Source organism: Aulostomus chinensis, chromosome 1 (assembly GCF_037954235.1).
Source record: "Aulostomus chinensis isolate RoL2024-O1b breed Wild chromosome 1, RoL_Achi_v1.0, whole genome shotgun sequence".
NCBI lineage: Eukaryota > Metazoa > Chordata > Actinopteri > Syngnathiformes > Aulostomidae > Aulostomus > Aulostomus chinensis.
The window spans coordinates 61,218,612-61,362,790 of NC_141320.1; the positions used below are offsets into that span (position 1 = coordinate 61,218,612).

At 43.3% G+C, this 144,179-nt stretch overlaps 1 protein-coding gene and 2 long non-coding RNA genes across 10 annotated transcripts; 1 reads left to right on the top strand and 2 right to left on the bottom strand.

The window, feature by feature from the left end:
- Window positions 1-11,744: 11,744 nt before the first annotated feature.
- Window positions 11,745-77,886, bottom strand: LOC147272622 (uncharacterized). 7 transcript variants are annotated; one of them, XR_015115913.1, is made up of 7 exons: window positions 77,709-77,886; window positions 76,923-76,957; window positions 76,640-76,746; window positions 13,160-13,215; window positions 12,435-12,487; window positions 12,293-12,357; window positions 11,745-11,946 (listed from the first exon to the last, which is right to left on the bottom strand). It is a non-coding gene; the product is annotated as an uncharacterized LOC147272622 (long non-coding RNA). The 7 variants fall into 7 exon arrangements; XR_015115918.1 differs by lacking the exon at window positions 12,435-12,487 and having other exon boundaries at window positions 12,293-12,375; XR_015115917.1 differs by lacking the exons at window positions 11,745-11,946; window positions 12,293-12,357; window positions 12,435-12,487; window positions 13,160-13,215 and adding exons at window positions 31,548-31,716; window positions 31,857-31,998.
- Window positions 67,833-69,128, top strand: LOC147272623 (uncharacterized). The gene is made up of 3 exons (XR_015115912.1): window positions 67,833-67,904; window positions 68,802-69,025; window positions 69,068-69,128. It is a non-coding gene; the product is annotated as an uncharacterized LOC147272623 (long non-coding RNA).
- A 47,691-nt stretch (window positions 77,887-125,577) lies between the features above and the next one.
- Window positions 125,578-132,006, bottom strand: slitrk5 (SLIT and NTRK like family member 5). Of its 2 annotated transcripts, none has more exons than XM_086198436.1 (2): window positions 130,940-132,006; window positions 125,578-129,535 (listed from the first exon to the last, which is right to left on the bottom strand). In XM_086198436.1, the coding sequence occupies exon 2, from the start codon at window positions 129,475-129,477 to the stop codon at window positions 126,853-126,855; it is 2,625 nt and encodes an 874-aa protein (XP_086054562.1). In that variant the 5' UTR covers window positions 129,478-129,535; window positions 130,940-132,006; the 3' UTR covers window positions 125,578-126,852. The 2 variants fall into 2 exon arrangements, with proteins under 2 accessions (XP_086054562.1, XP_086054570.1); XM_086198444.1 differs by lacking the exon at window positions 130,940-132,006 and adding an exon at window positions 130,021-130,528.
- Between the last annotated feature and the right edge of the window lie 12,173 nt (window positions 132,007-144,179).

Here is a 144,179-nt window from a genome sequence, read left to right on the forward strand (position 1 = left end):
TCAACCAACAGATGCAATTAAAAACCTCCGTGGCGGAGCCTGTTTTGATCCAAATTCCTGCTACTAGACCACATCCAGGCATGAATAGGTTTGAGGATGTGGTTGGGAAGTTCCTGTAAATGAGAACCATGGCTGCTGCTGCTGCTGCTGCTGCTGCTGCTGAATGGCAGTACTTCCACTCTGTGCTGGTCTCAATTGTGAATGGTTGAAGTGAAACTTTTTCCTTGAAAGAAGAAGAACTGAAAACGGCACCAAAGTCACTCATATTGAAGAAAGATGAACAGTTTGATTTATCAGTTAGCTCGGCTGGTCGCTGAGCGTACGGGACTCATCGGTGGAAACCTGCTTGTGATGACTGTTCCGGTGTTTTCACCATGCCATGCGGTAACCTCTCGGCAGTATTTAGGGGTTTCTTCAGTTTGTCAAAGATGCTTGTTGAGTGTGCGCACTTTTTTTTTCTCCATAAAAACAGCAACTGTCGTTGGGCTCCATAACGTAGGCATTTCTCCAACTTCATCACAACGAACCGTACGCGAAACACCTCCACGGACTCTGTTCCGTTGCTCTGACTACGCCGCCTTCTTCGCCGGCCGTCTCTCGTCAGCTGTTTGGAAGGAATCAACCACTGCAGCTGTACATGTTGATCATAGTTGCATTTGCAAAGATGCCAGAGAAAACCAGGTCGAATCACGAAAAACTAGTAAATAACAGAACTGCGATGTAACAGAGGTTGAAACGATTTTCATTGAATCGTCTTTTGTTCGACACGGTTCTCGTTTCGGATTGGACGGAGCCCAGCAGCTGAACGCCATCTCCTGTGTCTCCGAGGGACAACTCAGCTGTGTCCCTGCACAAATTTTAAACTGAGCTGGAAGGAATTGAAGATTAGAAGGAAATTGTAAGGATTATCACAGTGGACGTGCGTTGGACATGCAACACAGTTACATGCGTACAATGTAATCTTCGACGAGGCTTAAATCCAACCAAGTGTTGTCACTAACATTTTTCCACCATCTGAAATGTTAGGTTTGACCTTCAGGGCCACCATACTAATGTGTTTGACTACACCCAGTCGCTGCCGGTGGCTTTAACTTTGATGTATCGCCGTGACAGACTGAATGAGTTTTCCCAAAATGCAACAAACCCTCTGCCAAGACTGGTCTGACAACTAAAACGCATTGCCAAAGCAGTTGCCAAGTTGGTCAGTACCCCTTCTGTGTGTACCTCACATGCGTCATCCATTTACACTACTGGCTGAACAAACTAGTCGTAGGACTTTTCTTTGTAGCTGTGCAATATGATGATTCCACTTCAGGGAATGGAGCCAAGATGCTGCAGTGGTTCAGCAAACAAGCAGTAAAAAATGGAAATGTCATATCACACGCCAGCACACACACCTAGGTGTGAATGTGTTGTCATAATGCATTACCACAGTCTGCTCGCTGCCGGCCACATAGTTCCAACATACTTGCAAAAAAATGAAACTCAGCCAACACACTCTCTCTGTCAAACTAGTAACAACACGCACAGTATTTTAAAAGTAGCCGTGAGTATCTTTCCAGGGTAAAATGTCCACCGATTCTAACAACATTTCCATCACTTCACCACTTTCCCCCTCTCCAACAGAAGCCCCGTTTACGGACACAAGCGTGGATTACATTTGATTTAGCGGTCAGGGCAGCCTGGTCATTTCACCTGGGCCAGTGCTATAATCCGGCTTTGGGTGAATTAAGGTACAGAACAGGATACAAATTGAGCTTGCCCCTCTACGCTTGGCGCGTTTGACGCAGAGTTCCTGCCCATCTCTGACGGAGTGAAGTTGGAGTAAAACTAATTGGGAGGTCATGGTTCTGGGTCAAAGTGCTGCTGGTGCAGAGGCAGGGGGGGGGGGGGGGGGGGGACAAAAAAACAAACAATACCATCTCATGGGACTTTTTTTCCAGCATTGAGACAAAGGCAAAACATCATGGGTGAGGGTACCGCAGACTGCCTGGCATGCTTTATATTGAAAAAGTTCGGCTAAAACAGATGATCCTAGCGGGACTTTCCCCATAAACACAGGATTCCCATTTATTTTAAACTCCTTGAAGTATGTGAAAGGGGGAAATTTAATTTGGACTGGCCCGTACAGCTCCCCCTCCAGTTACTGGAAATGATCCTCGTGGTATATCGATCATCTCTGGATATTTTGCAGCGCGGCTTTTGAAGGTAAATAAGATGATCACGTGGCTCATTTTCAAAAGAGATTGCAGGAAAAAATTCAGATTATTGAATGCAGAGCAGATGATTACGTCTCTTCAGACAGGAAAGGAGTGTTGGAGGTGCAAACTCCGCTGCCCTGAGTACTGCGTTGTCTCAAAACGAAGGTAATTTACTGTTAAATTTCTAAAAATACTTGCAGTTTGGAACGTTCTAAAAGCATCTCAAAGACATTCCTGCAGTGTCACAAACTGCCAAGTTTGTTTCCTCCACTCCATCAGTGGAGGACGTGCGCCGCACCGCGGGCGCGGGAGCGTCGGGTCATCCACACGCGGCGTGTCAGTCGCGTTTCAGGGCATTTCAGCGGTGATGAAGTCGTCGGTCATCAGAGGCAACAAACCTGCGACCTTCTGGTTACAGGGTGCTCGATCAAATTAGAGGAGCGCATGCTGAAACAGCAGCGTGACCTGCAGTATCGCTTCAACTGTCCATCAGTTACCACAACGCAGGCGCAGAGGTCAGAGCCCTCCTTTTAAGGACAGGACAGCGTTCACTTGAGGGTGAAAAGTCTGCATCACCCAAAAATAGTTTTTCCCGGACAATTTGATGAATAATAATTTCGACAACATGCTGGAGATATTATCTGGATAATATGCTTATAGCCACAGGCAATGACACTTCTTATTTATTTTTCCATTAAAAGTGACATTCAGAGTGACGTCCCCCACTTGTGCTCTGATGTATTTTGGCTTCATGACAGATTCAACAAGGTATGGTACCCCTGACAATAACAACAACCTTCCCCCCGTGTCTCCTCAATTCCAGATGTGGGAAAGCTGCCAAACTACAACAACCCTGACAGATCGGATCATTCAGGACCGGCTCCCTTAACTCCTGCCTTCAAAAGTGCCTCCCTATCACCTTTATCCATCAACCCATGTTGCAATGCATTGCCTTCCCTCGCTATCAGATATCTAGTTAAGTCATGAAGGATGCATATCAACTCAATTTGGTATTGATTGCTCTGGTAATTAGGTATAATTTAATTTTGCCCGAACCAACCCCCCCCCCCCCCCCCATCCCCAACCACCATCTCCCTCGGTTCCATCTTCCTTTTGTTTTTTGAAAACCCAGAGGAAATCAAGAAGGGGTGGCTTGCAGAATATCTAATTTTTGAGGATCTGTATTCCCCAGATCAGCCCAGGCTGATGGAACACAGCTTTATATTGTGTGTGTGTGTGTGTGTGTGTGTGTGTGTGTGTGTGTGTGTGTGTGTGTGTGTGTGTGTGTGTGTGTGTGTGTGTTGGGGGGATTGATGTGAAGGCATTCAGCTCTATAAGGGAAGACTTATGACGAGCATATGTTGTGTGATTGAGGGTCTTTTGGAAGTCTGTTGTCTACAGGCGTGAGTACGACCTACAAATAACCTTGTATGAAGCAGGCGGCGGCGCGTTGGCTGCGAGACTTTTAAGAGAGGTTTAGAAAGGTAGCTTGACTTGACCTTGGAATATAGAAAATAACGTCTAGACTTCTGTTTAGTTTGAATTCTAAAGCCATTGTCTGTATTTCTGTCTTCTTGATTAGCTCAGGAACAGTAGGCCAAATTTGTATTAGCGGTTCTCATGTTTAGCCTCCAAAAGTTGTTTTTTCTATTACCTCAGACTGTGATTGGTTTTATAACAAGGTCAGAATGACTGCACTGGTGACTTCCTCTTGTGCTCTTCCTATTAAAAATTCAGAGCAGGAGCTATTTATTTATTTATTTATCATTTTATTTATTTCTCCCCTTTCGGACTGACAAACGGCACGATATCACATCAGTTTTTTTTCCAATCTAAAGTGCTACAGGTGCGCCCGACAGGAAACGTCGCCAAAAATAAAAATTTAAAAATGGCGTCTCATGTGAAACGCGGGGACTTACGGTGGCCATCAGCCCGGTGAGGTGTTTGTGAATATTTTGTCGACAAGTTCTTGAATTCAAAAGGGAGAGTCGGCAGCCTTTTCCTTAAAAAAAAAAAAAAAAATTATACCCAATTAATCATGCTCTTGGCATGCGTGGCTGTGACTGCGTCCATCTGTGCAGAGCCGCCTCCCCCTCACTATATCTCAATTTTTCTTGGTCTGGAAGTGTCTGGGCAGGGAGGAGTAGGTGCCTACCAAACCTCGGTTTGGCCTTCAACTGCTTTTGGGTGCTGTCGGCGAGACTTCTGATGAAGATGTTGACCTGCCGTCTCCGGCAAGTAAACACTGGAGTTTAGCATTTCCTAGCCGGCATTTAGCTCATCCTAGCTTCTCCCTAGCCAGCGGTTATTTCATGCTAACTGGCTGGTGTCACGTGGGGGTGTCTACGTTATCCTTCTGGAGTTGTTGGGTCTGGGAGGAGGGCCTGAAATGAAACGCGTTCAAAGACACAATGAACCAAGCTACGGGTTCTACCTTTAAGAGACATCTATTTATATGTAAAAATTGCTGTTTTTAAGCTCAGTGTCTTGATGATATGATAATTCAGCTCGACTATCAATCATCCTACGTGATTGAATGCTTTTGGGGTTTATGGAAGTTTGTTTGCGAAAACTGAAATTCAAATGACTTCTGACAACCAGCCGCGCTAAAAGAAAAATCGGAGGATTTACATTTACCGCTCTTTGAATTGATGGAGAATGCTTCACAGCTTTACTTTGTTCACTCTTACACATCAGCACAAACAGATAACAATGTCGGCATCTTTACTGCGAGAGAGAGTGATGCAAATCAGGAAGCGCCATTTGCATACGCTTTCAATCAAAACTTCAAGCACATAGTATCAGTCTGGATCTTTGACAGGGACCAAGTATTTGAGATATTCAAGGGGTATTTGAGCTTTACTGCTTTTCTTGTTAGGGTTCTCTGATCCAGCACTTGATTTGAACAGAGAAAAAAAAAAGAGAGAGAGAGAGAGAGAGACATTTTCAGCATCCTCTTGTTGGTTGTTTCACAGCTCATCTTCATTATATTATGCACCGGATAGTTAAGCTTCCTCAATGGGGAGTGTTCTGAGAGGAGAGAGGAGAGTTTCACAAGCGTTTAACAAATGGCTGTAAACATATTGTTTTCCCTGAACCTCCTTAACAAGGTTTCACACCTATTTGGAGAAAGAGAAATTCAATCTGCTGCCAAAATGCGTGCGATTTAAACGTTTTACTGCCCTTTTTTATACATTATCTGATGGGAAAATTGCATTTTTTTTTAAACTCTTAAGATATCATTTATATTCTCATTGTCTGACAACCCTCTGCAACACTTATTCCGTGTGAAGCGGATAACTACAAGGGGGTGTAGAGCAAAGCAGCGAAGTAAAGTGAATCACAAATGACTCAACCAACAAAAGATGGGAAACACATCACTTCATTTGCTCATGAACTCGAAACCGTCCACAAATACTTGATCGCATCAGAGCAGAAATGTGATATGAAACAAAGAATACTTTCCGCAGCTGGAGGCCAATCCTCACCCCGTCCCACCCCTTCTATAATCTTGCAGCCGTTGCGCTTTTATTACCGTTCCCGCCACGACGCTGACATTTCTGAACATGTGAGTCACAGAGCCCGCAGTCAACTCTCACAGTCAGAAGTCACGAAAGAATGTCAAACCACAGTCAGATTATAATGTAGGAGTCAATCGGGGCTCAGCTGGCAGGTCAGAAGCAGGTGGCACGTTACCAAGAAGTCATGAATGGCTCGGAAGCTTGAGATCACTGCGCTTTCGATGTGAATGTCACAACGCTCTTAATTTTTTAAAAGGTTTTGCACGCTGTTCATCGGAATTGTGAGGAGGGCGGGAGCGCCGGGCGCGGTGGTGCGAGCTCATTTTGTGTTTGTGCAGAAGTCCAACTGATGTTTTGCAGAAAAGCAAGAGAGAATGAGCTCATTCTTGACCTTGAGGGAAAAAACAAAACAAAATCAAGGCTCACCAAATGCCTCGAACGGCAAACGCATCAGCAAAAGGGGCAAAGGCCAGCAAATCGGGATGGATCCCCACCCTTCTCTTTCAACTGGTCAGAATTTGCCTGATGGCTGAATCGAGTGCCCTTCCCTTTAGCATCGGATCTTACTAGATTAGCGCTATTTGGCAATGCTAACATTGCAACTCACAGTGGAGTCTTTTTGGTCTGGTTAAATGGGAGGAACACCCAGAAACAAAGACAAACAGGTCTGCGCTTTGCAAACCTCCTGAGACCTGCAACATTTGGATGCCCAAAGTCTTCCTGAGGACTGAAATGTTGCTGGGTACAAAAAGAACACAAGTTTCTTTGGAGATCAACAGTGTGGGGACCCGTTTCTCTTCTTTACCGGCTCATTTTCACTCTTGATGCAAAGCCCAAACTGCTCTGAGACCCTACAGGGGTCGAGATCTCAAGGAACGCGTTCAGCACAGCGGGCTACCGTGTTGCCTTGTGTACATTGAAGGCACGCGTCCCGGTCGCTGCACCAGCGCCCCCTCTGGTTGGTCGGAGTGCTTGGGACTGCTCAATGCTGCATCCCCCTGGTGAAACTCCCGGCTGTCAGGTGAAAAGATGCAGCCGATGACTCCACGTGTCAGAGGAAGCACGCCCAGAGTGACAGAGGCGGGGATGCTAGTAAATGTAACCAAGACATGATTGATGTGGATTGAAAGGGTGCATATGAACATTGATATGCCCGTTGTGTCACTTCTTCACTGTATCTGCTTGTATTCAGCAGTCAGTACGAGTGTGCTGTGAAGCAGTGTGACAGTCACTGACCTCCTGTCATTATGAAACCCCCCACCCAACCCCCCGCCCTCCCCAATTCCCTTCCTTTCCTTGATAGCGGCCATGTTCCCCCGAAGGAGTACAATTCGGAGATGATTGCCTTGGCATCACCAGCACCTCGCTGCCACTTTAGCCTATAAGCCTTCAAAGAGCAGCTAGCCATGGAGTGGGCCTTCTAAGTGTACAAAGCACTCTAAGCCCAGCTTTTCCATAGCACTTAACCACATCATTATTAGCATGGCTGTATCTGAGAGACCCACTCTCCACGGAGGGAACCGCCAGCAAATCCAGCCATGGTGTGCTGCGCCTCATGGAGACGAGCAGGACCGAGGAAGCAGTTTGATTCTCATCCTGAGTCGGCCTATATTTATCTTCTGAGGCGTTTATGCACTTACGTACGGCGCGTGTTGCAGTGAAACTCATGCATATTAAATGCATCAGATGCTGACTAGCTCATCTGACCCCTCGTGGAATATATGCAAACTTTAACTACAGCGGCAGGGCTTTTCATTTCTATAAAAGAAACACTTTTCTCTGATATGAAGAACAGAGCAAAAGCGCAGAGTGTTGTTCCTGATTAGGATCCACTGATCAAAGATTCTCATCTCTCCGTGGCTGAATTATCCAGCTAGTTTGAGGTGACAGACATTTGTTCCTCCCTCTTTCAGCTTTGATGTTTATGGCATTTAATTACTGCAGCGTCTAGGGAGAAGTAAAGTGGCTCCACAAAGCTCCAGATTTGCTTTTGTTTGCCTTTTTTGTTCACACTAATTCTTTAAGTCCAATTTGTCACCCTTCCCCTCTGCAGCGGGCATTTTGTTTTTGACCACGTAGTGAGATATAGATCTCGTTAATTCTCGCCTCACGGCAAAAAAAAAAAAACCCAAACAAACAGGCTTTGTGTGGATGTATACATTTTGTCCTTTGCAGAGGGTTCATTATATTTTAATTAGAAGGCGTTTTCATATGCAGAACCAGATGAGGAAAATGATAATTTCATGAGCACGCACTGTCTCTCTTCTCCCCAAAGTGTCTTTAGAAGGAAACGCATGTGAAACACACCTACAGTATTTAAATTTGTAAACTGACATGAGCGTCAGGAGACCGAGATGGCCGAGATAGGCTGCACCGCCGGCAAATCAGACGCGCGGTGAGTCAGTGGTTTCGATCAGTCTCTCCGGTAACCCGAGGCATGAATGTGGAAGTAAGAACCTGATTCAGAATGCCAATACAGATATTAGGAAGTTGGAAAAAAAAAAACAAAAACACTATCAGTTTTAACCCAATTTTAATTGCTGCTCTTCAAATAAGTCAAAAATGTCAAGCAAATACTGAGAAAGTAATGGAGGCAGGAAAATTGGAACACTGACGTTGGTGTTTTCACAATAAATATTATCAGTTTCACCGAAATATCCGTCAAGCTTGAGTACTCAGAGTTAAATGAACACTACAAACTAATGATTTATCCAATAATTAAAAAAAAAAAACAACTTTACTTGATTAGAATATTAGGGAGTAAAGTTAATCTAATACATCGATATTCTTAAGATGACCCCACGAAAGAATTTATGTATTTACTGTAGGCAATTTAGAAAGAAACTTTGACGTAAATTTGGCTGGGATTTCAATGATTCTACATGATCTAAAGTACATGATATGTTATTATCTGATATATTGGCCTAATCTAATATTTTTCGTCTCCCGCGGTTAATTAACAACACAAACGAAACATTTATGTCATGATAGGAATATAAATACGTTCGTGTGACACTGTTCAAACGAATATTTCAGCTCTACCACAACAACAAAAAAGGAGAGATGAAACTCACGTTGCTGAAAACCAGAACGCCTTTCCTAGGACAAATCAAAACTACAATAAAAAGTAGAAGTTGACATGCAAAAGTTTTTAATGAATTCCCACCCCCCCCCCCCAAAAAAAGGTATTTTTCCATTTATGACTCTCTGATTAATCGGAGCGAACGTCTCATCTGTGTGACGAATGGAAGCCCGTCGGTCCGCTGTGACGCCTTCAGAGGCAGCCTGTTATAGATCATGGTGCTGCATATTCCCCTCTCATAAACAATATGGACGCCTCTCACCCGCCTGCCACATGTCCAATCTTCCACATCAGTGTATCAACGCTAATCCTGTTACCACTGCTCATTATCCCCCGTGTGCCGATACATGTTGATTGAAATATGATAGTCATCTGAGATTGAATTAGCGACAAGGTCACTGCGGTAACCTTCCAACAAATTAGTAAGAGGGGGGTGGGGGTGGGGGTTGATGCTTAAAACAGCACAAGCGTGGCTTAAAAGTAAACCTGGTTAGTCGTGTAATTGCATGCGTTTGGCTGAGAAATGAGCAGAGACTCTCCCGTTGGTTGTTTACTTTAAAAACGGCGACGCAAAGACGAGCCACGTGTGTTCATGCACAGCTGCTAATGGGTTCTGGAAGTGCTTTCACACAGCATAAACACACCGAGGTGTTAGATACTGACAACGACTGTGTCCCCGTTGTGAAAGGACGAGATAGAATGTTGGATGTGCCGACAGTCCTAGAAGGCGTAACCGGGATGAAGAAACGGGAACAAAAGCAGAAGAAACGAATTCAAAAACTGCATAGATGCAACGTCTCGTGATTTTTTTTTTTTTTTTGTTGAAGCCGTCATGTAAATGACTGGAAAGCCTGATGTGTTGACCACAGGAAGAGGTAATTTTGCAGGATAACCCGGACATTAGCGATGCTTTGTTTTCCCGAGGCTAAAAACTAACATGACATATTGCTCAAATCGCGAGGAGATAAAAAGCTAACGCTAATTTCAGTGACTTTGTGCTTCATTTTCTCTTTTCCATGTTTGAGAATATTTTATGTCCATTTAGCCACTTGCTAGCAACCCCATTTATCATAAAGAGTTTTAAATTTTTACGTATTTTCAGGCATTTAGCTGGACACCCATTGAGTTCGAGGTGAGAGCAACAAAGGTTTAGCGACGCTAACTTCTTTGGTGTTTTATTTTGACATTTCCTGTGCCGCCTCAGAGAATTACATAATAAGACGAAAGACATTGTTTGGCTGGATACTGTTTGTTCGTATTATCATGGATTCTTCAGGTTTGCAGTTCCGGCAGGTTCCATCTTTGCATTTCTGTGTTTGTGGGGATTGGTTCTTGAAAGCTGGTTCCAGGTTTGTGCTCCTGTCTTTTAGCCTCCCGGCGTTTCGTGAGGTGCTCATATTTAGTTCATCCATCAGTTTTTGCGTCTCATGAACGAACGCGTCAGGTCAATCCTGCCTCAGAGACAACGAAACGGACACCAAAGCTTTGCACCAACTCGCCAAATCCAAGTTTCTCCTTTTAATTGCACGAGGAGAAACAAACGAGTTTAATTTCGCTGCAGAATGAGTCATTTGAAGCCGTCATGTAGTTCGCGACTCCCATCAAATCCACCTATAGACTGACTGTTCCCTGAAAAGTATTTAAGAAGCCGATCCAACCTGCCAGGGTTTCTGATTGCTTCTCTAACATGTTTTGCTGCCACAAAGGGAAATAAATTCTGATCCAATGAATCCAAGTCCAAAGCCTCTGCTGAGAACAGAACAGACTGAGAGGAGAAAAATCATCAGTCTGAAAATTGGTAACTGCCAGGGAAAACTGAGTGTGTGATTATGTGACTGATAAACAAATGCTGGATTTATGGTCTGCTTCAGTGACAGTATTTCATTTGTTCTTTTTTTTTTTTTTCTTTTTTTTTTCTTTTTTTTTTATGACCGAACACTAAAAATGAGAAATCTCTTCTTGGAAAAAAAACTGTATCTTGGGGGAACTTTGCCAACGGGATTAATCTCAAAGTGTCTTTAATCAAGGTCATCTGAGGCTTCAGCAATAGAGCTCAACTTTGAAAAACAAACCCAACAGCAGCTTGTCCAAGTTAGTTTGGACACATTGCTGGATTAGCCAGGATAATATGATGCAATATTGGTTTTTAGCGCTTGTTGGTTTATGAATAATGCTGCGAGTGGCTTTATTGATGCAGCGCTCAGGGACCAGTGTTCATGCTAACCCGCTAGCCTGCGACTAGCACTCATAGCCACAGCTGAGTATGAACTTTCTACAACTACCCCGAGTTCACTTTTTTTTTTTTTTTTAAATAAACTGCCATTTTCTACCTCCTTTTTAAGCAATTCCACACAATTTGCAAGGAATTCTATGTGTGCTGCCATCTTGAATCTTATATTCAGGCACCTGAGTTTGCCAGACCTCATTCGCAGACAACAACAAAAATTAGGAAAAAATGTACATCCAAGCTAGGTAGGTTATCAAGGTAACGGGGCGAGCATCCCCCACCGTGGGCCAATATCAAACACCTGCAGGCGAGTGCAGTTTGCGGCCGACTCATCTTGCTGGCAGGACGTCTACAAGTAAAGCTCCAACTCTGTCACCATGACAAATTTTAGCAAAAGTGAGTTTTTGCGCAAAATGGAGATCTCGATCTGTGAGCCGGGGGGGGATTCTGAGGCCTGATGACATGAGTCTGCAGCAGCAACAGTACAGAACCCCTCAAAGGAGACTGCGTAAACCCGAAGCCCTTAGCTTCAGTCGGGTGGTGCTTGGTCAGTTGGAGGGCCCCCCCGCCTCCAAAGTCCCTTTTGCCTGGTGACCTAGAAACACCCCTGTGAAACACTTCATGTTGAATCATTTTACTTGGAGAAAATCAAAAATGGTGTTCATGTAATTTCATATATTTCTCAAACGCTGCAGCAAATTTCGAGACGAGGTAAAACGGCGTTGAGCTCTTAACTACACTTGTGTACTGAAAGCAGTACAACAAAAGTGTCTTTGGCGCTGCCTTGGCAGAGGAACAACAAAAGGCAAATTAAAGCTAATTAACATCTGTTTCAGGCTCTTCAGCGTGATTTAGGCTGTCAGGTTTCCTTCAGACCAACCAGACTCGCAGGCACCAGAGGAGGCAGGAAGGAAGCTGTCGAAAATGCGCACACACACACACACACGCACACACACACACACACCCAAATCAACCTTGCACGCACACCAGCCCTGATGAAACGCTCAACAAAGACACATGGAGTCGTCGCACGGGAACCCGCTGTACTAATAAAGATGGGATTCATTTCCTGCGACCCCCAACCAGATCCCGCGATAAGAAAAAACAGAACAATTCATTGAAAATATGACATAGAACATGCTTCCTTTGGTAGACATGTTGAACTTTTGATTTTTTTTTTATCTTAAATATCTCAATGATCCAGAACTTTCCTGTAGATGTCACGTTCTTAGTGTTCATGAAATCTTTAATTTACTGTTACCATGACGTCGTGTCGTGATCGGGGGAGGGGCGGCTGAGCGTTGTTTCCGAGCTGCTCTTCCTTGACTGTGAATGAGCGAAAGCCTTTTTAAAACAAAAAAAAAACCATTAAATAAAAAGGAATCGTTTTTTTTGTTTTCTACCTTTTTCAGTTTCTCTGGGATTCATATCTGAAGTTTGCCGGTTGTCAAATATTCTGCACCGGGAAAACAACAAAAGGAGACGATGCAAGACTGAAACACTGCCCCCTTTTGGTTAAAAAGGAGCAAAATAAAAAGGAAATCTAAAATCCAACTCTCAATTGTGAATTGCTTTTGTGGATCTATTGTATGATTCCTTGCATCGACTCTCGTTACAAAAAAAATGGATCCTTGAACTCATTTTCTTGGTACTTCAAATTTCCATGGAGATGAATTTGACCAAAACCGTCAATACACCCTTCAGCCCTCACAAACACACACACAAGCTTTTTATTACTTAACAATGCAGGAAATAACCAGAATACTTCAAGTGGCTGTACAGACGAGTGCCATGGCGACCAACACCCTCAAAGCCAAGAAAAAAAACGATATTTACTTGCCCTTTGTGGTGCATGAATGTCACATAAAACACAATATTGAGCATAATATCTCAGCTCAAACATCATGCCAGTGTTTGCGCTTCTCTTCAGTAAAGTAAACCAGCAAAGTGTTTGTACAGTACAGGAAGCAAACATTTACAATGACCTCATTATGCAGAGACGGATTAAAAAAAAAAAAAAAAAAAAAAGGTCTTACCTGAAAGGAATTGTTTGAATTATGAGTGATTCTTTCACTGATATTGGTTTTGCGCATTTATTTGCTTAAAAAAAAAAAAAAAAAAGACTCACCTTGAATCGGATGTGACATCACAACTTGTTTGGAGCCGGTGTTGATCCGGCGCGGCCTGCGGTGCACAAACAGGTATCGGACATTGAATCAGGAGGCGTCGTCTGATTTTCATTTTTATGTGAACAAATTAAAAGTTTTAATTTTCTGGATTGCTTTCGGTCGGGGATGGGGGTGGGGGGGGGGGGTGGTTGCACAGCGCGGGTCAGTTCACCCTGAGTCTGTCCCCCCAATATAATGTTGGCTGGTGGAGGATAAATGTTTGTTTTGTCATGAGTCATTGTCCTTTTAAGGCAACATCAGCCTTTTGTGTTTAGTGATGCAGGGCCAGGCCTTGAGTTGGAGTGACTCACCTCTCTCAGGCCCTCGGAGAGACAATACAACAAGGCTGGGTTTTAGGTTTCAGTAGGTGGGCTGCACAGATCTCACACATCCTCATTGGCATGCAAAAACCACACACACGCCGGAATGCTAATTTAACTACAGAAAGCTGCAATCATGGGCACACACACACACACACACACACACACACACATACTTGCACGTATCCTCTCTACTTGCTTATCAGCGAGGCAGACAATACCATCCCACGTATAGCGCGATCTATCATTGTGGGCTAGGGACTGCATTACAAGGCCTTAGATTGTGGGCTAGATGGGCCTCTCAAGAGGAAGGAGCGGAGTTTGCCAGAACCGTGGAAGCAGGTTAAAGCTGCATAGCCGAGCAGCGGAAATGAAAGTCTGCTTGTATCCTCTCTCTCTCTCTCTCTCTCTCTCTCTCTCCTCCTTTTTTCCATCCTTCCACTGCTCTCATGCCATAGAGGAAAGATCATGCTTGACTGAAGAGGCAATGTTGGAGGGGAAAATGGATGGGTTCTCTGGATAGAATGATTGAGGGGAGATTTCTGATAATGATGAAAAAGGGTGCACAGTGTGTGTGTGTGTGTGTGTGTGTATACACACACACACAAATAGAAGACGGTTTGCTGTCATGGCAGCTGGAAGTTCGCATCTAATTAACACTTTGCCTTTGGAGACTGCTTCAATACTCAAAAGGAGCCCATCAGCAGTACCGAATGATGTAACAAAACACACTGGTCAACTGCGTTTGGCTGAATGGAGGCAGCTGATGTTAATGTAGATTATCAATATGAATGAAAGATGAAATGAAACGATGCAGACAGATGTGTGATGCTAAACACACTCTCACACGCCTCCAAGAGGTCAACTTGGCTGGATTAAAATGCGATTGTTGTCACCTTCATCCCCTCATAGACTTGTGTTTCTGTAACTCAAGGTATCGATGTTTGCGGCCCAGTTGCACTTTAGCGTGAACATCAGCACTGTGGCTTCGTTATCACGGCAGTCACACCGCAGCTTCGGTGTTAGCAAGCTAGCCACGTCGTAGCTTCATCACTAGCACTGTTGCCACAAACGCCATGAATCATGTCGTCACTCCTGCTGCGTCTTAAAATGGTTTGTTTGTGTACTCATAGTTTGAGCGCGGTTCTCCCCGCGTCCTACAGCTCGTCATGTTTTCATAGTTCGATTTGTTTTGCATAATAAATGGATGAAAAATTTTAAAAAAAAAACTTCCCCTGTGTTGAAACTTCTCTCTCGTACTCGTGCAAATTTTGCAAAATTGTTCACGCATGTGCCAACAAACGACCCCGGACATTTTTTTTTTCTTCTTCTCAGTGGAAAATACAATATTTCAATACAGTTGTCACAATGTTGCGGTTATGATCTGCTAACATTAAAGCAGACAAGATTTGTTTTTTGAATAAAATCACAAAAAAAAAAACCTATTGATTAAGAATAAATTTTTTTTTTAAAAAAGCTGCAAAGGTTCTGACATCTCACTCCTGGCTCATAATACTCGGAACGAACGATCGGCATAAGGGATTACATGTTGTTAATCTCCTCCTCTAAATGGCCTTCTCCATCCCGCTAACCTTAATCCTCTGCTTTTTGTTAGCAACCCTGCATTTTACTGTGTTCATTCAACACCTGGATGGAGTGGAATCCGCCCGATTTCCAGGCTGCAACTCACAATAAATCCATCTCCTGCGGGAGGCAAAGCGCTCTGACGAATAACACATCCAGTCGTCTGCATACACATTCATTCTCACTGGTTTCTAAATGCTGAGTGATGCAGCAAGGCATTGTTTCTAAGCGTTCAAAAGAAATGCGCGCTCGTGAATAATTGAGGGGGCCGACAATATTAGCCCACTTAGGAGTGCCAGGCCACCTCGTTTTACAGAAAACAAATTGCATCTCTGCAGGAAAAAAGGCAGCGGGCTCAATCGATTGGCAGTGCTTTGTGGTAGCAGTGCAGTGATGGAAAATTGACTCAGCGACTCTGAGTGGAAGGATAAGAGCAAGTGGACTGATTTTTAATGTTTGAACTGCCTGGGTGGGCTCGGGTAATTCTCAATAAAAGAGGTCTCAAATATTGCTGCTAATGTTTGCCTTACAGTTTTTTTTTGTTTTTTTTTTCTCAATAAAAGTATGAGTTTTCGAAAGGTTGCCGGGGCCGTTTCTCTTTAAACACTTTTCAGATGAAATCTCTTAGTTGTTTTTTTTCTGCTTTAGTTGTTAAATAATTTCTACAGGACAAAAAAAAAAAAAAAACGACATCAACAACTTTGCAAATAAGTGAAACTGCTTCCGGTACGAGGTCACCGACCCTCAACATTTTGCTCTTAGAAAATTGAGCGGATTTAATATGAACAGATTGCTTGTTGGACACGCCGCCCAGTGCGTTCTGAGATATTTGTCCCCTTGTGTAAAAAAAGAAAGTTCTCATTTTAAATTTAGCCCGTCCCCGACTCAGCCTGCCACCTTTGACCCTCCGACGTTCCAGTTCTTACTGCCAAGACGGTTTAAAAAGAGAAATATGAATTCCATTTTGTTCCTTATGAGCTTTGCTCTCCGTGATCCTTCATTAAGTGAGACCATAGAGTAAATTATTAATTCAGCTCATATATGAGGCTATTTATCCCTTCGACATTACATTTGCTGTAAAGAAATGGTCAATATCTCCAACTCCGGGGGAGTCACGACTCCTCGCCGGATATTCAAACCAAGTGTCACTTCCTCTAATTGGTGTTGTTTGATTTTTAACATGATTTTCAGACAAGACTTATAAATAGAAGATGATCACAAACCTACATATTTGTGTAAGATGCCACCTTTCGTCATTGGAAGCTTAATTAAATGTATGCGCTTCCATACCTTTTCACTCGTAGCAATCATGAATGAATTGACTTTTTTATCTACTGTACACAGATAAACTGTAAAATAAAGTCTACACCTCAAGTACTTCTACTTTACTTTTATCAACTTGTCAGTCTGTTTGAGTTTTCTACAGTTTCACAACTGAAGGCTGCTTTGTAGCGGTCGGACACAAACACAGGAAGTCCAATTTAGAACTTACAGTTGAAAAACGGTTGCCAGATTTTAAAAAGATGAAAGCGCAGCTGAGGTTTAAAAAAAAAAAGAAAAAAAGAAGAAGATGCGTGCGGAAACAAGGCGAAAAAGCTGGAAGTCACGAGAAAAGAAGATGGACTGAATCAACAAGGGAGGAGTGGAAGGGAGGCAATGAGGCGCAGGTGTTTAATTAAACACAGGTGCACCAAATCAGGGCGGGGCTAGAACATCAGCGTGGGTGATGTTCATGGAGCTGCTGCAGTCACTGGCGCCAGAACATGGAGGGTAAAAATAGTTGCAATGGCAACCTGCTGTTAAAAAAAACCTGGCTTCTTCTTCTGGGATTTAAATCAGACAAACCACGCAAACGCTCGATGAGTCACGCTTAAGCACAACTGTGGGTGAGAGAGAAAAGAGTGAAACAATGATGTGGAGCTTTGATTTTAGCGCCGACCCGCGTGGAGTGTCATCGACGGCGCCAGGGCTAGCGCTCGTTCCCGCCGCGCCTCCTCAAAACGACGGCAGCGGGAATCTAACTCAATCTGTTGGGATCTTCTGTTTGGGTTCAATGAGGAGGCGGCGGCGGGTATATCACCAGGCCTCTTTGTTTCATAACGCCATAGCAACAAGGACGCCGCTCCCCTCCTTACATGCGCGGCCTTAAACGTGCCCAGCTGAGTACCATCGCGTTCTTAAATTCCGGAAAAAACACAAATTGCAACCGCCCACCACGACAGCCTGCCGCCACACACTCAGCAGCACGAGTCTTTTGGTTTTAGCCATCTGGTACAAGCACCGATGGCGTCTCACTGCCTCGGCTTTGCTCACCTACCCAGCATGTCAGCACAACAATCCTCTCCTCTCCTCTCTGCGTGTATTTTCAGGAAATAAATGTCATGTTTGTGTTTTGTTGGGTTTTTTACAGTTAATCCAACTTGTATCCAGCTTAATATAGCCGCGTCAAATATGTCAGTGCCGTCTGATTAACATTTAGCAGAGTAAAAGCGTTTGCAGCGTGCACTTAGACACAATCTGTCTCCTGAGGTAAATGCAATGTTAAACACTGGTGAACACAGATGTGTGGCAGGTGTGAATTATGGGAAGAGGAGCCATCTTTTTACTTGCAAGCTGTTTTGAGGACGTGTTGCTGTGACTGAAATGTAAATTTTTTAGTGCCGAGAATGAGAACAGAGCAGGTTTAACCATATTTCTGACAAAAACCCGGCATTCCACAAGCAAATCAGCCATAACAATAAAACTCCTTTCCAATGGGAGGAAACTTCACGCGCGCCTTCTTTGTTTTCTAGGACGATCCTCTGGTTCTAGTCCTCTGCTCTGTTTAACAGTCACAGTTCTGGTCACTCCATGTCAGGACGAAGGGTTTAAAAGAGCGATGAAGCTTCCTTTTTAATACACCAGCAAACCATTTTGATTGGGAATATCCAGGAAGTGACATCATCAGCAAGCCAACAGCAAGCAGAGAAAGGAAAATCCCTTAAATGGAGAAGAGAGTAAGCGATGAAACGCTTGGGTTTGGATGCAGGTGCTGAGAGGGTGCGCTTGGACAGCCTCACACCCCAGAAGAGCTGGAAGATGATGTGAAGTGCTGATTGATGATATTTCAATAATATCTGGTTGTTTGAAAACACGAAAAATAAAAGTTTTTGCCCTCTCTTTCTCCCTGGTGCCGTCCCCCCCCACACACACACACTCTAAGACTGGATCAAAGTAAAGTTTCTTTATTTTTCAACAGCGATGGCTTTAAGATGTTTTCTGAGGCTGCTGCTACAGCCCCCCCCCCCCATACACACACACACACACCCCACCGCCACTACTGCCACTGCACAGCAAATAGACTCATGACATGACATATGTGTTTGTCTGCTGAACCATGCCCAGACTCCCAGCAGCCAGGGAGAGACCCCATGTTCTGAATCCCAATGCCCCCCCCACCCCCACCCCCCCACCCGCCTGCCGGTCCTCCTGCATTAAATCTCCAATTGAGCCGAGGTAAGATTGAATTAAACGATTGACTTGCTTGATTGATGAGAATGATTAAAGTCCAATCATCATTTACTTGCATGTCATTTTAACCAATAAGAAAATATTGCTTAAGGAAAAAAATAAAAAAAAAAAGTCACGATGACGGGCTGGATATGCAGTACTCATGTACTTTTTTTTTTTTTTTTTAAGACGAACACATTAATATTACATTTAAGCATTTGGCTGACACTTTCATCCAGATCGACTTTCAGTGACTGCAAGAGTAGAAAAGCAATGAGGACATTTAATCCCTCCACAAGTTTGGAGGGTATAAATGTAGTTTTGATGAAGGATTTTGTTCAAATAGGTTCCCATGCTTTCATGAAGGAGACGTTCAATAATACATCACGCGATGCGGGTTTCTGCGAGGGGGGGGAGGAAAAAAATTAAAGATGAAAAATTTAAGTTTTTCTACATCAGTAAAAGAAAGATTATGAGCTGAACGGTAGTTATTTGCAAGCTTTATTACCCTAAAACAATTGTTAACAGGGGAAATATATCAGTGAAGACCTCCCATCATTCTGGAGAATTTGGGAAATGACATTTTTTTTCACCCACGCAAAATATAATCTGGGACTCCTTTGGATAAATGGCTAAATAACAGGATGTGGAGAAGGATGAATTATTCTCCACTACAATAGTTGAGTCCAAAAATTATAATTATAGGCCCCCCCCAAAAAAAGAGTGATTGGATCTTTCTGAAAAGCAGGATTGAATTGCCTGGCTCGTCATGACCTGATTACAGTATTTGACAGCTTTGTGATATTACTAGTCACAGTACTCTCGTCTGGCCATGAGCAGAGACAGAAGGGTCAGCATGGTTTATTGATGACGAGGAGCAACTCTCCCTTCTCTTCCTGGCTTGTTTTTTAACCTTAGCAGTCTGATTGAAAGAGGCTTTTCGAAATGCTAGAAGCGTCCGATTCACAAAATGCTCTGGTTTGTATCTCTGTAATAATTGCCGGGGGCGGTGCTAATCCCAGAATGTAGCAGCGGTGCGCTTGCAATCTTACAATTTGGAAGAAACCACATTATATGCAGATGATGTACTCGTATTGGTTGCATTACAATTCAACAAAAGAACGGAGCAGGCCGGCTTTACCGCATAACCCAAATCAAAAACCTGCCATTGTCACTGTGTAAGTGTCCTACTAGCCAGCTAGCTAGCTACCTCATGTAGCGAGTTGGGCTTTCTGCAGCACGCAATGGGCGGAGAGTACCAACTGAATGGTAAGATTATCAGATTTGCCTTGTGCCAGTTCTAACCCCAGGATGTCGTAAAGGTGCAGCTGAAAAATAGTGACGGGAGGGAAAATAGCGTTCTATGCAGACGATAATCTCATATCTGTTCCGTCATTTTCTGACAAACAAGACCAAACCAAGCTGACCCTTTTTGTCAAATCAAGTAAAAACCTGCTCCTGTCAGCATGTAGGTTGCTACTAACAAGCTAACTAGCTACCTCATGTAGCGAGATACACTCTCTGCAGCCTGAAGAAAAAAGGAGGACGGGGGACACCAACTGAATCGCAACGGCAAGATCATACTTCCAGTGTTGCTCTGGTTAACTATCAAGCTAATGACAGACATTTCTGCTGAGGAAGTCTTTGCGGTGCGTGTTCAATACGGGTGGTACAAATTAAGGACATTCAACACAAAGTACTTGTGTGTGGTATAATTAAAAGTAACTCAACCGCTCCTGCTCAGAGGAGAGCTGGTGGGGGATGCTGACTCTTCCAAATGCAAAAAAGTAAATGTTTGATCAAGCGTGTATTACCAGCAGCAAGAACTCGGAGTTTAGGTTTAAATCTAACGAGCAAGAAAACTGTCCCCACTTCAGACATTTGTGTCACTTTATTACTTTACCAGGCGAGATGTCTCTTACGTTTGGCGGCTCCTCAGCTTACATGCACACATTCATTCGATTTTCTTTTGCCACGTGGAGCCCTTTGATCTATCCTGCACACCTTAGAACACCGTCTTTAGAGGTGAGTTGTTTTTTTTTTTTTAATTAAAATACATTTTAAACCACAGTAAATTGCAGGAACTGTATGCAAACTATATATGGGGCTGAATAAAGGAAACCTTTTTTTTTTTTACTGTAGTTGCAGCCTTGTGCATTAGTATGTATGATATATTCTGTCCTCCAAGTGAAGAACACGCAGGAAATTTTTCTAAAGTAAACCAAAAGAAAGGCTATGCTATGATCTTTGTGAGCAGTTGTGGTTACTGCAGGGATTTTCATCACTATCTGTTAAAAAAAAAAAAAAAAAAAAAAGTATGAATACATCTTTGTAAAATCCTTCCCTAATGTGATTCAGTACAACAAGGAGATCAGAGTCCTTATTATTCTCAGTGCTCGTCCGTCTCCCGGCTCTGGGGAGCATCTCAGCCACCGCTACCACGCTGGAACCCTAATCCAGAGGGCAGAATGTCAAACAGGTGGTTGAGCGGCTGGTCAGGGATAGCGGCGCTCCACTTTGCCCTTTTCCTTGCTCTGGTGTTAGGCAGGTCTTAGATGGGTGGGCAGCTGGTGGCCCGCTGTAAACCCCAGACACGCTGCTGACCTGACTTGCAGCAGGAGGAGAACCGCGATGCATCAATAACCTTCTAACACTGACAACAAAACACGAAGATCATGTTTTATCTGCTGGATAGTTAATAATAGCCGCTAAATGCTTCAGAAGGGTTTGTTTTTTTTTCCCCTTCAAGAAAATCCCAAAAATGCTGTATGAATTAATTAATTTCCACCACGCATGATTTGTCTTCTTGATATAACGAAAGAAGAAATACCCAGTAGCGATGCAAGGCTTCATCCCAGTCCGGTGACATGCTGCCAAGAGCGAGCATCAGGTATGTTCAACATCATAAAATCCTTCATTGAATTTAGATTTTTCCCTTCTTACCTCAGAGGACTCTTGGGATTTTGTTCTCAAGTCAGAGCCCTTTGAAGCTATTTTTGACTTGCTCAACCTACTTTTGAGATGACATTCACATTTTTGCTCTCTTTTCCCTTTTTGAGACAGGAATCTCACTTGACACAACCTTTGGTCCATTTTCTTGATAGAGAAGCGAGGTGTGTTTGTGTGTGTGCGGGGGGGTGGAGGGGTGAGGATGCGCAAAACGTATACGACGGCTTGTTGAGGCTTGAGCTGCTATACGCCAACAGAAAATGGAGTGTGTGTGTAAACTCTAATGTTCATGACGTGGCGTCTTTTGATGCCGCTCTTTCCAGAATTAGCCTGACCATTGCTAGCTTATATCTCAGTGACCTGCTCAAAACTTGCATGGTAGCACAGTTCAGATCTCCAGTTCCGGAAGATTTTCCGCTTCTTCTAGTGATGTTTTTGTAACAGAAAAGAAAACATGAGGAAATCTCACCGTGAACACAACAACACAGTCCCTCCTGCACACTCCCCTGTGATGAAGCCATTCCTCCAGACCAAACTCCATTTAGTAAATCCCTTATTTTACTGAGGCCGTGTCTGACATGCTGTTTGGTTTTGAGGTTTCCAGAAGGGCCAAGCAGCAGCAGCTCAGCCTGAATTGAGCCAATTATTTGTTGTCGTTGCCTTGTCGATGCTAATTGAGACGATAAGACGCATTGCAGCTTTTTCTAGTGCGGAGAAGATGCTACTGACGGCTGTGCTACAGAAATTAGCAAAAAAGTAAAACTAACTGCTCAGATATAGATGTCGAAGGGGATAAACACCCTCAGGTGACGACATCATCAAATCTTTAGTGTAAAGTCAACCCACAATTGAAATTTTAGAAAAAAAACAAAAAAACCTCGCTCAGTTTTGAGAATTACAATGACAAATGTAGCTTAGCGAATTCACTGCTAAACTAGCGGTAGCGTTTAGCACAAAACAACAAGTGTGTGAAAATGGAACAGATCCCAGCAACACGAACAAGTAAGATGATATTACTGTCACAGTTCTGATGTGATAAAGTATTTTAATAACGCCGTGATTTGCTGATAACGCCGCTCCACTGGTTCATCTCGACTGAGAACGTGGCAGCTGCTGGCATTACATATTCATTGGGAGTCAATTAAGTCTGTGAATCATTTAGCAGAATGAACACTATGTATGTGATATCTGTTTAATTACTTGTTCTATGTGCGGATGCCATTTGGTCCCTCTGACTGTTACTTATTTATTTCATTCTCGTCTTTTTTGCCATCAAGAGGACGGGGGAGGGGGAGAGGAGGATGAACCCGGCGTTTGGGATTCCGCTCTTAGAGTAGATCGCCTCTTCCTCCTCTCTTTTCTGCCTCTCTTTGCCCGGCTCTCGCTCACGAAGCTCTGCAACGTGCCACCGACACGTGCTAGCGGCCACCTCACACCACAGACTGGAACCTTGACCTCGAAACACCCCCCCGCAATCCCGCTCTGTCCCTGCTTCCTCTTCAACTCCCTCCGACCTAAACTGCCCCACTTACACCTCCCTGCTTCCTCTTTTCTTCCCCCCGCCGTCCTCTTCCATCCCTTATTTTCCTAGTCAGAACGCATCCTTCGTTCTCCAGCACCGGGAAGCCGTCGTGCCTGTGACTGGAATTCCTCATTACGATGGCGAATGTGACAAATCAACATCCCTCCCACCTCCAATGAGATTGTGTTTCAAGGTGTTGGAGCTTGTGATTTGTTTCTTCTTCTTCTTTCTTTTTTTTTAACATGCAGTTTCTGTCTGCTGTAGTAGTTTCCTCTGAGGAAACACACACGCTCACGGATGTGACACATGGAGGGGGGCTAAAAAAAAGAGACTGAGAGTCTTAATTCGCCGGTGCAAAAGGAGCTTGTTTGCTGCTTTTGGCTGCAATTAAACATTTAATTAAATTCAACAATGCATGCGTCAGCATTTTAAACAACCGCTAATTTCCAATGCGGGGCCTTTAAAATCAGATATGTATGTAAAAATGGAGCATAAGCACAGCAAACAGACTTAACGCAATAAATACACGCGTAATTGCTGCCTTGGTGCATTTTTTTCTTGAGTTACACACATTTCCAGATGTTCCACTGATCAACTGCATTGCAATGTATTCATTATTGAAGAATCCTCAGCTAAAGTGTCTCAAAAGTTGCTCTGTGTTGAGTAAAACTGGTACATTGGCAGTTTTTCTTTGCTAATCATGCAAGTTTTGAACGCTCGCGCTGCTAAAACTCTTCGTGGCAAGACTTTAATAATGCGATAGAACCGGAATGAACCAGTTCCGCGTCCGGTTATCGCTGAGTTGGGCTCCATTTGGGTTCAAGATGTTAGGAAAAAAAACACTTTGTCTTAGTCTTTCAATCGTGTTAATCTTTCTGTCTGTGTAAACAGCAGCTACAGATCCGTCACACTTGCTTGTATAAAAGACTTTTTAGCTTCAGTCTGTGACCGTCTTGTCTACATCCAGCATCACTTGTGATTTTTATATTCCGCACCCAAAGAGAAACAGTTCACTTGCTTCCGTTTTATAATTTTGGGATAGAATCGGTTGAGGGAAATAACGACATGATCCTCTGAATACCTGTAAAACTTTTTCCTTTTGGACATTTTTCTTTCTGATATCTGCAAAATGTCCTTGAACGTGGCAGAAACCAGACATGCTGCTGATTAAATCTCTCTTTCTGTCTCTCTCTTCCCAATTGATGAGTCAAGTGTGTGTGTGTGTGTGCGCGCGCGCGCGCTACCCCAAAACGTGGCCTAGTTTCATCCCAACAAACACCGCACCTTAACTCAGCAACGCTACAACACCCAAACCTCAGACTGAATTAAAGATGCATGCCAAGTGGTGCACTTCGCCTGTCACGTATCTGAGCATATTTCCCTGATTGCTCGGTGAGATATCAGCTCACAGCTCCCTTTTATTTTGATTTTATTTTTTTATTATCATGTTTTTTTTTTAACTTCTCCTTTTTGCAGCTTAAGCTGGCTGGCAGTCGGCCTGCGCACACTAACGCTTGCAAAAACACACTCGGATTCAAACAGCAACACCAAAAACTGCACGCGCGCACTTCTAAAGAGCTGCAGGAAGGCACAGGCCGATCACATCATGCAAATCACTGTCGCTTGTTGGGACGTGCGTGGCATCAGAAAAGAAAAGGAGGGTATGGGTGTGTGTGTGTGTGTGTGTGTGTGTGTCTGTGGGGGGCAAAGACACAGGACTTAGCAGCATGTTTTTCAAAGGTTTTTGTGTTCCTGACCCCCACCAGTGCTCTTCACGCTTGCCCGGCCGTAGTGACAGTTGTGTGACATGCCGTCGGACACAGTATAGGTCAACAAGATAAGCATATGGCCTCCGGGATAAGAGAAGAGGCAAACGTGGATGTCAACCTGCATGTGCTGGTATCACCTTAAACCCCCCCCAAACACACACACACACACACACACACACACACACACACATACACACACACACACACACACTCTCTCTCGGCTGGTCACCGGCTACAGGTGGTGAGCAAGGTGACACGGCATCTTGTTGTCTAAACAGGAGCCAGCCATATGCCCGCACTTCTGTGAAAAGCTGGTTTTCCCTGTTAGGTAAACATATGTCGGCGCCAAAAGTTAGCAGTACGTCGGCGGACTTGTTGACTTTATTGTCAGCGTTTGCCGCCTTCGTCGCCGGACATCTGGGAGGGCGACTGCGAAATTTACGCCATCTTTGTTGATCCCGCAGCTAAATACGAGACGAGTGAAGTTTCAAAAGAAACTCAAACAACACGCAGGCTTGTTTTTAATGGACGCTTTTCATTTCCGTTTAGTAGGAAGAGCCTCCATCTGAAAGGATTTAGATATCAACGGCGCTCCTCCGTGAGTGAAACAGTAAAAAACGCCATCTGCTCCTACAACATCAAAAGGCAGTCAAGCTTAGGCTGCTAATTTATCCCGAAAAATTGGCCCGGCAATCTGGGAATTATAATCACGTCATTTCTCCTGCATTGCAGCATTTTCCTCAAGTGAGTGATGGTGCTTCAACTTCTAAACAGCACGAACAGATCTTAAAAATGTCTGTCACACACACACACACACACACACACACACACACCCCTCTGGTTAAAAAAAAAAAAAAGGTGAGGTTAGGTTGAGCTGGACTTATTTTTTGCATGACAGATAATTTGCATGAGTTTGTTTCAAGTTGATTGACACCAAAATGTACTTTTAATCCAAAATGATGTAAAAAAAAAAAAAGTAATAAAGTGTAAATGTAGCAGCAGCGGCGGCGGGGGTGGGGGTTTAAGATGTTTTCCGAAAACTAAGTAACAACGGTGTGAAAATACTGCATTGCAAGTTAAATCATGCTGGAAAGAACATATGTTGAAGTTAATTAGTGAAAATATTAGCAGCAAGTACCGGTTAAAGTTTGAAAAGCAGCACAGAAGAGAGCACCGGAGGGTCAGGAGATGATAATAGTGAGGGGGCAGGGGACAAAACCATCTGGTACACACTTTGCTGCAGTTTTTTTTAGACTTTTGCTTTAATCTTTCAAAACTTTTTCTTTAATCTCTAGTCACAAAGATCTGATACACGTTTTCTGCAGTTTTTAGACTCTTTAATCTCTGGAAACTCTTTGATCTCAAGAGACAAAGATCCCGTTCACATTTTGATGAGTTTTTCCTTTAATCCGATGAGACGTTTTCTTTGATCTCGAGGAACAAAGATACACATCATATCCCCCTCAACCACAAGTGCACAACTAACATGAGAGAACGCGCGGCAGCTTTTTTTTTTTTTTTTAACACACTGCCCTTTGTTAGCGTTAAATCCTCACCTGTAAATTCAATGAACTTAAATCAAGTTAAACTGGGTTCATCTGGCAGGTTTGGTTGCCGTCCCAGTCTGGTGAAGGTCGCCTGTGCACTCTTGACAAATTCATGCACTAAAATTTGCATAGAAGATGCACAGATTGCTCCCTCGTTTCCCCATGCGTGGCTGTGGATTTACACAGATTACAATAACATGGGAATAAACTGCAAATCTGTGTGCGCGGATGAGTAATCCAAGTACACATTTGGACAGTGGAAGAACTATGATATATATATATATATATATATATATACACACACACACACACACACACACACACAGCGTGAATAAGCAGTTCCTGGATTAGATTATGATTGTAAAATTTGACTTAAAATTGCTGCAGCATAGCAAGCCTGGGTAGTGGTGTGTGAGTGGTGGTGGTGGGGGGGGGGGGGGGGGGCACCAGCTCCAGGCTTGTTAAGAGATACAAGGTATGTTTGGACACACTCCAGGGTCCCATGTGCACTCAGTGAGGAGAATCTGCTTTCGCGTGCGCGCACACACCTTGTGATGTGACACGAATCCGCCGCTGAACCTTGACGTGCAACCGTCAGGACCTGCAGAATAGGATGAACAAAAAAAGATGGGGGGGGGGGGGCACACAAGTGAAATAACCTCCCCCCCCATTCTATGTTTTGTCTTTTTTCAGTCGCGTTTGCGTTTGGCAGGGTGCTAGCAGGACTCGGAATCAGCCCAGGGGAGGCGGGGGGGGGGGGGGGGGCTTGGAAGACGCTTGGTTGCAGGATCCCACCAGATGCTGGAGTTGTTCACCCATCAAGCATGAAATTCCGTCTGCAGGGAGTTGATTTATAATTTTACTCTTACTGCTAGAGGCAGGAGGGGGTGGTGAGAGATATGGGTGGAGGTGGACATGGAAATCCATGTTTTGTTTTCCATGCCAGCATATTCCTGAGTCGGGGGGTGGGGGGGGGGGGTGTTGACGGACTCTTACAGGTCTTTATTCAGAGGGATTAGCATCAACCCACTGTTCCCTGCAGTTCCTGACCTGTGGTGGCTTCTTTTCATCAACAACAACAACTCTGCTTTCAGTGACAACTACGAGGACATCCATCCAACTTCTACCGGTGGCGTTCAGGTTTCAAAAGCTGACTCTACATCGTCAGTTTGAACCCGGCTGAACTTCCAGTGTTAGTCAGACCTCTTTTTCACTGCTAATTCTATTTATACGTTGGCCTAATTAGACAGGCAGCCCACTCGCTGGCCAAACCTCCGCTGATATGCAAGTCAATAAGAAGCTCGGTTCAGTCAGTCAGAGTGAAATCGCAGCAGGTTCCCACCTCACACTGTGTATCTTAATGTGTGCAGAGAAGCCAGAAGGGTGTGTGTGGGGGTGTGTGTGTGAGGGGGTGTGTTTGTTGAGCAGGGGGGTGTTATAATCTCTGCCATCACTTTGATGCTGCTGATACGAGGCTTGATAAATAATTCTAAATTGATTAAATAGTTTTTTTGGAGGGTGTGTGTGTGTGTGTGTGTGTGTGGGGGGGTATTTCAGGTCCTTTGAACCTGTGTATTCAGGTCACGAAATATTGCAACCAAAATGAAATCAAATAGTGTAATACTGCCACAATCCATCTATTCAGTTGTCTACAACTGCAAAATCTGTGAAAGTATAATAATACACATTACAAATATTGCGATCATGTACATTTTTCACGTGGTCTCTCTTTCCTGGTCGAGGCAGATGGCCGCAGACACGGGACTTTGACGAACTAACTGTTGTCGCGGCTGTAATTATAGAGTGTATTGAAATTCAAAAAGTACTTGGTAGAACTTTTTGGCACGATAACAATAAAACTGACGACCCTTTCCGTGTACATCGCACGTATGAGGCACACATTTCTACATCTCAGCCGTGTAAATTCCTGCCACATGACACTTGTTTTGTATTTTTAAATGTATTTTGTCTGTTTTATTGTTCTCCATGTTGACACATTTCTAGTCTTAACTGGGAGCACTTATTTTCATTTTTTTTCCCTTTCAAATACGACCAACAGCGACCCAGACACTGGAATTTCCCGCAGAAACGAAAGCCTCACAATCAAAAATGGCTGGTCTGAGAATCAAAACCGTCTCTTACACGTCTCCTGTTAATGTTTGCGTTGCATTCGTTCACCTCCCACAGGGTTTAAAATGATCCCGCGTGTCATCCCTTTGCCCTCAGGCTGGACTAACTCACTCCTGAGCCCCTCTCTAAATCATCATCATGACACTTGATTGGCTCTTTCCCTTTCGATGTGGTTCAGTTGACCTTGGCGAGGCGGAATAATAGGAAGGAAAAAAAACAACAACTCCGCAAAGACACGATTTAAAGTTAATCCATCAGAGTTCTCCGGCTAAAGTTGCTCATGATCGGTCTTGATATTTGTTGGCAAGAAACCTTTGCTTAACAAATTTTGACCTCCTCCAGGCCATTTTTTTGTTCCGTCCGCCGCCGCCTCGTCGTAGAAATAGACTTTTCTAACCTCCATTTATCGTTTATTAAGCTTCACCCAGTTTCTTTTCCTTGAAATCACCGCAAAGTCACGTGGGGTTTTGCTACTTGCTTCCGAGGAATTCCTCTGGAGTAGCGGAGGATTCTTTGTCCTGCTTGAGGATATCTTCGACGGGAATAATGGATGGAGGGGAACGTTTCTCCGGCTGCCTCTCGTCTATTATTTCATCCTGTGTGACGCCCCTGACCTGGCGCTGTGCGGTTCTACGCTGCGTGATTCTCGTGCGCGGGCTTCTTCATCTCGACCTACTTCAACTGCGTCCAGTTTCAAACGTCTCACTCCCAGCTCACAACTTCTTTGGATGATGTGTCTGATGATGAAATGATGATTTACAATTACACAATTTTCCTCAATCACTGCTTTGTTCCTTTTTTTGTGTGTATTTTGTCAACCTACGGAGCCCCGGCAAGGCCATAAACAGGGAAAGTCAATTTTGTGGCCACAAGATATCCAACCGACACTTTGATTAATTTGTGTTGCAAGTTTTTCAGGGGATTTTCTTTTTCTCCATTTTCTGCCTGATACTCGATAAAGTCCCTCGCAGCCGACAGGGAATTTAAGACACAACTTAGATGATTTATTAGATGGTTTTAAAAGTTACTTTGCCTTTCGTCCGTAGTTTACCAGGAAATGAAAGTTTAAAAATTATCCAAAAAACCCTATCAACTCAAAATAAATGATTAAAACAGCAACCTTAAACACGTTCATTGATTGACTCATGACTCATTACACAATAAAGGAAATGTAGCTATTAGCTAAATATTAGCATTGTTTTATTCAGATACGCATTAGCTAAACCGAAGGGCGACGCCACAAAATCACATAAACAATAAAATTTCAGGATCAAAACATACAAAAACTACAGAAATTTAGTACAATGACGTGTCATAATTTTGATAAGCGCTAGCATCGTTAGCCTTCGCAATATTTGTAACTGAAACATTGATTTAAGCAGCATTAGCGTAGCAATTGGCTGTTCCAAATCACTGAGGCTGCGTTGGAATTGCCAAGTGGCAACCTACGTCCTCCTGCTACGACCTACCGCTACAGCCTACTCCTACAACCTTAATACAGCGGTACCATTCAGACACCCTGGAAGATTGGTGGTGAAGCACGACCTCTGCTGGCAGAGCACAGATACCGCAAATAGGTAGACGGTACCAACGAAAGCCCCACCTGCTGGCCTGGCTGTCGCACTGCACTCCACTCTGAGCGCACCTTTCACTCATTCTCTATTATGAATCACATTAACGCGCCTGTAAAGGTGTGTTCACAAGTGTGTCATCAACAATGACTATAAATGTTGGTGTTGCATAAGAATGGGAGACTGTTGGTGGCGCAAACTTGGCTTGCGCGTCCACAAGTTTTTAGGGGACGAAGAAGAAGTCCGCGGTGCATTGTGGGCCATAGGTAGCTCCGTAGGATGCACCCGAACCGACCTACAATGTGGGCATGTTTAGGCTGGAATTTAGGTTGCGAAGTAGGTCGCTACTCGTGCCAGTTGTGGTTTCGGACAGCGTACGACCTACGATCCGACCTACTTGGCAATTCAGACGCAGCCAGAGTCTTTTCTTTGTCTCTGCAGATTCTTTTGAGTGATACATTCTACTTCCTTTTCCTCTTCCTCCAACTTCCTGATTGAGCCACTTCCTTTATATACCAGAATAAAAGCCACTGTTGAAATTGAATTTGACAGCACATTTTGAGAGAGAGTCACACCTCTTGGCCATGAAAAAAAAAGAAAAGATGATCTAACAGCCAGAAATTAATCAAATTGTGGGCAGAAGTCGATCTCATGGCCTCAAATATTAAAACCACACTCTATGTTTCAATACAAGTGTAGGAGAGAAAATTAAACCATTTCAAAAGGAAGGCCAGTAAACGGGTCAAGAGGTTAAACACACTCAATACGCAGGCTGTAAGCGTGCTATGATCCCTCCAAATCTACTGTTTGACCAGCTGGTCTCACGCCGCGAGATGCCACACATATGTCAAACACAACTGTTCGATAAGAAGCCCAAAGCCTGTGCTATACATACTAAACAGATCCATAAAGAGCTGGACTGAGGGAGCCAAGGTAAAGGCTGCTCAAGCTCCACCGTGCGACGAGATGTCATTGTTTTTACGGAGGAAGAACTGCTCGCAGCCTCGGAGCCTCCCGCTGATGGATTATTAGCATCGAATCTACTGCAGCCTAGGTTTTCCTCCCCGTTTATCATTCCACGATCTCGCTCTGAAATTAATTCATTTCCATATTAATCCTTTTCTATTGCACGTCGTTTATACCCCCGCTGTTGGGGTTTTTTGTTTTTTTGATTATCAACTAGAATGTACATGAGTGATGCTGCAGGCTGTGCAGAGTAAAAGAAGAACGAAACGTGATTTAATTTGCAAAAAATAGTCATTTTCTGACTGTAAAGAACTGATAGAAATCCTGCCTTCGACATGCAGCTGTAAATATTAAGCGTTGCTGCTTTTATTGCATTGCCTGTTTTTTTTCTTACGACGCTTAAAAAAAAAAGAAAAAAGATACAGGACTGATATTTCGCCTTAAAAATTATTTTTCTCTTTGTTTTGCATTTTGAGAATAACATTGACATGTTAAGGTGAAAGTTAACACTTTAAAAATAAAATGAAAATTCACCTTTTTTCCCCTCAAGGTTCAGATTCTATTCAACATTGGTTAATTCACATCCAGGAGAACTTTTCTCCGCTAACATTCCAACATTCCTTGTCTGACGCTTTCGGCGAGGTGCTACGAAGAACCCGACTTCTTGGCACTGGGAAAAAATAAAAAAATAAATATTATAAGCATAATCAGCGTGAAACCTTTCACTTTCATGGGAAAGAATTGACAAGACGATCACTCTGCAAACTTTTTAAGTGAGTTTAACTTTCTGTACAGAGGAAATAACCTCACCGAGGTATGCAAAAGAGCGTCTCTCCGTCCCGCCAAGTCGTCCCCGACATTTACTCGGGGACAGACTCAGCGGGTGGCTGACGTCTCCGGGGGCCGAGGAGTGGCAGGGGCCAGCACCTTCGCTACAGGTGCAGATGATCGGCTTGAAAAAAAGAAAAAAAAAAAAGTACAAAAAAATGAAAAAGGGAGACGTCGAAGCTCATCTTTATTCACACAGCAAAGCACTTGGATGTTAAGAAGCTCCGAGAAAGACGCCGCAAAAGTGAAGAAGGTGAGAATAACCTTTAAAAAAAAAAAGTTTTCTTTGAATTATTAATTTTTATGATCATCTATTCACCGTGGGAGATTAAGAATGATGGAATCTCCCCCCCCCCCCCAAGTATGCCACCACCTCTCACGTCTTCAAATATTGCATGTTTAAATTTTGCATCTTTATCAGCCGTTTAAGCCGTGCGTGCCTCATCCTCATTCACCGAAAAAAGAAGAAAAAAACACAACCGATGGCAGGAGGAAACAGGGAATAACATATTATCTAAGCTGGTGCTCGGAGAACTAAGCTGCTGACTTCAGTAATGCCGGGTATGGATATTATGCATGCATTCACACACACACACACACACACACACACACACACACACACACACACACACGGATCAGGAGCCTCTTTGATTCATCAGATCTGGAGAGCCTGTACTTTATTCCCCAACATCGGTAAAACGGGCACCTGCTGTGATTAATGCGCGGGATGAGAGAAAGAAATCTCCAACGGTTAAAAGGTCAAGAAACGGCAATGAATGGTTCAGAGGTTTTTTTGGGTTTTTTTTGGCGTTAAGTGTCGGTATTTTACTTTGGGTAAATCTGGGATTGTGTAAAAGATGCTTTTTTCATGCAAGAAGGGGAAACATCCACCACGTGGATGATTAAAAAATAGAAAATTTGAACCCTGCAAGGAGGAAAGATGCCGCTAATAGCAAGCTAACGGTCTCGAACAGGCTTCAGGATCCAGAGCTCACTTTTCTACCACATTACCAGCTACAACAAACCCAAATTCTGAATTGATTGGGTGCAAAATGCGTGTTTTGTTGGAAAATTCAATTTTTCTTCATGAGGAACCTGATAGGAAATGACGGGGGGAAAAAAAGCTAAGCTGTCCTTTTTTGCACCTTTGTTCGTTTTCAAGTGAAAAATTCTGGATTCGCCCCTTTTTGTGAGATTTGAAATGAGTGAGGTGTGAAACTGAATGCATTTTCTAATCAACCAAACACATTCACGCGTTGTTGTGCTTGTGTGTCCATCTTTGAGTACGTGTCCACAGGTGGGTCCATGGGCGGGGCTTCAGTAGTGTCAGCTGATGATTGGCTCCTGCTCAACCCCAGACTTCCCTACCAGTCGTGTCCGGGGCCTCCGATCAGACTCTCCGGTTCCCTCTACTGTTTTCCTCCAGTTTCATTTCTTTCAGAGAGTTTTCTTCCAAATAGGGATTAGTCAGCACTTTTTTTCTTTTTTTGCAAAACAGTTTTTTTTTTTTTTTGCTTGTTCCTTGCCTGGGTTCACCCCGGCGCTGTTGCCTCTGTTTTATTGCTCACCATTGAACTGGGGGATAATCAACTTCACTGTGTTGAGAAATAGGCGTCTCAGGCGGCCGGCACGCTCCTACACACTTCGACGGGAGCGTAACAAAGGGCCTAATGTTTAAGAGTTGCTTATGCGTCGACTTTACAGCTGCCAAATGCCTGGGAATATAAAGCTGTAACCGTCCGATTGATGCAATGCAGCAACTGCGTTCTTGCATAGCAGCTACTTGAAAGACTGGTGGATATTACTTGCAGGCTCCACTGTTATATTTATGAGTGAGGGTCATTATCACGGCGGTAACGTCCATGAGCATCAGTCATGAGGGCAGACGGCTAAAAGTGAACCCGAGACGTGATCACTAGAAAACCCCCTGGGGTATCAAAGCGAGCCGAGCCTGGAGGTAGACGGTTGGGGCGATGAAGGAGAGCAAATAAAAAATGCAGCAGCACGACGAGGCATCAACACGACTGTACAAACCTCGGCAGAGCAGCCAATTAAAGGGGAGCTTTGGTGAGAGCTTTACTTCAGGTGTGTGGGTTTACTTCAGGTTTCTTCCCCTTCACCGGTTGGGAGGAGAGAATTTTGAGGTGACGCAGAGAAGTGGCGAGCAAATGAGCAGGCTGATCTTCTCCAACACTTCAGCGCTTATAAGCGATGGATTTGGGAAAGATATGAAGTGAATTTTTAAATCGGGGGAGGCTGGACCGACTCTTTTTGGATCCTTTGAAGCAATTCTGGTAGAATTGTGTCCATTTCTTTCAGCAAATAATTAGTTTTGAGTAGCACAGGAAAGTTGAAGGGCCTCATGCACAGCAGGTCTGGGCCATCCTGCTGCATTAGTGTTTATTTTGCAGTAAAACACAGTATCTTCCCAGTAAAGTAACGTCAAACATGCCCGTCTCCATGCACACCTTTACAGAGAGAGAGAAACAAGAGGACCAGGTGAGAAACGGCACCGGTTCTCTGTTGGAGATCGCTAAGCTGACATGTTACATCAATTGCTGTAAGCGTTAAAATTAATGCAACAAAACAACTACCAGCGATGCTGAGCACAGACAACATCATGTTTGTATTTATTTTTTCAGTCTACAGCATTTTTATGGAGAGCAACAGTTCAGTTTGGATCTAATGGTCCAAAACTACTCGTCGTGACTTTGCAACGAAAATTCAAGATCAGAAAATATAAAACTTTACAGTTAAAAGCTCCCCAAAACAAATAAAAACGCACACATATAAAAGGAAAATGACAGTATAACATGAACAAAGGCGGTTCTTGATGAAGTTTTCTCACATTAAAGCAACAACTTAGTTTTTGTCGCCACAGGTGAGTTTCAGGCTAAGACGCTAAGCTAACAAGTATGAGCGGCAGGAAGTTCATCTGGAGAGCTACCAGAAGCTGTGAGTTGACACGTGGCAACGCACAAATGGAAAAGACTGACAACCTCGAGGTTTTTTTCCCGCTCCACAAACACTGAACGATATTAATAAAGAACAGGGGGCGCTGGTGAGAACCACTCCCGCTTCTGACCTAAGCTAGCACGCCAAAAACAACCGGTTGTCAATAAGGGCCTCTGAGACCTGGAGTGGTGAGTTTTGCTTGCGCACAATTACACACAGACACAACCCCAAGTTAGAGACGATATCACACACACACACACACACACACACACACACACACACACTTAAGTACAGGATGGACAAGGAACATGTTTTAGCTTCCACGCTTGCTAACCTTGAGATTTCAAAATAAACAATGCTAGAAGCCTCAGTTAGCATGTGACCGGAACGTATCACACGCCGTAAAGATTCAAAACGATTCATTTGTTCATTTTCACCTCCTTTATGGACGCATTTCCACCGCCAGAAGCATCGCCGGCTACTCCCAGCACATCTGAGCAGGACTTCAGGTCGGTCTCCAACCTAAGACCAGATTTTAATAGGTCACCTTCAGAAAGGTCAGCGCATGATTCAAATGGATGTTTAACCTCTGCACATGAGTCTGACCTTTACCACGTTGCTCACAAATGAGCCATGTAGAAACAAATGTCTCCCATATTTCTATCCGCACTTTATTTTTAATCAGAAAGAAAGGTTGCACGGACCGTCTTTACGCTGATAATTCAGTGCAACTGTGTCACTTGGCCCCCTTAGTTAACAAGACGTGACTTATTCTGTCTGATCCATCGAGGCCAGGACGCGACAAATCAACTAAGAAGCTAGAAAACAAAGTAGGTATGCAGACTTGCCTTTGGAATATTTTACAAGAAGAAGTTTTATCAGCTCCATAACTTTTTGAAGTCTGGGCTGTGAGGGCAGAGATTAGCACTCTAGAATATAAAAAGCATGATAGCAGCTGTAATACTGCAGTGACGGACCTTGAGAGAATGAGAAGTATGAGAGAGGAATACATATCAAACTGTTAAAATGTTGTTTTCTTTTGGAGGAACTCCACCGGTTCAAGGACGAGTCAAATATCAATAAGCTCTTCGGGCCTTTAACCTCCGACCCTGAAGCTCGTTGACTTATTGTGCTGTCAAGGGTTAACGCCACAGTGATTTTTTTTTTTCTTTTCTGGAACAATAGAGGTTCTTGACTGGAATTACGGCTTGAGCAAGTCTTCAAACAATGATGGGAGCAAATCCAAAGTGGCAGATGTGCCAGGAGATCTTCACAAACACTGGAAGCGGCTTATCAAGCACCAATTTCAGGCATCGAATACTTTTAACATTGTCGTATTTTCTCGGGATTATTCAGAGCGTTTCAAGTAGGCTCCTGAAGGATTTCTCAATGACATAGTAAGAGGACATTTTAGATTTTTGGGGTTGCGTGTAATGATGATAGGAACTGTTTAGAACCAAAAATATCATCTGCACCAGAGCAAACTTTACTTTTTCTGCAGTGGGCCGCACCTCTATGTTTAAGCAGCAGATAATTAACTATTGATTAAACCGTTTGAAGGCCTTGTTTTTGATGAAAAGTAACATTTTTAGAGTCTGGAACTTTAAGGGCCCATCTTTTATTGCCGCATTCCCCGAAGGGTGCGGTCCGAAAGGGTAAATTGATTACCAAAGCATTTCTTTAAGATCCCACTCACCCTAAATGACCGACATGTGCAGGATTCCTCAGCTCTCGTGGGAAAGTTGATTCAGTGACAGACGGATCTCATTTCACTCCGGCTTGTTGTCATGTAGAAGATTGGGGCACCGCTTAAAAGTCAATAGCACGCAGACAGATTGGCAATTTAAGAGAAAGAAATGACAGAGTGAGTATTCAGGAGGGGGGATGTGTCAGCCCTTAATGATGTGCCAGACTGTGACAATATGACTGGAACATTAAACATTTATTTATACCAGCGTCAAACCATGTTAAATTAATTGGACAGCGTATTTTTCGGAAAGTCAACATGTACCTTGAAACTGAAACAAAAGTTGAACTTGAACAGGTGGGTTCGTCTAAAAGAGGAGAAGAAGGGCAGCATAGCAATTAGGTGAAAGTGTCTCGGCGAGGACAAATCAGCCACCTTCAAATAATCTCTATCGCTTCCGAAGAGGCTGCTCGTGGTTGACCTTTGCAGAGGAGGAGAGACGGCGAGAAGACAAAAGGGTGTACGACCCTGGAGAGGCACTCAAAACTAAGATCATGAAGAGTTCGGAATAGAAAAGCTACATCGGATTAATTCAGCAGTGGCTGAAAACGCCTCATCCTCATTGCATCAGTTACTTTTTTTTCTTCAACCCATTGAATTTGCGAAAAGACCCTTTTCCTCGATTCGTATCGTCTCTCTCGTGTCCAACTACGCGTTTCACTGCTAATTTTGTGTATTTTACAGTGCGACGCAGCCATCAAAGCTGGGGGGGGCTTGAACGCATTCCAACTGAATCAGATGACGCCAACATAAAAGCAGTTGGTTCAAGTACGACTCGAGGAAAATGCCAAAGTCAAATCTAGAATCAAAATGGCAGACTTCCTGTAAGGTTCAGCATACATACGGCCATCATCGTGTTACAAGCATCTTCCAAGTTTTATTCGTGTGCACACGACCGGTTGTAATTCTCAGAAAATTTCAAGGGGGCGCTATTTTAACAGTTTAAGGGTTAAAAGGACAAATGATTGATTGATGGGCTAAATTAAATTAGCATTTTTAACATGTTCAGGCCCACAAAAATAAGCTTCGTCGCAGAGAAGAACAGCACTTCCTTGCATTTCACGGAATTCTCTCTCACTCTCCGGCGGTCGGGCTCTGATAAAAATGTGAGGCTAAGAACAACTGAAGACAGAGTTCATCTTGGGAAACAGAAGCTGGTGAAGCTGGAATAAAAAGTGGCTTATAGGCACAGAGGAAACGTCAAAATTAAAATTCTATATCAATGAAAATAACAAGCAGGGTTGTGATTCTACTTCGCAGCTTCGAGGGAGGAAAGAACCTAAAGACGCTGCGATTTAAAAGTACTTTTTAAAAAATTTTGTACAGAGATCATTTTCACCAAGTTGGGTACATTTTGAACTTATCTACCACTTTAAGGTTCATGACTCTGCTCTGATCTCTCTGGAGCTCGTTACCCGGCAAAAGTGTGTCACTGCAGCGTAAAGTTGCAGCACTAGATGGATGCGCATCGTCTCCCGGCAGCAGCAGGGATACACGGACAATTATCTGAGCTACGACATCATGGAGACCAAATATTGGACAGTCACCAAAGCTTGAGGTGACGGGTGGGGTTTCTTCATTTCTGGCAGGCCAATTTGCTGCCCCCTATTGATTCGGCAGCAAATTGGCCTCCGCAAGAGTTGTAGAAGAAGGAGGCGCTTGTCCTGCAGTCCTCACCTCACTAGTCTGGCAAGATTTTGCTTTGGGTGGGAATAAATACAACCACAAAATCTGTTTTGCACATGAAAGCTGCAGCTATGAATTCACAATTGCCACGCACCACGAATCTGAAGTTGTCAAGAGCGTGCAGATCAATAGCGAAAATACAGACCTTAAAAATCAAAAGTCATTCGTATCGCGGCCGCCAGTTACTGTGCAGTACACAGAAGGCAAACGAAAGAATTTCTCTTGTTCCTCTGATCTGTTCCAGGAGCAATGGATGGGTTGATCTTTTTATCTGCTGTAACCTATTTGTTCACAGTATGTGCAACTACAAAAATCAATAAATCCCTTGTCTCTCCCCCCCCCCCCCCCGTCCTTCTCAAATCTATCTGTAAAAAGTTCCCAATGTTGCTATGGTCACCTGTTTTTACAAGATTACTATTAGATCCTGCGGCTTATAGCAGGAGACACATCAGTCTGGAACAACGTATGTATGTAAAAGTGTACGTGACGGAAAAGCACAGCTGGGGGGGGGGAGAAAACACAATGAGCTTTGAGGGATTTGGCCGCTACAGTTGTGCAAATGCATCGACGGAATAAGAACACACAGAAGCAGGGCTCGGTTGTGTAGCTTTAAAATCATCCGTGGAGGTTGCCCGGACAATTGAATGTTCAGAAATTCTTTTCTCTAAAAAACCGACAGCGTTCAGAGACACGTCGTCCTTCAAACCGGCCTGCACCTGAGAGACAAAGGCCAACCCAGCTGTCAGAGCACCGCGAGGCAAAAAAAAAACAAAAAAACAATCCTGTGTTTTAATTTAAACTCCAAGGAAGTTTAGAAAGCTGTTCTGGGGGTCATGTCATAAAAAACTGCATGTATGCCTACATACAGTCCTTCAATCGTGATTGTTTTTATGTCTAAATATATATGTAAAAAAATATATATATGCAGCAGTAGGTAAGTATTTCTCCAAGAGGGGTTCAATACTAAGTTAAATACACCACAAGAGGACCACTCAGCACTCCTCGTGGAATCACCACGATCTGCATTCTTGTCCTCTCTTGAATTGGGTACCGTTATCTTAGAAAACTTTAGAAAAAAAAAGAACTGGTCCATTATTTCTTATACAAAAAAAAAAAAAAAGCACTATTGGAAAATGTGCTGCTTCTGTTAAAAAACAAACCAAAAAAAGAATGTCAAGGTTGGAAGTGTAGCTATTTATGGATGTCTGTTGTTTCGTTGGGTTTGAGTCTCCACTTGGTTTCCCAAGTGGTCAACTGATGTTTGAGGATTTTGGAAATAATGACCACATCTTGCACACCACGAAGAGGCATTTATATTCACCCCCAAATGTTCAACAACAAGTGCATTTCCTCATTATCCGTCTCTCTCTGTTGCTTCCCCTGTGAGAAGAGTCAACACAAGTGGAGTTCTGCACTCACATCCGCAGATAGACCAACCCTCCCCCCCCAAAAAAAAACAACAACAACAACAACATCTGATGGATATACCCATGACAGAGCTCATCGTCAAGCAGGGCCAAGACACTGGGTTTCATACCAATCTTGCTTTCACATCCAGAAAATCTGCAATACCCTCCTATTCATACTTTTAACGAGCCAAGGTTCATAAAAAATGACAGCTTGATGCAATCCCGACTGTATATTTGTTTGGTAAACCAGCAACACCGCTGTTGTTTTACTGCTTCACAAACTCCATTATGAACGAACATCTGAACCTGATGACGGCAATATACTTTCCATTTTATTTTTAAATCAATATTAAACTACAAAGGAATTTGTAGGGGCCCCGTGGGCCCCCGGAGAAGGACTCGCTCAAACAAATGGCACGAGGCCGGTTTACGCTCAATGCTGGATATGGACGGAGCCTCCGGTCCCCTCTGTGTTCGTTCTGTGACTAGGAACGGATTTCTTGAGTGCACGGCTCAAACAGAGAGGCGGAAATGGCGGGACCATTGACGAAAGGTTGAACAAGTTGAAACAAAAACACTGCAACAACACAGCTGGGAGGAAATTGGACGGAACGTGAGCGGGAAGCCAGAGAAGACAACAGTCGTCTGTATGGTACTCCATCCTCCGCCTTCTAGTGGATACATTGGGTACCATCCAAGCTGACAATATATGGACGTTTGAAATCATGTATTTAAGAGCATAAACGGGGGCCACTTCATTTCCTTTTTTCTCCTACATCCACAGTTCGGTAGCCCATGCGGTGCTGGGAACAGAAACAATGACAAAAAACCCCCAAAACAAAACAGTTGAACTGCGGACTGAATAATAACCCCCCTGGAGGATTAGAGAATTTGACTAATACGTCTAGATTTGCCTGCAGCTCTTGATCCATCCTTACAAATGCAGCTGCATACTTGCCTGTATATCATTCCTCTCATACGGAATTAGTTTGAATTTTACAATCTCTTCATTAATAAATATAAACGTCCCAAGCAAGCTGCTTGTTTTGGAAATGTGGCAAACACTCAAATACCCCCCCCCCCCCCCAAAAAGACCTGGATTTGTTGTCGCGTTAAACGACATCAGGACTTATGAAAGAGCTCAATCAGAAGTTCCCTCTTAAGGCACTCGGTAAATAAATAAACAACACGGCGAAAAAAAATGGATCTAATTATTTTTGTCACTAAGCAGAATGGATGTCAGATTTTATTAGCGATGTAAAAGACTAACGTGTGCAAACCATCTTGCTAGTGCATGCTGGGATAAGCTCTTGCCCCACCATGACCCCTCAGGGATTAAGTGGGAAGAGAAAATGACTGACAACAGATGCACATCAGACGTCCGACTGTCTCATTGATGTGTCTAAAAGCGATCAGTGCGATGAGCGACTCAAAGGTGAGCCCTGACCTGACGGAGAGTTTCTTTTCCTCCTTGATAGGAATAAACAACTTATCCGGTATGCATGTTTACTGATGTGAAACAAAGTAGAGGAGAGAAAAACACAATCTTCATCCCGAGTGAATAAATTAATCATTGCAGAGCAATAGTTGAGTAGATCCGAACAACACTGCCAACAGGTCTCCTACTGCTCCAGCCAGCAGGCCCCGGCCACCCTCGGAGATTAATCAAATTCATGAAATGTTTGATTTGCATTTCATTAAAGATTTGGGAGGAAAATTAATGGGGAGGCGCTTTGTTTGTGTTTTGTTTTTTTTGGTTCAGATCTTTGCAAGATTTCAAACCCATCATTTGCGCCGCGTTTGCTGAGTCACTCGAGTTTTTTTTGTTGTTGGTTTTTTTTTAATCATTGTGGGCTTCGTCTCCGCGAACTCTCTTGGGAGGAGAATAAATCAGATGTTTATGTGTCCTCTAGCTCTCTGTTTTCATGCCTGTAAATGACGCCCTGCACTTGAGGAAATGGGCACTAATGCATAGCAGCTCTATGTTTCTGTTCATGACTTGGATCAAATGCTGCCGCATCATGGATGGGAGAATGAGTTTGATCACTGAGATTTTTCTACTTTATGGTTTTCGTGGTTGTTACGACATCACGTTTGGAAACAAGGAGGCAAAGCTCTCGATCTACCGGTCAGTCTTCGCTCCGACTCTCACCTACGGTCATGAAATATGGGTCACAGGCAAAGGACGAGACAAAATACGACAAGCCCAAATGCGTTCCCTCTGGAAGCTGCTGCCCCCTCACTTCAAAAGCAGCCAGAAGAGGTGGTTCATGCGTCTCGTCAGGATGCCGGGAGGCCACAAGTCCAGGTGGGGGGACTACATCGCTAACTGGCCTGGGACCACCTCAGGATCCTCCAGTCAGAGCTGGTGTGGTGCGGCCAGGGAATGAGAAAATTTAAAGAGATCCCACCACCTCCACCTGATTTCAGATAAGCAGTCGAAGATGGAAGGAAAAATCCCTAAAACCTCCAGCAGCCCAACGTTCAGTCTGCCAATGCAAACAAGCAAAATCTGGATATCTTGGTCACCCTCAGGGGAAAAGGGAATACTTCGAACATGCAAAAACCCTGTTCAAGGGTCCAGTTGGGTTAAGGGACAAAAAAAATGTCTTGCTGTCTCACGACACACATTTTGCCAATACTAAACAAGGACAACACCTGCAAATGTCCTGACGTCTCTTAACTGGCATTCATTATTCCTTTTTGCGGGTTTATCCCATCAGTAGCTGCCGGTGGAAGACGTGCCCAGTGTACACAGCTGGGTCGAAACCTTTTTACTGCCCACATGCATCCCGATTTTTTTAGTGGAATGTTTGGAACTCATGAGCATCTGGGTCACATCAAATTTGACATCTGTGTCCTTTTTGGATGTACGCCCCAGATATCCAGAGCGGTCTCTGGCGAGGACGCATCGACCTTTTAATTTTTGGAATTGTACTGGTGGACTCACCTAAATTGGCTTCTTTTTTCTTTTTTTTTTCAAATTAAAGTCTGTAATGCATGCAAGGTTCATGAAGATGGCTCTCCCCCCCCCAACAGATGATACGTCCCCCCTCCTCAAAGCAATTTAAATTACAAACACTGAGACACAAGAGTGCGGAACCATTTGGATTGCAATCATTATTCCTCGGCTTACTTTTTGCTCGCCGTCTACTTTTCAGCAGTCTTCAAGCCGTATTAACATGGAAGACATGTCAGGAGTTAAAACACTGATCCAGATTGTATCAATGACAAAAGGTATTGAGAATCAATTTCAATGAACCCGCACTGTTGTATGATTCCCATTTACACATTGGTAATCGATATCATGGAAGTGCTTACTAGCCGACGGCGGCGGTATGTCAGGAGGTTTTCTCCCGGGTCGTGAATTTGCATCTGCAATCCATTGTCCTGTAATATTTATGGGATATAAATAGATGTTAGATACTTCCTGCCGCATCATATTCAGCCTTCAACACAGGATAGAGAGGAAACTTGGCAATCATGAAACACATGAGATTTGGAGCTCAGCAGTGTTGGATGAGTACGACCGTCAGCTGCGGTAGAGACAGATAGAAACATGCAAACACAATTCAACCCTGCCAATGCTAACGTTTTGGCACAGGAGTATATTTGCCTCCACACTTGAGCAAATCATCCAGATAAAACCAAGAGTTTTGTTATAATAATATCTCAAGCTTGAGAAAATCAGCCCTCGTGAACGCCAGGATGGGATCACATGAGCGAGAGAGGATGACCGGATTGGAAAGATGCCAGTTTGAGTTTAGCAACAGAAACCAGTGGCTCATATTCAGTCACTCTCTTTCTGCAAATAAAATAGATTTGAAATTCCAGAGACAGCTGCGCAGCAGAGGAGCATGATGTTATTGCAGTGATTTTTCGAACTTAACTAATTTTGGCTGTTTGTAATTTCTACACAAAAAAAAAGAAGAAGAGCCTGAACATGAGGGACTGTGGATTTTCGGGGTACGACTCGTCAGTAGACTGCTCATTAACATACAGTACGGGGGCAATCGGGCTACAGATTGAAAAATGAAATATCACTTTTAAAAAGGCAAACTTGAGGACAGGCTGTTGCTCATAGCCTAATATATTTTATGCAAACAAGTTCTGCATATCTTTATCGATCTCAAAAAGAAATTATCATAGATTTGCAAGGCACTCACTGCGGGCAGCTCATTTTTTATAGCAGCTCGCTCCGGGAAATGAGGCTCACATGCTGAAGAAGGCTCATCTCTTTTGATAATTAAGAATATGCATGTATTTACCCTCTTAAAGCGCATACGGTTTCAAGGTGTTACGTAATGTTGGAATGTACTTTGAATGCTTTGGAACCTTGCTAGGTGAACTAAGGTAAAAGCTATTGTTGATTCCAGTTTTCTGACCAAACTATCGATTGAAGAGAAGTTGGAAAATACCTGTATGTTTATATATATTACTCATATTTTATAGTACAGTGTCGCAACTGAAGCTTTAAGCGCTATATAAGATAAATACACAGTAATGAAAAGGCCCGATTTTTTTTGATGTTTTTTTCTCTTTTATAAAAACACCATGTAATAGCTGCATTGCTTAGCAGCAGCAGCATCCCGACGGTAATAAATATCCATCCTCCACTGCCTCTCATCTCCTCCTAAAAGGCTGCTTGAAATCTCAAAACACTTGAAGCCACTACACTATGCTTACACCCCCCCCCCCCTTTTCCCCACACCCCCAATTGAAACAGCAAACCCCTCCCTCCTTGCTGCGTAATTATATAACATTTTGGGGTGAGGAGTTCACAAAGTCATTAAATGCTTTTCTAATTATTATTGATTGAGCGCCAAAGGATCGATGATAATCTGGAGAGGTAGAGACATGAGGGAGGTATGGTGGTTTAAAACCTGCCAGGAGAGAACCTTCCTCAGGTGGTAGAGGAGGCTCGTCACAGAATATACGTCAGTCATTCTGTCGTCGGCAGGGAGGACGGATTATTTTCACAAAAACGTACAAAATACAGTTCGAAATTAAACTGCCAATGCAACAACAAGGACCGTGACAATATAAAGCTGGACTCAGAGGAAGGTAAACTTGGCAAAATTGTGGCAGTAAATTACAAGCGGACTGATTGAGAAGAGACAGGTGCAGAAAATGAGGGCACACAGGGTTCTGATTGGTTGAGAACATTGGAGGGGCAGCCAGTCTAATTAACGCCAAGGCCACAGGGGAAAGCACTGAGCAGGCAAAAAGCACAACATGGACACAAGAGACACAATTTCAAGACAAAACAGGATAAGTTGAAAGCCCCTTTTGAATATCAATGAGCCTGAATTTAACTGAAAATCAACAGTGGCCTGATTTGTTATGAACGGTGCAACAGACAAACAAACATTCTCTCAAAATAAAACCAGTGTCGTTGAGGTTGCAAAATTTCAGTCTCAATTATAAATCTGATGATACGATAAAGATCTGTCAAATAATGGAGTCACAGGATGCAAGTGAGGAACGAGAAAAATCCGAATACGAAGGTGGAGGAAGCGGCGGATGCACTGTTTAAACGGCCCCTGCAGCGTATATCTGCTGTTGAGGGAAAGAAGATGTTGTGTCACAGCTGTTTGGAACAAAACTGAATGCTGTTTTTGATTTTACTGAAGGGATATGTGGGTGAATGTGACCCTGCCAGGGAAGACAGAGCAGTGGGAACCAGTAGTTGAGTTCCGGTGTCTTCCTGTTTCCTTTTTTTGCAGCTACACCGCACTTTTGTTCCTCTTAGTCTCATCTGTCAATGACCCATCAGGCAGAAATCCCACACCCCATGACTTGAAGCAGGTTTTGCTCTGGTTTTGTTAGTATTCATGTTTGCTTCCAACACCACCAGAGAAATGATATAAATGAGGGTTTTGGTTTTTTTTTAAGATTTATTTTGCAGTGGATAAACCAGTTCTGATGTAACACACGTTAGTGTTGCCGCAGCCCAAACTTTCTTTGCTTTTTTTATTTCCTTTTTTGGTAGTTACGTGAAATTACAATAAACGGAGCATATCCATCTACAAGAACCTGCCACAATTGTCGATGAAAACTCATTAGTCAGACGCATCGGAGGTGAAACTCATCGAAGAATCCAACAAAAGGTGGGCAGTCTTTTATTTTTGCCTTTTCATCTGTCAAGTAGACACGTCAATGCTTGCTCTAAACAGCTTATTAAACCATTACGATAAGATTGTGTTTTAAATGCTAATTTATTTGGGGATGTGGTATGTTTTCTTTGATTTTGCTTGTCTTACTCACGCACAATGATTAGTCTCTTCGAGCTGTTTTTTTCCCCCGGAGCTCGTTTACTACGACGTCAGAGCTATTGCAGATTGTTGCAGCATTCATGGCAAGTGTCTCATATTGTCTTGCGAGAATAACTCTCAGGAAAGATGAATGGACAGCAATAACTTGTGATACACTTGTGGTGATTTTCGACTTGACAAGTACCTCACACATCCACGAGCGAGGCGCATCCGCTCACATCTCATGTCACAGATGATGCAGAGGCAGAATGCAGCTGTAGATGCCCGCAGGCTGCCATCGCGATCGCAGACAAAGGCACATTATCATAAGAAGCTTAGATGTCTTTACTCGCTTTGCATTGTGCAGCAGAGAGTTGAAATCCCAATCAAAAAGAGGATTGAAAATACTACTTTATTTCACACAACATTGCCCCTCTAACAGGACTTTGTAGACTCAGTCTCTGCAGGTGCACCAGCAATGTTGGCGATTCAAACTCAGCCTCATTTAAGCATAAATTCTACCTTAGGACAGAGTTTATGCACTGCTAACACTTTAAAGGTTGCACCTGCTAAAATAGTTCCATCACAGCCGTAAGTTAGAATGTAAATCTTTCAACTCACTCAAAGAAAAGTCCTCCGTTTAGCATTTTGAAAAAAAAAAAGGAAGGGGGGGGATGGGGGACACGACTATATTTTTTGTCCATGAAGTTTGGTAGAGACTAACACAGAGCATACGTCAGTGACCCTATGGTGCACCTGAATCGGGTGTGGTCACTGGGTCCTCTCTTGATGCTTGGGTAACCAGAATGGAATGAAGGCATCAAGGCAGTGTGATAGCACTTCAACTGTTACGGCGGAAGGATGGTTAGCCATTGAAATCAATTGGGGTATTTCAAAATGTGCTTCGCCCCACAACAATCCGTTACCCCGTCGTGTTGCTTTGTCAAAACCTGAACCCGAATCTTTCAATGACGCAACGTACCACCTAGAGGAAAAGCTGTAGAGAAGGGTTGGCCCATAGAAGCCAACTTGATGCCCGTCCTATTCTAGAGGGCGACCATTGTGAGTATCGGATCAATCCATTGGACCAGGTTCTGCTTTTTTAGAAAACCCGAAAAATCAATAACTGATGGGCTATCAATACTTCTGTCGTATCCCCTGGGTCTGAAAGTGTAAAATGAAGTGTTCAACTGTAACATCAAGGCGTCAAACTTAAACCACGCAGTTGATTCGGTGAGAAATGCATTCCCCAGCATCATTAAAAAGACTTTAAATAGTATCAACATATGGATGCGATATTTACAGTTCATGCATATAACGTATAATGTATTGGAATATTTTTTAAAGAATTGTATTTGTTTCTTAGTTATTTGTTTGGGCTTTTATGTCAGCCGTGTTGATTGAAATCGTTTTGCTCCGTTCACAAAGAATCACTCGTCAAGCATTAAAAACAATGCCAGCTCTGTAAAAACATATTGTCGCCTCACCTTTATGCCAAATAATAATAATTTTTTTTTTTAAAGTATTAAGAGTGGAATCGATCAAGACTCTGATCGTTAAGGAGTCACAATAACGACATCAATATCATTAAAAAATTAATGACCCCCAGCGCGAGTATCCAACGCCTTCCTCTTCCACGCTCTTCGTCTTCTCATGCAGTGTCAGAAGGTTTAACATTGGCTGACATGGATCCGTGTGGTGAGCTCCGGTGGGATATTCTCCCGTAATGGGAGTCTGGTGTGTGGTGTCAGTAACAATAAAACATAGTTTCCCTCAGGATAATTCTGCACTAAAGCAGCACTACCATGAATTGATAGAGGCCTTCCAGGGGGACTCCAGTGGCCTCCTCTCCTGCTCTACTTAGTCCTATTTCAGCGCGCCAGGGGAACGTGTCCCCTCTCGGTCCGCATGAACACAGATAGCTGGTCATAATCCACTCGCCTTCACTGATGATTGATTGTTTGCACAGCTGTGAGACACCCAGTCATGCTCCTTTCTGCAGGGCTTGCCAGAACATTTGGAGCGAGGCAACTCAGACGGAGCACAACCAAAACCATCTCGTTCCAACCCGTCAAATATGACAGCTGGTCGGTGGCTTCAAACAACAACGCTGCAGGAAGTCCCAATATGACCGAACGCCACCAACAAATATTGAGGAAGCCAGGATTTAGCCTTTTTTCTGGTCGCAGAAAGTTGAAAAACGCTCAACTTTGGGAATTACCCAGCTTCCCATTTATGACGGAGGAAGAGCCAGACAAATACCGCCAAGACATACCGTCACATATTCCAAAAGTTGAAATGGAGGAGCTCTTCAACGACAACTCACCGACATCACCCGCGAATGCTCCCAAACCAACGCAGACCGCCGGTTCCATTTGAACTCCCTTTGCAGTTCACTCTTTACTTCATCCACTGAAATTGAGAAAGAACTGATAAAGCAAATGAAATGGGGCCCCATGCGTTCCTGTAAAGTGCTGCTCAGTCACACATTTGCCTTCTGCACTGCGCGGTCCACAAGTAGAGGACAACTGCTCTTAAAGCACTTTCAGATCGCACCATGCATCTTCACACATCTTATTTTGAAAACCGCACCACGGTCCACACTTGGAAATGAATCAACCTCCTACTTTTTAAAAGACGACCACAATCCGGGGGAGCTTTCACAACTGGAATTGTAGTCGGGATCTAAAGCAAAAGCTTGTGTGTGGTGTGAAAAGACCCTTAAACTTTCCTGGACAGCAATGACGAGTCAACTAGCGAATGAAGGGAGAAGTCTTTCTGGGCCACGGTGGCCGCCATTGTTGTAATTACACTGCTTGGCCACTTGTATAATTGACACCCTGCGCACTTTCACCAGCCATGCATGACTTTGCAGGCAGGGAGTCTGAGTATTATATGGTAGAGTTACTGCATATTCTGAAGTTCTTGGCATTTTATTCACTCACTCCTTGATCTTCAGACGAAGCTTCAAGGCTGCTTATTAAAGTGGTTTATAGTAATAATTCTGATTTTTTTTTTTTGCTCTTTGTACCTTCACTTCTCCCACCCCCCCCCCTCCCCCTAATTAAAATCTGCCGAGGGATGTTTCAAATGTTTGTGTGGATAAGTTTTGATAAATCTTTCAATTTCGGATACTTTGATGTTTATTCTATTTCTTTTAATGAACACATGACATTCAGATCAAATTCTAAAGCGGTTGGTGATAAAATAAAAGAGCACAAGCAGCTGTGTGATCTCCACCAGAACGGCTTCATGAATATGGAGGGCGGGACTTGGGGGGTGTTGGGTCCCTTGCACCCTTGTTTTAGTTCATGTCCTTTTTCTGACCCAGGATGCATCCTGCTGATGGAGAGAAAGGCAGAACAAGGGGGTCAAACGTGCCCCCGAGTGCGGGATGCACATCACAACATCTAGCAGACGCCCACCTTGTGAAGAGGTATAATTATAAAGGCCCTGCAGAAACACAAGAATACTTCAAGACAACCTTCCTCTTCCTGAGGCCGGTCCTGCGTCGATCCGTCGTGTCTCCCTCACATCACTTCCACCTAATTCTCTCAGCAAGATCTCTAAAAACAACACTTGAACGAAACAGATGCAGCAGTGCGGTTTCACGGTTCACTGAGCATTTGGGTTTTTGTTTGAATGTTAATGCTTTGAGTAAACTCTTGACTTATAGGTGAATCCTTGTGCTTCCGTTTCAAGACAGAAATCTTATGGATGTATACAGTATATGCATCATCTACCAGGGGGAACCTATGAAAGCCGAGCTGCTGTGGAGGCAGGTGTACCCAAGGGTTGCAGTGCAGTCAGGACAAAGAGACAGAACCCACTTGAGTCTCGGGGTGAATCCAAACAAAGGAAACTTGACAGCGAAGTGAGGAGAGGAGCCTAAACATGTCAGTCTGAACTAACAGGACACAAATGAAGCCGATTGCACAAGAGAGCATGGCGCGGCCGAGAAGAAGAAGATGGGAAATTATGAAGCGGGAAGTGTACACCAGAGCTGCATTTCAAAATAAAACTACAGGTATAAAAAGGAATGGAAAAGTCAAAAACTGACTACATTGGATGTAAATTAGAACATCTGAATTATCTGTATTTGTGTGGAAAGATGAGCTTAAAAAAATAGATAGCTACTCATAATACTCTGAGTTTTAAAAAAATTGTATGATTTATATTTTATTTTTATCATCATGTATTATATTTTATCTATTAGAACTTATTTTTTTATCTATTTTACTATGAAAATATTTTTGCATTATACATTTTTAAAAAGACACACAGTCACTTTGAGGGTATTTATTTGGGTTTGAAATATACTGGAACTCCTGTTACTTGCTGCGTCCATGTTTTGGACCTTATAATGGATGTTTAAATTCATTTATTGGTTAAAAACATTGTTGATTTGCGAATTAGCTGATGTGATGTGGTGTGAGCCGCAGTTCCTCCTTGTCCCAGACCCAATGGAACAAGCTTCTCTCCGACAAACTAGACACAAACGAAGGGCAACTCATGTCCACTCTTCTTACACTTTTCATGTATTTTGTTTTATTTGTTTATTTCAGGTCGATGAGCCATGTTTATTTATTTCATTGGCATATTTATTAATTGGCACATCTATTCATTTAATTTATCAACCGAAGTCGAGTGCTGTCCAAAGGGGAAAGTAAATTTTGAAATCACCTGGTCACTCATGACATCATTTGGTCTCCACGGCAACCATCTCGGGTCTATAAAAGGCCAGCAGTTTCATCTGTCACCATTTCACCTTGAGCTTCAGAAGTCTGCGTTGACTTTTGAGGAGCTTCTTGAGATTTGGTGTGAGACTCTTGGACAGCTGCTGAGAATCTTGGCTGGATCAATTTAGCTGAGACGCCCAGAGCTTCAGAGGTAAGAGAGTGATGCTGTTTTTCTGATTGACTGGCGACAACATGCTATGCTAAATATGCTGTGCTAATTAGCCTAGCATAGGTAACTTGTCTTGGGCTGGTGAAAGAAACATATTCACTATTTTATTTTGTGAAAATGTAGAATACAGTGTTGAGAGTGAAGCTGTTTTCAAGTTTTGTCATCGCTGGAACAGGCATAGCTAGTTAGCCTAACTTTAGCAACTTGTCAAACATTTCAGTTAGAAAATCCTTTAAAATGGTTGAAGAAAAAAATTATTGACTGTCTTATTCTGTTCAGCCAATGGTTATAACTTAGATGAGCATGTTCAGAGTTGAGCTGTTTTCATGAACAGCGTAATAGACTTAGCGACTTAGCATAATGTTAGCATCTTGTTGTTTCAGTTTGGAAAATATTGGGTGGATGAGAAAGAATCGACATGGAATGTATTATTTTTGTGTAAAAAGTTTTTGTTAAAAATGTCAACAAAAGAAAAAGTCTATCCGTTTTTAAATTTTTTAATCATAGGATAAAAAGGCTAAGCTAGCAAGCTTAGCATTAGCATTTATACTGACTATTTCAGTTTGAAGAATGTTTTGTGCTTGCCGAAGAAAAAACATTCCCTGTCTGTAAAAAAATTAATAAATTGCTATCAGTATTTTTTAGTTTATATTAAATTGTTGAGAATAAATCTGGTTTTATACTTTATCATTGATGTAACAGGCCCAGCTCAATAGCCTGGCATTAGAATCTACACTTAAAATATTATTTTCAAAACTGCTTTGAGATAGAAGGAAACATATGTGTTTTATTCTTTTATTTCATTAAAAATAAGGTCAGTCAAGAGTGATATATTTAGATTACAGTGCTGAGAATTGAGCCGTTTCCATGTTTTAGCAAAGGCATAATTGGCTTTGATGATTCGCTAAATGTTAGTATTTTGACATCATTGTTTAAAAACGCTGTGTGCTTGGATGAGAATGAAACATGTTTGCAGACTGACTTTATATTAAGTTTGAAAAAGTTTGGTGTTGGGTGAATAACTGGCATACTTTTACTTCATTTCTTTAAAAAAAACATTTGCCAGTACTTTGATGACAATGTTGGCATAAATACTTAAAATTCAGCCGTTTGCATGTTCAAGTATTAGCTAAATAAGCTATGTGAGTTAGCCTAGCATCTTTGAGGGAGGTGGGAAACCTGCTGACTTCAGCTGTGACTATGATTTGCTGTCCAGAAGTTTAAGTGGATCATGTGTACTTGGTATGTTTAAGAAGTACATGGACAACATGGAGGTTTATTCTGTACGAATGAATTAAATTCTTGTCATCTAATTGTGAGGCTTGATTACAAATTGAAAATTTTCCTTTCACCTGTTGATTTTTGCCACGTGGTGTCTTATCGTTTGCTCTTAAATCATTTGAATCTGACAGGAAAGAAAGAGGTTTGTTAATAGAAGGAAGGTAAGACGGTAGGTAGAATGACCTTGGAGTGGTGGAAACTTGAGGAGGAGGAGGAGGAGGAGAAGAGGAGCTGGAAGTACGAGAGATACGGGCAGAGAGACAGACAGGTAAGGGAGGAGATGGAGAGGCGTCGGAGGGAGGAGGAAGAGAGGGTGAGGAAGAGGAGGCAGCGGATGGACGAAGACGAGGAGAAGGTGAGGAGGAAGAGGCAGCGGATGGACGAAGAGGAGGAGCAGGTGAGGAAGAGGAGGCAGCGACAGCACGGTGAGGAGGAGCAGGTGAGGAAGAGGCAGCGGATGGACGAAGAGGAGGAGCAGGTGAGGAAGAGGAGGCAGCGACAGCACGGTGAGGAGGAGCAGGTGAGGAAGAGGCAGCGGATGGACGAAGAGGAGGAGCAGGTGAGGAAGAAGAGGCAGCGACAGCACGGTGAGGAGGAGCAGGTGAGGAGGAGGAGGAGGAGGAGGAGGAGGCCGTACGGAGGAGATGAGGTAAGGAGGTGGGAGCAGAGGACCAGCAGAGAGGAGTGGTTCAGACAGGTGAACTCACACAGAAGAACTCCCTGGAAGTAAAGGTACACAGTGGGGGTGGGGGGGGGGGGTAGTACCAAGAAGTAGTGTGTGTACTTTTATTTGTCAAATGTGGTTTCGTTTCCTGCATCACAACAGCATTTAGAAAGTAAAACATCAATTGGCTCAGTAAAGAACAGTTTCACACCTGCAGTATTTGCAGAATTCAGCTCTGTTCCACAGGACCAGTATTCCTAGTAATTGCAGTACTCGCAGTATTACTAGCAGGAGCAGTACTGCACAGCCCCCTTCATTTGGAGTTGTCCTGGTTTTGACCTATTTGATCAGTTCCAGATGTCCTATCATCTGATCCACTTCTTCCTGACCTGGTCAGTTTGCTACTTTGTTCTGTTAACTGCGCGTCACAGACGGCAGCAGTGTAAAATGGCGGCGCCGCCCAGGAACGTGACGTCACATCTGATGTCAGTCAATCAGAGCGACATTCAGACTTTTCTTTTTCTCGCGCACGAGACGTTGGTGGAGCAGGCGAGGTCTGCTGGTCCTACTGGTCCCGTGTGAACAGGGCTTTAGAACCCAATCAAGAACGCTAGCGACGCCAGAAGCTGCAATCCTGGCTCTCACGTGCTGTTGCTGATGCAGGTTTTGCTTTGCCCTTCATGTTCCATCAAAAAGCAAAAAGACACCGGTACTGGTACTCCTGGTTTACTGGGACGGGGTTCGACTCCCTGCGGTGTCCTGCTGACTGATGTGGCTTTTCATGAAAGGTTTCTTTTACACAAATGTCCAAAAGTGACAACATTAACTGGCAACATGTGGAACGATGAGCTTCAGCTACTGACAGCTACTCATCATAATCCGTCAGGAAATGTTTTGATGAATTATATTTACGTTTTTTCATCATTTGTTTTGTATCTTTTACTGTTCCATATTTTTTACAGTATTAATATTTACTTGATTTCATTGAATTTAGTAGAAATTGAGTGACACTTCCAGTATTTTCTGCACTCTTTGTTTCAGGATGATTTCATAGCCGTGTTTGTTTGTTTCAGACATATTTGTTCATCTACACATTTATTAATCTACATTTATTTAAGGAAGTCAAGTGCTGTCCAAAGGGAAAATTAAATTTTGAAAACAAACAATGTCTTGAATGACCAGGCGGTCTCCACGGCAACCATCTCGGGTGTATAAAAGGCCACCGGGTCATCTAACTGTCACCATTTCACCTTGAGCTTCAGAAGTCTGCGCTGACTTTTGAGGAGCTTCTTGAGATTTGGTGTGAGACTCTTGGACAGCTGCTGAGAATCTTGGTTGGATCAATTTAGCTGAGACGCCCAGAGCTTCAGAGGTAAGAGAGTGATGCTGTTTTTCTGATTGACTGGCGACAACATGCTATGCTAAATATGCTGTGCTAATTAGCCTAGCATAGGTATCTTGTTTTATGCTGGAGAAAGAAATATATACGCTGTCTTATTTGGTTAAAATGTAGAATACAGTGTTGAGAGTTAAGCTGGTTCCATATTTCATCGGAGACCCAACAGCCTCAGCTAATTAGCCTAGCATTAGCATCTTGACTAAACATTTCAGTTTAAAAAATACTTTCAGATGAGTGAAGAAGAACATGCATCTACTGTTTTATTTTGTTAAAAATGGCTTCAATAAATATTAATGATTTGATGACAGTGTTGAAAGTTGAGCTGTTTTCATGTTTTGTCCAAGGCAAAATAGGCTTTGATGATTAGCCTAGCATTAGCATCCGGTCATTGAAAACGCTGTGCGCTGATGAGGCAGAAACCTGTACGCACACCAACTTGGCAATAAGTTTGAAAATATTTGGTGTTTGGTGAATAACTGGCATACTTTTACTTCATTTCTTTAAAAAAAACATTTGTCAGTACTTTGATGACTTTGATGACAATGTACTTAAAATTCAGCCGTTTGCATGTTCAAGTATTAGCTAAATAAGCTATGTGAGTTAGCCTAGCATCTTTGAGGGAGGTGGGAAACCTGCTGACTTCAGCTGTGACTATGATTTGCTGTCCAGAAGTTTAAGTGGATCATGTGTACTTGGTATGTTTAAGAAGTACATGGACAACATGGAGGTTTATTCTGTACGAATGAATTAAATTCTTGTCATCTAATTGTGAGGCTTGATTACAAATTGAAAATTTTTCTTTAAACTGTTGATTTTTGCCACGTGGTGTCTTATCGTTTGCTCTTGAATCATTTGAATCTGACAGGAAAGAAAGAGGTTTGTTAATAGAAGGAAGGTAAGACGGTAGGTAGAATGACCTTGGAGTGGTGGAAACTTGAGGAGGAGGAGGGGGAGGAGAAGAGGAGCTGGAAGTACGAGAGATACGGGCAGAGAGACAGACAGGTAAGGGAGGAGATGGAGAGGCGTCGGAGGGAGGAGGAAGAGAGGGTGAGGAAGAGGAGGCAGCGGATGGACGAAGAGAAGGAGCAGGTGAGGAGGAAGAGACAGCGGATGGACGAAGAGGAGGAGCAGGTGAGGAAGAGGAGGCAGCGACAGCACAGTGAGGAGGAGCAGGTGAGGAAGAGGCAGCGGATGGACAAAGAGGAGCAGGTGAGGAAGAGGCAGCGGATGGACGAAGAGGAGGAGCAGGTGAGGAGGAGGAGGAGGAGGAGGAGGAGGAGGCCGTACGGAGGAGATGAGGTAAGGAGGTGGGAGCATAGGACCAGCAGAGAGGAGTGGTTCAGACAGGTGAACTCACACAGAAGAACTCCCTGGAGGTAAAGGTACACAGTGGGGGGGCTGGGTGGTAGTACTAAGAAGTAGTGTGTGTACTTTTATTTGTCAAATGTGGTTTCGTTTCCTGCATCACAACAGCATTTAGAAAGTAAAACATCAATTGGCTCAGTAAAGAACAGTTTCACACCTGCAGTATTTGCAGAATTCAGCTCTGTTCCACAGGACCAGTATTCCTAGTAATTGCAGTACTCGCAGTATTACTAGCAGGAGCAGTACTGCACAGCCCCCTTCATTTGGAGTTGTCCTGGTTTTGACCTATTTGATCAGTTCCAGATGTCCTATCATCTGATCCACTTCTTCCTGACCTGGTCAGTTTGCTACTTTGTTCTGTTAACTGTGCGTCACAGACGGCAGCACTGTAAAATGGCGGCGCCGCCCAGGAACGTGACGTCACATCTGATGTCAGTCAATCAGAGCGACATTCAGACTTTTCTTTTTCTCGCGCACGAGACGTTGGTGGAGCAGGCGAGGTCTGCTGGTCCTACTGGTCCCGTGTGAACAGGGCTTTAGAACCCAATCAAGAACGCTAGCGACGCCAGAAGCTGCAATCCTGGCTCTCACGTGCTGTTGCTGATGCAGGTTTTGCTTTGCCCTTCATGTTCCATCAAAAAGCAAAAAGACACCGGTACTGGTACTCCTGGTTTACTGGGACGGGGTTCGACTCCCTGCGGTGTCCTGCTGACTGATGTGGCTTTTCATGAAAGGTTTCTTTTACACAAATGTCCAAAAGTGACAACATTAACTGGCAACATGTGGAACGATGAGCTTCAGCTACTGACAGCTACTCATCATAATCCGTCAGGAAATGTTTTGATGAATTATATTTACGTTTTTTCATCATTTGTTTTGTATCTTTTACTGTTCCATATTTTTTACAGTATTAATATTTACTTGATTTCATTGAATTTAGTAGAAGTTGCGTGACACTACCAGTATTTTCTGTACTCTTTGTTTCAGGATGATTTCATAGCCGTGTTTGTTTGTTTCAGACATATTTGTTCATCTACACATTTATTAATCTACATTTATTTAAGGAAGTCAAGTGCTGTCCAAAGGGAAAATTAAATTTTGAAAACAAACAATGTCTTGAATGACCAGGCGGTCTCCACGGCAACCATCTCGGGTGTATAAAAGGCCACCGGGTCATCTAACTGTCACCATTTCACCTTGAGCTTCAGAAGTCTGCGCTGACTTTTGAGGAGCTTCTTGAGATTTGGTGTGAGACTCTTGGACAGCTGCTGAGAATCTTGGTTGGATCAATTTAGCTGAGACGCCCAGAGCTTCAGAGGTAAGAGAGTGATGCTGTTTTTCTGATTGACTGGCGACAACATGCTATGCTAAATATGCTGTGCTAATTAGCCTAGCATAGGTATCTTGTTTTATGCTGGAGAAAGAAATATATACGCTGTCTTATTTGGTTAAAATGTAGAATACAGTGTTGAGAGTTAAGCTGGTTCCATATTTCATCGGAGACCCAACAGCCTCAGCTAATTAGCCTAGCATTAGCATCTTGACTAAACATTTCAGTTTGAAAAATACTTTCAGATGAGTGAAGAAGAACATGCATCTACTGTTTTATTTTGTTAAAAATGGCTTCAATAAATATCAATGATTTGATGACAGTGTTGAAAGTTGAGCTGTTTTCATGTTTTGTCAAAGGCAAAATAGGCTTTGATGATTAGCCTAGCATTAGCATCCGGTCATTGTTTGAAAACGCTGTGCGCTGATGAGGCAGAAACCTGTACGCACACCGACTTGGCAATAAGTTTGAAAATATTTGGTGTTTGGTGAATAACTGGCATGCTTTTACTTCATTTCTTTAAAAAAAACATTTGTCAGTACTTTGATGACAATGTTGGCATAAATACTTAAAATTCAGCTGTTTGCATGTTCAAGTATTAGCTAAATAAGCTATGTGAGTTAGCCTAGCATCTTTGAGGGAGGTGGGAAACCTGCTGACTTCAGCTGTGACTATGATTTGCTGTCCAGAAGTTTAAGTGGATCATGTGTACTTGGTATGTTTAAGAAGTACATGGACAACATGGAGGTTTATTCTGTACGAATGAATTAAATTCTTGTCATCTAATTGTGAGGCTTGATTACAAATTGAATATTTTTCTTTCACCTGTTGATTTTTGCCACGTGGTGTCTTATCGTTTGCTCTTAAATCATTTCAATCTGACAGGAAAGAAAGAGGTTTGTTAATAGAAGGAAGGTAAGACGGTAGGTAGAATGACCTTGGAGTGGTGGAAACTTGAGGAGGAGGAGGAGGAGGAGAAGAGGAGCTGGAAGTACGAGAGATACGGGCAGAGAGACAGACAGGTAAGGGAGGAGATGGAGAGGCGTCGGAGGGAGGAGGAAGAGAGGGTGAGGAAGAGGAGGCAGCGGATGGACGAAGACGAGGAGAAGGTGAGGAGGAAGAGGCAGCGGATGGACGAAGAGGAGGAGCAGGTGAGGAGGAAGAGACAGCGGATGGACGAAGAGGAGGAGCAGGTGAGGAAGAGGAGGCAGCGACAGCACGGTGAGGAGGAGCAGGTGAGGAAGAGGAGGCAGCGACAGAACGGTGAGGAGGAGCAGGTGAGGAAGAGGCAGCGGATGGACGAAGAGGAGGAGCAGGTGAGGAGGAGGAGGAGGAGGAGGAGGAGGCCGTACGGAGGAGATGAGGTAAGGAGGTGGGAGCAGAGGACCAGCAGAGAGGAGCGGTTCAGACAGGTGAACTCACACAGAAGAACTCCCTGGAGGTAAAGGTACACAGTGGGGGGGCTGGGTGGAAGTACTAAGAAGTAGTGTGTGTACTTTTATTTGTCAAATGTGGTTTCGTTTCCTGCATCACAACAGCATTTAGAAAGTAAAACATCAATTGGCTCAGTAAAGAACAGTTTCACACCTGCAGTATTTGCAGAATTCAGCTCTGTTCCACAGGACCAGTATTCCTAGTAATTGCAGTACTCGCAGTATTACTAGCAGGAGCAGTACTGCACAGCCCCCTTCATTTGGAGTTGTCCTGGTTTTGACCTATTTGATCAGTTCCAGATGTCCTATCATCTGATCCACTTCTTCCTGACCTGGTCAGTTTGCTACTTTGTTGTGTTAACTGCGCGTCACAGACGGCAGCAGTGTAAAATGGCGGCGCCACCCAGGAACGTGACGTCACATCTGATGTCAGTCAATCAGAGCGACATTCAGACTTTTCTTTTTCTCGCGCACGAGACGTTGGTGGAGCAGGCGAGGTCTGCTGGTCCTACTGGTCCCGTGTGAACAGGGCTTTAGAACCCAATCAAGAACGCTAGCGACGCCAGAAGCTGCAATCCTGGCTCTCACGTGCTGTTGCTGATGCAGGTTTTGCTTTGCCCTTCATGTTCCATCAAAAAGCAAAAAGACACCGGTACTGGTACTCCTGGTTTACTGGGACGGGGTTCGACTCCCTGCGGTGTCCTGCTGACTGATGTGGCTTTTCATGAAAGGTTTCTTTTACACAAATGTCCAAAAGTGACAACATTAACTGGAAACATGTGGAACGATGAGCTTCAGCTACTGACAGCTACTCATCATAATCCGTCAGGAAATGTTTTGATGAATTATGTTTACGTTTTTTCATCATTTGTTTTGTATCTTTTACTGTTCCATATTTTTTACAGTATTAATATTTACTTGATTTCATTGAATTTAGTAGAAGTTGCTTGACACTACCAGTATTTTCTGTACTCTTTGTTTCAGGATGATTTCATAGCCGTGTTTGTTTGTTTCAGACATATTTGTTCATCTACACATTTATTAATCTACATTTATTTAAGGAAGTCAAGTGCTGTCCAAAGGGAAAATTAAATTTTGAAAACAAACAATGTCTTGAATGACCAGGCGGTCTCCACGGCAACCATCTCGGGTGTATAAAAGGCCACCGGGTCATCTAACTGTCACCATTTCACCTTGAGCTTCAGAAGTCTGCGCTGACTTTTGAGGAGCTTCTTGAGATTTGGTGTGAGACTCTTGGACAGCTGCTGAGAATCTTGGTTGGATCAATTTAGCTGAGACGCCCAGAGCTTCAGAGGTAAGAGAGTGATGCTGTTTTTCTGATTGACTGGCGACAACATGCTATGCTAAATATGCTGTGCTAATTAGCCTAGCATAGGTATCTTGTTTTATGCTGGATAAAGAAATATATACACTGTCTTATTTGGTTAAAATGTAGAACACAGTGTTGAGAGTTAAGCTGGTTCCATATTTCATCGGAGACCCAACAGCCTCAGCTAATTAGCCTAGCATTAGCATCTTGACTAAACATTTCAGTTTGAAAAATACTTTCAGATGAGTGAAGAAGAACATGCATCTACTGTTTTATTTTGTTAAAAATGGCTTCAATAAATATCAATGATTTGATGACAGTGTTGAAAGTTGAGCTGTTTTCATGTTTTGTCAAAGGCAAAATAGGCTTTGATGATTAGCCTAGGATTAGCATCCGGTCATTGTTTGAAAACGCTGTGCGCTGATGAGGCAGAAACCTGTACGCACACCGACTTGGCAATAAGTTTGAAAATATTTGGTGTTTGGTGAATAACTGGCACACTTTTACTTCATTTCTTAAAAAAAAAACATTTGTCAGTACTTTGATGACAATGTTGGCATAAATACTTAAAATTCAGCCGTTTGCATGTTCAAGTATTAGCTAAATAAGCTATGTGAGTTAGCCTAGCATCTTTGAGGGAGGTGGGAAACCTGCTGACTTCAGCTGTGACTATGATTTGCTGTCCAGAAGTTTAAGTGGATCATGTGTACTTGGTATGTTTAAGAAGTACATGGACAACATGGAGGTTTATTCTGTACGAATGAATTAAATTCTTTTCATCTAATTGTGAGGCTTGATTACAAATTGAATATTTTTCTTTCACCTGTTGATTTTTGTCACGTGGTGTCTTATCGTTTGCTCTTAAATCATTTGAATCTGACAGGAAAGAAAGAGGTTTGTTAATAGAAGGAAGGTAAGACGGTAGGTAGAATGACCTTGGAGTGGTGGAAACTTGAGGAGGAGGAGGAGGAGAAGAGGAGCTGGAAGTACGAGAGATACGGGCAGAGAGACAGACAGGTAAGGGAGGAGATGGAGAGGCGTCGGAGGGAGGAGGAAGAGAGGGTGAGGAAGAGGAGGCAGCGGATGGACGAAGACGAGGAGAAGGTGAGGAGGAAGAGGCAGCGGATGGACGAAGAGAAGGAGCAGGTGAGGAGGAAGAGACAGCGGATGGACGAAGAGGAGGAGCAGGTGAGGAAGAGGAGGCAGCGACAGCACAGTGAGGAGGAGCAGGTGAGGAAGAAGAGGCAGCGACAGCACGGTGAGAAGGAGCAGGTGAGGAAGAGGCAGCGGATGGACGAAGAGGAGGAGCAGGTGAGGAGGAGGAGGAGGAGGAGGAGGAGGCCGTACGGAGGAGATGAGGTAAGGAGGTGGGAGCAGAGGACCAGCAGAGAGGAGTGGTTCAGACAGGTGAACTCACACAGAAGAACTCCCTGGAGGTAAAGGTACACAGTGGGGGTGGGGGGTGGGGGGTAGTACCAAGAAGTAGTGTGTGTACTTTTATTTGTCAAATGTGGTTTCGTTTCCTGCATCACAACAGCATTTAGAAAGTAAAACATCAATTGGCTCAGTAAAGAACAGTTTCACACCTGCAGTATTTGCAGAATTCAGCTCTGTTCCACAGGACCAGTATTCCTAGTAATTGCAGTACTCGCAGTATTACTAGCAGGAGCAGTACTGCACAGCCCCCTTCATTTGGAGTTGTCCTGGTTTTGACCTATTTGATCAGTTCCAGATGTCCTATCATCTGATCCACTTCTTCCTGACCTGGTCAGTTTGCTACTTTGTTGTGTTAACTGCGCGTCACAGACGGCAGCACTGTAAAATGGCGGCGCCGCCCAGGAACGTGACGTCACATCTGATGTCAGTCAATCAGAGCGACATTCAGACTTTTCTTTTTCTCGCGCACGAGACGTTGGTGGAGCAGGCGAGGTCTGCTGGTCCTACTGGTCCCGTGTGAACAGGGCTTTAGAACCCAATCAAGAACGCTAGCGACGCCAGAAGCTGCAATCCTGGCTCTCACGTGCTGTTGCTGATGCAGGTTTTGCTTTGCCCTTCATGTTCCATCAAAAAGCAAAAAGACACCGGTACTGGTACTCCTGGTTTACTGGGACGGGGTTCGACTCCCTGCGGTGTCCTGCTGACTGATGTGGCTTTTCATGAAAGGTTTCTTTTACACAAATGTCCAAAAGTGACAACATTAACTGGAAACATGTGGAACGATGAGCTTCAGCTACTGACAGCTACTCATCATAATCCGTCAGGAAATGTTTTGATGAATTATATTTACGTTTTTTCATCATTTGTTTTGTATCTTTTACTGTTCCATATTTTTTACAGTATTAATATTTACTTGATTTCATTGAATTTAGTAGAAATTGCGTGACACTACCAGTATTTTCTGTACTCTTTGTTTCAGGATGATTTCATAGCCGTGTTTGTTTGTTTCAGACATATTTGTTCATCTACACATTTATTAATCTACATTTATTTAAGGAAGTCAAGTGCTGTCCAAAGGGAAAATTAAATTTTGAAAACAAACAATGTCTTGAATGACCAGGCGGTCTCCACGGCAACCATCTCGGGTGTATAAAAGGCCACCGGGTCATCTAACTGTCACCATTTCACCTTGAGCTTCAGAAGTCTGCGCTGACTTTTGAGGAGCTACTTGAGATTTGGTGTGAGACTCTTGGACAGCTGCTGAGAATCTTGGTTGGATCAATTTAGCTGAGACGCCCAGAGCTTCAGAGGTAAGAGAGTGATGCTGTTTTTCTGATTGACTGGCGACAACATGCTATGCTAAATATGCTGTGCTAATTAGCCTAGCATAGGTATCTTGTTTTATGCTGGAGAAAGAAATATATACGCTGTCTTATTTGGTTAAAATGTAGAATACAGTGTTGAGAGTTAAGCTGGTTCCATATTTCATCGGAGAACCAACAGCCTCAGCTAATTAGCCTAGCATTAGCATCTTGACTAAACATTTCAGTTTGAAAAATACTTTCAGATGAGTGAAGAAGAACATGCATCTACTGTTTTATTTTGTTAAAAATGGCTTCAATAAATATCAATGATTTGATGACAGTGTTGAAAGTTGAGCTGTTTTCATGTTTTGTCAAAGGCAAAATAGGCTTTGATGATTAGCCTAGCATTAGCATCCGGTCATTGTTTGAAAACGCTGTGCGCTGATGAGGCAGAAACCTGTACGCACACCGACTTGGCAATAAGTTTGAAAATATTTGGTGTTTGGTGAATAACTGGCATGCTTTTACTTCATTTCTTTAAAAAAAACATTTGTCAGTACTTTGATGACAATGTTGGCATAAATACTTAAAATTCAGCTGTTTGCATGTTCAAGTATTAGCTAAATAAGCTATGTGAGTTAGCCTAGCATCTTTGAGGGAGGTGGGAAACCTGCTGACTTCAGCTGTGACTATGATTTGCTGTCCAGAAGTTTAAGTGGATCATGTGTACTTGGTATGTTTAAGAAGTACATGGACAACATGGAGGTTTATTCTGTACGAATGAATTAAATTCTTGTCATCTAATTGTGAGGCTTGATTACAAATTGAATATTTTTCTTTCACCTGTTGATTTTTGCCACGTGGTGTCTTATCGTTTGCTCTTAAATCATTTCAATCTGACAGGAAAGAAAGAGGTTTGTTAATAGAAGGAAGGTAAGACGGTAGGTAGAATGACCTTGGAGTGGTGGAAACTTGAGGAGGAGGAGGAGGAGGAGAAGAGGAGCTGGAAGTACGAGAGATACGGGCAGAGAGACAGACAGGTAAGGGAGGAGATGGAGAGGCGTCGGAGGGAGGAGGAAGAGAGGGTGAGGAAGAGGAGGCAGCGGATGGACGAAGACGAGGAGAAGGTGAGGAGGAAGAGGCAGCGGATGGACGAAGAGGAGGAGCAGGTGAGGAGGAAGAGACAGCGGATGGACGAAGAGGAGGAGCAGGTGAGGAAGAGGAGGCAGCGACAGCACGGTGAGGAGGAGCAGGTGAGGAAGAGGAGGCAGCGACAGAACGGTGAGGAGGAGCAGGTGAGGAAGAGGCAGCGGATGGACGAAGAGGAGGAGCAGGTGAGGAGGAGGAGGAGGAGGAGGAGGAGGCCGTACGGAGGAGATGAGGTAAGGAGGTGGGAGCAGAGGACCAGCAGAGAGGAGCGGTTCAGACAGGTGAACTCACACAGAAGAACTCCCTGGAGGTAAAGGTACACAGTGGGGGGGCTGGGGGGTAGTACCAAGAAGTAGTGTGTGTACTTTTATTTGTCAAATGTGGTTTCGTTTCCTGCATCACAACAGCATTTAGAAAGTAAAACATCAATTGGCTCAGTAAAGAACAGTTTCACACCTGCAGTATTTGCAGAATTCAGCTCTGTTCCACAGGACCAGTATTCCTAGTAATTGCAGTACTCGCAGTATTACTAGCAGGAGCAGTACTGCACAGCCCCCTTCATTTGGAGTTGTCCTGGTTTTGACCTATTTGATCAGTTCCAGATGTCCTATCATCTGATCCACTTCTTCCTGACCTGGTCAGTTTGCTACTTTGTTGTGTTAACTGCGCGTCACAGACGGCAGCACTGTAAAATGGCGGCGCCACCCAGGAACGTGACGTCACATCTGATGTCAGTCAATCAGAGCGACATTCAGACTTTTCTTTTTCTCGCGCACGAGACGTTGGTGGAGCAGGCGAGGTCTGCTGGTCCTACTGGTCCCGTGTGAACAGGGCTTTAGAACCCAATCAAGAACGCTAGCGACGCCAGAAGCTGCAATCCTGGCTCTCACGTGCTGTTGCTGATGCAGGTTTTGCTTTGCCCTTCATGTTCCATCAAAAAGCAAAAAGACACCGGTACTGGTACTCCTGGTTTACTGGGACGGGGTTCGACTCCCTGCGGTGTCCTGCTGACTGATGTGGCTTTTCATGAAAGGTTTCTTTTACACAAATGTCCAAAAGTGACAACATTAACTGGAAACATGTGGAACGATGAGCTTCAGCTACTGACAGCTACTCATCATAATCCGTCAGGAAATGTTTTGATGAATTATGTTTACGTTTTTTCATCATTTGTTTTGTATCTTTTACTGTTCCATATTTTTTACAGTATTAATATTTACTTGATTTCATTGAATTTAGTAGAAGTTGCTTGACACTACCAGTATTTTCTGTACTCTTTGTTTCAGGATGATTTCATAGCCGTGTTTGTTTGTTTCAGACATATTTGTTCATCTACACATTTATTAATCTACATTTATTTAAGGAAGTCAAGTGCTGTCCAAAGGGAAAATTAAATTTTGAAAACAAACAATGTCTTGAATGACCAGGCGGTCTCCACGGCAACCATCTCGGGTGTATAAAAGGCCACCGGGTCATCTAACTGTCACCATTTCACCTTGAGCTTCAGAAGTCTGCGCTGACTTTTGAGGAGCTTCTTGAGATTTGGTGTGAGACTCTTGGACAGCTGCTGAGAATCTTGGTTGGATCAATTTAGCTGAGACGCCCAGAGCTTCAGAGGTAAGAGAGTGATGCTGTTTTTCTGATTGACTGGCGACAACATGCTATGCTAAATATGCTGTGCTAATTAGCCTAGCATAGGTATCTTGTTTTATGCTGGATAAAGAAATATATACACTGTCTTATTTTGTTAAAATGTAGAACACAGTGTTGAGAGTTAAGCTGGTTCCATATTTCATCGGAGACCCAACAGCCTCAGCTAATTAGCCTAGCATTAGCATCTTGACTAAACATTTCAGTTTGAAAAATACTTTCAGATGAGTGAAGAAGAACATGCATCTACTGTTTTATTTTGTTAAAAATGGCTTCAATAAATATCAATGATTTGATGACAGTGTTGAAAGTTGAGCTGTTTTCATGTTTTGTCAAAGGCAAAATAGGCTTTGATGATTAGCCTAGCATTAGCATCCGGTCATTGTTTGAAAACGCTGTGCGCTGATGAGGCAGAAACCTGTACGCACACCGACTTGGCAATAAGTTTGAAAATATTTGGTGTTTGGTGAATAACTGGCACACTTTTACTTCATTTCTTAAAAAAAAAACATTTGTCAGTACTTTGATGACAATGTTGGCATAAATACTTAAAATTCAGCCGTTTGCATGTTCAAGTATTAGCTAAATAAGCTATGTGAGTTAGCCTAGCATCTTTGAGGGAGGTGGGAAACCTGCTGACTTCAGCTGTGACTATGATTTGCTGTCCAGAAGTTTAAGTGGATCATGTGTACTTGGTATGTTTAAGAAGTACATGGACAACATGGAGGTTTATTCTGTACGAATGAATTAAATTCTTTTCATCTAATTGTGAGGCTTGATTACAAATTGAATATTTTTCTTTCACCTGTTGATTTTTGTCACGTGGTGTCTTATCGTTTGCTCTTAAATCATTTGAATCTGACAGGAAAGAAAGAGGTTTGTTAATAGAAGGAAGGTAAGACGGTAGGTAGAATGACCTTGGAGTGGTGGAAACTTGAGGAGGAGGAGGAGGAGAAGAGGAGCTGGAAGTACGAGAGATACGGGCAGAGAGACAGACAGGTAAGGGAGGAGATGGAGAGGCGTCGGAGGGAGGAGGAAGAGAGGGTGAGGAAGAGGAGGCAGCGGATGGACGAAGACGAGGAGAAGGTGAGGAGGAAGAGGCAGCGGATGGACGAAGAGAAGGAGCAGGTGAGGAGGAAGAGACAGCGGATGGACGAAGAGGAGGAGCAGGTGAGGAAGAGGAGGCAGCGACAGCACAGTGAGGAGGAGCAGGTGAGGAAGAAGAGGCAGCGACAGCACGGTGAGAAGGAGCAGGTGAGGAAGAGGCAGCGGATGGACGAAGAGGAGGAGCAGGTGAGGAGGAGGAGGAGGAGGAGGAGGAGGCCGTACGGAGGAGATGAGGTAAGGAGGTGGGAGCAGAGGACCAGCAGAGAGGAGTGGTTCAGACAGGTGAACTCACACAGAAGAACTCCCTGGAGGTAAAGGTACACAGTGGGGGTGGGGGGTGGGGGGTAGTACCAAGAAGTAGTGTGTGTACTTTTATTTGTCAAATGTGGTTTCGTTTCCTGCATCACAACAGCATTTAGAAAGTAAAACATCAATTGGCTCAGTAAAGAACAGTTTCACACCTGCAGTATTTGCAGAATTCAGCTCTGTTCCACAGGACCAGTATTCCTAGTAATTGCAGTACTCGCAGTATTACTAGCAGGAGCAGTACTGCACAGCCCCCTTCATTTGGAGTTGTCCTGGTTTTGACCTATTTGATCAGTTCCAGATGTCCTATCATCTGATCCACTTCTTCCTGACCTGGTCAGTTTGCTACTTTGTTGTGTTAACTGCGCGTCACAGACGGCAGCACTGTAAAATGGCGGCGCCGCCCAGGAACGTGACGTCACATCTGATGTCAGTCAATCAGAGCGACATTCAGACTTTTCTTTTTCTCGCGCACGAGACGTTGGTGGAGCAGGCGAGGTCTGCTGGTCCTACTGGTCCCGTGTGAACAGGGCTTTAGAACCCAATCAAGAACGCTAGCGACGCCAGAAGCTGCAATCCTGGCTCTCACGTGCTGTTGCTGATGCAGGTTTTGCTTTGCCCTTCATGTTCCATCAAAAAGCAAAAAGACACCGGTACTGGTACTCCTGGTTTACTGGGACGGGGTTCGACTCCCTGCGGTGTCCTGCTGACTGATGTGGCTTTTCATGAAAGGTTTCTTTTACACAAATGTCCAAAAGTGACAACATTAACTGGCAACATGTGGAACGATGAGCTTCAGCTACTGACAGCTACTCATCATAATCCGTCAGGAAATGTTTTGATGAATTATATTTACGTTTTTTCATCATTTGTTTTGTATCTTTTACTGTTCCATATTTTTTACAGTATTAATATTTACTTGATTTCATTGAATTTAGTAGAAATTGCGTGACACTACCAGTATTTTCTGTACTCTTTGTTTCAGGATGATTTCATAGCCGTGTTTGTTTGTTTCAGACATATTTGTTCATCTACACATTTATTAATCTACATTTATTTAAGGAAGTCAAGTGCTGTCCAAAGGGAAAATTAAATTTTGAAAACAAACAATGTCTTGAATGACCAGGCGGTCTCCACGGCAACCATCTCGGGTGTATAAAAGGCCACCGGGTCATCTAACTGTCACCATTTCACCTTGAGCTTCAGAAGTCTGCGCTGACTTTTGAGGAGCTACTTGAGATTTGGTGTGAGACTCTTGGACAGCTGCTGAGAATCTTGGTTGGATCAATTTAGCTGAGACGCCCAGAGCTTCAGAGGTAAGAGAGTGATGCTGTTTTTCTGATTGACTGGCGACAACATGCTATGCTAAATATGCTGTGCTAATTAGCCTAGCATAGGTATCTTGTTTTATGCTGGAGAAAGAAATATATACGCTGTCTTATTTGGTTAAAATGTAGAATACAGTGTTGAGAGTTAAGCTGGTTCCATATTTCATCGGAGAACCAACAGCCTCAGCTAATTAGCCTAGCATTAGCATCTTGACTAAACATTTCAGTTTGAAAAATACTTTCAGATGAGTGAAGAAGAACATGCATCTACTGTTTTATTTTGTTAAAAATGGCTTCAATAAATATCAATGATTTGATGACAGTGTTGAAAGTTGAGCTGTTTTCATGTTTTGTCAAAGGCAAAATAGGCTTTGATGATTAGCCTAGCATTAGCATCCGGTCATTGTTTGAAAACGCTGTGCGCTGATGAGGCAGAAACCTGTACGCACACCGACTTGGCAATAAGTTTGAAAATATTTGGTGTTTGGTGAATAACTGGCATGCTTTTACTTCATTTCTTTAAAAAAAACATTTGTCAGTACTTTGATGACAATGTTGGCATAAATACTTAAAATTCAGCTGTTTGCATGTTCAAGTATTAGCTAAATAAGCTATGTGAGTTAGCCTAGCATCTTTGAGGGAGGTGGGAAACCTGCTGACTTCAGCTGTGACTATGATTTGCTGTCCAGAAGTTTAAGTGGATCATGTGTACTTGGTATGTTTAAGAAGTACATGGACAACATGGAGGTTTATTCTGTACGAATGAATTAAATTCTTGTCATCTAATTGTGAGGCTTGATTACAAAATGAAAATTTTTCTTTCACCTGTTGATTTTTGTCACGTGGTGTCTTATCGTTTGCTCTTAAATCATTTGAATCTGACAGGAAAGAAAGAGGTTTGTTAATAGAAGGAAGGTAAGACGGTAGGTAGAATGACCTTGGAGTGGTGGAAACTTGAGGAGGAGGAGGAGGAGGAGAAGAGGAGCTGGAAGTACGAGAGATACGGGCAGAGAGACAGACAGGTAAGGGAGGAGATGGAGAGGCGTCGGAGGGAGGAGGAAGAGAGGGTGAGGAAGAGGAGGCAGCGGATGGACGAAGAGGAGGAGCAGGTGAGGAAGAAAAGGCAGCGGATGGACGAAGAGGAGGAGCAGGTGAGGAAGAAAAGGCAGCGGATGGACGAAGAGGAGGAGCAGGTGAGGAGGAAGAGGAGGCAGCGGATGGACGAAGAGAAGGAGCAGGTGAGGAGGAAGAGACAGCGGATGGACGAAGAGGAGGAGCAGGTGAGGAAGAGGAGGCAGCGACAGCACGGTGAGGAGGAGCAGGTGAGGAAGAGGCAGTGGATGGACGAAGAGGAGGAGCAGGTGAGGAGGAGGAGGAGGAGGAGGCGGCCGTACGGAGGAGATGAGGTAAGGAGGTGGGAGCAGAGGACCAGCAGAGAGGAGTGGTTCAGACAGGTGAACTCACACAGAAGAACTCCCTGGAGGTAAAGGTACACAGTGGGGGGGCTGGGGGGTAGTACCAAGAAGTAGTGTGTGTACTTTTATTTGTCAAATGTGGTTTCGTTTCCTGCATCACAACAGCATTTAGAAAGTAAAACATCAATTGGCTCAGTAAAGAACAGTTTCACACCTGCAGTATTTGCAGAATTCAGCTCTGTTCCACAGGACCAGTATTCCGAGTAATTGCAGTACTCGCAGTATTACTAGCAGGAGCAGTACTGCACAGCCCCCTTCATTTGGAGTTGTCCTGGTTTTGACCTATTTGATCAGTTCCAGATGTCCTATCATCTGATCCACTTCTTCCTGACCTGGTCAGTTTGCTACTTTGTTCTGTTAACTGCGCGTCACAGACGGCAGCAGTGTAAAATGGCGGCGCCGCCCAGGAACGTGACGTCACATCTGATGTCAGTCAATCAGAGCGACATTCAGACTTTTCTTTTTCTCGCGCACGAGACGTTGGTGGAGCAGGCGAGGTCTGCTGGTCCTACTGGTCCCGTGTGAACAGGGCTTTAGAACCCAATCAAGAACGCTAGCGACGCCAGAAGCTGCAATCCTGGCTCTCACGTGCTGTTGCTGATGCAGGTTTTGCTTTGCCCTTCATGTTCCATCAAAAAGCAAAAAGACACCGGTACTGGTACTCCTGGTTTACTGGGACGGGGTTCGACTCCCTGCGGTGTCCTGCTGACTGATGTGGCTTTTCATGAAAGGTTTCTTTTACACAAATGTCCAAAAGTGACAACATTAACTGGCAACATGTGGAACGATGAGCTTCAGCTACTGACAGCTACTCATCATAATCCGTCAGGAAATGTTTTGATGAATTATATTTACGTTTTTTCATCATTTGTTTTGTATCTTTTACTGTTCCATATTTTTTACAGTATTAATATTTACTTGATTTCATTGAATTTAGTAGAAATTGAGTGACACTTCCAGTATTTTCTGCACTCTTTTCATGAAAGGTTTCTTTCTTGCCTAATTTTCTCTCTGGTTTTCATCTGGACAGAAGGGTTCCTCCCAGAGGACCGAGTCCCTCATGAAGAACCAGACCTGCAGGCTAACATCAGAAACCCAGAGAGAGTTTGGGTGATAAACACGTGATTAATACACAGAAACTGCTCCATTCCACAAGGCCCCTTTAAAGACACACACACACACACACCCCTCTGGACTTTGTCCTGATAATTCACCTTAAATGTAAACTATCCAACACTCTCACCCATTTCCTGTAATTCTTTCAACATTCCGTTGTTTCAGTGGATCCATAGCCTAAGAATAAGTGAATTATCAAACTTGTGATTCCATCTCGAACTGTGAAACTCGAGCGTGAGTCTCATTTGAATGAGTGAAATCATCTTTCCTCAGGTGTGTGTGCATTCGCTGTGTTACCAAAAAATAAAAAATAAACATTGTCTCTTAACTCGTCGTCGATGGAATTCCCAAAATTGACTGTGTCAAGAGCTCCGCTACACACGTATTGAATTCCTGTCAGGCGGCCAACTCTCCATCCGCAGTCAAGTCAATGAAGAAATTGTATTTTGGGCTTTGTCGTCATCTAAACTACATCCCTGCAACAATTCACTTTGTCCCTTTAATAAATTGGCGGAATAAGTAATAAGTAATTTTGAGCATCTGTGTTTACTCTTGTAACATTTAATCACTGCGTTAAAATTTTAGCACTGGAGGCCTGTTATATGACCAACACACACGTTTTTTTGAATTTTAATCGGCGTACACTCAAGTTTTACTCCACTACTGCATGGCAACATGCGCAACTCATTCATTGTCATAAATGCAAGCCTCCGAAAGCAAACTGAAACGCAACATTTAATGGGTGTCAAATAAATAGCAAGAAAATACAAAATCGGTGAGCGATTCGCTTGATAAATAGCACTGGAACTGGAGCGATCCAGTGGTTTCCATAGCGACATGGTGAAAGGGGGACATTTAGCGCTACATGACGACGCTGTGCTAAAATACTATCAATATCAGGTCACTGGAGATGCAAACAATTCATCGATAAGAAGGGACTCGACTAAAATAAATTAATTGCGTTTTGAACCAGCAATTCCCCGTCAGTCCACGTGAGGGCGCGCTTGACGCCAGATGTACTTGACGCACACGCGGGAACCTATGTAGGATGAAGAGGTCGAGACGGAGTGCAGTACGGAGCCGCCTCAAGCAACAACACGACTTCGCTGATTGACCACCTGAATACGTGGAGCGAGTGGTTCTCAGCCTACCTGCAGACATGCGACATATCAGTGTTCCTCCGCGTGTCACAGCTGAAAGGCTAAAATCCGCTCCTCACTTTTAACGGCAAAAAAAGCAAATGTATATATCCTCTAGTCGTGAATGCACTCCCTCAGGATTGTGTTTTGCTGCTCAGTGACAGTGCACTCATTTATTCTCGTGTCAAAGTCGTCTACGTGTGATTACACTCTTCTATTCGTGAATGAATGCGATTCAGGAAAATGATTCACATTTTTTCTGTATATCAGAAGATAGCATTTGATGCTACGTATACAGTAGATAGAACCGACTGATTCACGGGGAAATTCAGCTTCTTAGAAAAACTGCTCCTCGTCAATTAATCGATCATCAATCGATAAGATGGAACAACGATCGATCGATGAATGACTCGATAATCTATTACCTTTTTTTGTTTTTCCACCTTCCCCTCCGCTCCGCTGATTTAAATGCTGCTCCACAAGACACAATCACACGTGAGAACTCTTTGCTAAATCAAGGGTACAAAATCAACCCGGCTCACGAATGAGACGGACGGGCTCTTCTCCGCTCGCGTTTGCATTGACCGTCCCGACTGTACGGGTGATGTATTCATGAGAAAACCTCACACAGAACGCAATTTACTGCAAACCGGGGACCGCCGTCGTGAAACACGACTCAGCTCTCCAAGACGGACTTCAATTTTCGGGGTAAACGATGCGCCATGATGAACAACCGGCGAGAGAAAAAAAAAAAAAAGGTATTAAGTCTGTAATGATGTTGAGTATAAGCAATCCTCTATAATAGCAGCGCCGCATCAATATCTGCAAATGATTTCTATTGTCTCCCTCCCCTGTGGTGGAATTCAAGTGATGCTGTAGTCTCGGGATCATCTATGAACCCGGCAGTGGAAATCAATAGTGTTTCACGAGATAACAAGGGATGTTGTACATCAACGCTGCTCTATTTCTCAAGATGATTTTAATCAACAGCAGCGAGTCTTTGGCTGCGCCGAGGTAATACGTTTAGTTTAGGTTTCATCGTTTTCCGTCTTTTAACAAACACAAAAATTGATCGAGAGTGCAAGCGTGTTCTCCGAGAAGTTTGGGCGGCTTCATCAACTGTGACAAACGTTAAAGACGTGGGCTCGCAGGGGGTCACCGACGACTCGCCCCCATGCAAATAAAATTTCACATTTACAAGAATACGTTTCATTCATCTCGGCACAACTCTGATTTGGATCAATCTGTGAGCGGCAGACAAAGGAGGATCGTCAGAATCATTCCTGCAGCGTGTGAGAGACATAAGAGCAGTACAAGACAAGGAGCACGCCGGGAAAACTACGATCAGGGACTGACCAACTTGTCATCCGAGGCCACATGAAGAAGGCTGACCCATAATTTCCACCAGGCCCGGCTGAGTCTCGTTACAGACGCGGCAGCCGGAACCGTTCCGGACCGCCCTAGTTGCCAGGTGCGTCCCTGAAGCGTCTCAGCGCTCCGTCAATTTGCATCGAAACAGATCAAACCAGACAGGAAGTCCCAACACAAATGGCATAGTGAGAGTCCAGTCAATTTTCAAAATAAAAACACCTGATAGGCAAAATACAAATCTGAGCCAGTGGAATCTGGGGTTAATTTGAACGGAGACCCTGTTCCAGGAGACGACGGGCTTCGCTTGAGAGATTACAATCCTGGATTTTAATTCTTAAAGACAGGAAGCAAAGCCTAGCTTGAGCTCCTGATGTTGAACCTGTCATAAATTGCACTCATGCACGCTGGGTTCCAACTGTGTTCACCAAGTACCCGAAGGTTTGATCCTCGTGCCCCCCGCTCCTGAAACTGCACCCCTATTGGCTGCTCCAGCATGTGGGACAATGAGGCAACATTGTAGAACCGCTAAGGGGAGGAGGCACAATAAAATACATCTACCATTGAAGACTAAATCAGGGTTTAAAGACCGCATTTGTGGTCTGTCCCTCCGGCTCAGTTAGGGACTCTTAAGGCCTTGTTTCGGACAAGAAAGCCAAAGTTTCACACTTGTGATTTGCCCTTTTTGGACTCAACAGTTGAGCGTAAAGACGCAAGACTTTCTCGGCTTGTTCCCGGAAGGCCTTTGATTTGACTTTGCAGATCTGTCTGGATACTTTTGGTCAGGGGATGAACAATGCTCTCCAGGGTGAAATGACCTCAGCCTCTGGAGCCAAATTCTCCGTCTGAGAGCCTATTAGAAGTTTCTTCCTCCCCCTCCCCCTCCCTTCTGGCTGCAAATCTCCCTCATCCTTCAAGTCGTCAGAAAAAGAATACAGTGAGCCCTGGTCCCGGTCCTGTGGGAAATAAAATGAGCTTTTGTGAATGAGGTGGACCCATATAAGACATCTGACTCACGTCCATTCCTTCACACAATATATAGAAGTGGAGTCAAAGAGAAAAAGCTTCATGGAATTGACAGGGTCTCGTTTAATCCCTTGTATGTCCAAGCTTCACAACTCTAATGAAAAACGTAATCTCAGTCGAGAAAAAAAAAAGGTTCAAACAGGCCAAGAAACTGCATCGGTTTGGTCCGTGTTGAAACAAAGGAACATTAGCAGAAAGCCTAATTAATTGGCTTATTGATTGAACAAATATACTCGAGATGCAGCACAGAGGAATAAAAACCCCCACAAAAGGACACGCTGGTTTACTTGTTCAGAGATTAAAATCTCAGTACCTCTGGAGATAAGAGCGGCATTGATCAACAACCCTTGTAAAAGCTTGCGATGCAGCGTCTGCCGGCCGGAGCGTTGTCGCCTCTCGTTACGTCACTCTCCTCTCATGACAGGGGTGCCTCTTCCACCGCTGGCGGAGATTTATTTTTCCTCTTTCAGGGAGGAAAAAAAAAAGTTTAATCAGCCATGACTGATTAGCTAACCAAACCCATTTCAGAGCCCTCCACGGGAAAAAGTTAGCAACACGCAGTCCTCAGCATCAGCGGCAGATAGCAGGAAGTCATTCACGACTTTGATGACTGCAGACGTGGTTGGGCTTTGCATGGAAATCAGGCAGATGGGGGGGGGGGGGATAGAAAATATTGAGTGGAAGAAAGGGAGTGGAATAGGAGGCCGATTTTCCAAGACAAAAAGGGACAAGGGTGTGAACCTGGGTGCTGTACCAAGAAATTAGCTAAAAATTATATATATATATATATATATATATATATATATATATATATATATATATATATATGAATAAATAATTTTATTTTTTTATTATTTTTTTGACTGTCAAGCTCAATTAGGTTGGGACGTTCTGAGGTTCAAACATTTCCAAAGTGGACAAAAACAGATCCGATTTTCCATGCAGTCAAGGAATGTGCTGCTGATTGTATCACGGGGTTGAAAATGCTCCTGTTTTTGTGTGTTTTAAAGTCAGGAATGTAAAATTCAGATTCGACTGAACGAACCTTTGCTTCCTCCCATTCAATTTTAATGATTTAATTTGTTTTACACAAAAAAGGTCGTCTTCCAGCGATATATAGTTTATTTATTGTCTATATAACTCATTTTCATTTGTCAAAAAAAAATTGCAATTTTATTTGTTTTTGTTGTTCAAAATTAAGTGCATTTAAAAAAAAAAAAAGGACCGAAAGTTGAATTCACAGGCATGAAATTCAAGAATCAGCGCCGTTCATGCGCGCCGACATCATTTGAGACGATGTCACACAAAAACCTTACATTTTATTAACATCTCAAGGATGCTAATAATTCAAATGAGGATCCTTAAAAGGTCACTGTCAAATTATCGTCGGTTAAATTGATAAGGACGCGTTTTCAGAGCGGAAAAATTGTTAAAATCCGGGGTCGTGGCTGCTGTTAATCAAGCGAAGGATGCAGGAGGTCCCTCAGCCGCTTCCTCTCTTGATATGGGCTGCGTGCCTTAATTAGATACATGTTATACCACACAAATCATCACGTGAGCTCGGCAATGGAATAACCTCTAATTGTGTCACTAATTAAGCAAGATAAAGGTATTTAGATCGTCCCCGGTAACTTCAGACGTGCCAACCCTGCGACGGAGCTTCATTAATTCAGCGCGCCTCCTGTCAGACGTTTGGTTTTTATCATGCCAACAAAGCATGCGGTTCCTTCATGAATACACCAAGGAAACCGGAGAATATGAATGCAGGATACCCGCAAGTTTAAAATAATTCCTCCTGATGTAAGACATGCTGACAACCAGACACAGAATGGCACTTTTTCTTGCTGACTTTCAGAAATTTCCTCTACATGCAGTCACATATTCCAAGAGCGTTCCACCTGGGCCCTGTCAGGATTTTTCAAGCTTTTTCCAAACTTTAATGTGTCCACAAAAGCTTGTTCCACCGGGATGAAGAGGCAGTGTCCTCCCATGTTTACATTCTCTCCCCACACTGTATATTTCCACCACAGTTCACAATTCTAAATCCCCTCGAGCGGTGTTCTTAAGTGCACTTGTCGTGCCGTCACACACATCGCTTCTGTCAGAGTGTGACGCCGGCGTTCATCAAAAATGCAGACAAGGCACTTTGATCACAAACTAGCAGGGGCCTAGAGAGCAAGTGCACAGGTGTTCACTACCTTGACAATGTCATTGCAGGCGTCCCATCTGCTCGTACTGTAACATCCATATGCATGGTGTTTTCAAGCTTCACCCATTCACCCCCGCTCGTCACCGAGGTGGAGCCTCTGTGGTCTCAAGAGCACCCTCTCACATCCTCCTCCTCCATGATAATGCGGCTTCGGTACAAGCGCTACATTTTTAAAACTGGAGAAAAGTGCAAACTCGGTGTACTTTGGAAAGTCAAAAAAGGAAAAAAAAAAAACTATCGCGAAGTCTGAGACGCTTTCGTTTTAATCCTGAACGGATAATCTCCAGAAAAATCAGTTAATAAACGCATGGGAACACATGAAAAAAATCTGAAATCTCTCTGTACAACATGTGGAGGCTTGCAAATTTGAAAAAAAAATCAAATACTTACGACGCTGGAAACAGTCAGAGGCGTCCCCGTTTCAACGACGCGAGGGCCAGCCTTTCCTGGAGATGACGTCATTTCCGCCACGCTCCGTGACACACCTCCTCCTCCTCCTGTCCGCATCAAAGTGAACTTTTACATACCAGCCATATTCTGACACACAATGAATGTGCTCTACTTCCGGTTTGTTGCTCGGCAACCTGGCTATACTTCCAGTTCACATAAACTGCACTCAATTCAATCATACGCTAATTAGGGGCATTTTTCACATTAATGTAAATTCTCTCACCAAATATCCAATTTGACAAATTCCTGCAATTTTCCCTGCAGAAAAAATAAAAATGCTCATTATAACACAATTCTTGAAGGAAAAAGGCGTTGCAAATTACGCATGCAACGATCACACACACACAAAAAAAAACCTGGAATCCCGCAGGGAAGCGGGTCAATCACTCACTCTCATTAAGCGCCTCCACAAAATGTGTCCTGATGACATCACCACTTCAGGTTTTTAATGCTTTGTCTTCCAGCGAAGGAAGACATCTGTTAGCATAGCTTGAGTGTGTTAGCGCGAGCCTCAAAGAGACGATTCTTTAAAAGGACAACAAATTGAATGTTGATAAGAAGGTGGAGTGACAAAGACATGATTTTAAAAGAATAAATAGGCTCTGACACACGACTGCATCATCAAACGCTTCCTTTCACTGCTTCACCAAGAGGGGGGGGGGGGGGGGGGGGGTTGCGAGTTTGGCTCGTTGCAGACCAGAACTTCAAAAGATGGAAATTTTATAGGACACGTTACATCAAGCGGTTGTGTCCCTTGCATGCTGTGCCAAGTGAGGGTTAGTGGTGAAGGTAGGAGAATATAGAGGGCAACTCAATAACTCAACCAAACCCAATGTAAAAAGAACATAACATTTTTTTTTCAGTTATAAAATGGATTTACCTGAAATTTCCCCATCGAGATTGATGGAAATGGGTTTTTTTTTTTTTTGCGTGTGTGTAACTCTCCCAAAACAGCTCTGAAAATAACAGAATGGCCGGAGTTGAAAAAGAAAGAGATCCTTCTACTTACAGGGAAAATACTTCGGCCTCCACAGCAAAAAAACCCCAAAAACAAACCTCAAAGAGTGACGATTGTTTGGAACAGGCACAAGAGTCTGACCTCTCATGTGACTTTGTGGCCAGATGCCTGTAAATGTTAAGCCCCTCCCCTCAGATCAACCAACCATGAATTCAGTCAATTATTTCGAACCCTGACAAAAACAAAGACAATTATTCACCCACTTGACATAGAAAACCGGATTTCTCAATCAGTGCGTCAACTGAAGCCTTCGAAACAAATCCAATCCGATGATGCAACCCCGGATTTCACTCAGAATGGTACCTTCCGTTATCAGCACACCTGCTTCGAAAAGACAAGCAGGGGAGGCGGCCTAGACTTCCTCTGGAGGCCAACAACAAAGGTGGAACTCCTCTGGAGAGTTGAAAACCTAGATGGTCCAGACGTGACTGCAGCAGTTGGTACTAACCAGCACCTGACATCAGTAACCGAACCAACGACTTTTTTCCTAAACTCAGCCGGGCTTCAACCGACATGTCATAAAGAACTATTTTGGTCTCATTTCAAGGAGCTCAACATGTTTTTTTGAACTACAAAACTTGTAAAGTTTCATCACTGCCGCACTCTTAAATGTGCGTCTTCGTCAAGACACACGGCGGTTATGAATATTCATCGATGACCTCACGTTTCACAGAAATACTGAAATATTTTGGCTTTTGCCGAATGAAACAATGTTTGCTGCAGGATAGTGGTATGATTTCATGCTGGACTCCTTTATTCTGATGTTAATTCAATCGTCAAGGACCGACTGAATGTGAACAACAAACTTTTTGGCACTGAAAAGCGATGCGATTGTTTAATTCCTACACCTGAGTCACATTTGGTTGCATGAACTCAACATGTTGTGAAAATGTAATTAGAACACCTAGCCATTAATATCGAGCAGTTGGAGGCTGCTGGAATGATTATTTGTTACTCCTTGTCTCCTGCACTTGCACAGCTGCCCGAGCAGTGTGTTGCTGTCACAGTCGCCCCATCTGTTTGGCGCCGGTGTTTAGTTAAGCAATAAATGAACGAGAATGCAGGGTGGGGAGGAGACGAGGAAGGGCTTCCAGGAAAGAAATGTGAATTAAGGGTCATTTAAAAAAAAAAAAAAAGGAGCATGAGCTGACTTGAATTGCTTGTTTTGCTTGAGGTCGGAAACTAAAAGACATGCTTTGAGTTGGAGGAAGAAAAAATATGTGCACAAGCGAAAGAAAAGAGGCGGTTTTCAGTGCCCTCCATCAGTTTAGCTTTCTCCTCAGAAATTAATGAGCTTTTATCATTGGGTTTTGATTGAGTAATTAATTTCATTAGGTCCATCTGACAGCTTTATGTCATGCACGGTAAATCTTGAAATTGCATGTTAAAGCTAACCGAGTCCTACGGAATGATGACAACAAGGACAGCATTGATGAGAGAAGCTGGATTGTGCATTTTTAAAAAGATAAACAGGTGGTAAATTTAGAGAGACTTAACCATCCGTGCAGGTGCTGATACTTCACCGGTGGAGAAATGCCATAAGCTGTGCAAGCAGTGCTGGTGCCCAGGAGATTGGCATAATGGGACTGCATGGATGGATGGATGGGTGGGTGGACTGGTGGGTGGGGTGAGATAAAGTACAAAGCCGGTAGATAAATAATCATTTCCAGTATCAGATTTTAACCGTACATCGGTCAGTTGTGATTGTAAGAGTGTTTGGGATGACTCTACATATGAAGGCGTCATCAGCAAAGAATCAAACCTTAAACCTCTCATACACTAGGAAACTTCGCAATCTCTCGATACGTTTGTGATGTTGTCACACACGAACATAACGACATGAACCAGTCAGTGGCTAAAGTTCGTCATTTAGGCAATCGCTTTTTGTTAGTTAGCGAACGTTAGCTGACATTTGCAGTAGAAAAGCGCACACCTCAGCAGGGCCTCTTTTGCCTCTTTTGGTTGTTCAGCTTAGACCAGCGTAGAACTACTGAACCATTACTGACCCTCACCTTTGTATCGTTGTTGGTCCAACACTATTTGAGCCTGATAACCGATTAAACCCTTACGTTTCCCAGCCAGTTGTCTGGTTAATTGTTTTACTTTTCCTGTCTCTTGCACCTTTAGGTGACACGCCCTCTCTCATCAGATCAGTATTTGCGATACTCAATGGATACCGGGACAAAAAAAGAGTGATGATCCTTCCCTCATCACACCAGGGAATACTGATACAAACCCTGATATCATCTGCGTATATGCATATCACGCATCCCTAATTTCAAGGCCTCCGAATATTTCTTCCTGCTAACTGTACTCCGTACCTTGTCACAGGTATACATCAGTCATGTGGAACCAGTTCCATCTGATGTTGCACCTCCGCTTCATGCTGAGACCGAAAAACACCAGCAGCAGCGATGGTCACCTCGTCTTCGGTAACTCTCGGTAATTCATCGGTATAATTTGTTGCAGGTATTGTGTACATACAAAGCAACTTCACAAACAAGCGAGATGAATATTTCATCAGTTCCTTCCTCCTTGTAAAGGTATATGTGGGGGAAAAAGGTGGCAGACCTGCTTTGGTTCAAAGATATCACCACAGTGGAATGAAAGCAGTTGTGTTCATAAATATTTTGGCCACATTTTCTTTAATATTATTGTTGTCATATCCTTCCATATTACAGTATTTCTTTTCCTTTTTAAACATCATTGTATTGGTGTTTTTGGAGTTGTTGAACAATAAAAACATTTTAGTGCAAGTATTAAAGCATAACAATAAAAAAGCAGATATAAAAACAGAAATAACACAAGTGAGTAGTTTCTAAAGGAGTCGCTTCATAGCCTGTAAAAGGTAGTATTACAAATACATTTGCAGTATTTAAACTGCAGGTTTGATGAAAATATAAGCCAAATAAAGAATAAAAATTGCAAGCAATGCCATGCACACACCTGTCATTCTGTATTTTCTATTTAACCTGTAGTTTAAAGCTGGGGAGGGGGTGACTTTTCTTTGGTGTTCAGGAGTAACAACATCCTCCCTCCACAATTCATGATCACACTGTACAGTAAAGGAACCAACGTTTTAGGCAGCCCTGCAGAGGACAACCAACCTTTTCCCTTCGTCTACGGAAATGAACTCAGGCCTCAAAGAAAACGTACATTTTTACGCCTTTAACAAGGCTTTATTTAACTCATTTCAATCCCTCATTTTTTCCCAATGCTCCTTACTAAGTGGTTTGTCTGCAGTCAACACCATAGAGGGATATCAGTGTTGAATTACCTAATGGCTTCCAGGAAGAATCGAAATCTTGAGCTTAAGCTGAATGACTGCATGGACTGTAGAGCTCCACAGCTCCTAAGTGATGACATGGTAGCATTCATTTAATTGGACTTCAAAAAAAAAAAAAAATCCTGTAAAGATGCAGATGTTTGGTCTTGACAATAATTTGTTTGCTTTTTTTTTAATCTATTTTTTTCAGGACAAAAAGTGAAATGACCAAACATCAACAAATAATAAAAAGTTTTTGCTAACTTTTCCCTCTCGGATGAAAATGTAGGTAACTTTTAAGTTAGAGAAATGTCTCCAATGTGTTTGAACCTATCTGTTGTGTTTGCCTTTTGTTTAACCACAGGACACGTAACTTGGTGGCGGTCTTTGTTTACCTCATGGCTGGGTTGTCTGCTGATTTCCCGTTTTATTTTGAAATCTAAGTTAGTCTTCAGGTTAACTCCCCCACCCCCCGGTGCGTTTCCTGCTGGTCTGATTGTCTTCAGTTTTGTAGTTTCGTCAAGTTCTCCTCTGGTTTTGAGTTTGTGGCATAGCCCATCTTCCTCGCCTCAGAGTCGCGCGCTTGGGTTCACACCGTCGTCCAGCCTCGTCACACACATGATCAAACGGTAACAAACAGAATGAATTTGAATTCACAACTTTTTTCTTACTTTTCAAAAAAAACGTCTCAGCAACACGCGGTTGGTTGAAGTTTGGTACAAATCACCTAAATGCCGTCAGTGCGTTGCATTTTGAGAGAGATAAGCACACATTTGGACGCAACTGCCTGTCGGTGTACATTTAGTCACACGGAATTGCATGCAAAGTCGTCAACAACGCGGGTAACTTGGAGTCCAGGGGGGCAAACTGCACTTCTTCTACATTTTCACTGATGAAAGGATCAATGAAAAAGTAAGAAGTGTGGCTCAGAAACTGAGCCGATGAAATATTCCACTGTATGCATGACAACCGCGGTGATGTGTGCGCTGCCGGTGTCACCCGGTTCACGTGTTAGATGTCAAAAAACAACCTTTACTTTTGTTTTTCTCTCCCTATCCCTCCCTCCCTCCACTTCCACCACTTCACACACACTCCGAGTGAAACAAATGAATAAAACAGCATCCTTATTAAAATGCAACTTGTGATTAATCTGGAACATCAGCTTTTGCTGACCTAGATTTTTCCTTTTTTTTTTGGAATACTTCTACACCCCTGATATGCTTCATAAGTTCGTAAAAACTGCTCTGAAATTTCAAAACACATCATGATGCATTTGAGGTAACCGCATTTAACATCTTGATATTATTACCATCCAAATAGAACGCGCTATCTTCAGGTTACCATCAACTAATGGCGTTTAAATGGAACAGATAAGACAAGCACATAAATAAATGAAGAGGATGCAGTGAGGGAATCTTCGCAGGATCTTCGTCCGGAATATTTACTGCATTGATACAGATATACGCCTAATCCTTCAGCATACATTTGACACGAACTATATTTGATGGCTCGCTGACAGCTTCCAACTCTCCCTTTTTTTTTTTTTTCTCCTTCCATTGTCAGAAATGATCTTGTCTCTTCTTGACTCCGTGGTGGGAGCTGGCGGCCTCTGGATGAGGGGCTGTGTGATGGGATTTAGGGAATAACTGTTACTCTAGATTAAGGACGGAGATGAGGATGACTAGTGACTGACAAAACAGACATCTGGGAGGGCTGGGTTACAACGCAGTAGCAAGGTCAAGCCGTGGCGGAAAGCTCCGCGTGAATCCGGGAAGAAAAATCCCAGGTATGGATGCACAAATCTGCTGGAGATGAGGAAATTCAACTTTGTAGAAGCTAATAAACTGCTTCCATGTACAGAGAGAGAGAGCAGGAGAATGCCCACTGTATCCCTCCAATGGTTTACATAACTGAAATGATGTGCTTCAGCTCTTCCCTGCTTATCACCATGAGCCACACTTTATTGCCAGGGCCACCTCAAAGAAAATTAAATGCAGCCTCATCCGTTTGATACCCCCCTGAGCACATTTTGTGAGGTGCTATAGCTGCCGGGATATTGTTGAGCCGTTGTATCTTCCAAACACCCCGCCCCCACCACCACCACCACCACCACCACTTCAAAAAAGACGCAGCTAAACGCCATATTGCCGCCTTTTTTTGTTGTTGTTGCAACAATCACAATAGCTCACATTAGCTTGCTTCATGTGTCGAACATTGTCCTTCTGGGTGCTTACGACAAACATTGACACAGGCGGAATATTGTTCCGTTGTATTCTGTTCCCTGTGAGCGGTAAAATCTATATTTTTATTGTACCAGCATGTTAAATGTCTACTATTAGAGGCGTTTTCAGACTTCTGTTTCATTTTCCACAGTTTTATGGAAAGTCGTAATCGCGGTAACTTCGGTTCATGGCCCCAAACGGCAGAAAAAGAAATTATATCGTTTAATTTTCTAATTCAGCCACGATTTACCCAGCCAAGAACGTCAGCTACGCGTCGATTACAAAAACTGTCCCGCTGTCGTGTCTCTTCTGCCCCCTAGTGGCCAGAAAAAGAAAATATAATCATTTTACACGGGTTTAATTAAAGTGTTTCACGAGAGAGCTGCTGCATGAACTTGAGCGTCCCTGCAAATCATTAAATTATATGAATGCCCACCAAATTAGTTCCTGTAACCTCTTTTGGCTTTAGACTATTAATCTCTGCTTGGCCTGTTCACAAAATATAAAACCAATTAATAAGAGTTTTGAGGGGCGTGGAGGAAAAAATAAATGAGTTATTTTCTATTTTAAATCTGTAATGTCTGTTTGGCCTTTGCACTAATGACGCTCGCCAGAGTTTTAGTGGTCTCAGAGATGTGGGAAGTGTTCCGCTGATATTAGAGGATAGGAATCAAACGCTGCTGCTGCCGCATCCACATATCCTCAGTTTCGACTTCCTGTCACCTTTGACCTTTGGCGATTGAAAAGCACGGGTGGGAAAAAAAATTGGACGATATCTGAACTCTGTCATTTTTTTTCATTAAAAAAAACACCATTTTATACACTTTATTGAAAAATAACCCATTCGCCAAAGTCAGATTCTTTTAAAAAGCATCCTATGTGTTATCAAAATATTAATTTTAGCTAAAAAAAAAAAACTTAAGAAGAGGTTGTGAAATAGGTCAAAATTCAACACCCGTACGGGGACGTCCAGTTTTGACGATTTATACAACAAGAAGAGGTTAATCCTGCATTTCATACATTTTAGTGAAAAAATACCAGTGACTTGGGTTTAAGAGGTTTAATCGTGGTCCATATAGTCATCATCAACAATAACATTTTAAGAGGACTCAAGCTTTGCGATTCCTCTCATAAATGTTTTATCTTGTGTGCTTTGCTAATTAATAAATATTTCAAGCATCAAGTTCAACACTGACATTGTGTGCGCCTGCAAACGATCTCTAGTATTAGTACACTCAAATGACAAAGGCTCCAAATATAAATGCGACATAAATAAATGCAGCGACACGATGGAACTACAAATTCAATATATCCCGTTTTCAAGAGCGAGGGACCTGGTTAATACTCGTATTTATTTTTATTTTATTTTTTTTTAGTCCTGCAGGTTTTCTTGAACAGAAGAATGATGCAACGACCTCGGATTTTAAAGCAACTTCTCACATTTTATTTCAACATTTCACATGGAAGCAGAAGACTGGCAGTCCACCATGACACAGAAATGTCAATTCATATTGTTCTTTTTTTTTTTCTTTTCTTTTTTTTTAATTTCCATTATTGGTAGATATCAATTTTTGGAAGTTTCCTCCCAAACCTTGTCTCCTTAGGCCCCCGGTAAAATATTGCAGCAGCTGAAATCAGGATTGCACAACTGAAATAGAACCAAATGAATGTCAAATACGTTTAAAATATGGATTTAAAGCTGCTTCCCCTTGGCAGAATCCCGCTGAGGCTTTCCAGTCACCTTTTACTTGATTTGAAATAAGAATAAGAGGAGACTTTTTGATGTTGTAGTGTAATTAAACCTAAGTTTCAGTGGGTTAAAACCTCCGATCCATTGCCTCCCATACATTTGCTTTTTTATACAAATGTGTTCAAATTAATCAATGGACTTATATATATATATATATATATATATATATATATATATTGCGCCTCGTGTTTTGGGTCCGACCGGCGCAGGTACAACCGATTAAATTTTTTTTTTTTTGCTAACGCTTGTGCAACTATTTTAAAACTTCCAAATATCATCCCTGATTGGAAGGTGAAAAATTGGTCAAAGCATTTGAAATGACTTCGGTTATGAATCCCCGAACCGCAAGAGCCTCAGACTTTGCGGCATTGTCGCCAAAACCGACCAATATCCTGGCTACGTCACGGTGAGAGAACTTAAGGATATTTCCTTTAAGATTCCTCCTGCAACCACAGAGCAACAGTTCGGAGGAATTGTTCGGAAAGTTGATAGGAAGTCTTGCTTTAGTGGCAAACAACTCCACTGACTGAAGTCTTTAGGGTCAATCCACCGCTAGAAAACCTGAGGAGAAGAGGTGAGGACTGATTGGCCCGATGACTGGGTCAGCACAGAAAGAATGGGAGTGCTAAGTGTCCTGGGGTAAAGACGATACACCACTGGGCTAAAAGAGACTGTGTGTGTGTGTGTGTGTGTGTGAGTGTGTGTGTGTGTGTTGAAGATGAGACAATGGTTTCCCCAAATGGCAAAGCAGCGTAGAATAGTATCCAGTTGCAACAGGAACTCACAGGAGGTTTAACCCAAAACATGTGGATGGATATCTTGGGGTGTGAAAATTCTTCTAGTCATCACTGGAACTCAGCCCGTCGCCGATGGAAAAAAAAAAAACGGGAAAAAATAATTGTATTGCTTTCCAGCTGCGGATGGAGCAGCAGTAGGTAGAGCGCGCACCTGCAGGCGTTCACGCCGATGCAACAGTATCGCTTCACCGCGTGACAAAAACCCTTCTTCTTGTGTTGATTCATGGCGACTTTGTTTCATGACGCTCATTTTTCAGAGTCAGAAAGCTCGTTTGTCATTGATAATACAGGAGAAGGCGAGCGCCACTTGAAAATACACCTGACCCACACGCACGTATCCTCATCCAGGATAACAAGAGGTCTTTGTCAAGAGATGTACCTCATACTACTGCGTGAGATTCAGACATTACTGTCATACACAGTTTATGGTTGAATCCTGTGCGGCGTGGCTCGGAGGTAGAGTGGCCGTTTAGCAACCAAAGGGTCGCGGGTTTGATCCTCACTCCCCCCCACCATGTTGAAGAGTCCTTGACTGACTGGATGCTGACTGCCGACCCATCCAGGGTGAACCCCGCCTCTCGCCCCAAATCAGCTGGGATAGGCTCCAGCCCCCCTCCCCCAACCGATGAGCAGTACAGAAAATGGATGGGTGGTTGAATCCTGAGGTATTCTGATGAGGCAGCTCTTTACAGTATTTACATGACTTCTTCTCTCATCCAAATACTACATCCCGCACTGTACCTCCAGCGCCAACCCTGTCAAGGTCAATACCTTTGCAAACTGTGCCTGTGCTGGTGACACAAGAGACTTGTAGAGGTCAGGGGCTTCTTCAGAACGGCTGAGAAGGAGGTGGTTGACAGAAGTACCTCTGGAGCATGCACAGACGTGCACTCGAATCAAAGTGTAGGGGGGGGGGGGGTAGGCTAGAGTATTCTTAGCATAGAAATGGTACATAGGTGAAGGAAAAAGGCCTCCCAAAAGAGAGGATGACAGGGTTTACCTCCACAATGCCTGCTCAGAATGAAAATGAAAGTCGCACTCTGCATCATTTGTGCGGGTGCCTTCAAAAGCAAAGAAATGATTCAAAAGGGTGCGATTTTTTTTTCCCCCCTTCTCCAAAAATCAGTCGCACCCCCAATTATTCCATCCTAATTTTGCACTTAACCAGACCCAAACATTCCCATTGGCTTTGCCTCAAGATAAACTTTCATTCCTCTTCTATTTGATTGATAGGAAGTTTCTAAAACAGGATACCTGCAGCGGAGATGACGGCGTTCCCGCCATCAAAGAATTCTTGTTTTCAAAGAACAAAAATAAGATGGCCTCTCACAGGGAATTTCTGGCAAGTTTACCTTTCAAACGGTATTGCACAGCTGCAGGTTGAAGTAATTATATACTGTTGAGCACGTCCCCCATGGCTTATGAGAACATGGGAGAGTGAGAGGAATGTGTGCTCTTGAAGTATTATATTCCTCTGAGAAGCACTCCATTTTTTTTCAATATTTCATTATTTATTTTTCGCCATCCCAGAGTGGTTTGACTTCAAAGGCCTGAAACATTCCTCGAGTATCCAGGTTTCTATGTCTAATTAAGGATTCGAGGGGTGCTGCTTTTTTTTTTTTCTCTCTTTTTTTTTTTTTTGTTGCAACCAACCATGTGTTTTTGTAAACAATCAATATCTCCCCGCTCGAAATAGGTACTTCAGAAATGATGATGGGACTCCCAGGAAAAAAAAAAAAAGAAAAAAATCCAAAGCACCATCTTCAGTAATCAACCAGCTGAAATGAGTTTGAAATACGTTGCTGTAAAAACAGGACGCTTGACATATGCAAAGCCGCTTCGCACTCAAAGACCATATCATAATAAAAGCCTACATGCCAGATGGAGGGTTGGTTTTATTTATTTATTTATTTATTTATTTATTTATTTATTTATTTCTTCTGCTACAAAAAGCAATCAATCATGTTTCTTTATTGTGCTCATTTAAGGCCCTTTATCAATCTTCCATAAGACAGCCTGGAGTTCTTTCTCTTTTATTTTGAGGACAAAAAAAAACAACCACACACACACACAAGTCATAAAAGTTTCTTTTACAGAAAAATTCCTTGGACTGGCGAAAATGTTGGCCATTTCCATCTTGTTGTGGTGTCCCCCTCGACTCTTTAGTTTAAACGACAGGTGACGTGTTGGTCAGGCATGACGTTTTATCCACGTGCCAAACGGGGCGCCCTTAATCCCATTTTCATGGTTTAGTGGGTGCACAGGGGGATTAGTCTTTCCTGTTCCTTCTTCCTTATACGGCAAATACGGCATCAGGACTTGGCCCTCTGCTCTGTCTCAGTGCTGGTTTGACGTTTCGCATGATGCAGAAGTGCCTCCCTGCACCTTTCTATTTGAAGCACGTTAGCATGTGAGCTCTCATCTGAGCAACTTTTAAGAGGACTAGATTCACTGAAATAAGTTTTTTTTTTTTTTTTAATCAGTCTATGAAGATAGGGAGCAGGTCACATGGTTTTTAATCCTACAGGTGTGAAAATGACAGAGGAAAATGCACAGTCGCTCAGGTGTGCGAGGGTTGAACCGGGGATTTTTTTAGGGTGCAACGCGCAAAACTCTTCTTCACGAAAAACCGACACAACGCAACTATGAACTCACTTCTACGTGATGCAAACACAAACCATTGTCTCCCGCTTATTCCTTTCTATCAAGGGTCGCGGGGGGGGGGGGGGGGGGGCTGGAGCCTATCCCAGCGCAAAAACCAAATAAGTAGAATCTGAGCGAGTTTAAAAAAAAACAAACAGGTGGGTTGTGCGACACCTCAGACACGCTGCCGGTGAGAACTGCAGCTCCGTGGAGGACGGACGTAAACAGCGTTGCATGAACAGGAAGCAGCCATGGCTGGTGGAGATTACACTGTAGCACTGCAGTAAGAACTAGCATAGGCTAATGTTGCTCTTGCGTAATCAACGGAGTACACGGCGCTCACAAATTGGACTCTGAAACTGGTTTGCTCCTTGGTTTCAGGCATTCTCCGGGCAGCTTTGTACAACTGGAATGTAGCATTTTCGGTATCTGCTGAGCTGCCAGGTAAGGTTCCGTCACGGTGCAAATAAATCGTGCCCAAGTCCACCTCCCTCAACCAAGCTCGGGCCAAGAAAACACCATGAAGCTCGAAGAAGTGAAACTCGTCAAACAAACCAAACTTTGGGAGAATTTCAAGGAAGTCATCTTAAGTACACGCCTATATTACTCAAAGAACCTGGAGTTCCAACAATACTCTGTTCACGCAACACAATACATTTGCTCTGCGAAACAGCACAGTTAAGAGGAGCCAGTGATTGTAATCCAATCCTCTTCATGTCAAATTCAGTGAATATCTCCTCACGGTCCACTAGCTGTCCACTCAGTATGAGAAGCGGGAAAAAAAATACCTGTTGTTCAGCCGTGCGGCTCAGTAAACGGGAAACAATGTAGCCAAGATACACATAACTATCCCTGCCAGTCAGTGTTAGGAAGCATTCCGGTCCCTGTCGGATATTCTCATCCTGATCCTCGGAGGTCAGAAACACCTTTAAATGCTACCTAGAACAAATCTTTATTTCCATCTTTCAAATATGAAAACTAAAATGCATTTTGTGTTGGGTCTTTTTTTGCCTTTCAGAGGAGGCACAAGGGCCGTAGGAATCACTGCAACACATACGGCTAAGACAAGAACATGAAAACGAGTGGAAGGCCAGGGCATGAGAAAAGAAACGAGCTTGGTTCGTTCCTGTGAGAACGAGGGAGACGCATATTGTTCAGGAGATTAGAGAAATAGTTAAATAAGGAGAGAAACCCTTTACTTTAATCCCACATGAAATGGAAGGGAGATGACACCGCAACTGTGGCAACAGTCAGTTTGATTTTGCAAACGACACTTGGTGGGAAAGGGAAAAAAAAGATGTTGCGACAATTTGGAATTAAGGTGGCACTAAACCCCTTGATCCTGCACTACCTTAAGGTTTCACCTTTTAAAAGGAAAAGTCTTACAGCAGAGCTCTTAATGAGAGTTCCAACTTCTAACACAGAAGCCACGGAGCACCAGTTCATAATGTGGCTATTACAAACAACTAAAACTGTATGGAGAGTTAGAAATGTAGGAGTAAAAACGGCGGACCTTTGATTTCTGCAGGGGTTTGGGTTGAACAAGCAACAAGGGTTCGGATGTCAAACATCGGCACTCGGTATCCAAACTCATTACTAACGAGTGAAAAAGTTACGCGTGTCATGAACTCTGAGGTATGCTCATTTGACTCCATCGATTTATCTTGAATAATTAGGGGGACATAAAGTCATTTTAAAGTCATTCACCTCCAACAAGTAGGACAGAAAAACTAGCGCAGGTGAAAAGGATGATTGGCGCTCATTCGATTTTGAATTTGTGGCTCGTTCTTTAGCAGGAAAAATGGCTGGAAATAGGAGTAACTTTTGGAGGCAATTTGGATTAAATCGTAAATTGCGGATGCTGAAAGCGTTCGTGGTTAGTTATTGGCGGTATTTGACCTCCTCGGGCGCCGGTTGCACAGTTTGTGTTCATTTCTTAAAAGCTGATTGGATACACAAGAGGCAGTATTCATGTTGAAGATCAATTCGATTTTGGAAGTGATCCGGAGCGAGACATTAACTTGGCTCTCTTTTTCACAATAGATGAGTTTTGATTTATTTCGTAAAATGACAAAGTGAATCAAGGCTATTCAATTCTGTTTTGTTTTGTTTTTTTGACGTTTGCTTTCTTGTAAACATGACCTCATCTCATATTAGACTGTAAATGTCCGTTGCGCATCCTCTCCATTCAGCATCCGCCTGATGCACTGGCAAGACAGTCACGTTCCCCGGCATATAAAGTGAGTCCTTGTGCTTCGACTGACATAAATTGGCTAAAGCCCATGTGGTAAAATGCTTCTGCAAACTGGCTCGCTCTTGGAAAGTAGCTTAGAGCGTATTTGGGAGCTTGGATGACCTCTTCTACAAATATGTGCCGTTTTATTGCTTTGCAAATGAGATTGAGGGTCATGGAAGCTGTTCTTAAATTTATTCGCGCGACATTATGAAACATGACATTGATGGCAGAACTTTCATGTGCACCAACCAGCGACTTTGGATGCTCCACAGGATGATAGAAAAGAGACTGAATGTTCCCAGGAGAAAGGAGCATTCGGAGAAGATTGGCAAACGCAGTAAAAAGAACGATTTATGGCGGCCTTGTGAAGCCAAAAGTGCCCTTCTCTGCCCTCTTTTTCTTTTTTTGTAACACATAATCAGGGAAGCTAATGTGTGGCATTGTTTTCAGATGTAATACAACACAATCAAGCTGATATTAATACAGACAAATGACACAAAAAAAAAACCTTCAAAACAATGAAAATGAATGCAAATAATAGCCTTGAATTATCCCGCGCTTGAGCTGTTTAGGCTGTATTGTCTCATTTCGCCCTGGAGTTTTTATCCAAAGTAAGTTGTGGCATTAAAGGATCTCGCATTGTAATTTTATGCTTCCTGTTCCCAAATCTACTGACCTTGTTTAAGCAGCAGAATATACAACTTCCTGAGGTGACTGAAAGAAAAAAACTGCATAAAACAGAACTGACAGTAAGCATATTCATGCCTAGTCCGACACAGTCCCTGCTGCTTTGTTATCATCCTTCTATTTTCCCTTTTGCCTCCCAGACTCCTGCCGCCAACATCTCATCGGAGACGAACCCGGCGCTACGTCAACACGGCAGCGCCTGCCTGACGTGACAAGCAAGGCCTCTTGTTAAATCAAGGGCATCCAGGACCCCGGAGCTAAAGGTGCTGACCGTAAAGCCGTTTGTTAAGAGTTTAGGATTTTGGACGGAGCTGGGATTGAGGCTAACAACATGCTGTCTCTGCACCAGCTAACTAACTGAAGTGAAGTGGCAAGCTCGGCAACTGTCTGGGAGAGTCGAGTCAACCGCTGCCAACTACTGTAAGCTTTTAAAGGCTCGACTGTGTGAAGTCGCTCTCTTTTACAGGGTTGTTCCAGGAAAAAGCTGCTGAGTGCACAAACACACACACACACACACACACACACACACACCCAAACTCACACCGATCAAGGAATCTTTTAGCAATGTGCACTCATGAGGAAAATTGTTTTTAGTTGCATATAAAATACTGATAAACAAGGAAAAAAGCGCGAAATTGCATGTAATCCTGCATTCTGGCACCGATAACTGCTTTACAACGTTTTTAAAACGGTGAGGACACTTTGGGTCCCCCAGGGCCAGGGCCCGGTCCAACTAGGGACTTGAATGTCTTTAATCTCAGAGGTATTCTGGTTCTGCTGACATATGTTTGTTCATATGTTTCCATGTAACTGGCATTTTTCCTTCTTTTGCATGTGAAGGAAGCAAAAAAACAAGGAATTGCTCGTTGTCCTTGCGTCCAAGCTGCTAGCTTAAATTCAAACTAATCATATTTTTGAAGGCTAACCTAGCATCGCCATGCCTTCTCTCAATTAAAGTTCAGCTGTTTTGAACAAAGGTTTATGAGACTTAAACGTATTATCTCGTATTGTATCCTCACGAAAGAACACCAACATAGTATCTAGTGCTCTATCACTACGAGCGAGAAATACAATGCTAACATTCGGCTACGAACTACTCCATGACTAGCTTTGTCTTCTTTTTTTTTGGTATGATGATGTACATTTAAGTCTCGTTTAGCTTCTTGTGAGCAGTCGTCATCTTTAAGACACAAACTGTTACCTTGTCCAACTTGTCTTTGTCCCAAAACGTAATAAAAAAAAACATTGGTGCCTGCTAGCTAACCTAGCTCAGCCGCTAAGCTTGTAGCTGGTAAAAAGCACGAGTTGAAGAGCAGAAATATTTTAGGGCTCGAAACTTTATTCAGGTGAACAGTATCTTAAAACGGCGCACGGCTCATTTGCATTTTCGTTAGCTATTCTTTGCATCACATTCGCAACAAAACTCAGCAACAACACATCAAGTACACATTACTCAGCTAGCTCGCCAAAATCTGCTTCAAACCCACAATTCAGCTTCAAGTCGGAGCAAGACTGAGGTCCCACCCTCTGGTTCTTAACAAAATGTTTAAATAGTGTTGAGTGCATGATTAAAACAGACAAAAGAGACTTGGACACACCAGAACATTCCACAATGCTAACTTCCATCCATCCATCGTCTTCCACTTGTTCCTATTAAGAGTCGCGGGGGGTTTGGAGCCTATCGATCCCAGCGGCTACAGGCGAGAGGTGGGGTTCACCCTGGACAGGTCACCAGTCCATCACAGGGCCAACACATAGAGACAGACAACCATTCACACTCACAGTCACACCTACAGTCAATTTAGAGTATCAGTCAGCCTCGTCCCCTCTTGCTGTCTTTGGACTGTGGGAGGAAGCAGGAGTACCAGAGAGAACCCACACAGGAACAGGGAGAACATGGAGACTCCTCACAGAAAGATCCCATGCTGGAGCTGGGGCTTGAACCCGGAACCTTCTTGCCGTGAGGCCACAGAGCTGACCACTGCACCACCGTGCTGCCCCCACAATGCTAATTTCTAGATTTTAGGACTCATCCTGCAACCTGATAATTTGTGTTTTTCATGACTTACCAGTGTTTAAGTATGTTCTGTAATTTCTGCCCCAGTGTATTTTCCTGAAGCTGGTTTGCTGACCTCACCTGGTGCCCTCCAGGTCCTAAAATATATATCACATGTATGAATGAACCACTTCCGTGTCGAGTGAAAGAGAACTGCTTGCAAATCTAAGCAGCTGCCTTGTTGCACTCTTTTTTTTTTTTCTTTTTTTTTTTGAAGGCCTCTCTTCCTGAGCCATCAAACGCCCAAAACATTTTAGCTCCTTGTATTCTGGCGCAAGCTCGTCTGTCTCATCCTTCAAAGCCAATCCTCAAAGCCAGGGCAATGGATTATCTTCCAATTTCTCCTCCAGAAAAAGGAGGAGGATGCGGGGGGATGCGAGAGGGAGAAGAAAAAAAAATGTTAAAAAAAAAAAGAAAGGGAAAAGACGAGGACTTGGTGGTAAATTATTCGTTTGACTGTGGCTCTCTGCATCCTGGGCTGCTGCTGCTACAGTCTGGCTTTATTTTTTTGATTGTCTGTTTTTTTTTTTTTCCGCCTCCCTCCTTCTCGTTCTCTCTGACTCAACAAAGCCCTACTCAGCATCCTTGACGGGGAGCGATCACAGGAGTAGAGTAATGAGCGCCCGCATGGCTAGCTCGCCACTACTGTAGCCTTTTCTGTCTGTCATTCCTTCTTTACACCCCCACCCCCCACACCCCCACAGTCTTCCTTTGCCACACACAGTAAGTCATTGTCTCCATCTCTGCTACCTGGTGTGAAGCAGGGTGTAATTCATTAGCGAGCAAGCCTGGAAGGACTGTCTCCCTCGCTGTGAAAAAAAAAAAAAGAAGAAGAAGGCGACGAAAATCAGAACACTGAGTGATAGTTGAAGCCCACCCTGGTGGTTTTGCTTCTCTTTTTCCTCTCTCCCTTCCCCATATCTCCCTCCCCTCCCACACTGAAGTCTTTTCAGCCTGACTCAGCAACCGGGGCTCCGCTCTCTAAGACTGAGGTGAACGCCAATGTCAGGCTACCTTGACAGAGACTTATAGTGAGCGAGCCTGACACAGGCATGCAAATAAATTAACCACACACACACACACACACATATATACCGGGAGTGACTACAAATCAGTGTGTGTGTGCGCATGTGTGTCTGTGTGAGGGAGGCGGGACGCACAAGAAAACTCACACACACGGCAAAGCAGAGCGGGAGCTAATTCTGCCACGCTGAATGACAACGACATGGCAACAGGATTGCGTCACAGGCTGATAGCTGGAGCAAAAGAGAAGAGGCGGTGTGTGTGTGTGTGTGTGTGTCAGCGGGGATGGCTAAAAAAGAAAAAAACAATCCGAGGTAATATATGATGGAGGTGAGGCAGAGGCCATAAATTGTGCATTCTCACCTGATGTTTTCTGCTTCTGTATTTATGAGACTCCCAACTCAAAAAGTCAAGGATCAAAGGATGGAATCAAAGGACTTGAGTGAATGGGGGGGCAGAGATCCGAGGAGATGTGTAACCCGTGTGAGGCTCACGCCTTTCGCCGGCTTCCCCTCGTCGCAGTGGCGTGCTGACAGGTTCGCATTCTGACTCCCTGTTCGATTGTGTGTCCGTTTGAATTTGCATTAAAGAAGAAAGACCCGGCAATAGCAAAAATATGAATATGCCGATGGTGTTTTGCATACGCTGGATTAGCGTGCTGAGGGACGCGTACAAGCAAGTGATGGATAGCCTAGCTGTATTTATTGAGCTCCTACCATGCAGCCTTCACTTGCTTCTCGACTGCTTGGCGCGGGACGCGTTCCAGTATGTCAGCAGCCTTTTTTATGAGCAAGTGAGCTTTCTTTGATCATTCCTACCCCCGAAGCGTCACACCGTCTGGAGTCGGTCGTCGTCCGGCGGGATGTCGAAATGAGACAAGGGTGGAATTTTTCGGCGATGTGGGAGACGTCTGGTGAAAGAACGTCCTCACACAATGCAAAGTAACGTGCTGTCATTCGTATATAAAACCATGAGATCGTGTTGGGTGTGAAGTGAGGTGATGGGATATTTTCAGCCGCACTCTTCCCGGCAACAGAGTCAGGTGTCTTCATCAAGACGAGAGACTTTTTTTTTTTTTTTTTCCCCAGCTGTTGTTCCTGCATTTCCGTCGAGATGCCGGAACTTTTTCAGCCGTTGTGTCGGCGACCAAGCCGGGACAACGGGATACTTTGAGCGATTGTACAGGCAACAAAACCAGGTGACTTCTGCGAGATGTAAGAATAGTTTCAGCCACATCTGGTGACACATCTGGGTTTTTTTTAAGATTGGGGATATTTTCAGCCGCTGTGTGTGTCAGGCAAGACTTTTGGGCATTTTCCGCCACTGTTCTGATAACAAATCCGGGTGTCTCAAGACAGACAATGAGATATTTTCAGCAGTTGTTCTGCTAACAAAACCAGGTGTCTTTAGCAAGACGTACCGCTATTTTCAGCCGTTTGTTTTTGGCGAGATGACGGGATGTATTCACTCGTTGTTCTCGCATCAGAACCAGCTGTTTGTCGGAAGATATAACCCCCTGACTCTGTTCTGGTGACAAAACCTCGTGTTTTGAGGGAAGTGTTGAGACCTTTTCAGCCCAGTGAGGACGTTTCAGCCATTGTGCTGGTGGGAAAAGGCGGGAAACACACAGAAGGGAAGTGATTTCAAAATAAAACAGGAACTGCCTGGAGGGATCTTAAATACAATGTAACAAATTACGGAACTAAAGACTCCATAAATCCAACTCAAAACTATACTGACGGGACAGTGGCACCTTGTTCTGGTGGCAACATCCACAGTTTCAAGCAAGATGACGGCCATTGTTCTGTTGACTAAACTGAGTATTTTCTTGCACATACAGGACGTTTTTCCGGTCGCCTCAATGACGACAGCAATGTGAGTTGTATGGATGAGGACATTTCCAACCTTTTTTTTTTTTTTTTTTTAATTGTTTGCACAAATGTTAAATGAGAGATGCTGACAGTAAAATGCACAAAACAGCTTGTTTTTCGGTGTTTTTTTCACCTCAATGCTGGGAAGCAAGACACTTGGCAATGGGGTTCAAACCAGCGCAGCAGTGTGGGGGTTGTACAACTGGCCTTTCGCCATTGTTTTGGTGATAAAACAGGAACAGATTATATGGTCAAAAACTCAACCCTGATATGTCGTGCTAGCAAGGAGGCCAATGGGAGCTCTCTCTCTCTCTGTGTTTGCTTTCGTCTGCACAGCAGTACCCTGTACCCTCAGGCTACTCTTAGACAGGCATCCCTCATGGAACAATGCATTTAAATAAATTGTTGTGCATTGCTTCGCAAAAGATAGAACTTCAAGTGTTTTCTGAGAATACACGGATGTTTAGGAGAAGGAGCGATTGCCTTCCTCCTGAAAAACAAATGTATGGATCATCAGAAGTAACATTCAGGACACCTGGTTCTTTATTTTCTTTATCATATTCCTAAAACCTTTACCCATCCGCCCTGTTGTAATTTAAAAACGATGAGATTTGCCCGCAATTCTTTAGTCTTTACATCTCATCGCAGCCTCATTAGCATTTTCAAAGCCAAATAACTCGATTTGATGACGGAGACCTTTTGCAACCTTACAAGAACAACCTTGGAAATACATATTTAATATAAATAATGCTCACTTTGATCCCGTCCGTACTCATTTCCATGATGTTTCATTAATGTGCACGTATACGCTTAAAATTTATGTCGAATCACTGCTTCTCCTGCTGACCCGCGCGCGACCTGAATTCCTGCGTGTTTTCTTAGTGGTGGATGTCTTCACGAGTGTGAGTGCAAGAGAGAAGACCAAGCGGATCTCTGCAAACAACGCTCTTTCACCATGTCCACTGCAAACACGGGGAAGGATGTTCCTCTCACTCCAAACCCACTGATAATGAAGCCAGTCCTTGATGTTGAGCTGCAGACGCCCTGGCAGTTTTGAGCCGGAATGGCAATTGTTACTTCAGTCTCCTGAGCCAGAAGTAAAAGCACTATCTGTCTATTTCAAATGCGCAGAGGAGAATGAAGGAGAGAAAGACGAGAAAAGACCTATCAGACAATTAGAGGCTGAATTTCCACTTCAGTGCCTGCAGTATTTTACGTTTATGTGTGTGACATGAGTGATGCTACTTGAGTATAGATGGAGTTGGCAATAGAAAAGGAATGATCGGGTACAAGGGCACATTTTACTTGAAGCAAAATCTCAGCCACTTTTGGAGTGTGTCACTTGCATCCACAGACCTTTGACTGTGTCATCAAACTCCTTTGTAGTTTTGTTATAGATTTCTGTACAGTGGAGGTACAGTTTTGCTTCAAGTAAATGATGACTTGTACAATGTACAAATAGAGTACAAACATGAAATATGAGTTAGCAGTGCTAACTTTTGGCGAGTTAGCACTGCCGTGGGTTCCTGGGACCGAGATCTCATGGGATTTCTACCTTGGCTTTACGATTGTTGGCGACATTCTCAGCGGTTGAATCGATTTCGTGAGATTTGCACATTTCGTTTCGCAGGATATTCTTCACAGCTGCGCTTGTAGCGTTTTTGAATGGTGAATGCAATGACTGAGACTATGAGCGGACTACAAGGATGCCCACTTTGCCTCAACAAGCTCCATGATTCGTTTCCATTCAGTTTGTTGTCAGCTAACCTGTCATTTAGCCACTGGCTAGCATTTTTTGTGTGTGTGTGTGTGTGTGATTTATGTGTTAAGTTTTAAATTCACAAATGTTTTCTGGTATGGTTTATGCCGTGGTGTCAGGTTGTGTGGTGGAGTAGGAACCGTGGATGGGTATGCGGAAAACTTGAAGATGGAAGGTGTACTCCACAAAAATGAATATGATTTTAAGAACCCGAAGCTCGTACTCGGAGAACCACACAAAATTACAAACTCCGCTAATGGCACGAGGAGGAACAGGCGGGAGAACCCGAGGACGGGGAGGTGCCGATCGAGGGAGGAACACCGGGAACAAGGCTGAGACTGATGAGGGGACGAGACACTGGTGATTCACTCAAAGAAAAAGGCGGGAAACAAACACAGGCGGGAAGGGAATTCAAAATAAGACAGGAACAGACTTGACGCTTCAGCAAACTACAAAAAAAAAAGGAAACACAAAAATATGAGATCTAAAAAGCTAAAGAGTTCTTGACGCCATCGGATTAATCTGCATTACAAACACATCTGGTTGTGTTTCTCCATAGGATGGTATTTATGTGATGGAGGCGACAACAGGAAGGGGTGCGTTAAAATTAAGATCAGGCATCCTCCGTTAAACCACACTTAACTTACCCACGGGGAACTTTGATGCTAGATCCAGACGAGGACTCTCTAACGGCCGCGGGACAAATGCCTTCGTCGTTTCATGGCTTCTCCAGCACAGATGATTTACCTGGAGTCTGCTCTGTCGAGGCAGGATAGTGGAGCCGAGTGAATAAAAATAAGTGTTTGCTTTACCAACAGATTTGTGGTGTTCCTTCACTACCGTTTGATTACCCTCGCTCTCACGTGGGACGCTGACACTGATTGGCTCTGATGTTGGCAAGAGAGAGAGAAAGAGAGAAAAAAAAAGCCTACAGAGAAGGAATGGGAGGAAAACAATTGGAGATGACATTCTACCAGCTGCGCTGCAAAAGTAGAAATCACTGTTCCCCGTGAAACATCCGTTGAGTCAGACTATCAAAAGTAACACACCGTGTCATGGAGAGAGGAGGTATTAAAGCAGGACAAATGCTTACTTCTCCTGCCAATATGCTCATGGGATAGTGGACAAAGAGAGGCCAAAGCTAAGCAGGCTTCTGCGTCGCAAATGCTACGCGCTAAGTGTTCCTGTCCTTCACTGGAGCCTTCAAAAATGTCATGTTTTGTCACAGTGTGCGACAACAACGGCCCACCTGCTTCATCTCAGACAGCAAGATTAAAAGTCAGACATCCTGCAAATCTAAAAGAAAAAAAAAAAACACTCCCCCCCCCCCCTGAAGAAAGAAAGGAAGCCACAGCGAGCAAGACACAGTGCTACCATCATATTGCCACTCTCACTCTGTCTTCCGTGCACACACACAAGAGACTTGCTGAACTGCGAAGACAAACACACCAGGTTTGTCTCGCCGTCAGAGCCAAATGTCTAGCTCTGTTTCCCTAAGGTGCGACATGTCACATTGATCTTACGCTCATAACAAGGAAAATCAACAAACCAGGGAGCAGAATCACAAAATACTCCATTCGCCTGGTGCAAGCAGAGCATATATAGATTTTTTTTTTGTCCTGTAGACTTTGGAAGAAAGAGAACCTCCATGGTAACGCACTGTGACGAGGAACATCACCAGTACGTTCAGTTCCAAGAGGACCTGGGCCTATAGGGCGTCAGGGTGGGTGATGGGTTTTCATTGGCTCACCTGAAAGTTACCGTGAGTTCCCTTAACATAAAAGCCAATGAGATTTAAAGGGATTATCGCCAAACTAAAATGAATTGAAGTGACTGGCTGGAGTCCTTGACATCAGTGCCCCCATCCAGCATGAAGGAGAAATATGACATCGGCAGACAGCTGAAACATCTGATGTAATCACCTTAAACGGCAACACACGCTCAGTACTAGCTGCTATACGAGACGCAATAGGGCCGGCTCAGGCATGGCAACATGGCGCCCAGCAAACGGTTGCTATGCGACTGAGATGCGGACCACAGAGTGTCAGGGTCACACCTATTGAAATGTATCTTACCGTTGCTCAGACGGAAGCGCCGGCTCTGGTGACTCTGAGAAGGCTGCATAGAAGAAGAAGCTGTTCATCCTCAGGACAACACGGGAGGAGGAGTGTTCCGGGTCGTCCATGACGATTTGTTCCGGGGTTACTTCAGGCTGAACACAGCCAGGCCCGTCCCTCCCTCCATCCACCACTGTGGTGATTGGTTCCCTCCAGCCAGATCACCTGCTGCTTAACTACTAGTGTACCACAAGTTTGGAGAGATTGATGACAACTCACAGCTCCACGCCGTCTTGCCTGGTGTGGTGCTAACATTAGCTGCAGTAGGCGCCACGCCATCCAGCTGATACGGAATGTGAATGAACGTGACCCCGCTGGATACAGAAATATTACAGGAAAGATCAAAACTTACTGTGAATTCAAATTTGTCATCAAATTTTCATTAAACTTTTTATAGTGTTCACTTTTTCTAAAAGTTTTTGACTCGTTTAATTTTCAAAAGACATTTCCTCCGCGTACCACTTGAGGGAGCTACCTTCTGACGAGTCAGGTTTGACAATCATATTTTATGCCATAGAACAAAAGGTCAGCTGTTCCACTAACATTAAGCTATGCTGACGTCGTGCAACGAACAAACCACGTGACGTCGGCGTCACCACAACAAGCTTTGCAGGATCATGGTTTTAGCCAGTTGTTAGCTTTGAGTACTTTTAATACCTCTAAAACTTCAGAATTCAGACAGTGTTGTATTTATTGACATATTTATGCCGTAGAACAAGATCTCAAACATGTGATATGCTTGCATGAAGCTATGCTAACATTACACCATGAATAAACCACATTTGGCTTCCAGGGCTTTGCTCAAGAGGCTTACTTAGCCACGTTAGCTGACGTCATTGCAAAAGAAATTTAAAAAGATTAAAAATTCAAAAGCATGGTATTGAGTGACATTTTAGAACAACATTCCTGATGTTACACTATGCTAATGTTCTGCCATGAAGAAACCACAAGACTTATGACCACAACAAGCTTTACCCTTTAGTCGGTTTTTTTTTAGCCACTTGCTAGCAACCACCACTTTTAAGACATAAATAAAGCTTCTAAATACACAAGTGTGGTATTTCTTGACATATTTTATTGTAGGAAAAAAACAACAACACATTTTGCTTTTTTAAGTTATGCTCAAAGGTCAAAAGGTCAAAAAAAAGGTCTAGTTTAGCCACATGTTAGCAACCGTCATCTTTCAGGCCTATGAAAAGCTGTGAGAAACTGTGACATTCACTGATATTTTATGCCGTGGAACAAAATACCCCCTGAGCTTCAAGTGTTAAACTTGAAATCCCATTTAATTAAAAAAAAAAAAAAAAAAAAGGCCTTTTCTATTTTTCAGGTCTACTATTTGCGTCGCTCAATGAAGGCGCTCTGAAATGAATGAGTATGAGAAACCTCTGTAAGACGTGTGAACAGCTGACGTGATGTCTGAATGGTTCATTCATTCCACTCCATATCACTGTCATTACCCAACCATCATCACGTAAAGTTTGCAATTTAGGTGTCAAACTATTTCCATCATGTGGAGGACTTGCAGAAAAGACACACGACCAAATATTTGACTGTTGGAATCCGATAAAGGAATTATTTAACTTGTCTTACTGAGTAGCTTTGTGTGTGTGTGTGTGTGTTTGAGAATCCTGCTTTAAACTGTATTGAAATGTGCTTCCAATATTCATCAGCTGGATGGCAGCCGCTCTTTCCCCTCTTAGGTTTGCAGCCAGGTTTGCAGCTCATGCTGTTCGGCTACAGTGCGGTCGATCGATGGAAACAGTTGCTCCAGTGAGTAGATCTTTACTTTAGACTGAGAGGCTGGACGTTCATCAATGTCAGCGCCGGAGACATGTGACACCTCCGCTTTCAGTCACCCGAGAAACATCACACCGCGTCACACGGCCGTCGTGTCGCGCAAATTTCAATACATGCGCCTTTTTTCTTTTTTGGTTTTGTTTTAACGGACCGTGGCAGTGGCATCTCCTGTCCTACGTTTACGAGACATAGGTGTCACATTTTCACACCCTTGCGTTGTCATCATGTGGCCGTGCGGTTTAAAGGGGCACGCCAGTTTGTGGCTGAAAGGGGTGCTAGCACAAAAAAAAAAAAAAAAATTCATAACCCGCTCCCACTAGCCTTATGTTGAGAACCCATCCTACACTACTACTGTGTGCAGAGAAATATGTGTGAGTTGGATTACTTTTGGAACTCACTGAATCTGGTAAATAGCGATACAATGCAACAGCTCAAGCTGCCGGTGCTCTGGCCACAAAAACCAACCCAAGCTGGTACGATAAAGCCTAAAGCTGCTGGGAGCTGTCCGACTATTTTGTGTCGTTGCCAGCGCGGAGACACGGAGCAGGTGTGTGACAGTGTGTATGAATTCATTCAGCACACAGGAACAAAACAAAAAGAAAAAGAGGGAAAGTTGGAGTGGAAATAGATAGGCTAGTGGGTTTTTTTTCTCTGCAAGGCAGAGCTGAAACAAATCAGTCAGTTTATTATTTGTTTTTGTCTTTTTGGAATGTCATCAAGTCGTGCATTTGCTTCTGTTATTTTTAGAAAGTCATGTCACATCTGCTGGCAGAACTGGCCACTGAGATTTTTGGGGGGATTTATTAATTTTTTTTTACTTATTACCTTTCTTTTTGCAAACTCTTCTCATATAGGGTGTGAATATTAACAAGTCTATAAAAAAAAAAAAAAAAACCTGCTTTCACAGTTTTTTGGCAGGGCTCTCCAAGCAAAAATTAAAAAAGAAAAATACAATTGCCCACGTCTCCCCGAGGGTCTTTCAGAGCTCATTCACGAGTACAACACCGGATCCAGTTATTCATCGTTTTACTGTTACAAACTGGGTGTTCCAGATTTCTCCCTGCCGGGAGGGTGGCATGTCACGCCCCGTCCTGACTGACAACACGCAGGGAGACGAGCTGGAATAAATCAAGCCAGCATGTGTCACAGGCGCCAGAGTCAGTGGCACCAGCTGCCACACTGCTATATGGAGCGTTATCCCCACGCCGGCTCTGTCGAGCAGGGGCCGGCATATCCGGGGCCATGATAGCAGAGGATACTAACATATTGTCATTAAAGTTTGGTTATAAAGATATGTAGATATGTCAAAAATACAATTTTCCCCCCTTTTCTGCACAATAACTGTATATTCTGTTTTATTTACGGCTCTCTTTTTCTGGAATTTTTCTGGCTTTAAGTTTTCTTGAGAAATCCCAAGCAAAATAGCCCGATTATTCCATTTATTCTCAGCGGAAACATACAATATTCCCGTTCTGGTGATTCATTGCTACAATATCTGCAAATTTTGGGTTAAAATACACAGAAAAAAAGACATATAGAAATAAAAGAAGCTGCAAATGTCAATAAATTGATTTCTCTGTGAACGATAAGTGAACAAGAACTTTCTGCATCCGTGTGATTGTCGCGCTTCGCCCGAGGGGGAGCGTAGGAAAGAAACGGATCATATCCCTTCTAAAGAGCAATGCTACACATCCCTGGAACATTTCAGGTCTAATTTGAGACTCAAGGGTGGTAGTCGGCCTGCAGAACCTCCGCCATGACAGAGGTGGATACAAATGGTCAGATTGTCCGGGGAGGGAAAAAAAAAAAAAAAAAGGACTGAACAAGTCACATGCCTGTTGGCAGCGGATCAAACGTGGGAGGACTCTAATCCCATGCGGAGTTGCAGAGAAGAAGAAAGCGGTAGACTCTCTCGACAGCAGAGGGAAGGCAGGGAAGAAAAAAAAACAAAGGCATGGGGACAGAGCACTGGCGCAAAACCAGCTCTGCCAGGAAGTAGCTCTTGGAGGCCTATGCCTGCAAACGGGAGAAAATCGGACTCAATTCAGAGGGAATTATACAGAGGATAATACAGATGGAGAGAGAGAACTGAAGCTAAGAGGGCAAGTAGAAGGAGATAAGAGCACTGAAAGGCAAAACAGAAGGGTAGAAGTTGTTGGTAGAAGGCAGAGGGATGGATTACAAAAGATGTCTCCAACCCAGAGCAGGCTACGATTTAAATTCCTCGTCCCTTCGCTGGATAATTAGCATGGTAAAGCCCTTAAGCAAGGCACTGAAACATCACTCTGGAGCTCGCTGACCAGCAGCTCAAGGCTGTGGTTGCGCTACCATTACCCCCCCCCCCCCCACACACACACACACACACACCGCCAACCCTGTAGCATCTTCTGCCCCGGGGCTACAGTGGTGAAGAAAAATATGCTCTTACAGCTGCTCCATGCAACTCTTATCAATACGAGGGTCTCTTGTGCCTCTGCGCTTCATCTCCTCCGCAGCTCTAACCACTGTGCACTTTGCCGCGCGCGCGCAGACTCTGCAAAATGCAATTTTTATGAACTCCTGCTAACAAATGCGCTTCAATTTCCTTGTGCGTACAGGAAAATGCCTCAATTATCAGTTTACAGTAAATCCTTGTTGGATATTAGTTTGTGACGCACACATACAAGCGTCTCGCATCACACAGCATCAAGAGCCTCCCGGAACCGTACGTCTGCACGCGAGTGGAAGCTCTTTCAATTTTTAGGAGACATTTTGGGAAATTGAGATGAAATTTCAGGGGGGGGGGGGTTCATCATTAACGTCAATTTGTGTCTGCAAAATAACGTGAAAATAATAAAGCTCTTCTGAAAGTACCCAAGAAACAGCTCTTTTCTTCACACAGGTTTTCCTGTTTTGGTTTTATTCTCTACCTGAGGCGGATTTAATCCACAGGAGGAAAAGAAAGAGAGGCATTTAAATGAATATATAATAAGCGGCAACATTCATCCATGCTTTTGTCTGTTGGATCACATCAGAGTACAGAGGAGTCTTTGGTAGAATGCCAGTCAATCACACCTTCCATTAACGTATGCAAAAGTCACATTTAATCACGCTTGCAGTCACTCAACTCCCGGCTGAGTCCGAGTGATTTAGCCGATTTCCATCTGAGATGACAGGAACGTCAACGGACTCTGGGACGGGCTCCCCTGTTCTCCTGCCAACACTGCAGGTATGTGCACAGACCTTAGATCACCCTCAGGACTTCCCGTGTTTCAAAACGCAAGGAAATGTGATGTGCTATGTCACCAGAAAGATTTTCACTAAGCTCCGTTTTTTGTTTTTTTTTTCTTCCCTTTTTGAATAAATTCCTCTCTTCCCTTGGATCCATCTTTGAATGTAGGTCCCGTTAAAGCCTTGGCTTCAGCTCATACGGGACACAATGAAGTTCACTCTCTCCTCTATTCTGGTTTATCCAGCAAAGTTAACCAGTGCCAGATTATCACATATCTTCTTAAAAAAGAAATAAAGAGGGGGGGGGGGGGCTGGAGCAGAGGTTGGAATAGCTTCTATTGTCAGAGGCAGTTCTTGTTCTCCGTCTGTTGAATAATTGCATGCAAATCCTTAAATTGAGACCGTTAGAATTCATGCCGTTGAGGTAATTTCCTGGGCAATCCTTGACGGTGGCCTAATATTCAGGTCTGTTAAAAAACAAGTTGAATACTGATCAGCCGGAGAAGAAGCTCTGAAGTGGCAAATGCATAGTAATTGTATATACTCCGGGAAAATCGAGAGGATATCTTGACCCAGCTTTGAGTATTTGCTCTATGTATTGAAAACACTTGAAAAGAGAGAATACATTGTCGCCCTCTGACAGGGTGTGTGTTTGCTAAATTCGGAGAAGGTAAAGACACAGTCAGACGGAACTTGTTTGGAGGGGATCAGGAACCGTGTTTCACATCAGGTGTCCAAGTAAAGAACGATGACAAATTGAGCTTAAAACAACACAGTACCACAAGCAAAAAGAGCATTTGGACTTTCAAGTACTCATAACTTAGTGTCTTGAGCGCACAAATGTATAGGATTTTGGGTTGTTGTTTTTTTTGTTTTTTTTTTTACAGCTGCATCACTTCTCTGTGACTCCAGAATGCAATAAGAGCCAGCCATGAATATTTAGCTTGAAGCTAACGGCTTACGACCACCAAAGCAATGTTGCACACCCGCAATCATTCGTGTTCACGACAAAATCCGTGCTCGTGTTCACAACAAGGTTTTTTCCACAGCTGCCTTACTTGTGTCAATAAAGAAAAAGTAGTAAGAGCCAGCCGTGCATATTTAGCTTGAAGCTAATAGCCAACAACCACGAACAGCAAAACTGTCCAAAAATGAATACTCTAATCCATGGTAGCAACAAACCAGAGGTGTTATGGTTCCGTTTTTAATTAAATCAGCGTTACGACTGGAAAGAAGTGGCTGAAGAAGATGTGGATTATTTTGGATGATGGTCAGGAGAGTTTAGCCACGTATCAGCGCGTGCAAAACAGTTTTGTAAGTACAGATTGCTGAAAAAAAAAAACCCCCGCTTTCTCTTGTTTTTAGCTAACCTCATCCTTAGCGGTCGGTCGACTCGGCTATCTTTGGATTAATATTGCACAGATGTGTGACGTTAGCTCTTAATTTGAAATGCACCTCCATTGCGTTTTTAATTATAACCTGCTTCCTGCTTACTTCCTTGTTTTCACTTAGATCTGCTTTGCTAGTCAATCTTCGCCTTCTGCCCGCCGAATGATTAGCCTTTTTGCATTTAAGTTCCTCAGTTTCTTCTGTTGGCGTCGTGCTAGTTTAAGGAATATTCCTTCAGTACTCCACACTTTTCTCCACCTGCCTCATCAAATTAAATCTAACCTCATGGTGTTCTGATGAGATGGGACACATTCAGACATTGCTCAAACTCAAATGTATTCTAAATTCATCTTGACCTGTACCCATTGAAGTTTCTGAGGCTGATTGCGTTGGTTTTTTTTGTTGTTGTTGCTGAAATGCGAGCTGTTAGAAAGCCGCATGTTCCATTATATCAAACCTGAATTTGGTTTGTTCTCTGATGCAAAAACAAAAAAAGCCATAATTCTCAGTAATTTCAGTAATTCAGCATGAAAAATCTCTTAAATACCCTGCAATTTCCTTCTTCTCTTCCACGTGTATCTCCTGCTATTTTTTGTAGATTGTCTTATCAGGGGGTACGTGTGTGTGTGTGTGTGTGTGTGTGTTGACAAAGACTTTCTATGTGCACTAACACACTCCAGCAGTGTTACCTGCGGGATAATGAGCGACCTTTACCCCCTTTACATTTACCTCCCTCCTCTCCCCCTCCTGTCATTTCACCGGATCAGTGCACACACGCCGTTTTAGATCATCCCATAAGTGCTGAGCTTTAATCATGAAGTGGTCGGGTGGTATAATCTCACTCAAGTGGCTAGTGAACATTCAGCTAGGTTAACCCGGTCATAGGTGCGCATATGGCTCCATGCCCGTATAGCGCTGCAATCCGATGAAGCACAACTCTGCAGGGAAATCAAGAAGTCAGGGTACTATAGAATATTTAGCATGACAGCGAAAGAGGGTTATTGTTTTTTACTTAATGAATTTTGGGGTCTCTTAGGACGGAGGAACAAATGAGAGTCGGAAACCATGACTCTATTAAAGAAAAGCTTCTGCTGCCTGCTTTCAGCTTGTCACTAAAGGCTTTATGAAGTGTAAAATGAATGCCTCGAGATCATTAATGAGGGGTTGTTGCATTTATTCTTTAGTTACATCTTAGATTAGAAGTCAGCTGAAGTCAAGTGACATTTAAATGCATTTATTAACATAATGGTTATGTAGTAACATTTAGAACCTAAGAGGCGATGGTGGATCAGAATGGAGAAGCTTCCTTTTATGTAGTCATTTATTGACATTTAAAGCTGCAGACTTGATGACGCGAAAAGAAACCTATGACCTTTCAGACAGCCTCAGCCTCGAATACGTCATTATATCTGCAACCGAAAGTGTCAGGGGGTCTTCAATGTACAACCAAGATACATATGTCTTCCAATATGAGATTTCTAAAGCCAACAAGTTATGACATTTTTTTTTAGAAAGTCTTGACAACTGATGGTAAGATGTGATGTTCTGACATTCATGGGACTTCAAGAATGCTATCTTTGGTGATTGACTCGTACTCCAGTAAACCGTATCAGTAACAGATTCATTTCCATGAAATTGTTTTTAATGCCACCCTGCCCCCAGATTCAAGGTGGAATCATTATATTTTGTGAATTTTTTTCACCTTACTTCCCAAGTGCCTTCGTCTTTAGAACATCCTGAGCAAATGGCTAATAGGCTACATCAGTGCGTTAGCCACCGTTAGCCTATTTTTATGTTGGTGTTTGCTTCTGTTGGTCACTTTCTCAACAGATCTGCAACAGTAGTGACATTTCAATACAAGCTGATTTGTTGAGTTTATTTCCCTTTTGTGTCAAACACAAGTTGAAATTTTGAAAATTGAACAAGTCCTATATTTAAATGTAGGTGGAGGTCAAATTTCCTCTCCCATAATGAATTACATACAGGGCTGTGGTTTTATGGACTCTTCTTATGAACGCGGGGAACGTAATATGATAGCAGCGTGCTAGATAATGTAGTTTGGGATCAATTTAGTCAATTGGCTCCAAATTGGCTTCAGTGTTCCACAGGGGCCTGCTGCGGAACAACATGGCAGTGCCAAAGTGAAAACAAAGCAATGTAAACGCCATAAAGCTGTCTTGGGTTTTCTTTTAGACAGTCTTTTGTTCTGCCCTGGCTCACAGGCTACAGCATTAATTACCAGCTGACAAAAAGAGACTTTTATTTAAACAAAATAGGGCAAAAAAATGGTGTCAAAAACTGCATGGGAGCGCTGGCAGAAAGTGTCCTGAGCTCTCGCGAGCCTCCTCATGCCGGACCTTTTAATCCACATCTCTCCAGGTGAGGCCAATCAAGACAATTAAGATCAAGCACTGCCCAAAAACTCTTGCACCACTGCAATGTTAACAGACAACGGTCTCTGGATAAAAGTTTGCGCTTCATCAGGGATGCCCATTGCTAACCTGCTTGGTATGTGTGATGAAAAATTGGAGCCTGCCACCGTTCTGGAGGTGGTTATCCTTCAATAAATAGATCCTTACCCACTTCCTGTGTGACAGTAGTCCAGTGTTGTCATCAGCACCTTTGAAACTCAGGTCCCACAAAGGATTCTGCATTGTCAAAACCTCTGATCTCATAACCTTCTGTTTTCAAGTGCCTGGAGATCTTTGATCAACAGTTGGAAAAGATGAGTGACAGGTGACAGGCGTTAAGTGATTGAGACGGAGGATTGGACGCGACGCTCAGCCCTTGACGCATCCAAAAACTGCCTCCTTTTCGAGACAGATTTGAAACCTAACGTCAGTCAAATCTGTTTCACTTGAACTGGATCTGTGGTGACCGTCTCCTGTAGAAAACAGGTTGAAATCTCTCGGGGGGGATTTTCACTCCAAAGCTGAGTACATGATCATGTATGTTGGATTATCTGTGTGTTTGACTTGACGCTATTGTCTCTAATCCCGAGAGGCGGCCGTACGCACGCATAAGCAGCTTCTACTGCAGCCTTCAACTTGCATTTTTTCCGAACAAATCGTCACGTCCTTGCAATCCAGCTCCATTCCTCGTCTTCATGAATCCTTGTTGGTTCAGGAATTCCTGACAACCCCCGGCATCTCGAAGCATTTGTTTTACCTATATTAGAGAGCATGGTAGGAGTTTCCACCCACTGTCTCCTCATGCCTCTGCTCCGGACTATTCCCTTGCATCAGACAGCAGTGATGGATGGCTTAATTAAGGTGAAAGACAATGAGCGAGTGCTTTTCATTGTTTGGTCTCAGTGGTTTGTGACAAAAAAAAAGAAGTACTGTTTAAAAAAAACAGTCTCCTTGGGGAGATGTCTCTTATATCATTGAAACACATCTACCCGCTGAGACTGAAATAACTTATAGATGGCTGGTATTTAGATACGTCAGTCATATTCAAAAATAGCATCTCAGATCTACTTTCATTTAGTCAAAAGATTTTAAAATACCACACCTTGTGCAAACCATCTTCCTCCTCTTCCAAAGAGCACCTTACCCACACACATCCCAGTGCACCTTACGCCCACGCAACCTTGCAGTGCCATTATCCTCTGCCTTCATCCCCCTCCCACCCACTCGTAACACAAACACACTTTTAACCACCTTCTTCCCGGATAAGACCGTTGAAGTTGCACTGAACAAAGATAATCTGAAATGCTCTAATGTCGTGTCCAAGAGTGACACCCAGCAGTGTAATATGCTTCCTAATTACTAGTCTCCTAAATGCCTCCACGCCGGTGACAGCTGTGCTCTAGAGGAAACAGTCCCATTACTCTGGACTCAATATCTTCAAAAGTCTTAAGGGTATTCATCTAAATCCGGCAAACATTAACTGGGACTTCAGGATGGGCTGAGAAGATTTCGGGGGTCAAAGGTTACTTTCACCTCATAGAACTGCTTTTTTAAAAAACAAAACAAAAACAACAACAATATATTTCATGAATGCGTTGAAGAAATTTCTTGAAATTTGGCACAAATGTCCACATGGACTTGAGGATGAGCAGAAAAGCTGTTGACGGTCAAAGGTCACCTCAAAATATCTCTTCTTGAAATTTAGCACAAACATCTACTTTGACCAAAAGACTCAGAGAAATAGTCCCAAGACTTTATCATTCAAATTCAAAAGCCATTAAACTAAGTTACTACATTGGCTTGTAGTATATTTGCAGTACAGAAACCTTTAAATGTCAATTTTCTGACACTTGAAATATCTTACAAATGCAGTGCTGCAAATTTAAGATGGACATGGTTCGTCCAAGAATGAATTTAAGTGGTACATTTACAAGTATACCACCAATACTTTGACAATAGCATACGTAATCTGTAACAATACTTCAAATACTCACATTTGGCACACATGTTACCTGGGATTTAACTATGAACTCAAAATTCTTTGGTGGTCGAATGTCAAGGTAACTGCCACCTCGCATACCGGTCACATTCTTGTACACATGGTATCTCAGAAAGGCCTTTCGGGATTTTTTTTTCTTTCGAATTTGGCACAAACATCCGCTTGGTCTTGAGGATGAACTTTAAATACTTTGGTGGTCAAAGGTCAAGGTAACTTTTGACTGGCATACCTGTCAGATTCTTGTGAACATGGTATCTGAGGAAGGTCTTGAGAGATTTCTCTTAAATTTGGTCCAGATGTCCACTAGGATCCAAGGTTGAAATAAGAAGATTTAGGTTGTCAGAGTTCACCGTGGGCTGCACGGTGGAGCAGTGGTCCTCACTGTGGCCCCCCAGCAAGAATGTTGTGGGTGAAGCCCCGGCTGGAGCACGGGGTCTTTCTGGATGGAGTCTCCACGTTCTCCCCGTGCATACGTGGGTTCTCTCTGGTACTCCGGCTTCTCCCCACCATCCACAGACATGCAATTGGGGATTAGGCTAATTGGACACTCTAAATTGACCGTAGGTATGAATGTGAGTGTGAATGGTTGTCTGTCTCTGTGTGTTGGCCCTGCAATGGACTGGTGACCTGTCCAGGGTGAACCCCGCCTCTCACCCGTAGACGCTAGGATAGGCTCCAGCCCCCCCCCCCCCCCCCTCCGCAACCCTTAATAGAAAGGAATAAGTGGAAGACAACGAGTGAGTGGTGAGTGAGAGTTCACCATGACAGGCAGACATCGCTGAGGTATAGACCCAAACTCATGTGCTCTACAAATGGAAATGCAGCGATTGGAACCTGTGCAGGACAACGCTGGCTATATGGAGGGCAGTTGTGTACTGCACAGGGCTGTTATCAAAAACCGACTGCAGATTTTCTGATGGTGTTTGCCCTTGATAAGAAAATAATTTCCATGCATCAACTCTGAATGGAATAATACCATGTTGATAAAATCTTATCATGTTTTAATTCCACAGATTTGTTGTCTGAATTAATGAATCTGGGTGAGGCCGTAATTAAAAACTAACAGAATGCCTTCCTGAAGGTCAAGCTCGCGTCGCCAAAGAGACATAAATTTCAGAAATGTTTGATGCGTCTGTTGTGGGAACCTTTGCTCGAATATTACTTTTGCTTGCTTTTGCGTATTTTGTTTCGTTTTAGGGACAGGTATCATCGCTAGCTATCTAGATATAACAGATGGTGACAACACCACATCTGGAAGATAATTTAGTGGAAAAAAACAAGGCTAAAAAAAACTTGTTTTAATGCTGCAAAGACATACTTTCATAAAAAAATAAGGAGTTTAAAACCTGTAAATATACTTAAATAGATTAGATCTATTTTGCACTCATGCTGGAAGTAAAAGTTCTGAAACAGCAAGTACTGTATATACAACTATCATAAATTTCAGATTATTAAGACCCCTGACAGGTTTTGAATTGAGATTAAAACAGCCATAAAAATCTTCTCCTCATCAGGATTACATTGATAGATCTGCTTTTGTGTTCTTTTTTGATGCCATCAAAGTACTGGTGTGTACTGAGAAACTGAGAGTGCAACTAACTACTCAGCTAGCTTGTAGTGTAGTGCAATAAAAATTCAGATGTAAGCAGTTACCGAATATTATTTTGTTTTTTTACACAAATTATTTGCTGAAAACTGAGAATAGCACCCAATGTTCACTTCTAGTACCCTGGCATAAGTACATATAACCTGTGAAAAGATACTCGAGCGTGACGGAGGTTTACTTCTTTGAATGAAAGTGTTAATCCTCCATTGAAGGTACTATTGGTTCTCTTGGCCACGTAAATAAACAGCCCCAGTAATTCAGGAAGTTCCACATAAAGAGGGAGCGTGTACGATTCTGATCTGGCGCAACAGGCTCTTCGGATGCGGCGGCAGCCATCTTAATGAGTTTGCAGCTTATCATCACTCACAGGAGAAAGTAAATCAATCACTTCTCTTGCATAGCGATGGGCGGGGGGAACCGGGGAGGGAATAGAGCGAGGAGACCGAGAGAAGTAGAGATGTGACATGAGAGGAAGCTTGTCAGTCCGCAGGCGTTGTTTACCACAACAGGACTCTGCCAAGGATTGTCCTGAGGGACACTTGTTTTAATAAAAACGAGCCCCCATATTAAATTCTAATCCATTAGCGTAGCTGGCGAGCTCTGGCGATGCTTTATCAAACGACTGGAATAGATGAATGTTCCTTCATTATCGCGGCTGGAGCGTTTCAATAAACAGGGTCCTGTCCTCTCCCGTGCCAGAGTTAGAATTCACAGCACACCTTTCAGTAAATAATGTTTGTGAAAGACACAGCCAATTTAAAAAAAAAAAAAAAAAGGTTGCGTCAAGGTCGTTTTTTTTACCACACTGGCCCCTTTTTTTGTGCTAGAATCTTTTATTTTTTGCACAATCTGAATATATTTTATCATCATGTCATGATGGATGTCACAGCCGAGGGCTCCCGTTTCATTAATTGCAGGTCAGAATCTCCATTTTGATTAATGAATGCCTATTGAAGACTTCTCATAAGTCATCAGACTTGGACTTTACATCACGTATCAATCACGTATATATATATATATATATTAATATATATATATATATATATATATATATATATATATATATATGGCATCAAAAATGTGAACGAACACATATGGAATTCTGTAGTAAACAAAAAAATTGTGAAATAAGTGTAAATATGTTTTATATTTTAGATTCCTCAAAGTAGCCACCCTTTGCTTTGTTGACAGCGCTGCCGACCCTTTGCCAACGAGCTTCATGATGTCATCACCTGAAATGGTTTTCACTTCTCAGGTTCGCCTCGTCGGGGCTCATTTGTGGAATTCCTTGCCTTCTTCATGTGGTTGTGACCATCAGTTGTGTTGTGCAGAAGTCAGGTTGGTACCCAGCTGACGGCCCTATGAGACAACTGCTAGAGTTCATATGATGGCGAGAACCAATCAGCCAAGTAAAGAGAAACCCCTGTCAATCAATAATTTAAGAACTGAAGGTCAGTCAGTCCGGAAAATTCAAAGAACTTTGAATGTGTCCGCAAGTGCAGTCGCAAAAACCATCAAGCGCTACGATGAAACTGGCTTACATGAGGACCGTCCCAGGACAGGAAGCCCGAGAGTCACCCCTGCTGCTGAGGATGAGTTCATCTGAGTCACCAGCCTCAGAAATCACAAGTTAGCAGCACCTCAGATTAGAGCCCAGATAAAAGCAACACAGAGTTCTGGTAGCAGACACATCTCGACATGAACTGGTCAGAGGAGACGCACCAATCAGGCCTTTATTTGTTTGGGCCAAGAACCACAAAGAATGGACACCAAACCAGTGGAAATCTGGGCTTTGGTCTGATGAGTCCACATTTGAGATCTTTGGTTCCACCCATCGTGTCTTTGTGCGATGCTGAGAAGGTGAACGGACGGTCTCTACATGCATGGTTCCCAACAGGAAGCATGGAGGAGGAGGTGTGATGGTGTGGGGGGCTTTGCTGATGGGATTTTTTAAAAACTGAAGGCACACAAACCAACATGGCTACCACAGCGTCCTGCAGCGACACGCCATCCCATCCGGTTTGCGTTGAGTTGACCATCATTTATTTTCCAACAGGACAACGACCTCAAACACACCTCGAGGCTGTGTGAGGGCTATTTGACCAAGAAGGAGAGTGATGGCGTGCTGCGCCAGATGAGCTGGCTTCCAGTCACCTGACCTAAACCCAATCCAGATGGTTTGGGTTGAGATGGACCGCAGAGAGAAGGCAAACGGGCCAACAAGTGCTCAACATCTCTGAGAACTCCTTCAAGACTGTTGGAGGACCGTTAAAGGCTCGTGGAGGGAACGCCAAGAGCGAGCAGGGATGGATCAAAGCACAGGGAGGCCATTTTGAAGAAGCTAAAACATAAAAGATGTTTTGTGTTATTATTCACTTTTTTGTCTACAACATAATTCCATCTGTGTTCATTCATAGTTTTGATGTCTTCAGTGAGAATCTACAATGTAAACAGTCATGAAAATCAAGAAAAACCATTAAATGAAGTGTGTCTGTCCGTCTATCATCTCTACACAGACAGATAGATGGCTAGATAGATGGATAGATGCGGCTGACAAGGCAATATGGAAAAGTGCTTCCTCCTTGGGCACATGACCATCAGAGGAGTTTTTAAGAGTTTAGCCCTCAGTGTGATGAGCAGGGATGAAGAGCAGAACATCAATAACAGGAACTGGCGGTGGAGTGGATAATTAGCCTTAAAAAGGAACAAAGGATCAATAACCCCCCCCCCCCCAACCCCCTCTTTTGCCAAGACTTTGTTCATGGGGAAAACAGATTCGGGCATCCAGTGTAAGACCATCAAGAGGGTGAGAACAGAAGGAGCACTCATCCGTCAGGATGGACTGATAGAATGAAGATGCAGACAGGGAAAGCGAAGCGGCGTGCATCGAGGCTGCCCTGCAGATGCCTGCAAGAAGGGAGTTACGTCGCACAAAACTACTTGATGAAAAAAAAAACAACAACCTTAAACCATTTTTTTTTAAAGAAGTAAAAAACATTGAAAGTTGTTTGCGAATCACCGATGATGAGAAACTCTCATTCTTTGCAGACGATGCACAGTAACTGCTGGACAACTGATCGACGTTACATCATGATGTCTGTGCAACTTCAGATAAAATACCCCACGATAACAACAACAACAACAGGAATTGAGAGTAATTTACTTCATTGTCAAGTCACATGAACAGAATTTGGCAAGATAAAATCATGTAAAACACACCAAAAATAATCAACTTCTGCTCCAAATTGGCAATTGGGAATTTTTTTGCAAGGTGAAGTATTGTACCGTGTCCTGATAAATGGTCCAGACTAGCATTTTGTACTTCACATGCTACTTTAACAGTCATTTTGAGTGAGGGGTATATTTTTGCATCAATAAATTGTCTCGACAAAGTTCAAACAGGCTCTCGTATCGACTTGAACAATCCCGCAGCCACCATTGGCCGCTGCTCATCCTGGCACACTCCAGTCACACTGCTACGCTTGAATCGTGTGTAATTGCTACCCTGCTTGGCTGCCATTTCCACCTATCAAAAGGTCACTGAAGGTCATTTCTGTGAGTGAAGATGATGTCTCATGATGTGCTACATTAAGCACACACCCCCCCCCCCCTTTCCATTAACACTGCATGAATGTGGTTCATGTATCTGTATGAATTCCAAACATTTTTTCAGCCCAGGACCCCAAAAAGGACGATCCCAGGAATGTAGGACCCTCCTACAGCAACAGACAATCCAAAAAGTTACATTGATTTTAAAGAAATTGCGCTATTTTTCAGTATACTACTTTTTTCTTCTTCTTTTTTTTTAAAATCTTAAACTGCAACTAAGGTATATAACATCCTCATGCTATTGACATTACTGCTTACCTTTGGGGGTTTTGCTCTATATTACAGCCTCTATATTTATAGTATTGTTTGGCTTGGTAATCTGAAGACATGTTATCTCTTAATATTTAATCAGTGCTACATTATTAACATGGCATGGTGTTTTTCCCAGAGTCAAAGTGACTGGCAACACTCATGTATTATTCATGATCCTCCTATAAGCAGCAGCATCATGCAGCAACCAGAAGCTTTGAAAACCTTGATTTTTTTTTTTTTTGTCATGTCAGTGTTACGTAAAGTATCTGGATTTGGTTTTGAGAAGCTTTTTTTTTTCCCAGGCGTGATTGTAGCGAAGGCAGGAGTGCAGCATCCAGGCTGGAGATCAGAAAGCAGTTATGGATTCATTGGCACTGGAATAAAAAGACAAAAAAAAAAAAAAAAGTCTTGCTATGCCCTTCAGCAAGAACATTCCCAGCACCGACCACTGTGGTTCTACTGGGAAACTCCTGTGAAAAGAAGGATCGAAGTATTAAAAAAAAAATAAAAAAAATCATCATTTCCTGTGGGGAAATTTGTGAAATTTAACAGGTTAAAATGTTCAATTCTCAACAAAGTTTACAGTAATAACCTGTTTCCAACCAGAGCTCCGCCAGAGGGAAATGTGAAAACCATCCTCAGAGGTCAGAAATAAAAGCCGCTTCAAACATGGGAATGACACCTTTCAGCCGTCGTCCCTCGCCAGCTAACAATCAACATATCAAGCTTTCCTTTTGTTGCTCCAAATAAAAAGGCTTTTTCATCATCAACATCTTCTCCTGGAGATGTGGAGCCAAGAGTTTCATTGATGCGCAATGGCTTCAAAACAACTTGAAAGAAAACCTCATAATAATGAAAAGAGGAGAGAAAAAAAAAGGGAGAGAGAGGCTCCAAACCTGGAATCAAAACGGGGCTCTCAGGCAGCTATGGTGCGTTTGTAACAGCCTCCCCAGCCTTAGTCATTAGCCTCGCACATCTCAGAGGCACAAATTGATCATTTGATTTTGCACATTAGCTTGGACCCTACAGGGACCCTAATTTCCCCGGCATTTGAACATTATCCATATTTGAAATCAAGTTTTCATTTAAAAGCTATTAACAGGGTTTCAGACACGTACATGAATGTTTAAGGCACTGTAGTATGTAATTATCTTGACGTGAATTATTAATTTCACCACAGTGTGGTTTGAAGAAATGTACTTCAGGATTTGGGATGGAAGAAAGTTTGTGACAGTGGAAGAAGACGGATGATGAGCACCAAAAACTGTTGTGGAACCATGCAGTTTGCAAAACCTGTGTTATCAACGATTCCAGTTCAAGCTAACTTAGCTGAATGTAGCAAGGAAGGACAATTTTGTGGGCTAAACTAGATTTTATCGTCCCCACCAATGAGTTTTTTTTTTTTTTTACCTTTTTCCTTATTATGCAACCACTAAGTTCTGACACTTACACATTTATTTCTGCAAGATAATCTCCGTAAATAAACATCAAATTCATGGTTTTTTAAGCTAGGCTATAAATAAGCTGCAACAAAGATACAGCAGCTAGCTTGACATTCAAAACTAACAAAACCAGTATTTACTGATGTACTTTTTCCCGTAGGACCAAGGGTGCAAATATCTTCCGCTTGTGTGAAACACAGATATCGTTTCAGGCATTTACAACAAACAAACCCCCCCAAAAATGAAAAAAAATATGGATAATAAAAACAGAACAAACCATAAAAATATCAAAATGACAAAGTTGTATTGACCGAGACGAGAAGACGTTCAACACTACTGTATTTCCGTGTTTTCTAACTCATCTCTGTGTTACTTTCTTGCTCTTGCTCCATTTTAAACTTAGCACAGACATGCTAATCATCACATTCGCATCCCCACTTCGCAAGCACACTGGAAGGGACTTGCATGAATTGTTCTCCCTTTTTAGGCCTGAAGCAACGTCGAACGGTTTCACAGGTTCTTCATCGATTTCAGAAAGTATGTCGAAAGAACAGCGCGGTAAAGGCTCGTCGTTTCACATCAAATCAAGCATTTTATGGGTTTGACTTCTTTTGTTTCTATTTGCTGTAGAAGCAGGGAAATAAAAAGGTTTAAGTGGACGTTTACAATTCTATCATGTTGTTCAAGAGAAACCCCTCAGGTGCTGGGTTAGTTATAAAACTATTGCAAGATTCTCTACTGCTTTTCATTGCATCCGGGAGTGAGTTTGGGCCCAACATGAATTGTTATCTTGAAAAGTCAGCCTCAAGAGCACGAATGAAAAGACGCGTATTTAGTTTTTGCTGCTGTCCAGTCAAATCCCTCTTTGTTTTACATTTTTAGATGCGAAAAACATCGCCAAGGATTTGTTTTTGTGTGTGTGTGTGTGTGTGTGTGTGTGTGTGTGTGTGTGTGTGTGGATGACAAGCATTCAATACATGTAGCTTGAGAACTGCTTTTCAAAATGTTTACATCATAAATTCATTGTTTCGCCAGGAGCGCAGCCACATCGACATTTCCAGTTGGTTAGATTGAATCCTCCCTGCTAATGGTTTAATTTTGGCATAATTCAATAACCACATTCTCCCAAGACACCTTACACATTTATGTGGAGTCTATAATAACGTCAGATGAGTTGAGGAATCTCTGGGGGGTTTAATTTGGTGTTAATTCCTCCTGTTAACACACTTTTACACGCCAAATGAGATCTAATTCCTCCTGTTGTAATCTTTTCTTTCCGTTGGACCAGGTTAGTTACAATGTTAGTTTCAAAAGTGGAGGTTAATTGCTGTAATTTGTGAACCCCAACTGTAGAAAATCAATTTATACCCGACGGTGATCGGGGAAGACAGTGGGAAGAGGAGGCAGGGAACGTGCTAAAAAAGCAAGAGCGTGGTGAAGAAAAAACCAGGGAATACGTCGCAATCAGGTGAAAACGAGCAAGAGACGGTCATTTCCTGGATTCGTGTCACATGGGCGCCCTAAATGGAGAAATTAGGACGGATTACGAGCAACTCTTTTGCATAGAATTAGAAGAAATCTTACAAATTGTTCGTTTTGTCATTATTTTCGGTCAGATCTGCATAACGTTAGCTTTGCTTTAGCCACTTTCAGACGTCTCTGTGTCATCACTGCTGTTATGGGGCTTGTTTTCACACGGATACAACCCTCTCTATTTGTGTCCTTTAATGCAGGCATAACTAATAGTCTCTGTCTGTAAAAGCAGCTTTTGTCACATCAGATCTGGCAACACGTCTCCCTTTGTTGGTGCTGTTAGTCTGCTGCAGACGTCATTTTACAACAACAAAAGCAGACATTTATGTACATGGAGCCACTATTTCTCACAACAACAACAAAAAAACGTCTAAACGAGTTTGTGGAATGGCAATTTCGTGCCATGCATATTTTTTTTTTGTAACACAGCATCACACTCTATTATTGCAGGGTGGATTCCATTTTTTCTTTCCTTTTTTAACAAAGAGAAATAAAATGAAAATCTCAACGCGTAAGGAGGGAACGCAAAGGCCGACAGCTCAATCCTCTTCGCAAAAGCGGCGTCCGCGTCCTTCAACGAACCTCAAAGATTCTGCTCGTCATTTCTCACTTTGTGTTTAAGTTGAAACCGTGCGTGAATTTGGCGCTGCAACACTGCCTACACACACACACACACACACAGAAAAAGAACATTACAAGTAGATGACGTCAATGATGCTGCGAAAGCTCTGAGAGCCCCTTCACACTAGTCATTTTTTTGACATTGTTTAACCCACACTCCACGAACTTCACTCTCTCTCACACACACACACACACACACGTAAAACAACCTCTCCTTCATCGTGACGCATCGGTTTTTAACTGCGAATCACGGCAATGAACTTTTATCAAGTCTATATCTCATCAGATGAAATCAAATGTTGAATTGTGGAGCGCCCCCCTGTCCTTGTCAGTTCTTTTTTCCCCTCCAATCGCCACATTAGTATGTCTCTCTCTCTCTCTCACACACACACACACACACACACACACACACACGAGTGAGAAAATGAGTTTTTCTACCTCCCACCATTTCATTATCTGAGCGATCTCCCAGCGCGCAGTCTAATTCCTTCTGCAGACTCCACGCTGCACTTTGAAAGCTACCGAGATAGAAACAAAATGGGGACAGGAGAGATACAGAGAAAGAGAAAGAGAGAGAGAGAGAGTAGAAAGGAGAGAAGCTAACGAGTGGAATTTTACAGTAAACCTGTTAAAGTGTATGTACAGGCGTGCAGGAGAGAGAGAGAGAGAGAGAGAGAGAGAGAGAGAGAGACCAACAAAGATGCACACAAGCCACCCACGTACAGGCCTTATCAGGCTCTTACAAACCATCATTCTAAGAGGCACACACACTCACACACAGTGAGAGAGAGACCAATTTTGCCAATAACAATAGAGCATCTAATTGCAAAGCATACTAAGCAAGCACACTTGCTTTTTTTTCCTCTTTTTTTTTTTTTTTTTGAAAGGAAATTGAATGAAGCCGTTGGGCGAATAATACGGCGAATTAAAATGCTTGTGGACGGCGTGAAGGAGTCGCAGCGGAGGAGATACGCAGCGGTGTAGCGACCACAAAACACATTACAGAGAGTACGTCGGAAATGACTTGATCACACACACACACACACACACACACACACACACACACACACACACACACACAAAAAGCCATTATTCATTTAATACACCAGTGCCAGGAGCCAGGCATTTAAACGGGAGTGTTTAGGAAGACGTGGACATTTTTGTGACCGTTGAGAAAGAGACGCGGGTGAGCTTTTGGAACGTTTATTTCGGTGATTAAATGGAGGTATTGCTGCCATTTTTTAAATTATTTTAGAAGAGATATCTTTTTTTTTTTTTTTTAAGCGACACTCGGAGACATTTCCAGTCGTTGCGCTGGCCATGAATTCAGGAGGTTTAGCAGCTGTTGTTGCTGCGTTCAAGGTGCTTCTTGAGAGCCATCAGGACATCTGAAGCCGTGACTTACAGAAGTGGGTTGCAGTTATTTTCTCTCTTTCGTTCCGAGCCGTCAACGTGACATCACGAGGCCTTAGTGAATCGCACAGCAGCAACAAGGAAATACACACCAGTGCATCAGAAGTTAAAGATATTTCAGAGAAATGTGTTTGAGCCCCACGATGCACCAGGATAAACCAGTCGGCTGTTTCAGACGTTTTGACCAGACAGCTGGACGCTTGCAGCCATTTTGATTCCCTTATTTTGCAGGGGGGAGGTTAAAGACGCCCGAAAACTAAGCAGGACCTTTTGGAACGTCTTCATTTTTTGGGGGGGGGGGGGGGCAAAGTCAACAACAAAGTTGCATTACAAACTAAAATATGAAGTTCCACCCTCCCAAACACACAAAAAAAAAAACAAGTATCCTAACAACTCTTTTTTTTTAACAGCCGTGCTCACATCAACCAAATGGTGCTGCTTTTCTGTTTTCATGCATAATCAAGCTCTGATTTACTTGTTTGGCTTCATTGGAGGTGCGATGTGGTGACGCACATGAGGGGGAGGGGGGAGGGGGCGGGGATCCCGCACATCCTCAGCAGCGCTGCGGCGGACAGCCTCCAGTTAAATGACTTGACACTCCAGAGGAAGCCATACATCAACCTGTTGTTTTTTTGGCCGGGGCAACGCCAGGCTCGGCTGGGGAGTCGGTGATGCTACGGTTGCCATTTATCAAATGATGGTTGGGGGGGGGGGGGGGGGTTACTGTGGCTCCGGATCAATGGCTGCAGCCACAATAAACAAACAAACAAACCAGGGGGGGCCTGACGATGAACACAACAGGGCTCACCCAGTGGGAGACAAGAGAGAGGAGAGAGGGGAGAAAGTGACAAATACACAGAAATCTGAAATGTTAGGTTTTCTCTCTCGCTCTCTCCAGCTGACATGAAGATACCTGCTTGATCCTGGATCCAACCACACACACACACACACACACACGCGCGCGCGCGCTTAACATCATCATCCATTAATTGAAATCGTAAAACAGTACAGTTCAGCATAGTCTTTGTCGTTGTGTTTCAAATCGCATCAAACTGCTAAAGACCAAAAACGCCAAAGAAAAACAAGAGCCAGAGGCAGCGCTCATGGAGTGATTCAAACTGATGCCCAGAAGAAAAAAAAAAAATGACATGACCACGTGTCAAAAGGACGAAAGCCATTAAAACGCAGGTTTCTTTGAGGACGTGTGTGTCAGAGGGGCGACGAGACCGATTCGGACAATCTGCTGACTCAGCGTCCGAACGCGCTAAAATCACTTCCTGAAGTCGACACCCGCTGGACGGTGGATAGAACAGTAACTGAAATCTCAAACCCCCCCCCCCCCCCCAAAATACACTTGCATGTTTCGTGAAGTGAAGGAGGGGAGGTGTCGGAGAGGTGGTGGTAGGTATTTAGATAGGTGGTGGGGGGCGGCGGGGGTGGGGTTAAAACCCGCTCGAGTGCTGATGAACATTTGAGCATTTCTACATGCCTGAAGAAATTCCATTAACCACTCTGATTAAAGTAATCATTGGAGCCATCGGTGCCTGTCAGATGCCATCCCTGCCCTCTCAATTACCCACATCTCCTTGAACTCAATTGCTCACATCATCATGGAGGCTGGAGGCGGGCGGCGAGGATGCACCCAGGATGGAGCTCCTCCAGTGGGGAGGCAACTCTGAAGCATACAGACACATCCCCCGAACACACACACACACACCTTCCGTCTATGTCAGTCCCTTCATTACAGTTTGTGCATACGTCAGGTGATGTCAATCCAATTTTTTTTTTTTAAAAGAACTGAAAATGCAACTTTAGGATCAACAAAATACGAGCTGGTTTGGCTTTCTTGCTGGGTTTTATTTCCAAACAAAACACAACTGAGTTAAGTCGTGCACTTTTTCCTTTTTTTTCCTCACCTTGACGCTGCGAAATCAACAATTTTGTAACATTTTGCGCAGAAACTGGAGGACGAACATTTGACCTCAGCTCAACCTGTACGATCTTAAAATAGACCTGCGCCTAAGGATAACGTATCCATGCAGGATTGCTTTACACAGCATGATGGACCTTTAAAAAAAATAGACAATTCATGTGCGAATCCTCAAAGAGTTCTGCTTTTGCTCATTTTTAGTGTCTGAAACCTATTTTCAATCCATTCACCATCAATAAGTGAGCACAAAGTGGCTGATCTGACTTTTACAAACATGCATTTATCACATTTCTCCATTTTATGTATCAAACAGGGAGCCCGAGGTGTGGTTCTCCAAACCAACGTTGGATATTTGACTCAGAATTCAAAATTTTAAAAAGAAAATGAGGAATGACAAACACACGCAGTTCAATAATTACCTTCTGTGAGACGCAACGTCGGATCATTTGCAACGCCGACTGCCAAGATGCGTGTTTGCAAGGCTGGAAAACATCCACAGAGTCCAGACCTGTGGGTGCCCTGCAGGCCCCTGATTAATTGTTTTGCAATTACTTTGTAGTAATTAAATTAATTGCTAATTTGTTAGTTAATGTGCACAATCAGAGCACAGTGTCAACCGAACTGAAGAAGCTGCTTGCGGTGACTTCTTTCTTTTTTAAAATTGTATCTCTGCTTATTTTTGAAGCCTTTTCAGGCGATATGGCAAAAAATGTTGCCCAGAATGTTGGTTTCTGGGGTCCTGAGGAAATTATCAATGGGGGGGGGTTACACAGGGGCCCCTGTAGCCCACGGTCCTCTCTCGAGGCTAATTTCAGCCCTGTTCTGATGTAGCATCACGCTGATTCTGTTTACCATAAACACAAAGGTTCTGCCAGCAATCTTTAGTAAATGTCTGTGAAATCAATTCTAGAAAAGAAGAAGAAGAACCCTGCTTTAATTAGCCTGGTATTTTCTGTCGCGTGTTGTCGGAACATAATTACAGTAACTCGTTAACTCGTGAACTGAAAATAGCGCGAGCCATGAGCCAACGCGTCATGCGGCTTGGACGGCCGTTCCATGTCGGTTAGCGATGAAACGGTGCGAGAAAAGGAAAAAAACAAAAAGTTGGAATATCGGAGAAGCTCTCTTTGTCCATCACGTGCGCTTTTTATTCTCTCTTTTTTTTTAGCTCTGCAAACTTCCTTTCGTGCACGTCGAGCGCCTCCCATTGCATCACCTCCACACAATGGCTTGAGCTATAAATCAAGAGGGCATGAGGCAACACATCCTGGGACGTTTCGCCACCAGAAAGTCCTCCCTCCCTCTCTCTTTTCCCTTCTGCAGTATAGATTTCTCATTAGAGTGTTTTGGGGATGCAACTTCTAACTGCAGAAAGCAGAAATGCAGTCCGTAAATGTCCATCTTTGCTCAGATGTGCTGATCCAGGACACATTCACACAGTAAATACAGTCCCTTTTTGTGTTGAGCGCGTGATTCACCGATTATGTAATTGTGCTTCAGGTTTTTGGGGTTTTTTGATTTTGTCGTTCAGCCAAATCAGCCTGGACGTATTTGTGGAAATACCATATTGCGTTCATCAAGGTTGTGTTGAAATGCCAGTTCAATATTTTTCTTGAAATTGTAACGTCTCATGTCACAACGGTCTCACACACACACACACACACACACACACACACACACACACACACGCGCAGCGCGCGCACACGCACGCACTCCTTGGCTATGATCCCCCCCCCCCCCCCCGCTACATGTATGACACATCCACAGTTACACTCAGTTCCAGGACTCCTCATCTCCCAAATGTGCCTTCTGCTCTCATTCTGGTGCTTCTCTGAAAAGATCCCCACCAAAAAATAAATAAATAAATAAATTTTTAAAAAAGATGGACAGAAAGCGTTTTTTTTTTCCTTCTCTTTTCCTTCATCCATTGAGCTCCTGCCACTTGTGTGAAATGATCTCCGAGGATACCGAGACATTAGCCATCGAAATAACTCTCCATGAACATGAGGATTAGGAGCCTTCCTCCCTGCGAGCCAGGAATGAACGCCTCGCCGGTGACACCGAGCACTGAAAATGGTGGCACGGAGCATCCTTCGCATTTTTATAGACCCGCTCGCAATCGTTGGATTGAAGTAGGTCAAGGGCTTAATAGAATGCAAAATGAAACAGCATTTTCAGCACATTTTACCATTTTTGGGGGGGGGGGGGGGGGGCAAAAAAAAAACCCTCTTCATTTCGACAGTAAAGCAACTTTGAGTATATTTAAAGACTAAAAATGAAACCCAGAATCAAACAACCTCCCTTTTCACCAGCAAATGTCCTCCTCAGCACATTATATGAACCGACATCATGTTTATTTGATGACAATAACATAGTTTGGTCAATATAGTGCAATAAGTGCAAAGCAATCAAAAACAAAACCCGGAAAAAAGAAGAAAAAAAATCGATAAGGGATAGAGAATTTTGCGAATGCTTGTATAAAAATAGGTGTTACATTGACTAAAATAGTATTACACAACATAATTAATACTTCAAATATCATTTATGAATTTGTTTTTGATAACATATCAACTCTACATATTAAGAATGAATACCCATATTCATTTTTAATATAATAATCTCCTTTTATGAGCGTCATGAAGGCTTATACGCCTTCCAATTCCAAAAAAAGTGCAGAAAGCATACAAAGACACTTCTTTTTTCTCGTTTTCTTTTTTTTTTCCCATTTTTTTTTTTTTTTTTTTTTTTTTTACTCCTCTTCTCGTCTTCTCCGTTGTCTTCGAAATGTCTTTTTTGAACATCGGGGGTGTGCCACTTTCAAAAAAAGCCACTTTTACAATGCAGAGCTACAGTAAATGAAACTACAAACATAAGCCTTGTTTTTTTTTTCCAGAGGGATGATGGAGTATGATGACACAGGTAATATTGAATCAAAAGTTTTGAAAAGACATGGCAGATTATATCAATAAATACTTACTTACAGACTACAGCAGAAAATAGTCCTACACAGTTTGATGATCTGCTGTACAGTGGGTTGTTTTTAGTTTTTTTTAGTTTTTTTCTTTTTTAATTCCTCTTTTTTTTTCTGTCCAGGAGTGATTTTATAAACATTTTTTCTTCTTTTTTCTGATTCACAATATACCCTATGCATGGTTATATTCCTGAAAATGAAGTTTGAAGTTGGGGGTGGGGGTTGAGTGTGGGGGGGGGTTACCTGTACATTTTGTGTGTTATTCGGTCATCACCATAGAAAAATAGATTTTGCATCATCAGTTAAGCAATTTTGTTCATCCATGTCAGAAAGCTGTATATCCATTCCTGTTAATGTCAGAAATAAGAATTAAGATTGTTCGGCACACCCCGTTTTTCCACTCTTTTGTGTGTCGTGCCAAGGCACCCAATAATCTGAGCCAGCTTTGTTCTGTTGTTTATGTCAAGGAGGGTCCCCCCCAAAAAAAAAAAAAAAAAAAAAAAAAGAAGCTTCGTTACTCAGTTCAGAACTGGCTAAAGGTGGTTTGTTTCTCAAGAACTTCGAGGTAATCGGGCTCAGACTGCAGTTTAGCTTTTAGCTCCAAATATTCGTTTCTGTTGGGCTCAACATAAACAGTACTGGGTGCCGTACCGTACAGCACCGTTTCTCTTATCCTCTCCGGGTGCAAGAATTGACGTCTGACATCAAAATTTGGGTTGTATGTGTATGACACAGGCCCTGTGTACTTGTACTCTAAATTAGCCCCAGTTGGGAGGGACGGGATGGACTGATGAGGGGATTGCTTATCGGGCTCCAGGATGCCTCTGAAGAAGTGGTCTGCGTCCTGCACTGGGGAGGGGTTTTCACGTGGTTCAATGGTGCTGACGCTGTACGTAGGGCTCCTCATGGTGCCGCTGTCCCTCTCCTCATCCGGGGTACTCCTGTATGTCACCTTAAGCTCATGCAGATCTCGATAATCCTCCACTGTGTTTCCCTCCCTTGACCTGTAAATGGGGTTTTTGCACATGTGACCCATGGGATGCGGAATATACTCGTAGACATGACCGGCGGGGGCCTTGACCTTAGGGCAGGAGCGGTTGCTGTAGAGGCTGTACTGCAAGTTAAAAGAGCTGACGTCTGAGTTGTTGGTGCTAGTGCGGTCACTTTGGGACTTTTTACGCCTCTTCATCACTACAACAAACAACCCCGCTGCTACAAAGACTGACATGATGAAGACCAGCAGGAGGCTGAGGATGAGGACCGAGAGCGGGACGGTGCTGCTAGGGGTGTTGAATTTCTGCGGGGCGTCCGTGGTGATGATCCGATCGTCCATAGGTTCGTCCGTAGGGGGTGTTGGCGAGACAGAGTCAGAGTAGTCCGGGCAAAGCTGCTCTGACGGGATAGAGCGCAGGTCCATCCCCGTGTGGCGTTTAGGTGTCTCACACACAACCTCGTTAACCACAGTGCCTGCGCTGAGTTGCTCCAGCCATATCTTCATTCCTACTATATCACAGGAGCAGTCCCAAGGGTTTTCAAAGAGATCTATCTGCACCAGAAGCTTCAGCTGATCTAAAACACCACTCACAGGCAGGTTCTGGAAGTAGTTGTTGCGCAGATTAAGTCTAGAGAGAGAGAGACTGGAAAAGATGCCCACAGGTAAGGTTTTCAGAAGGTTATTGTTGAGGAAAAGCAGCTGGAGATTAGAAAGGTAGCGGAAAGCGCCTGCATCAACCTCCTTGATTTTGTTATACTCTAAATAAAGATACTGCAAGTTCTGCAAACCAAAAAACATTTCTCCTGTTAGCCTGTCCATGAGATTACCATTTAAATACAGCCTACGCAGGTTGGTTAAATCCCCAAAAGCTCTGTCATGGATCAGAGTTATCCTGTTGTTCCCCAGGTGGAGCAAATCCAATCCAGTAGCATCAACAAAATCTGATCTCCGCACCACAGGGATGTAATTTCCAGTGAGATACATTTTTTTAGGGTTGTATGGCTTGGGTTTTAAATCAGAAATGCTTTCAATCTTTCTCTCTTGGCAGTTGACATTCAGCCCAATTTCGGATATTTGCAGATTACACGTGCAGGCGGTGGGGCAGTCCAAAGGCACAGGAGATTTGGTCTGAAAAGCAATGATGGGGCCATAGTTGTAAGCGTTGACGCCTGGAATTCTGGAAGTGGGCTTTAACCTAGTTCTGTTAAATTGCCGTGTGCCCTTGGTAGGTCTAGAGGAGGATCTAAAAACAGCTGAGGAGGTGGCGGAGGCGGTGACGGCAGCAGGTGTGGTCTGGTAATATCCATTGGTGCTGCTAGGGGGCGCAGGTCTAATCGTGTCTTCCGGTGGTCTTCTGGGGCAGAGTTCCTGCTTTGACACCTCGTCCAGGTCTCTACCGTGGAGCCTGAACGGCGTCTCGCACACCACCTCCCCCACCAGAGCTGTGTAGGCTATACTCTCTAGCCAAGCCTTCAGAGCGATCAGCTCGCAGGAGCAATTCCACGGATTCTCCTCCAGTTGTAATTCCACAACCTTATCCATGTGCTCCAGGAGGCCGATGTAAGGGAACATTTTTAAACGGTTCCCCCTCAGGTCCAAATGCGTAAGGGGAACATTCCGGAAGATATTGGGCGGTAGCACAGACAGAAGGTTATCGTTCAAAATCATCACTGTCAGTTGATGCAGTTTGCTCAAGGTGTTGGGTTCTATATTGGTGATGTAATTATAATCAATCTGTAGGTATTCCAAACTCTCCAGGCCCGCGAAGGTGTCATCCCTCAGAGCGTCAATCTTGTTGTTATTCAGGTGCAACCGTTTTAATCCCTGAAGTCCGTTGAAGGCACCCGACTCTATCTCGGAGATATCATTGTTCCCCAAGTGCAGGATGGTCACCCCCGTGTAATTGATGAAATCATTGACCGACAGCTTCTTCAGGAGGTTCCCTGTCAGCAGGAGGTGGTACATGGAGAACTGGACCGGGCTGATCTCTGTTAGTCGGATGATCCCCCGGTTCTCACAGCTCACAGTCAGGACCCCTTCTTTCTCCTCGCACGTACACAGGTTCCGACAGATCTCCCCATAATTGTCATACATCTCGACCAGCCTCAGAGATGATGCAATCAGAAGGATTATTTTTAGGATCCAGATATGCATTTTTCCTGGGTGAGGATGCCCCAGCTCACTCAAGTGCGGTACCAGTATGAGGTGTCATCTACAAGATTCCAAAAAAAAAAGAAAGAAAGAAAGAAAGAAAGAAAGAAAGAGGGAAGGAAAAGAAAAGGACGGGTTCTGATTTACACTCGTTGGAAACACACATTTACAACATGCAGATACATGAACACTTGCAACAACAACAAAAAAAACCCTTGATGAGGCCTGTTAATGTTTCCCCATGACGCAAATATCATTTAGCTTTCGTCAGAAGATTCCATAAATCAAGTTCATAACACACTGAGGAAGGCCACTGCGCATTTTTTTTGATAGCTCGCCTGAATTCCAATCCATCTTGGGAGTTAATAAAAAAAAAAATTAAAAAAGCATCAGCATCCTCCAACTGAAAGATATTTAACATCCCTCGATACGTCGAGAGAGAGAGAAAAAGCAGCCCTCTAAGAGAGCCCTGATCTTCATTCAAACACATCCAACTTACAATAAAACCTCTCTCCTCCTCTCGCCACAAAAGCTTTCCTCACTCACCCCGCATCCCCCGGCGACTTGAGGGGGAAACTGTCGGCTCCCTTTTACTCCACCTCCGGTGCAAACAGCACGCATTTATCCGCTCATTCTACTTTAAATTTAAAAAAATTCCAATAATAAAAAAAAAGCATAATAAAAAAAAAACAAAAAACAGCAGCAATTCCCAATTCAACTAATTTCACCTCAATCTTCTTCAATCCCGGCCTGCATTCGTCTGAGTATCAAGCTACAAGGCGACGACCCTTCTACCCACGGGCGGCAAAATAGGAAAAGAATAAATAAATAAGGAAAAAAAGAAGTTGATCAAAGTGATGTCATAGCTGGTGTAAATAAAGCTCGAATCAATTATTCTGCATGCAAATATAGACGGATACAGATCTCTCTATCTTTCCTCCCTCCCTCCTCTCTTTCTCCGTGCACCCCCATCCCTCCCTCTCTCTGACACACACACACACACACGCGTGCTTTAAAAGAACACAAAAGCCTACACATCAGCTCAGTAAATAACCCCCCTTCCCTCTCCCTCCCCATCATCCTTCACAAAAACAAAAAATCTACACCTTTTATTGATGTTTCCACTTTCTCCCCCCCCGACCTCTTCCTCCCTCCCTCCCCTCCCTCGCTTTTCTAATAACTTGATCTTCATGCTTCTGCAGATGCAAAACTGTCATTTTCTACTGTATGCGCGCATTAGCAGAAGAAGAAGAAGAAGAAGAAGAAGAAGAAGAAGCTGTTTTTGCCATAGCAGCCGCAGACACCTTCCCCTGTAACAGCGTCTTAAACCCCGGATCAACTTCAGCAACGAGGCAGATTTCAGCACCGCGGACAGATCCCCGAATTGTTTAACGCCTGGCTGATGGAGAGACGGGGTGGGGGGGGGGGGGGTGGAGGAGGAGGAGAAGGAGGGGGGTAATCTTACCGTGCTGATCCCGAGAAACGCCAAAGCATCCCGAAAAATCCCGTCTGCACCCCCGCTTCGCTCTCCAGCCTCGGTGAAAAAAACATGGATTTATTTATTTTTTTATTTCTTTCTTTTTTGTGCGATTTCACCGTCCGCCCTTTCTGTGTTTAAAAAAAAAAAGAAAAAGAAAAAAATCCTTAAGTCTCCTCGGTGTTTAGCTCCATAAAAGCAGGCATCCAAGAGCACATAACACAGTCTCATTCACGCCAGCAGCAGCGGCGGCGGCGGCGGCAGCGGCAGCGGCGGCAGCAGCGCGGCAGAAATGTCTCCAGCAGTATTCTTCTTCCAGTTGAAATAAACCTTGTCATCTCGAGAGAGAAGGGAAAAAAAATAACCCCAACCAAAACCAAAGTTGGAGCATTGCATACCAAAAAAAAAAATTAAAAAAAATAGAAAAAAAAAGCCCGGCTGTAATCCGACATCAGAGGAGACTTGCCGCATGCATTTTAACCGTGACTTTCATCCATGCGCACTGACGAAGCGGGAGGAGAGAGGCACGAATCCCCCCCCCCCTCCTCCTCCTCCTCTCCCCCCTCCTCCTCCTTCTGTCTGCTGCCAGCGGTTGCGGCTTGTACCAGTTTATGTAGAGATGCGACTCTCGCTTTATCTCTACCGTCCGAACCGAACGGAGATGAGTGGCTGTGATGCTCCGAGTCCCCTGGATGCAAGAAGCCGGTGTCCTCTCCTCCCCAGCCCGCGCATCTGCTCCGTAGATACCCGCTGTAGATCTGTCCGTCCGTCCCCCCACCAACCTTTCAACTAGTGGAACTTGATCTCGGTTGGTGCAAACCGGCGCGTCCCCTACAGCGGCATTATGGAACAATTATCATAGTCCGAATCACCGGTTCGGTTGTTAAGAACAAGAAAAGAGACAGAAATAAAAAAGGTGGGAAAAAACACTGGAAACCCGCACAAATCCAAACCATCACCACCCCCCCCAAAAAAAATCTCAGCACTGCCACTGCGAGGAAATGAAAAGCAATTTAATGCAATGCTCTTTAAGGGGGTATGGTAATGTGGAGGAGGAGGTGAGGTGGAAAAGGATGGAAGAGGAGAGAGAGAGAGAGAGAGAGAGAGAGAGTGAGAGAGAGAGAGAGAGCGCTGGAAAAAGACCCGTAGGGGGCAGCACAATGATGAAAAAAAAACCCAAACCCATCTTGGCAGGCTTGCATCTCCAGCCCTGCACTTTTGTAAGTCAGTAATTCAACACTGACAAACCTTTTGATTCAAAAGCTGTTTTCTACATCTTATGAAACCGGACATGCAGAGACTCTCCTTTTGTAATTACATTCATTTTCTTCTACTTCTTCTTCAAGAGAGAGAGAGAGAGAGAGAGAGACAGGATTCACGCTCATTATTCCGCTTGGAAATACATTCCTTGAGACAATCCTTCAAATGATTGCAGGATACGAGGTGCTGCTGTTCAGTTATTAGCTGCATTGTTCTCAGTGCGCCCTCGAAGGTGGGATCACGCACGAGTAAACCTTCTTTAACCGGAAGATCCCCCCCCCCCCACCCCCCAAAAAAAGGATGAAGAGTTGAGTTGTTTTTGCTGTGGGTGAACTCCTAAAAGTACCTCCCTTGCGACCTTTTAACCTGTGACAAACGAGGTCCAGCTCACGCTCATTTGCTCTCATCTCTTCACGCATGTTCCAAATGCAGGGATTAAGCCTATAGTCCCCGAAATTTACAAGAGATCTGCATTGAAAGAAATGAGTTTACCGCGGGATTAGGCTTAATCCAGTTTTGCATCAAATACTCCAGCCTACTAATGCTGCCATGTTGCTATAAGCGCTCTGTATTTTAGCAAATCACAGCTTATTTACCCCCCCCCCCTCTCTAGCGCTCTTCTGTTGTTGAAAGAGCAAATCAAGCTGCCCCCCCCCCCCACACTTTTTTTGCTTCAGGACAAGAAACTTTAGAAGCACTTAACTAAAGCCTGAAGGGAAAAATCGAATTAAATCTTGCATATGGTGGGCCGCCATGTCCAAAGAGATTTCCCACTTAGGCAGTATTGTGTGGTAATAAGTCAACTCTTACGGTCTCTTTAGCATGCGGGAACGACAATAAGCGGATGTGGCATCCATGCTGCTTACTCTGAAATTAGCCATGGCGATGCATTGAATTATCTTTAAGTCTCTGGCTCTATAATCGTATTAACAGCGGTCTGTCCTGTAGGGACGGGCAAATTGGTATCAATGGAATCGCGAAGGCACGGCTGCAAGAGGGTGTGCGCGCCCTTAAAAAGAAATCCGCAAATATCTTTTCAAGCTGCTGACGGGAGGGATCCCCGTTCATAAAGTGGATGATGAAAGTTTCCTTACAACCCAATTTGTCTGCCCGAGTGCGCACACACACACACACACACACACACACACACACGCACGCACGCACACATATCCATATATGAATGGATCCGAGCACGAACATGACTCTCTGCTTAGCAAAGGCTAATGGGTTCACGCCAACATGAACGCCATTATCATCGTGTACATCAGCTGCATGAAACGCATAATAGTACAATTAGGGTTTGGCTGACTTGCTGTTTTATTTTTAACTGTGTTTTGAAAGCTTAATTTATTTATCTCGCCTTGAAGAAGTCATTTGTGTAAAAGAACGTGTAGTCGGTTAAGTGGAAGTGTACGTTTAAGTTAGCATCTCCGTGGGTGCCTTTGATCAAGCGCTCATGTTTTTTTTGTTGGGGTTTTTTTTTTTGTGTGGAGGAGAATAAAATGAGCACCTTAGGTTCAGATCTCTAAAAAGGCAACAACTGGAGACAAACTGGAGGTGAAATAAAGCATTTTTCCGCGGCTGTTTCCATGGAAATTCTGTCATATTTGAATTGCGCGAAGAAAATCTCAAAAAGCCGCGAAAAGACTGGTGAAATGAGTTTAATGATTCCGATCCGAGTTCCCATTCCGATAGATTACAGCAATTGTAACCCTTTACTAGGTGTGTTTCAAGCTTGTTTGTTTGTTTTTGTAAGCAATCATAAGAAATAAAAAAAGCTAAGCTAGTTTAGCCTTCACCAAACTACAACAAGGATGCGGGGCTTCCAAGTCCCCCGACAAGCTTCAGGCTTCCTCTACGTGTTTGGCGTGAATGTCGTCGATGTCTGTTGTCTCGTTTAGCGGCTAGTGTTACACGTTTATACTTCAGTACTTAGTTGAGTGAAATAATAGTTCACTTTTTTTTTAAGCATTTAGGCAAGAAACTCATCCAAATCAACACTGACGACAAGACTGAGGAACGGGGACTTCCGTCCACTGGGCTCCAGGACCTGCAGCACTCCCTACCATCACACAGTTGACACCCATTCAACAGTTATTTACTTCTTACTTGTCATATATTTGCTGCCATATTTTGCGCAGGCACAACTGGAACAGCAACTTCTGCCAAACACACTTGTGAACCAGACCCAATGTTTAATCCAGGCGCTACTTTCAAAAGGAATCCAAAAATTAAAACACTTGAAAAGTTCTTCAGAGCTGATTACTCCGCCGCCGAATCCTCATGAACTTTCATCCACGCGTACGCAATCACATCTTAAAATGCTGGTGTGAAATTAGTGATGATTTCGTTCCTAAGTTTGGAGTTCTGGACTCAGTTGTGTGCGATATCAAAAGGAAAAAAAAAAAAAACAAGCCCTCTGGTTGATAGGCGATACGCCAACAGCAGTGGGCAGGGGAAATAAAGAGATGTGTCTGGAAGGAAACATCTCAGCGGGGAAATGAAATCAAACCCTCCACCATTATTTGCTTTTGTAATTTATTTGACTATGGTATATTTAGAATCCAGACATTACATTTAATTTAACACTTGTGCTTGATGAATTGAGTCATGCTTGGGAATAGGAGCGCCCCTGGAGTTTGATCCATGCATGAGCTAAGCCCGTTGGAATATTAGAGGGACTTTGGCAATCTCATCAGTGTTGGAACCTGGTTTTCAATATTGTGAGCAATAGAAGTGTATTTGTAAAGGATGTTGTGAGCTGAAGCGAGAGAGGAATTAAGCCCAGATGACTTAATGGAAGCTTGATATCAAGGAGAGGGAGGATGCACAGCGCAGAACACCACGGTTCTGAGGCTTCCTTTGGGAGGAAGACGTTTTATTTAGCGCGTTCCCAAAAGTTGAAATAAAACTTCGAGAACACAGTCAACTCATCCGGTTGATGAGAACCGACCCTTCTTCAGAACACATTAAATGCTCCCCTCGTGCTTATTCCTACACAATGCGTTTATGCACCCAGAATTTTCACGCCAAGCGTCCTCGCCCTTTACCAAGCAGGTTAACTTGCGCGCCAACAGGTGCTTAAGTGTGTTAATGAGGCGTGATGTGGCGCAGCCCTGGTGCATTTAGGATTTGGTTCACCAGAAAATGTTTGCGCCACGGAGCAAGAAGAGGCTGGTCTTTGGTCAATGGCGTTGTGTCTTAACGTTATTTAAAGGGTGCGTCAATGAGACAAGTGGATGAGCGGCATTGTGGTGAGGTTCCTGATGCCTGAAAAAACATGGAAACATTGGCCACCTCCTCCCAGGCCTTCGTCACCTCCCCCCCGGCCTGCTACACCCCCTCCCAGGTCTTCGTCACCTCCCCCCCGGCCTGCTACACCTCCTCCCAGGCCTTCGTCACCTCCCCCCCGGCCTGCTACACCTCCTCCCAGGCCTTCGTCACCTCCCCCCCGGCCTGCTACACCTCCTCCCAGGCCTTCGTCACCTCCCCCCTGGCTTGCTACACCTCCAATGGCTTCGGAGGATTCCTGCTGCTTCCTTGCAGAAACACAAGACCTCCTCGCGCACCATCACCTGGAAGCGTTCACTTCTCCAGGGTTTTCGCGTGCACCACAGAAACAGCAACACCTCAAGTCCTTGATCAACCTGGGCTTTAAAGGGAATGACAGAGGCTCTGATTGGTTCGGTTGGTGTCACACCTTGAATAATTAGGGTTCTAACAACAGCCTCATTGCAACATGGTTTTGCGCTCTGATTACATGCCCTCTAAAGGCCAAAATTAAGCTGAACGCAAGGCACGCACATCGGGCCTTCCGCCAACTCCCTGGTGCCAGGCATCACCTCAATAGGGTCCTTGAAGTTTGACTTTAATGTCATGTATTCTCAACATTTTAACTCGATTAAAAAAAATTGTAGTTCAAACAAATTTTTGACCATTTGATTTTGTTTCTGACATTTGTGCTTCATTCTTTATTTGCACTTTAATCTCAAAATAGAATCTTCAGCGTCATCTTGAAGCAGAATTCATACTTCAATCCTGAATTTAAATTTCTACTTCCATCTCAAAACAGCATTTCTGCTTCTCTTTTATTTCCAGTTAATTGCCAACATTTCTCATTAGACGCTGACATTATCTTGACTCTTTTTAAACTTTGAAATATTATTTCAACCTTATTCTCATCATTGACTTATTTTCTCAAGCGTAATAATAATAATAATAAACATCCTGTATATTGTTCCATTCTGTCCTCATCCGAGGCACTAATCCTCTCTGCTAGTATGTAATCTCGTTCAATATTTCATCTAGGTAAAGATTTGATGCGATGTCATATCTAAATACGTCACATCACCCGAAGTCGTGTTATGTGCTTCATTAGTCTCCGACCCTGGAAGGCGCCATCGTTATGATTAATCCCAGGCCACAGACGGACGCCGTGGCCTCGGCAGAGCTCAGTCTCATCGGTGAACTGTTTGAACCTATTAACAAACCTGCATAAATAAAAACCTGGAGGAAAGAAAATTCCCTCGCAGGCAGCATCATTATCGAAGAATATGTTGCATTTCATGCATTTTAAGGCATTGACAAGCGTATTGAAAATATTGGACTGACACAGAAGGAGGAAAAAAAAAACAAGCTCTTGTCAGCCGAGAGCTTGACATGCATTGTGTGGTGATTAACTTGTGAAGGTTTCATCTCGCGTAAGTGTCCACAGGCCAATTTGTGCTGCTTGCAATTTCCGTCATAAACCCCGTAGGTCTCCAACAGGTCCGCGGGGCCAAGATCCATTCAAAACCCTGATGATATGGAATTAGTTGGATTGTGATAATAAATTGTTGTCTGCGTTGATAACAAGATGCAATGAAAATGTGAGAAATTGCTTTACATAAACAATGACTAAACCCTGGAAGCCCTATTTGGTCCTGTAATGGAATGAGAGCTAATGAGACAAGCAAGGATGGATTGGATGGGTGAGCGTTCTGTTGCTTTGTGCTGGTGTCACTCCAGCAATCATTTCCTAAATTAGTTCACTCCTTGTAGCTGCGGATTTAATGCAAATGTCATAAAAGCAAATCTGAAACGGGCGTATAAGCAGCATATTTCCACAATTACACCGAACACATGGCCACAATATCAACACTCTCACAGATCGCTGCTTTCTAGTGAATAACGTGATCGCTGGACATGTTTGGAATCCATAAAAGCGCCACATGTATCATTAACATTCCCCCTTAACTGAACAAATTAAAGTGTACAAGATGTAGCCGGTGGATGCAGATAATGCTAATGATGTCACGCCAGTCAGGAGATGGTTATTAGGTCACGTGGAGAGGGAGGAAGAGAGAGAGGGAGAAACAGGCTCATGCAAGACTTTGATGGTGACCCAGTTCATTTGGAAAGAGGAAGTCGGGGGGGGGGGGGGTGACGGCTTCGAGAGGTACAGGAAGCATTTCCTGCTGAATTGAAGAAGATGAAAAAGTGAAAAAGCCAGTACCGCTACGTGAGAGGAAAACAGAGTGCCAGTAAGGAATACAAGACTGCGTTTACATGTACGCCATATTCCAGTATTCATCAGAATATGTGTAAGAGTCACCTTCCATAATCTGATTAAGATTATATTCCGGTTATGAAAACCAGAACAACCTGGCGTTGGCCTGTATTAACTGGAATATTGCTCATGGAACCATGTTGATCAGAAAATGCTGCAGAAACTAATCTTAACTGACGTCGTATGTTCCAGCAAACCGTTGGGGAAGGTAGGCATCGTTACAAGAGTAGTAGGCTTCCATGTTGCCATGACGGCCTGGAGGTCGAGGCGCGAGGTTCTAACGCATCCATGACGTGGAGTTTATGTAGTGAGATGACATTTCCCTTTTTTTTTTTTCCTTCAGGAATGAGTTAAATACAATTTATGAAAACAGGAAGTTTAGCAAGGTTGCCTAGCGACCAAGTGGATTCGGTCCATCGCGTGTACCATTGCCCCCGCACGAAGAACATTTTATGAAAGTACCAGTCTAGTATTCGTCAGCAAAGCAGATAATTAAAACAAACAATCAAATGACTCAATTCTGGGGAAACGAACATAGTTTCATCAGAAGTAAAAAAAAAAAAAACAAATAACTGCCCAGACGCAAAATGATGATGATTAATTAGGATAGAACCTCAATTAAAAAAATCGCCGCCGCGAGTGAGGAAGGTGGTCAAACATCATCAAATCCACTCCTACTTTTAGTTTGAGGGGTTCTGCAATGGGAAAAAAGTTTTGCAAAGGCAAACCTCATTGTCATTGCAGTAATTTGTCGGAATCTGGATCTGGTCTGGGGCCCCATACATGGAAACCTGAAGGCAGGGAGAGCAGCAGCAGGGACGGCCCAACGTTGAATGAGTGGGATATCGCATGTAAAGGTGTTGAGAGGCGGAGCTGAGAGGTTCGAATAAGACACCAAGAATGGAATTTGCCAGTCGAGGGCATGGGGGGGAGATAAGTGGGTCAACCCGTTCCTGTATTGCTGGGGCGTTAGAAAAACTGTGGCGTCTCATCAATGGCGCTGGCACCGTAGCTCAGGTTGAAGTAGAGAACCTGCCAAAGAGTGAGCGCATAGGTTCTCTGACAGTCGTGATTGATGGTTAAAGCGTTGAGGGTGGGGTGGTGATGGTGGGGGGGGGGGGGGGTGCACGGGGAGCCCTTCCTTTTACTTTTTATTTGTGACTTGGCTTCAACAAGCGCGAGTGAGGTAATTTGAAAGTGTCGAATCAGTAACATGCAAACTTAACCAGGGGCTTTAATGAAAGGAGCTGCTGATAATGCGATAAGTGCATCTTCACTGTATCAGGGAGCAGGATGGCATTGACTTATTAGCTCCCCCGCGCCGAGGAACAAAAGCAGTGAACCATAACTGAGTCGAGTCATTTGACTCGAGTCAGCGTGCATGAAGGCTTTTAAGGTTATGAGTGCACTTTAAAAAGGGGGGCGCAAGGAAGTTTAACTAACCAACCCTGCCAGGAAAATCAATCACTAAACATGTCGGGGCTTTTAGGATGCACTCACAAAACCTGGCACAGGATCATTTGATGAGTGGGTGGGGGGGGGGGGGTCAGGTTACTAGAAATACTATTAACACAGAGAAAATCAATAAAGATGTGGACGAAAGTTGAGCCTTAGCAACGATATCAGGCCGCGCAGGTGAACGTGAGGGAGAGAAATCAATTCCCAACATGTCTTCATCTTATTGTTCTTCTGAATAAATGCAGACGACATGCTGGGAACATCATGTGAGGTCGTAGACCGGGTCAGACAGGTTTTTGTGGGTGTTTATTTTAACGTCTTGCACACCAGCAGATCAAATACCAAAAAAAAAAAAATAAAGTAAAGTAAAAATAGGACCCAGGTTTTGTTTTGGAGGAAGTTAAATGGATCCAGGAAGCCTGCAGAGAAATACTGACCTGTTTCACCGACGCGTTTGATGATGCTGTGACCCCTCCCACCACACACACACACACACACACACACACACACACACACACACACACTTGTTAAAGTTTTAGATTTGAAGGGCAATTTGCAAAAGAGTTGGCTGTATTTAATCAGAAAGTAATGGAACAATCACAAACTACAGTCTTCTAAGTGCATCCTTGACATTTCCATTTCACCACAGAAGTTCCTGTTGCCACGACAACAAAAAAAAAGTCACATCACAATGGGATTTATGAGCGTTCATGAATGTTTTGGCAATAAAAGAAAAATTAGGGTAGTTTGGAGTTACAAATCACGCGATTATCACTGGGAAAATTAAGAAATGGCAGCCACATATTTGAATTTACACTCTTCTGTGTATGGACCAGCCTCTCAGGGCAGCGTTTAGTTAGTTAGATAAGGGTGCCAAAGACCCGGTACTACTAACTGACTAAGGGCTACTGAGCTGAAAACCATGAAGGGAAAGTAGCGGTTTCCTTGGCAACAGAGATCGACATACACACACACACACACAAAAACAACATCTTAAAAAAAACACGATTCAAAATGGTTATTAAGAATGTTCAACCTGTCTTCCGGCTGAGAAATACTGCAGATTTAATCTGGATTACAGGAGCGATTTGATGATGTCAACACACAAACATGGACAGATTAAGAGAATAAACACATCAGGATAAAAAAAAAAAAAAAAAACAAGATTCTCCCAATCAAGTCACAAGAGCAATGCTCCAGTTTCGCTTCACACCACTGTGAAGAGCTTTCCACCAAAGCTAAAACGAGCACCGCGAGCTGCCGCTTCGTGGGAGCCCTTCAGGGCACAAACAACAACAACAACAACAACAACAACAGGTGGAGGAATGAGTATATATCTATCTCTATATCGATGTCCCCATGTATCGTGACTGGGACTATTTTCAGCACTGGAGTCACATGTAAATATGACCCCTGTGCGCATACGTGCCCACAACCAGAACCGGGACTTCTTTTCTTCTTTGACGCGTTCCGGTGCGCCATCCGCATTCCTCTTGTTCTGCCTTCCCCACTTTGATTGCACCGTCTTTCCATTTCAAATGAGAAAAAAAAAAAAAAAAAACACTGCTGGATTTTAATCTCTGAGCGAACAAGCTAAGGGGGAGGGGTGGGGGGGCTTGCCAAGCCAATTAGGCAGACAATAATGGATCTGCAAGTCACTAGAGGAACTATTTGCCCTCTATTTAATACTCAAGATAATTAAAGTATATTCAAAAATTAGGAATGAGAACATCAGCATGTACAAATCAATCCCAACTCCAGATCCTTAAGAGACAAAAAGGTCTTTTCCAGCAATTCTCTGCTCAGGTTAGTGACATTAATGTAGCGAGTAGTATAAATACATGAAGTACTACTGCAGGCAAGTGAAGGGGGAAGATTGTGAAGCGGCTGGACAGGGCTTGACAGTCTGGGCAGTGGATCAGACAGTGGATTTGGGGGGGCTGGTGGCTAAAGCTATCCCCTAGGTGCGCTATCACAACAACTTGCTTCACGCTGGAACCAAGTGTGTGTGTGTGTGTGTGCGCGTGTGTGTGTATCTGTAATCAGGATTTGTCCAGCCCCTGGTGGACTCCCTCATGGCCTAGATGGAGAGTCCAAACAAGCTCCTGTGGCCTAGAAAGAGACGTCTCATATTAATACACCATATCATTATAAGCTATTTAAACAGAATAGTTTTAGTTGACTTGAGTTCAGCTTTTTTGGACTTAATGAATTCAATTAATTATGAATGACTTCAAAATCCACTCCTCTGATTTAAACGCACACTCGTATCGAGTCCATTCTACTTCTACTTATCTGGGAAAAATGTTAATTTTCGTGTTTTTGGTTGTCGTTTTTTTTTTTTTTTTAAAACATGAAAATAAAAAAAGCTCTTAAAGAGAACAGAAATAAAATGGAAGGCGTAATAAATAACATGTTCAACGTAACAAGCTGATTTTACACATTTATATTCAACGAAGAGACAGATAATCAATGAGGAATGTGCGGACGACTCAATTCTCCTTACGAAGCATTCTGTCAGCTACATTTCTGAGAGAGTGTCAAAAAAAATATATATATATATATAAAATCAATTCATCTCTCATTTTGCATGAAAGAAAAAACCCAAACAAATCAACTCCGACAGCTGTCTCTTGCTGTGATTAAACACATCAAATCCTAATGTGTATTTCCTGGTAGTTTCTCTTGTATTTCCTTTAACTGAAGTTATTTGACAAACATGACAAGTTATTAATACGACACCGTCCAACCCGGGTGCCCTCCATATTTGGAGTTGTTTTCCTCACGGTAAGATCATATCGACCACCGCTCTCCTCCTTCATCGTCTCACGACGACTCGTCATGAAAGGTAAAAGCAAAGTAAACGCTTCAGTCGTTTCAGAGGGAAGATCTGAGGCGAGATTATGGTTCATGTTGAGCATTTTGAATGTCATGTTGTCTGACATGTGAAGGGAGAATTGTGTGTGTGTGTGTGTGTAAGCAGTGCAGGGCATCCTCTTCAACACTGTCAAACAAAGCTCGCATGAAAAATATTCATTATTTATAGCACAGAGACTGCTGAGAGCTTATTTATTGGAAATGTGTCAAAGGGAGTTTTTTTTTCTTCCATTTTCTTTAAAAAAAAATGGCAGCATGTTAACAAGTGGAAACTGTTATTGAGATTATTCAGTCCAATCTAATCTCATGGCTGAAATCTTTCTTGTTTTTGTTTGTGTTTTTCCGGACACCTGAATATTGAAGGAATGGAATACATTTTGATTCACGAAATTATCTGGGGGCATTTATTAGCATGTTAGCAAGCTAGCCTCAAGTTTTAAACCCCTCAGTTCTGAGCTCTATTGCCATGGGAGCTGAAGGACAGTTTAACCACAACAACTGTTTATTTTATTTCATTTTGATAGGAGAAAAAAAAGAACATTACAATTCCTGGAACAGCTCCTTTGCTTTCACGACGAGCATCTTTGTGAAAGACAGAGCGGAGGGAGTTGCTTATCTCTGTCAGCTCCATTAATACAGAGCGTGATTAAAGCACTTTAAGCCTTGTACTTGTTGACCTTATAAAGAGTAAAGTTGCTTATCAGTTTGAATGATGTTTATTCTTCACTTGCCCCCACTTAGCTTGAAAGACTTTACACGTCTTAAGAATATATCAAAGCAGGATTCAGTTATTGGAGAACACAATGATGATTACAAGTCGCATCGATTTGTCCCCCAGTGACGGGGGAGTGATCGTGATAAGTCTATTGGTTTAGACAACTTTTTGGCAACTTTCCTTTCTGGCTTTAGCTTTGGATGTTCCTTGCGTTTGGCTCGCGTCCCGATTTCAGATGAATAAAACAAAACGGGTTTTTGCTCGTTGACACGTCAGAGACAGAGACGAGTTGTTCCGAGTCCAAAATATAGACTAAGTACGTTATGTGTACATTTACTTAGAGCACAAAAGCGAATACGTTTATTAAAACTTTTAGCGTGTCGTGTGACACCATGAAAAACTTGTCAAGTTCTCAAGGTACGTCGCGAGGACCCCAACATGTTTTTAAGCGACACTATGGAGACATTTTCAGTTGTGGGGACATTTTCGGCCGGTCCTCAAAACTTCAAAGGATTATTTGAAGCGTGGTTTTATGTTCAGGTCACACGTAAGGTTCTGCTTGAGTTGCTGATCAAGCATTTAGTAGTGAGGGTTAAGGTAAGCGGGTGAGGGAATGTGTGTCTGTGGAAGTTCTCACAAAGATAAGTACTAAGATGTATGCGTGTGCACATTGTCTTGCTATTCTTGTATGAAACAATCCTTAACAAAACACCTACACCACAGGGACATTGTGGTTTGTGAGGACCTGCCAAGATGTCCTCACAAACCACAATGTCCCTGTGGTTTGTGAGGACATCTTGGCAGGTCCTCACAGTTCTAAAGTGCTGATGGAAGGTCAAGACTTGGTTTGAGGGTCAGGTTTAGGCATTCTGTCGTTTAAATACAAGTGTGTGTGTGTGTGTGTGTGTGTGTGTGTGTGTGTGCGTCCACAGCACAGGGCACATAGGAGGTGATGCTAGCATCGCTACAACAGGCGAGCAACCATGTTTTCTCGGAATAAGGCCCTCAAAGGCAGCTCTGGTGAAATCAGTAACAGAGCATTGCTGCTTTTATTTTGAAGGCAAGACTGCCCTTGACAGGAAGTGAAGTTTAGTGACCATGTTTAACGTCTGTCTTTCATTCCAGATGGTAAAGATTTCCAATGGCACTACGATACAGTAAATCAGGCAAAGAGCATTTCCTGTTAACCATATAAGGTCATAGTCACACAGCAAGTTATAAGATGATAAAGGCGTCGTGTATTCAGATCTTAGCCGTGTCATTGGAGTGCTTGATTGACATGACTACACCTTGATGAAGTAGTATTGGAGGTTTTGCGGTATTTATTGCAACTTTTACAACACCTGCTGCAGCTTCCCGCAAGTTTTCCT

Coding starts and splice junctions, on each gene's coding strand:
- slitrk5 (XM_086198436.1), bottom strand. CDS start 129,477: ATGCATATCTGGATCCTAAAAATAATCCTTCTGATTGCATCATCTCTG.